A 137,987-nucleotide genomic window follows, 5' to 3' on the forward strand; every position below is an offset into this window, starting at 1 on the left:
ATGGCTGTGTGGTGGATATTATACTGGTAGCTGTGGAGACATGATATTATATGGGTGTGTGGTGGATATTATACTGGGAGCTGTGGAGACATGATATTATATGGCTGTGTGGTGGATATTATACTGGGAGCTGTGGAGACATGATATTATATGGCTGTGTGGTGGATATTATACTGGGGGCTGTGGAGACATCATATTATATGGCTGTGTGGTGAATATTATACTGGGAGCTGTGGAGACATGATATTATATGACTGTGTGGTGGATATTATACTGGGAGCTGTGGAGACATCATATTATATGGCTGTGTGGTGGATATTATACTGGGAGCTGTGGAGACATGATATTATATGGCTGTGTGGTGAATATTATACTGGGAGCTGTGGAGACATGATATTATATGGCTGTGTGGTGAATATTATACTGGGAGCTGTGGAGACATGATATTATATGACTGTGTGGTGGATATTATACTGGGAGCTGTGGAGACATCATATTATGTGGCTGTGTGGTGGATATTATACTGGGAGCTGTGGAGACATGATATTATATGGCTGTGTGGTGAATATTATACTGGGAGCTGTGGAGACATGATATTATATGGCTGTGTGGTGGATATTATACTGGGAGCTGTGGAGACATGATATTATATGGCTGTGTGGTGAATATTATACTGGGGGCTGTGGAGACATGATATTATATGGCTGTGTGGTGAATATTATACTGGGAGCTGTGGAGACATCATATTATATGGCTGTGTGGTGGATATTATACTGGGGGCTGTGGAGACATCATATTATATGGCTGTGTGGTGAATATTATACTGGGAGCTGTGGAGACATGATATTATATGGCTGTGTGGTGGATATTATACTGGGAGCTGTGGAGACATCATATTATATGGCTGTGTGGTGGATATTATACTGGGGGCTGTGGAGACATCATATTATATGGCTGTGTGGTGAATATTATACTGGGGGCTGTGGAGACATCATATTATATGGCTGTGTGGTGGATATACTGGGAGCTGTGGAGACATCATATTATATGGCTGTGTGGTGGATATTATACTGGGAGCTGTGGAGACATCATATTATATGGCTGTGTGGTGAATATTATACTGGGGGCTGTGGAGACATCATATTATATGGCTTTGTGGTGAATATTATACTGGGGGCTGTGGAGACATCATATTATATGGCTGTGTGGTGAATATTATACTGGGAGCTGTGGAGACATGATATTATATGGCTGTGTGGTGAATATTATACTGGGGGCTGTGGAGACATGATATTATATGGCTGTGTGGTGAATATTATACTGGGGGCTGTGGAGACATCATATTATATGGCTGTGTGGTGAATATTATACTGGGGGCTGTGGAGACATCATATTATATGGCTGTGTGGTGAATATTATACTGGGGGCTGTGGAGACATCATATTATATGGCTGTGTGGTGAATATTATACTGGGGGCTGTGGAGACATCATATTATATGGCTGTGTGGTGAATATTATACTGGGAGCTGTGGAGACATCATATTATATATCTGTGTGGTGAATATTATACTGGGAGCTGTGGAGACATCATATTATATATCTGTGTGGTGGATATTATACTGGGAGCTGTGGAAACATCATATTATATGGCTGTGTGGTGAATATTATACTGGGAGCTGTGGAAACATCATATTATATGGCTGTGTGGTGAATATTATACTGGGAGCTGTGGAGACATCATATTATATATCTGTATGGTGAATATTATACTGGGAGCTGTGGAGACATCATATTATATATCTGTGTGGTGGATATTATACTGGGAGCTGTGGAGACATCATATTATATGGCTGTGTGGTGGATATTATACTGGGAGCTGTGGAAACATCATATTATATGGCTGTGTGGTGAATATTATACTGGGAGCTGTGGAAACATCATTTTATATGGCTGTGTGGTGAATATTATACTGGGAGCTGTGGAGACATGATATTATATGGCTGTGTGGTGAATATACTGGGAGCTGTGGAGACATGATATTATATGGCTGTGTGGTGGATATTATACTGGGACTGTGGAGACATGATATTATATGGCTGTGTGGTGGATATTATACTGGGACTGTGGAGACATGATATTATATGGCTGTGTGGTGAATAGTATACTGGGGGCTGTGGAGACATCATATTATATGGCTGTGTGGGGGATATTATACTGGGGGCTGTGGAGACATCATATTATATGGCTGTGTGGTGAATAGTATACTGGGGGCTGTGGAGACATCATATTATATGGCTGTGTGGGGGATATTATACTGGGGGCTGTGGAGACATCATATTATATGGCTGTGTGGGGGATATTATACTGGGGGCTGTGGAGACATCATATTATATGGCTGTGTGGGGGACATTATACTGGGGGCTGAGGAGACATCATATTATATGGCTGTGTGGTGAATATTATACTGGGAGCTGTGGAAACATCATTTTATATGGCTGTGTGGTGAATATTATACTGGGAGCTGTGGAGACATGATATTGTATGGCTGTGTGGTGAATATTATACTGGGGGCTGTAGAGACATGATATTATATGGCTGTGTGGTGAATATTATACTGGGGGCTGTAGAGACATGATATATGGCTGTGTGGGGGATATTATACTGGGGGCTGTGGAGACATCATATTATATGGCTGTGTGGTGACTATACTGGGAGCTGAGGAGACATCATATTATATGGCTTTGTGGTAGATATTATACTGGGAGCTGTGGAGACATGATATTATATGGCTGTGTGGTGGATATTATACTGGGGGCTGAGGAGACATGATATTATATGGCTGTGTGGTGGATATTATACTGGGACTGTGGAGACATGATATTATATGGCTGTGTGGTGAATAGTATACTGGGGGCTGTGGAGACATCATATTATATGGCTGTGTGGGGGATATTATACTGGGGGCTGTGGAGACATCATATTATATGGCTGTGTGGGGGATATTATACTGGGGGCTGTGGAGACATCATATTATATGGCTGTGTGGGGGACATTATACTGGGGGCTGAGGAGACATCATATTATATGGCTGTGTGGTGAATATACTGGGAGCTGTGGAGACATTATATTATATGGCTGTGTGGTGGATATTATACTGGGAGCTGTGGAGACATGATATTATATGGCTGTGTGGTGAATATACTGGGACTGTGGAGACATGATATTATATGGCTGTGTGGTGAATATTATACTGGGAGTTGTGGAGACATCATATTATATGGCTGTGTGGTGAATATTATACTGGGGGCTGTGGAGACATCATATTATATGGCTGTGTGGTGAATATACTGGGAGTTGTGGAGACATCATATTATATGGCTGTGTGGTGAATATTATACTGGGAGTTGTGGAGACATCATATTATATGGCTGTGTGGGGGATATTATACTGGGGGCTGTGGAGACATCATATTATATGGCTGTGTGGTGAATATACTGGGAGCTGTGGAGACATGATATTATATGGCTGTGTGGTGAATATACTGGGAGCTGTGGAGACATTATATTATATGGCTGTGTGGTGAATATTATACTGGGAGCTGTGGAGACATGATATTATATGGGTGTGTGGTGAATATTATACTGGGGGCTGTGGAGACATGATATATGGCTGTGTGGTGGATATTATACTGGGGGCTGAGGAGACATCATATTATATGGCTGTGTGGTGGATATTATACTGGGAGCTGTGGAGACATGATATTATATGGCTGTGTGGTGGATATTATACTGGGAGCTGTGGAGACATGATATTATATGGCTGTGTGGTGGATATTATACTGGGACTGTGGAGACATGATATTATATGGCTGTGTGGTGGATATTATACTGGGACTGTGGAGACATGATATTATATGGCTGTTGTGAATATTATACTGGGGGCTGTGGAGACATGATATTATATGGCTGTGTGGTGAATATTATACTGGGGGCTGTGGAGACATGATATTATATGGTTGTGTGGTGAATATTATACTGGGGGCTGTGGAGACATCATATTATATGGCTGTGTGGTGAATATTATACTGGGGGCTGTGGAGACATCATATTATATGGCTGTGTGGTGAATATTATACTGGGAGCTGTGGAGACATGATATTATATGGCTGTGTGGTGAATATTATACTGGGGGCTGTGGAGACATCATATTATATGGCTGTGTGGTGAATATTATACTGGGGGCTGAGGAGACATCATATTATATGGCTGTGTGGTGAATATTATACTGGGAGCTGTGGAGACATGATATTATATGGCTGTGTGGTGAATATTATACTGGGACTGTGGAGACATGATATTATATGGCTGTGTGGTGGATATTATACTGGGAGCTGTGGAGACATGATATTATATGGGTGTGTGGTGGATATTATACTGGGGGCTGTGGAGACATGATATATGGCTGTGTGGTGAATATTATACTGGGGGCTGTGGAGACATCATATTATATGGCTGTGTGGTGAATATTATACTGGGAGCTGTGGAGACATGATATTATATGGCTGTGTGGTGAATATTATACTGGGGGCTGAGGAGACATGATATTATATGGCTGTGTCGTGAATATTATACTGGGGGCTGTGGAGACATGATATATGGCTGTGTGGGGGATATTGTACTGGGGGCTGTGGAGACATCATATTATATATCTGTGTGGTGAATATTATACTGGGAGCTGTGGAAACATCATATTATATGGCTGTGTGGTGAATATTATACTGGGAGCTGTGGAGACATGATATTATATGGCTGTGTGGTGAATATTATACTGGGGGCTGTGGAGACATGATATATGGCTGTGTGGGGGATATTGTACTGGGGGCTGTGGAGACATCATATTATATGGCTGTGTGGTGAATATACTGGGAGCTGAGGAGACATGATATTATATGGCTGTGTGGTGGATATTATACTGGGAGCTGTGGAGACATGATATTATATGGCTTTGTGGTGGATATTATACTGGGGGCTGAGGAGACATGATAATATATGGCTGTGTGGTGGATATTATACTGGGACTGTGGAGACATGATATTATATGGCTGTGTGGTGAATATTATACTGGGGGCTGTGGAGACATCATATTATATGGCTGTGTGGGGGACATTATAATGGGGGCTGAGGAGACATCATATTATATGGCTGTGTGGTGAATATACTGGGAGCTGTGGAGACATGATATTATATGGCTGTGTGGTGGATATTATACTGGGACTGTGGAGACATGATATTATATGGCTGTGTGGTGAATATTATACTGGGGGCTGTGGAGACATGATATTATATGGCTGTGTGGTGAATATTATACTGGGACTGTGGAGACATGATATTATATGGCTGTGTGTTGAATATTATACTGGGGGCTGTGGAGACATCATATTATATGGCTGTGTGGTGAATATTATACTGGGGGCTGTGGAGACATCATATTATATGGCTGTGTGGTGAATATACTGGGAGCTGTGGAGACATGATATTATATGGCTGTGTGGTGAATATTATACTGGGAGCTGTGGAGACATGATATTATATGGCTGTGTGGTGGATTATACTGGGGGCTGTGGAGACATCATATTATATGGCTGTGTGGTGAATATTATACTGGGAGCTGTGGAGACATCATATTATATGGCTGTGTGGTGGATATTATACTGGGGGCTGTGGAGACATCATATTATATGGCTGTGTGGTGAATATTATACTGGGACTGTGGAGACATGATATTATATGGCTGTGTGTTGAATATTATACTGGCGGCTGTGGAGACATCATATTATATGGCTGTGTGGTGAATATACTGGGAGCTGTGGAGACATGATATTATATGGCTGTGTGGTGAATATTATACTGGGAGCTGTGGAGACATCATATTATATGGCTGTGTGATGAATATTATACTGGGGGCTGAGGAGACATCATATTATATGGCTGTGTGGTGAATATACTGGGAGCTGTGGAGACATTATATTATATGGCTGTGTGGTGGATATTATACTGGGAGCTGTGGAGACATCATATTATATGGCTGTGTGGTGAATATTATACTGGGGGCTGTGGAGACATCATATTATATGGCTGTGTGGTGAATATTATACTTGGGGCTGTGGAGAAATCATATTATATGGCTGTGTGGTGGATTATACTGGGGGCTGTGGAGACATGATATTATATGGCTGTGTGGTGAATATTATACTGGGAGCTGTGGAGACATGATATTATATGGCTGTGTGGTGAATATTATACTGGGAGCTGTGGAGACATGATATTATATGGCTGTGTGGTGGATATTATACTGGGGGCTGTGGAGACATTATATTATATGGCTGTGTGGTGGATATTATACTGGGAGCTGTGGAGACATGATATTATATGGCTGTGTGGTGAATATTATACTGGTAGCTGTGGAGACATGATATTATATGGCTGTGTGGTGAATATTATACTGGGAGCTGTGGAGACATGATATTATATGGCTGTGTGGTGGATTATACTGGGGGCTGTGGAGACATCATATTATATGGCTGTGTGGTGAATATTATACTGGGAGCTGTGGAGACATCATATTATATGGCTGTGTGGTGGATATTATACTGGGGGCTGTGGAGACATCATATTATATGGCTGTGTGGTGGATATTATACTGGGGGCTGTGGAGACATCATATTATATGGCTGTGTGGTGGATTATACTGGGGGCTGTGGAGACATCATATTATATGGCTGTGTGGTGGATTATACTGGGGGCTATGGTTCCCATACTGTATAGGGGGATTTGGGATACATTACACTATATGGTAGGCTGTGGTGACCATATTGTGTGGTGACCATTATTGTCAAGCACGGCCTTAACTCTCTTGGCCATGGAGTTTTCTAGAGCTTCACAGGATCCACTGGAATTCTCTTCCACTCATCCATGATGACATCATAGAGGTGGTGCATGTTAGAGACCCTGTGCACTGCCACCTTCCGTTTGCATATGCCCCATAGATGCTCCATAGGGCTTAGGACTGGAGACGTGTTTGGCAAGTCCAGCACCATTAACCTTAATTTCTTTAGCAATGCAGTTGGACGTCTTGGAAGTGTGTTTTGGTAGTTATTCTGGAATACGAAGGGAGGAGATCATGCTCTGCTTCAATATGTCAAAGTACATGTTGGCATATTTGGTTCCCTCAGTGAACTGTAGCCCCCCCCACAGCCGGCAGCACTCATGCAGCCCCAAACCATGACACTCCCACCACCATGCTTGACTGAAGGCAAAACACACCTGTCTGTGTACTCCTCACCTGGTTGACACCACACACACACTTGACACCATCTGAACCAAATATGTTTATCGTTTCAGACCACCAGACATGGTTCTAGTAATCCATGCCCTTAGTTTGCTTGTCCTCTGCAAACTGCAGGCTTACTTGTGCATCATCTTTAGAATAGGTTTTCTTCTGGGACGACAGCCATGCAGACCAATTTGCTATAGTGTGTGGCATATGGTCTGAGCACTGACAGGCTGGCCCCTTACCCCTTTAACCTCTGCAGCAATCTGGTAGCACTCATACGTCAATTTTGAAAAGACCTCTGGATATGACGCTAAGCACATTCAGTCAACTTCTTTTGTCGACCATAGCGAGGCCTGTGCTCAGTGGAACCTGTCTTGTTAAACCGCTGTATGGTCTTGGCCACGTGCTGCAGCTCAGTTATAGGGATCCTTAGACAATACTTTGCCATGAGGTGCCATGTTGAACTTCCAATCTACACCTCCTGACAAAAAAAATGTCACTACCGGATGCAATATGATGCGGTAGTGTTGCGTTTTATTGCCAGGAGGTGTAGATTGGGAGCAAGAATATAGTGTAAAAATTTCAGCACCAAACTTGCATCCCTTAGCCAAAAATTAAAAAAACAACATTTTTTTTCTTGCCAGTATGCAAATTTGGGGCTGAAATCTGGTGCAGACGACTTCAACACCAAATGTGCACCTCCCGGTAGAATAGATTGGGTGCAGGATTATGGTGTAAAATTTTGAGCCTCCAATCTACATCTCTTGACAAAAAGAAAACAGCGGTTTTCTACCAGGAGATGCACCAGGTCTCACCTGAGGTGAGGTCACTGAGTTTACGGAGGTCAGGTTACCTGCTGCTACAGTGGAGGAACATGAGAATCTTCAGATGTGACCGCAAATAGCCTGAGCGATGTCATTGCAGCTCAGTCATTGTCTTTCTGCACTCACAGCGGGCATGTTCTATGACGCTCGCTGTGAGAGTCAGATGTAGCAGATCTCAATTGCCATGGGATCTTGTGTGGATTACTTTGGACCTGCAGGTGTGTTTGGGGGTTAATAAAGGGGTGAAAGAGGGTTTTTTTGTCTTTTATTCCAAATAAAAGATTGTTTCAGTGTCTGTGTTTGTTTACTTTCACTTACAGATTAATGATGCGAGTGTCAGACACTGCCATCACTAATCAAGGGTTTTATAGTAGCTGTGGGCTGTTATTAACCCTTGCTATTACCCCGATTGCCACCACACCAGGGCAATGGGAAGAGCTGGTAAAGCGCCAGGCTTGTCGCATCTGATGGATGCGCCAATTCCGGGCAGCTGGAGGCTGATATTTTTAGGCTGGGTTTCGCCAGCCTGAGAATACCAGCCCCCAGCTGGCTTTATCATGGAATTGGGGGGGACCGCACGTCGATATTTGTAATTATTTATTAAAATGATTGAAAAGGAAAAAAACAAAAGAAGCTGCATGCGGTTCCTCTTCTTTTAATACACATCCAAGATAAGCGTAGGACTGGGTCGGCAGCCTGTAGCCATGGGCTTTATCTGTGCTAGGTATCAGAATACCGGGGGACCCTGCGCCAATTGTTTTATATATTTATTTAATTTTATAGCTCGGTACTGACCCGCATATAACATCTGTCAGTGATTGCAGGCAGACATTGCCACAGGCTGGGGGCTCGTCTGACTGCAACCGGCTGGTTTCTGCCAGGAGCGGCTCCGCTTTATGTATTTCTACGATGCTGACCCGGTCCTGTCAGGAGAGCCGAGGCCGTTCCGGGCAGTGCGATCCGATTGTCGCACGAGTCACACACAATTGTCAACCCGGCCTAACTGTAAAAACAGCCAATATGTTACCTCAAACATCCACATCCAAACAGTTTGTGTGTGTGTGTGTCTCTTTCTGTGTGTATCTTTTTGTGTGTGTGTGTGTGTCTCTGGGTCTCTTTCTGTCTGTATCTCTGTGTGTGTCTTTCTGTCTGTGTTCATTTATGTGTGTGTCTGTGTCTCTCTGTATGTGTGTCTTTGTGTGTCTCTTTCTGTATGTGTGCATCTTTTGGTATGTGCATCTCTGTCTGTGTGTCTGTTTTGGTTTGTGTGTATGTCTCTGAGTGTGTCTCTCTGTGTGTGTGTGTGTCTTTCTGTGTGTGTGTTTTGTTATGTGTCTCTGTGTCAGTGTGTTCTTCTGTCTCTTTGTGTGTGTGTCTCTTTCTGTGTGTGTGGGTCTCTGTGTGTCTCTTTTTCTGTCCATAATAGAAGTCTATAATAACAGATCCATTCCCAGCTTCATTGACTTTAATGTAAGAAGGTTTTTTAGTGAATAACTGTAATACGCAGGGTTAAATTTTCCCCTTAAGACATAGTCTATGACATTCCCTTAGTCACATGAGGTGTCTGTGCAAAAATTTCATGACTGTAAATGAGACGGTGCGGATTCCTTTATCGAACATACATATATACATACTGTACATACGATACACTCAGCTTGTTATATATTAAACTCTGGGGGAGGGGGGAGGGGAGGAAAAAAAACACTTTTTTTGGGTCACCATATTTTGAGAGCCAAAAGTTTTATAGTTTTTTGCCAGTGGAGTTTTTTTGCAGGAGAAACTACAATTTAATCCATGAAATTTTTTATTCCTTTTTTTGATAGTAGTAGAGATGAGTATTTATTAGAGTGGAGTTGAAATCTACTCAAAATTTTCTAAACATCTGCATTTGCCAAAATGCTGATTTTTTTGTAATTCGCCATTTTGCTGAACCGTGCCATCAAAAGGATAAAAAAAAAAAAAAATATATCCTTACAGTTACCTCACCTCTCCAGCCCTTCTACTCCTTACCATCCCGTGTTGTCCACATCGTTTCCTGCAGCCCGGGATGGACATGGAAGATCACGATGACGAAGGTCCGTTGTGGAGAGGCTCCGAGCTTCAGCATTTACAACACATAAAGGACGTTTCATTTACGGAGAAAACAGTCAGTGAAAATTTAATGTCCAAGAAAATCTGTGCAATGTGACAAACTTGAACTGGGACACATACCAGTTTTTGATCATTTTTATTTATTTTTTTTACCGAGATTAATAAAAACAGCACTTATGGCATAGTTACTCCTTTTTTCTAACAGCGTTCACTCTACTTGATGAAAAATAATATAGTTTTACAGTACAGGTCGTTATGAATGTGCCAATACCTAATATGTTTGGTTTTTGGGTAGTAGTTGGTTTTTTTCCCACAATTTTTTTTACTTAAAGCGCACCAATCACCAGAATTTTCCTATATAACCTAAAGCCAGTGCTATACTGGCGCTATCATGCTGATTCTATACATACCATTAGGCTGGAAACACATCTATGCGAGTAAAATCGGTCCGACTGGGCTGAAAAAAACTCGGCTGATTTTAGTTCACATTAGGTCCGAGTGTAACGCAAGTGCAATGCTATTTTTGAATAATTTAATGATTTCGCTAGCGTGTGTAATGCGTGTGTGTTCCCTTTTTTCTCAGCATCTGTCATCTACCATTGAGCTCTGCTACATGGCCGCTGACAGCAGACACAGACAGAGCCATGTATGAGAGCTGAATGGCCACTGACAGCAGACACAGACAGAGCCGCACGATCAGAATGAAGTAGGATAAACGTCACCCGACTTCATTGTCATCCCGCGGCTCTGTCTATGTGGCATGGCCTAATTTTTAGTCACCGGTGAAGATCTCACCGGTGACCGCAAATCCCCTGAGTGACCGCAGTGAGCCGCGCGATCAGCGGTGCCGTCACTGAGGTTAACCGCGGCCACAGCAGAAGTCCTCCCGCTGAGATCTGTGGCCGTGGGTAACCTGAGTGACGTCATCGCTGATAGCACGACTCACTTCAGTCGCTGCGGGGAGCTCACAGAGCGGTCGTGGTCTGTGACCGCTCTCTGTAAGCTTCTGATGTAGCAGAGCTGACAGTCGCGGGACCTCCATGGATTACGTTGGACAAGGATGGGTTATTTGGGGACTTAATAAAGTGGTGAACGAGGGTCTTTGTTTTATTTTATTATTTCAAATAAAGGATTTTTTAACTCTGTGTGTTTATTAACTTTAATTTACAGGTTAATCATTGCGGGTGTCTCATAGACGCCTGCAATGATTAATCTAGGACTTATTGGCAACTATGGGCTGCCATTAACTCCTTATTACCCCGTTTGCCAACGCACCAGGGCAAATCGGGATGAGCCGGGTACTGTCCCAGAACTGTCGCATCTAATGGATGCGGCAATTCTGGGCAGCTGCTAGCTGATAGTTAGGCTGGGGGGCTCCCCATAACGTGGAGCTCCCCATCCTGAGAATACCAGCCTTCAGCTGTATGGCTTTATCTGGCTGGTATTAAAATTGGGGGGGACCGCACGCCGTTTTTTTTATTATTTCTTTTTTTTTTAAATGCACAGCATAAACACGCCCACCGGCTGCTGTGATTGGGTGCAGTGAGACAGCTGTCACTCTTCGTGGGGGCGTGTCTGACTGCAACCAATCATAGGCGCCGGTGGGCGTGGAAAGCAGGGAATACGAGATTGATTAATGAGCGGCCGGCTTTTTCAAAATAGTAAAAGCCGCCAGAGCAGTGTGAACGCCGTGCAGCGCCGCGCCGGTGATCGTGGATCGGTGAGTATGAGAGAGGGGGGCAGAGGAATAGACCGACTTGGACAGAGAGAGAGGGACAGAGATAGTGACCGACCGACAGACCGACCAACAGACCGATCGACAAAGAGAGAATAGAGACCGAGAGGGAGAGACCGACTGACAGAGAATAGAGATTGACAGACATTGTGACACATCACTCGTTTCCAGTGTTTTAAGAAATATGCGAGAAATGTATTTAGAAAATCGGATGTCACTAGGATGGTGTGAGTGCCGTCCCGTGACATCCGATTTTTTTACACGTTCCCATAGACTTGCATTGGAGAGACTCGCTGAGAAGCTCACAAAAAAGCAGCATGCTGCAATTTTTTTTCTCGGTCCGATTTGGACTGAGAAAAAAATTACAAATGCGAGCTGGATCATTCACTAACATGTGTCCGATTCCAATGCGAGAATTTCTCGGATTGCTCTACTGCGAGAAACTTGCAAGTGAGAAGCAGCCCTTAGTTGTCAGCTAGGATGTATAGGTTTTGAAAGAAAAGCAAGCAGAGTTTGTAAAATCAGCAGCTTTTTGAATGACAGCAGCTGATAGCTGTGGTGGGAATCCATGGTTATCCCCTCCCCCTGTTATTTATGCTAATTTTATTATAGAATCGATTTTCTTTGTGCCTAAAAGGACCTGTGCTGATGTCATACCCATGTGACCAAAAGGGGCGGGGCCTCATCCAGAAAAATGTTGCTTCCTGGTATCAGCTATGTTGGCTGAGGCCCCGCCCCTTCTAGTCACATGGGTATGACATCAGCACAGGTCCTTTTAGTCACAAAGTAAATCGATTCTATAATAGAATTAGCATAAATAACAGGGGGAGGGGATAACTATGGATTCCCACCACAGCTATCAGCTGCTGTCATTCAAAAAGCTGCTGAATTTACAAACTTTACTTGCTTGTGTTTCAAAATCTATACATCCGAGCTGATAACTAAAGGTATGTAAAGAATCAGCCTGATAGTGCTAGTATAGCACTAGCTTTAGGTTATATAAGAAAATCCTGGTGATTGGTGTGCTTTTAAAAACTCATTGCGTCTTACATCCTTTGATATTAATGATAATAGACCACATTACTTATACACTAAAAGAGCAGTAACTAACCTGTCAGTGTTTCCCTGACACGTGGTCTATTAGATCCTACATGTGTCAGAAAGAGAAAAAATAATATTGCTGTTTTATATCCAAGCCACATTTTCTGCTACAGATTTCAAAGCAAATGCAAATCTAAAGCAAAACCCATACTCTGCCATCAGAGTCGCAAGGACATACAGTAAAGGCTAAAAGTGTTGTCACCCTTGAAATTGTTCCTGAAAGTGAAGTATTTCTCCCAGAAAATTATTGCAATTACAAATGTTTTGTTATACACGTGTATTTCCTTTGTGTGTTTGGAACAACAACAACAAAAAAAATTGAGAAAAAAGGGCAAATTGGACTTAATTTCACACAAAACTCTAAAAATTGCTTAGACAGAATTGCTGGCACCCTAAATTTAATATTTCGTTGCACACAATTTGGAATAAATACCTGCAATCAATTGCTTCCTATGACAATCAGCAAGGTTCTTACACCTCTCACCTGGAATTCTGGACTCTTCTTTATAAACTTCTCCAGATCTCTCATATTTAGAGGCGCCTTCTCCCAACAGCAATATTACTATCTCTCCACAGGTGTCACTGGGATTTGGATCCGAAGTCATTGCTGTCACTTCCGAACTCTTCAGCGCTGTGTTTCCATCCATTTCTGGGGGCTTCTTGAAGTATGTTTGGGGGTCATTGTCCTGCTGGAAGACCCGTGACCTAGGATGCAGAGCCAGCTTTCTGACACTGGACACGACATTGCGATCCAAGATCTTTTGGGAATCTTCAGATTTCATGGTGCCTTGCATTCTGTCAAGACACCCAGTGCCAGTTGCAGCAAAACAACAACAAAACAGCTTTGAGCCTCCACCATAATTGACTGTAGGTACTTTGTTCTTTTCTTTGTAGGCCGCATTCTGTTTTCTGTAAACAGTAGAATGATGTGCTGTACCAAAAGGCTCTATCTTGGTCTGATCTGTCCACAATAAGTTTTCCCAGAAGGATCTTGGCTTACATGCATTTTGGCAAACACTGCTGTCTAGCTTTTTTGTCTCTGTGTCAGCAGTAGGGTCCCTCGTGGGTCTCCTGCCATAGTGTTTCTTTTTAGTCAAATGTTGACGGATAGTTGTCGCTGACACTGATGCACCATGAGCTTTCAGGGCAGCTAGAATTTCATTGGGGCTTATCCACCACCCAGTCTATCCAGCGTTGTAACCCTTCATCATTTTTCTCTGCTGTCCATATCCAGACACATTTGCTACAGTGCCATGGGTTGTAAACTTCTTAATTATGTTGCACACAATTGACCACGGAACATTAAGATCTCTGGAGATGGACTTGTAACCTTGAGATTGTTGATATTTTTCGACAATTTTGTATCTCAAGCCCTCTAACATTTCTCTTCTCTTCTTTCTGTTCTTTGTGCTTAGTGTGGCACACAGACACACAATGCAAAGATGGAGTCAACTTCTCCCCTTTTTATCTGGTTTCAGGTGTGATTTTCATATTGCCCACACCTGTTACTTGCCACAGCTGAGTTTGAATGAGCATCACACGCTTAAATCAAAGTTGTTTACCCACAATTTTGTAAAAGCGCCAACAATTTTGTCTGGCCCATTTTGGGGGTTTTGTGTGAAATGATATCCAATTTGCTATTTTTTCCCTGTTTTTTCTTGTGTTGTTTCAATACACACACTGAAAATAAACATGTATATAACAAAATGTGCAATTGCAATAATTTTCTGGGAGAACTATAATCTCAAGGGGGGTGCTAACACTTTCGGCCATGACTGTATCCATAACTAGTAAGCAGTCGCTCTCTATGGAATGAAATACCGTATTTTTCGGACCATAAGACGCACTTTTTTCCCCCCAAATGTTGGGGGAAAGTTGGGGGTGCGTCTTATGGTCTGACTATAGGGCTGCGGCCGGGAATGATTGTGCAGCGGTGGAGCGGGTCATCGGGGGCACGAGCAGGCAGCAGCAGCACCTGCCGTGATCACGTGGGCCCGCTCATTACATATGCACGCCCATCCTCCCGCCTATTTCTCAGCGCAGAAGCCGGCGCTGACAGGTGGGCGGAGGACAAGCGGGGACGCGCACATAGTAAAGAGCCGGTCCGCATGATCACCCCTGGCAATTACAGCCTGGAGTGATCATGTGCGGCTGTATTCACTGCCCCCCGCGCGTCATCATCAGCGCGGGGTGCAGTGAATCAGTACACTCACCCGTCCCCGTGTGTGGAGCTGTCCCCCTGCAGCACGCGATGTCTTCCTGTCTGTGCCGGTCAGCTGATCTGTGCTGATCAGCTGATCGGCACAGACAGTAAGACATCGTGTGCTGCAGGGGAACGGCTCCACACACACAGGTCAGCGGCGCAGAGAGGAAGATATGATTGGTGCTGCATGGAGTGAGGAAAAGGTGAGTATAAACGTTTATTTTTTTTCTCTGTGCTATAGGATACAGGCCATATACCAGGATGGTATATGAGCATGATGGGGACATATATCAGGATGGGAGTATATGAGCAGGATGGATGGGGGTATATGAACAGGATGGGGGTATATGAGCAGGATGGGAGTATATGAGCAGGACGGATGGGGGAATATGAACAGGATGGGGGTATATGAGCAGGATGGATGGGGGAATATGAGCAGGATGGGGGTATACGAACAGGATGGGGGTATATGAGCAGGATGGATGGGGGAATATGAGCAGGATGGATGGGGGGTATATCAATAGGATGGGGGTATATGAACAGGATGGGGTATATGAGCAGGATGGGAGTATATGAGCAGGATGGGGGAATATGAGCAGGATGGGGAAATATGAGCAGGATGGGGGAATATGAGCAGGATGGGGGAATATGAGCAGGATGGGGGAATATGAGCAGGATGGGGGAATATGAGCAGGATGGGGGTATATGAGCAGGATGGGGGTATATGAGCAGGATGGGGGTTTATGAGCAGGATGGGGGTTTATAGCAGGATCATATACAAGGCAGGAGGATCATTACCAGCATGAGGTACCTTAGTAGAGAATTTGTGGACATTACCCCCATAACAGTGTCAGCAGCAGATCCTTGCCCCATAACAGTGTGTCATGACCACATTTTTTTGCTTAAAGTTTTATTTTCCTATTTTCCTCCTCTAAAACCAGGGTGCGTCTTATAGTCCGGTGCGTCTTATAGTCCGAAAAATACGGTAATACAAGTGCAAAGCAAAATTTACATGCTCGTTCATTTTCTGTAACACATGGGTCCGTGAAAATCAATTACCAAGTACAGAAAAATTCCTTCACTTTTAGTTGTTTTAATATTTAAAAACTAATAATCTAAAAATATTTTTCTATTTTTTATTTAAATAAATATTTTTTTATGGTAATTTTGAGGTAGCCTATTTGTGATATTGATTAGGTTATACATGTAGAAAATGGAGCGATGTGTGGAGTGCCATGAGCTCGATAATATAGGCAGTCTTGGTATTATTTAGTGTGAGGCTATCTATAATAAATGGTATTGATCTCCAATCTGTTGACCTCTAGCTGCTCACAGCGAGCACAATTCCCAACCCAAGCAGTAATCCTGTCACATGTAGCCAACATCTCCCGACTCCCCCATATATGACTGCTCAGCTCAGACATGTACTCATGTGTCCTCTATGGGGAGAGAAGAGTAAAGCCTGCTTTACACCCTACGATCCAGCATACGATATCGTATGCGATCGTACCCGCCCCCATCGTATGTGAGTCACGCGGCAGCCGGCCAATAGGGGAGGAGATGAGCGGGACGTAAACATCCCACCCACCTTTTTCCTCCCGCATTGCCGGCGGGAGCTGCAGGACGTAGGTAAGATCTGTTCATCGTTCCCGGGGTGTCACACACAGCGATGTGTGCTACCCTGTGTACGATAAACAACCGGAGGTTCAATTTTTAGGAAATGAACGACGTGTATGCGATGAACGTTTTACCGTTCAATCGCAATCGCACGTAGCTGTTACATGCTACAATGTACCTTACGATGGCGGATGTGCGTCACTTACGACATGACCCCGCCGACACATCGTAAGATATATTGTAGCGTGTAAAGCGGGCTTAAGCCCCATGCAATAATGGTCTAACTGCCTGATGGTCGGTCATTCCTGCCAAAATTAAATGGTTCGGCCAACTTGCTTCTAATGTATACAGGGGTCATTAGATGCTTGTTCCCACCACCTGATGCATCTTGCGGGCACGGCACAGGTAAGGGATTACTTGCACAAATGCTTAGAAGACTTGTGGTCAACATTCCTGTTCTGTAGGTCGATTTCTTAAAACGTTTCTTGAGCCAATAATGCCCAACTCATGTAGGTCCTTAACAAATTAAAGATGATGATGTCTGATACATAAGATGCGCTGACGTAAGGTCCCAGGAGAGCACCAATCTAGGACCATTTCTAGTGAGGTGGTACAGCTTCTGTTCTGAATCCTGAGGATTACTCCGCATGCTGTATTCCAGATTCTGACACCATCTTGGAGAAGAGGCCTTTCTTCTGTATCAGTCTCTGCGGCTCATCAAATTCCACAACTCTACCAGCCTCGAGGACGAGCACTCTGCAGAGAAGAAGAAACAGTCAACCATCGTTACACAGTTACTTGTTTTCATTAATACCCTGAAGTTAATTTCTTAGAATTCTCAGTTTCTCTCTTTTGATGTATTTTCATTATCATATTCATTATTTTCTTTATCTATACATTATCTATACTTTATTGTGACGGGTGACAGACAGGCATGTGGTTTCTGGCAATAGAAGGTCACAGCGTTTGGCTCCATGACTTTCTATTGTTCCTGCTGTTAGTAGTCATTATATTAAGTAATATAAGTATAATAACTTATCTATCCTATGTCGAAGTGACAACATGCTTAATATACACCCTTTAAGGGTACGGCCTCAATGAGAATGAAAACCAAGCTCCAATGCAGTTTGACGCCCAGTTTTCAAATTTATTGTTAACAAGTTAGCATTCCTGCAAAAAGGAGGAGGAAAGTGATGTTAATGTGCAAAGTGACATGGCCATTAATCAATTTAGCAAACTGCGGGGTTTTTTGCAGTAAATCTGTATGTCGGTGCTACTCTCTGTGCCCAAACCCCAATAACGAGCCCTTATGTGTAATATTTAGGACAGTTGTGGCTAAGAGATATCTCAGATCTGTACCTTTCAGAATCCAGGACCGTGTGCAGCCGGTGAGCGATCGTCAGCACGGTGCAGTCACTGAACGCCTTGCGGATGGTGCTCTGAACGAGGCTGTCCGTCTCCATGTCAATCGAGGCTGTTGCTTCATCCAGAACAAGGATTTTTGTTTTTCGAAGTAAAGCACGAGCAAGACAGATGAGTTGTCTCTGCCCAACACTACAAGAAAAAAGATATAATGAGTAACAGCGGTGTCAGTGCGCTAATCCAGCAGTGATGAGACCGAAGTGTGCAGGACGAAAAAGGCTAGAAGTGGCGTCCCCAGTGACGCCACTACATCCACAGGATAAGGGAGATATGTATGATTGCTGCAGGTCCGACCGCTTGAACCCCACTAATCACGAGAATGGACGTCTTGCAGATGTGCGCCAATGACTCCCCATTGCATACAATCATTTTCATGGCTTCATATACTCTGTAGCAGATCTGTATATGTCTAGTACAGTAGGAGGATATGTTACCTTAGGTTCTCTCCTCCTTCTGATACTTCATGGTACAGTTTTTTGGGAAGGGACTGCACAAAGTTCTTTAGATGGCACATGTCCAGCGCCTCCCAGAGATCGGCGTCAGAATGTTTCTCCAAAGGATCCAGGTTCATCCGTACCGTCCCCGAAAATAAAACAGGATCCTAGAAAAGCAGAAAGGCTTAGAGGGTTTGTCCCAACATCACTAGTGGTTAAAAGTGCTTGTAAAAAACAAGGAACTATATAATTTACTTGTTCTTAAAAAAATCCTCTCCGTACTTTTAATGTTTTGGTTTACTGTTCTAGGTTTTTTTTTTTTTGTTTTGTTTTTTAAAGGGAACCGACCAGCAGGATTTTCACACAAAGTACAGGCAGTGCTATACTGGCTTTAGGATGGTGAATCCAATCATATCTTCAGTTTCCATATTGGAAGTCTGATTACAGAAAAAAACATTATCAAGATCCAGAACTGAGTGCATTGGTTGAGTGACGTGTGCTTCGGGGCGGGACTATGTGGGTCGGGGATTCAGTAATGAGTCCTCCCCTGGCGGCTTGTCTCCCCTCTATGTAAATTTCTCCCCTCTGCTGCCTCTGGTTATCACTATGGCCAGCACGTGCGCAGTATTATTTTCAAGTTTTTCTCTAACTCTTCAACAAAATGGCACCGGAATCAGCGCATGTGCTCGCAATCTCCGGCACCATTTTACTGAAGACACTGAAGATGAATATTAACGGCAGTGGCGCATGGCCAGATTGATTTTTTTTTTTTATCAGTGCATGCACCTCCGCCATTCATATAAAGAGGACATACAGCATTCCTGGAACCTGAAGGTGCCTGGATAGGATCCAACTACTTTTTCTTTGTTCAGACCTGCTCTTTATCCTTGTCACAAAGCGCTCCTTACAGTGTAGGTTTGAAAAAGGTATTTTTTAGAACCAAATCGTCACATATTGTACACTATACAGTTGGACCACATGAAACTACTCACCTTGCATTATTCTGAGGGTCGGATTCTCTTTTTATACTATCTATGGAGTTGGATCCTATCCAGGCACCTTCATATTCCAGGAATGCTGTATTTCCTTTTTCTATGAATATTGGTGGCACAAGTGCTGCTAAAAAAAAAAAATTAAATCTGCGCATGCGCCATAATATTCGTCTTTACAGTGTCTTCACTAAAATAGCACAGGAGATTGTGGTGCGCACATGCGTTGATTCCAGCCTCATTTTATTGAGCAGCTGGAGAAAAATTTGACAATAATACAGTGGAACCTTGGTTTACGAGATTAATTCATTCTGGGAGTGTGCTCGTAAACCAAGTTACTCGTAGAGCAATGCACATTTTCCCATAAGAAATCATTGGAACTCAGACAATTCATTCCACAACTTGTAGTAATGTCCCATCCTGGTCCCCTATTGTGCCAACACACACACATTATTCTCACCTATCCTCCGTTCCCTCGCCGGCGTCTTCCCTGGTTCTTGCAGTCTGCAGGCATGTGAACCCGGTAACGATCGCGCCGATGCAGGGGCTGCCGCTGTCATTGCTTCAGCGCAGCTAATGTCATACACATGAGCAGCTTGCCTTTGGTTGGCCAGCGTGCTGATGTCATAGGCATGAGCGGCCTGCCTCTGATTGTCCAGCGCGCTGCCTGTGGGAGGTGTGAAGAGATAGCTCAGTGCCAGCCATCATGAAGCAAAGACGGCAGCAGCCCCTGCACTGTCTGCGATTGTTACCAGATCCACGTGTCTGCGGTCCACAAAAGGCAGCCAGAGCGTGTCGGAGCGCGGTAAAAGTATGGAACCGGAAGTGTGTGCGGTGAGTATTTGCTCGTATGGCAAAGCATTGCTCGCAAACCGAGTTACAAATTTGCAGCAAGCTTTGCTCTTATAGCGAAATGCTCGCACACTGGGTTCATCGTAATCAGAGGTTTTACTGCACTGTGCATGTGCCGCCATGGACCACATTAAAATACTCACTTTTCATTATTCTGAGTGCCAGATTTTCTTTTTATATTAGCCACCATTCATAGTCATCTCCACAATATTCTCAGTAAATGGCCTTTGTGATCGCAGTATGCACATGTGCTGACTCCAGCGCCATTTAATTGAAGAGTTGGAGAAAAACTTAAAAGTAATACAGCGCATGCGCTGGCCATAGTATAAACCATGGCGGCAGAGAGGAGAACTTTAAACAGAGGGGAGACAGGCAGCCAAGGGAGGACTCTACTGAAAATCTGCACTGCTGCAAACACCACTCAACCAATGCACTAATTTCTGGACTTTGATAATGTTTTTTTTCTGCAATCAAATATCCAAGCTGGAAACTGAAGGTATGATTTTATTCACAATCCTAGCTCCAGTGTGGCACTGCCTGAACTTTATATGGGAAAATCCTTCTGGTTTGTTCCCTTTAAAGGGGAATCTGTCTGCAGGATTTCGCCCCCCAACTCTTTATACGAGCAAGTAGCTCTTTCACAGACAAGTCCAGCAATATCTTTATGTGGTTGGTAGGTTCCTCCATTCCTGAGAAATCAATAACCGGACGATCCTCCTCTGCTCCTCTGCCCCTCTTAGGGGTATACCGTGACCTCACCTGTGGGATAATATTCAGTTTGCTTCTTAAATCATGAAGTCCAATGGTTGCAATATCAATTCCATCGATCACTATCCTTCCTCCTGTTCTCTCAACAATGCGAAACAAACAATTCGTGAGGGTGGATTTACCGGCTCCGGTTCTTCCAACAATTCCGAGCTGAAAGCACATTTATAGAATTGTTAGCTTTAAAAGAGAAACTAAACTTAATTTTATTTTTTTAAATATTTTTTTCCAGCACTTTATTAGGGAGTTTATCTTCATTCTTGTAAAAAACAAATACTTGTAAATTGCTTCCATGACTGATACATTGATACCAGAACATACTCATTTGGAGTACGGCTGATGGCAGTGATAGTCAGCACCTGTCTCCTCTGAGTGTTGTACTTGGCAGAACAATCTCCAGAGATCAGTGAGATACAGGTGCTGACTCTTTCAGTGAATACTTCAGGTCAGTATGATCACAGTGATATTAAGATTTATATTTTACAGGTCTAGCAAAATTCTGAACTTTATAAATTGGTTTGTGCTTCATTTTTTGGAATCACATAACTATTTTATTTTCTTAGAATGCATTGTGTGAAAGCTTATTTTTTGCATGGTGAGTTGTAGTTATTTGTACCACTTTGGGATACAGATATTTTAATTTGTCTTTTTTTCCTATTTGTTGAGAAGTGACTAAAAAGCGGAAAGGGTTAAATACAAAGTTATACAAATTATCATTTATAAATTTTAGATCTTTTGCAGATGTGGCAATACCAAATATGTTTCCTTTTTTGTAATAAGGAAAGGGGGAGAATTAAAGGCTTATTCCCATCTTTACAGATTAATATTGTCGGATTGTGCTTTTAAAAACAAGCAGTTTTGCAATTTACTGTTTTTTAAAATTTGCAGGCATTCTACAGAGATGAACACTTTTGGTTCAGCTGGTAGCCTATAGGGTACTTTACACACACCGATATCGCTAACTATATATCGTCGGGGTCACGGTGTTCGTGACACACATCCGGCGCCGTTAGCGATATTGATGTGTGTGATTAAAAGGAGCGACGCAAAAATGTCAAAAATCGTTGATCGTTGACAAGTCGCTCCTTTTCATAATATCGTTGATGGTGCATGCCGCTGGTTGTTCGTCATTCCTGCGGCGTCACACATCGCTATGTGTGACACCGCAGGAACGACGAACATCTACCTGCGTCCACCGGCAATGAGGAAGGAAGGAGGTGGGTGGCATGTTCCGGCTGCTCATCTCCGCTCCTCCTCTGCTATTGGGCGGCCGCTTAGTGACGCCGCTGTGACACCGAACGAACCGCCCCCTTAAAGGAGAGATTGTTCGGTGTCTCCAGCGACGTCGCTAAGCAGGTATGTGCGTGTGACGCTGCCGTAGCGATATTGTTCGCTACGGCAGCGATCATCCCCATGACGAAACAGCGACGTGGGCGGGTGCTATCGCTAGCGATGTTGCAGCGTGTAAAGCACCCTTAAGAGACCGACCACCACTGCTGAGCAGCTTGTAAGCCCTGCGCTAAAGCCGGCCAATATTAGGAGGTAATAGCGCGCTCCAGCATTCCTCCCCAGCTTCAAAACAACGCTTACAAGTACAATAAAAAATAGCTTGTAAGCTCTGAGCATTTTCTACTATCTAGAAGCGGTGGTTGGTCTCCAAGGCAACGAGCCTTGGAGACCGACAAAATAAATGTATTTCTATCTCAAGAACAGCTGAAGATATAAACAAGCAGTAAATTGCAAAATTGCTTCTATTTAAAATAACTATCCAACAATTCCCTATTATGAACATGGGAATAACCCTTTAATCTTCATGATTTTTTTTTAATCTCTAATCACTTTTTCTTACTGCCCCTGAAAGACTTGATCCTATCATGGCTTGCACTTTCTACTGTAATAACTAAATGAGTGCTTGCACCATTGAAACCCATGTTTCTAACAGCAGCATCTAAATGGTTAACCACAGGGCATTGGACTTAAAAGATAAAATAAATAAAAAGTTTACTATGTTGTATTTTACCTTTTCTGTTTCATGTAACTGAAAGGTGACATCCCGGAGAGCCAGGTCATGGTCATCCCGATAGCGGGCCTGGTAGTTTGTGAACTCAATAACTCCCCTATCCGGCCACTCGGCTGCTGGTCTTCTGGGCAGGGTCCAGGGCGCCTGGTAATTATATTTACATTCAGTTCCATCAATGTATAAAGACAAGGATCCAATAATCTGGGGAAGGGGCACCATACCTCTTTATCCATTTCTTCATATTCACAAACCCGTTCTATGGCCACCCCATTGGTCTCTATTTCACAAGCTTTGCGCACCCAGAAATTTAACGTCTGAGTGATCTGTGGAGGGAATGAATAAGAATTTACTACAAAAGAGTATAACACTATGGGAAAAAGTGTCTACTTGTCAGAAAAATGGAAAACCATCAAGAGTTCTAATGGAAATTCCATTTATTTTCTGCAGCTTTGTACTTACGTTCAACGCATACGTAATTGATAATCCCACTGTTCCCGATGTCAAATTTTGTACGTTGTGTTTTCTGAGTGGTTAATTGGTGACCAGCATGTGACAGCTGGCACCAGCAGCTTCCTGCACATTTCCTGCACATTTAGCCAGTTGACAACTGGCCGACCACAGTTTCCTGGAGATATTGCAAGGAGCCGTGAATTTTACATGCCAGCTTCCTTACACCTGTTATCCACAAACCACAAGTTTCCTGACTGTGGAACTGTAAACATTACTTCCTCATTATCGTGGTTTGCTTAAGATCTGTCTGACACGTATACTTTGGTCATAGTGAAATAGGGTCAGCCAGAGGACATCTCTCTCTGATACTGAATTATTGATGGATCAAATAATATCTGTGATCACTAAATCTTCTGATTATGATCCCTATCTAATCACACTCATTCAGTCATATCACATTGGTATCACAGGGGTCTGCATGGTCCCACACGTGTTGTGATGTCACAAACATTAGGGTTCCTGAGCCCTGGTATTTTTTATCGGAAGGATCAGCAAATTTATGATGGCCAACAGCGGGTTTATACCACTATTTTATGGCTAACTATGCTCCGCTGCTTCTGACAGTCTGTGCCTTCTCCAAATAGTCATCTTCCTCTGCCAGGATAAGATCCATTGTACAGTGATTAAGCATTTACCAGAACAAGGCACATCTATGTACAAACTATTAAAGAAGTTATCCACTACCCTAACTAATTTCATTTTTTATTAATTGATTGTGATATGCCACTAAATTCATCCATACTCTTATTAAAGCCCAAAGTTTCATCATGCATTGCAGTAGCCTGTGAGCAAGCACTTTACAAGCCCCCTTCATTTTCCACCCTGCACTGCTGATGATATTGGAGGATACCAAGTGTCAGAGCAGCCCAGGGTACGTAGCAGCCCATCTGTTTTGTTTGTTATGCAAATTTTGGCACTTTTTACCTGTCCATGGTCAATGATTGGATTACCTAAACCCTCTTGTTTCGAAATACAAATGAGAGCACTTCACTTGCAAAAGGTGTCAGCCCCTGCTGTTACTGCTGAATGAAACTGTCAACACAGCTTGTGTGAGGCAGACTAATTATGGCTTCAGGATGCATGCTCAGGAAGCTGTAATTCACTCCAAAACGTCCACACCTACCATCAGAAGCCCAGCGACAAAATCCTTTCATTTGGTCTGATTTCTGTGCCGGAAAAGGAAGTATCAGACATAACAGAAAACAAAGACGAATCCAGGTACTATGTGACACCTGCTGACGTGCTCATAGAAGCTATACAAGTTTTGAAGAACAAATGGCAAAGGGTTGAAAAAGTAGTGGAAAACCCCTATGATAATGCGAGAACATGTCTATTATGCAAGTAGGACAGGTGATAAGATGGAGAAATTAATTTCTCCATCTTCTCCATTGTTGTTTCTGTATATATCAGACTGCACTCAGATGTCATCAGTGCAGTTCGATGTTTCACACACACAATAGACTTGAATGGACGCGCGTGATCCGTGACACACATGGTCCGAGATTTTCTCATATTGCACTCGTCCGATTTAACCGCTAACGTGAGCGGGCCCTAATGGCTACTAATTGATGCGGAGCCCGCATCACACTTCATTACCTGTTAGAGATGACATTATTGTAGTAGCACACTAGATTTTCGTTCATAACATCCTTGTTCTGACCAATGAACCTCTCTTGATGGCCGAAGGCTCTGATGGTGGACGCTCCCTGCAAAGTCTCACTGAAGTGAGACAGAATTGGAGACCGCGAGGCCCCATCCAGTCTCCGGATCTGACGCGAGCTGGCAATATAGTATCTCTAAAGAAAAGAGATAAGTCAGGTTGCACCTATCTAAACCTGCATTTCATGAAATATGTAACACTGCCTTGCCAAACTGATAAAATATATATTTACTAATCGAAAAATAAAGTTATAATAGACATATATTGCCATATAGTTTTTAAGAGTAGATGCAAAGCACTTTATTAACATTAATCTTTGAATCAAAGTTTTAAGTGTTTGAAAAAGGTCTAAAAATTAATGTTTGTGGCTAAAAGTCTAAATTAAGCAGAGTTGGAGAACATTTCTTATGAATAAAAGTTGGCAATGTGCAGAGCTCATATGTGTCCCTGATACCTTAATGTGCATGTACATACAGCAGGTGAAATAAGTATTGAACACATTATCAATTTTCTGAGTGAAAACATTTCAAAAGTTGCTATTGACTTCAGATGTCGGTAACAACCCATCCAATCCACAAAGGCAAAGAAAAACCCTAGCTGTTCAGAAATGTAGTGATGTGTATTACTCAGAAATGTCAAAGGGAAAAAATATTGACCACATGATGAAAGATACATGCAAACAGCAATGGAAAGTCATAACACCAGATGAAATTTTTCAGTAAGTCAAAAGCAATCCTGCCACTTAGTGAAAAATAATATCAGCTGGTTTAACTGATGGCCTATAACAAGGTGTTTCGTTACCAAGGTGTCACACAAGAAACATTTCATGATGGGTAAAGCCAGTGAGCTGTCTCAAGAACTATGCAATTATATGGTTGCAAAACATACTGATGGGATTGGTTACAGAAGAATTTCTAAACTACTGAAAGATTCAGTGAGTACTGTTCGGAATATTCTGGAAGTTGAAAGAACATAATTTCACCATAAACCGGCCACGACTTAGTGCTGGAATAGCATGGTGTGGGGCTGTTTTTCAGCATACGGCACTGACAAACTTCATATGATTGAAGGAAGGCAGAAAGGACCCTAGACATACTTGATAAAAATCTGCTGCCATCTACCAGGATGATGAAGATGAAACGGAGGTGGACATTTCAGGAAGACAATGATCCTAAAGCCAAGGAAACTCTCTATTGGTTTCAGTGAAAGAAAATAAAGCTGCTCAATTAGCCGAGCCGATCACCAGACCTGAATCCAATAGAAAATGTATGGAAGGAACTAAAGCTCAGATTTCATAGAAAGAGGCCCATCAATTTAAAGAAAAGCGCTGTGCATTCTATTTGTTTTCTCAGAAGGAGCCCATCAGACTTTCAGGATTTGAAGAGTGTTTGTGTGGAAGAATGGACCAAAATCACATCTGAGCAATGCATGTGACTAGTTTCTCCATATAGGAGGCATCTTGAAGCTGTCATCACCAACAAAGGCTTTTGTACAAAGTATTAAATAAATTTCAGTAAGCGTGTTTAATAGTTTTTCCCGGTGTCATTTCTCATTATTACACTTCACTAAATTTATGGACATCTATGGTTTGATTTATTTACCAGTGTGGATTGGATACGGCGTTGTTACCAACTTCTGGAGAGAAATTCATGTCAATAGCACCTTTAGAAATATATTTACTTAGAAAATAGATGACGTGTTTAATACTTATTTCACCCGCTGTTCATACACTCATAATTCTCAAAACTTAAAAAACTTGGCGTAAACAAATGGTCTGATTAGGCACAAGAGGTGATTAGGTGCACAATGTTACATGACAGAGTGCACAAGATCCCTCTAAATTGTAAGAGGGAAAGTGATAACAATAAAACAAGTTCCTAGGCCACAGTACTGGGGACCTGGAAATCTGTACAGGGGGAGGTGATCTTTTGGCTGTCACTCACACCTAAGGATATTACTTGGACTGTTGGAGTGGTATTAAGAACTCTGGATAAAGTCAGGGGACAAAAAAAAAAAAAATACACACATCGAGGACTAACCCCGCCCCTGAGGAACAATGGGGAGGAGATAATTATTCCACAGAAGAAGTAAACTGTAATACACTACCTGGATTAATAGGTATAAAAAGCCAATGGGAACAATAGCCACCGAGAACAGAGGCGTAGCAAACACGATCACCAGGATGGTCCCCAGCACGTCCAGCATACAATTCAGCCAGGTGCGCAAATAGTAATGGAAACGCTCGTCTATTACATAGATGTCCTACAATAAAACAGGAATACAGACAAACACAGTTATACAAAAATAATAACCCATTAAGAAAGTGGCCAATAATTGCTTTAAAAAATTTAGTTTTCTTTTTCGCTCCTAATTGGGAGACCCAGACAGTGGGTGTATAGCTACTGCCTCTGGAGGCCGCACAAAGAACTACACTTAAAAGTGTAAGGCCCCTCCCCTTCTGGCTATACACCCTCCCGTAGGAGTACGGATTCCTCAGTTTTAGCTTTGTGCGCAGGAGGTCAGACACGCACGCATAGCTCCATTGTTTTTAGTCAGCAGCAGCTGCTGACTAGGTCGGATGGAAGAAAAGAGGGCCCATACAGGGCTCCCAGCATGCTCCCTTCTCACCCCACTGTATGTCGGAGGTGTTTGTAAGGTTGAGGTACCCATTGCGGGTACGGCGGCAGGAGCCCACATGCTGATTCCTTCCCCATCCCTTTTTACAGGGCTCTGGGTGAAGTGGGATTTACTGGTCTCCAGGCACTGAGACCGTGCTCCATCTACAGCCCCTGGAGAAGATGCTGGATGGAGCGGAGTACATCAGGGACATGGCCCTGCTTCCTCAAGGTACTCTGTGTCCCCGTGCATTTGGCGCTCACACCGCAGCATGCTGGGTGTTGTAGTGCGCCGGGGACATCAGCGCTGCGGCGCTTGTGCCATGGCCTCATTCAGCTTCGCTGAAGCAGGCACACTTCTGGGAATCGGTCGCGCCGGCCGCTGGGACTGCGGCGCGGCTGGCACTTGTGGTGCGCCGGGGACTTCAGCGCGGGCCGCGCTTTTACGGCGGCCGCGCTGATAACTCGAGTCCCCGGCTTTTGCGGCCTGCTTCCGTTCGTTCCCGCCCCCAGACCTGCCAGTCAGGAGAGGGGCGGGACGCTGGTCAGTGCATCAGCGCCGAGGGCTGGAGTCGTTTTTACATACTCCAGCCCTCACAATCGGCACAGAGGGGACACTGTTTCCCGCACTTTTGTTTAGGAACTCCCACGGACCGCCCCTCTCCACAGACGCCGGCAGCCATTCCTGCTGACACGCTGAGCTGCAGAGGGGAGCCGGGGAGACCCAGACAAGGAATTCTGCGCCTCTTACCCGCTATTCAGCGGGCGGTAAGCAGCCCTCAGGGCTCACCCCCTCTTGTGCCAGTAGTATTCTTAGTATTTTATTTCTACAAATACTTTGTATTGCATAGCGCTGGTCGCCCTTTGGCTATAGACTCTCTCACATTGCAGAGAGCCAGCAGCATGTCGTCCGTAAAACGCAAGGGTGCCAAGGCACAGACATTATATGCTTCCTGCACCGCATGTGTGACTTTTCTACCGGCAGGCTCCACGGACCCCCATTGTGTGCAGTGCTCGGCCCCTGCGGCGCTTGCACAGTCGGGACCTCTGCTGGACGTGACCCAGGGTGTACCACCTGTGAATGCTGTCCAGGTGACAGGAACTGAGTTTACAGCTTTTGCTGACAGAATGTCTCTCACTATGTCACAAATTCTTGACACATTGCGAGCTAGGCCTGTACTTCAGGCCACGGACACTGTGCAATCATTGCCCCCTGGTCCCCCTCAGCTGAGTTACCTCCAAGCTCCGGGACGGGCACATACACCTCAGGGTGAAGACTCTGACTCGGACGATGGCCCCGGGCAGCCTAAGCGGGCTCGCTATGACGGGCCTTCACATTCATCTCAATGGTCAGGATCCCAGCGAGATGAATCTATGGGTGATGAGGCGGACGTAACTGATCAGGATTCTGATCCTGGGACCGCTCTCAATCTAGATACACCAGATGGTGACGCCATAGTTAATGATCTTATATTTAACATCAATAAGATGTTAAATATTTCCCCACCAGCTCCTCTTGTAGAGGAGTCAGCTTCGCAGCACGAGAGAATCCATTTCAGATACCCTAAGCGTACATTAAGCACTTTTCTGGACCACGCTGACTTTAGAGACGCAATCCAGAAACCCCACGCTTATCCTGAAAGGCGTTTTTCTAAACGGCTTAAAGATACACGCTATCCTTTTCCCCCTGAGGTGGTCAAGGGTTGGACCCAGTGTCCAAAAGTGGATCCTCCAATTTCCAGGCTTGCAGCTAGATCCTTGGTTGCAGTTGAAGATGGAGCGGCACTTAAAGATGCCACTGACAGGCAGATGGAGCTCTGGCTGAAATCCATCTATGAAGCGATTGGAGCGTCATTAGCGCCATCTTTTGCGGCCGTATGGGCACTCCAAGCTATCTCAGCCGGGCTTGCGCTAGTCGACTCAGTCACACGTGCATTTGCCCCGCAGGTAGCACCATTGACCTCGCAAATGGCGGCATTCGCGTCGTACGCGATTAATGCTGTTCTTGACGCTACAAGCCGCACGGCAGTGGCGTCAGCCAACTCCGTTGTTTTGCGTAGGGCCCTGTGGTTGAGACATTGGAAAGCAGATTCTCATTCCAAGAAGTGCTTAACCAATTTGCCTTTTTCTCGTGACCGATTGTTTGGAGAGCGTTTGGATGAAATCATCAAACACTCCAAGGGTAAGGACTCATCCTTACCGCAACACAGACAAAACAAACCCCAACAGAGGAAGGGTCAGTCTGGTTATCGGTCCTTTCGAGGACCGGGCAGGTCCCAATTCGCCTCGTCAAAAAAGACTCAAAGAGACCAGAGACGCTCAGATTCTTGGAGGTCTCAGTCACGCCCAAAAAGGACAGCCGGAGGAACCGTTGCCAAGACGGCGTCCTCCTGACTTGCAGTCTCCGATTCCCACACCCGCGGTCGGTGGGAGGCTTTCCCACTTTGGCGACATTTGGCTGTCACGCGTCAAAGACCGTTGGGTGAGGGATATTCTGTCTCACGGGTACAGGATAGAGTTCAGTTCTCGTCCGCCAACTCGTTTCTTCAGAACTTCTCCACCACCAGACCGAGCCGATGCTCTGTTGCAGGCGGTGGCCGCTCTAAAGGCGGAAGGAGTGGTGACCTCCGTCCCTCTTCAGGAACAAGGTCACGGTTTTTACTCCAATCTGTTTGTGGTCCCAAAAAAGGACGGATCGTATCGACCCGTCCTGGATCTAAAGTTGCTCAACAGACACGTAAAAGTCAGGAGGTTCCGGATGGAATCCCTACGCTCCGTCATAGCCTCAATGTCTCAAGGAGATTTTCTAGCATCAATAGATATCAAAGATGCGTATCTCCACGTGCCGATTGCACCAGAGCATCAGCGTTTCCTACGCTTCGTCATACACGACGAACACCTGCAGTTCGTAGCGTTACCTTTCGGTCTGGCAACAGCCCCCCGGGTCTTCACCAAAGTCATGGCAGCAGTAGTAGCTGTTCTGCACTCGCAGGGTCACTCGGTCATCCCGTATCTAGACGACCTGCTTATAAAGGCACCCTCTCAAGAAGCATGCCAGCACAGTCTGAAGGTGGCACTAGACACTCTCCAGAGTTTCGGGTGGATTATCAACTTTCCAAAGTCTCATCTAACCCCGACCCAATCTCTGACTTATCTTGGCATGGAGTTTCATACTCTCTCAGCGATAGTGAAGCTTCCACTGGACAAGCAGTGCTCGCTACGGACTGGAGTGCAATCTCTCCTTCAGAGCCAGTCGCACTCACTGAGGCGCCTCATGCATTTCCTAGGAAAGATGGTAGCAGCAATGGAGGCAGTCCCGTTCGCGCAGTTTCATCTGCGCCCTCTACAATGGGACATTCTACGCCAATGGGATGGGAAATCGACGTCCCTCGACAGGACTGTCTCCCTCTCTCAGACTGCCAAGGACTCTCTGCGTTGGTGGCTTCTCCCCACCTCATTGTCACAGGGAAAGTCGTTCCTTCCCCCGTCCTGGGCAGTGGTCACGACGGATGCGAGCCTATCAGGGTGGGGAGCGGTGTTTCTCCACCACAGGGCTCAGGGGACGTGGACTCAGGAAGAGTCCACCCTGCAGATCAATGTTCTGGAAATCAGAGCAATCTATCTTGCCCTGCGAGCCTTCCAACAATGGCTGGAAGGCAAGCAGATTCGGATTCAGTCGGACAATTCCACGGCGGTGGCGTACATCAACCACCAAGGGGGAACACGCAGTCGCCAAGCTTTTCAAGAAGTCCAGCGGATTTTGACGTGGGTGGAAAGCAGAGCGTCCACCATATCCGCAGTTCACATCCCAGGCGTGGAAAACTGGGAAGCAGACTTTCTCAGTCGCCAGGGCATGGACGCAGGAGAATGGTCCCTTCACCCGGACGTGTTTCAGCAGATCTGTTGCCGCTGGGGGACGCCGGACGTCGATCTGATGGCGTCACGGCACAACAACAAGGTCCCAGTTTTCATGGCACGGTCTCACGATCACCGAGCACTGGCGGCAGACGCCTTGGTTCAGGATTGGTCGCAATTCCGACTCCCCTATGTGTTCCCACCTCTAGCATTGTTACCCAGAGTTCTCCGGAAAATCAGGTCCGACTGCCATCGAGCCATACTCGTCGCTCCAGATTGGCCAAGAAGGTCGTGGTACCCGGATCTGTGGCTCTCACGGTAGGCCAACCGTGGACACTACCAGACCGTCCAGATTTGCTGTCTCAAGGGCCGTTTTTCCATCTGAATTCTGCGGCCCTGAACCTGACTGTGTGGCCATTGAGTCCTGGATCCTAGCGGCCTCAGGTTTATCTCATGAAGTTGTTGCCACAATGAGACATGCTAGAAAACCATCCTCAGCTAAGATCTATCACAGGACGTGGAAGATATTCTTAGCGTGGTGCTTGGCTCAAGGGTTTTCTCCCTGGCCATTTGCATTGCCAATTTTTCTTTCCTTCCTGCAGTCTGGGTTGGAAAAAGGTTTGTCGCTTAGCTCTCTTAAGGGTCAAGTCTCCGCGCTATCCGTATTCTTTCAGAAGCGCTTGGCACGGCTTTCTAAAGTACGCACGTTTCTCCAAGGAGTTTGTCATATCGTTCCTCCTTACAGACGGCCATTGGAACCCTGGGATCTGAACAAGGTTCTCATTGCTCTCCAGAAGCCGCCTTTCGAGCCTTTGAAAGAGGTTTCCCTTTCTCGGCTTTCACAAAAGGTAGTTTTTCTTGTGGCGGTCACGTCTCTTCGAAGAGTGTCCGAGCTAGCGGCGTTATCTTGCAAATCTCCCTTCCTGGTGTTTCACCAAGACAAGGTAGTACTGCGTCCAATTCCAGAGTTTTCTCCCAAGGTGGTTTCTTCCTTTCATCTCAATCAGGATATCACTTTGCCATCTTTGTGTCCGCATCCAGTTCACCAATTTGAAAAGGGTTTACATCTGTTGGACCTGGTAAGAGCACTCAGGATTTACATTTCTCGCACGGCGTCTCTACGCCGTTCTGATGCGCTCTTTGTCCTAGTCGCTGGTCAGCATAAGGGATCGCAAGCTTCCAAATCCACCCTGGCGCGGTGGATCAAGGAACCAATTCTTCACACATACCGTTCTGCTGGGCTTCCGATTCCATCTGGACTGAAGGCCCATTCTACCAGAGCCGTGGGTGCGTCCTGGGCATTGCGGCATCAGGCTACGGCTCAGCAAGTGTGCCAGGCGGCTACCTGGTCGAGTCTGCACACGTTTACCAAACACTATCAAGTGCATACCTACGCTTCGGCAGATGCCAGCCTAGGTAGACAGGTCCTTCAGGCGGCGGTGGCCCACCTGTAGGAAGAGGCTGTCTGACAGCCCGTTCATGTGGTATCTTTTTACCCACCCAGGGACTGCTTTTGGACGTCCCACTGTCTGGGTCTCCCAATTAGGAGCGAAAAAGAAGAAGGGAATTTTGTTTACTTACCGTAAATTCCTTTTCTTCTAGCTCCAATTGGGAGACCCAGCACCCGCCCTATTTGTTCTTAGGGTTTCGTTTTTCGGGTGCACATGTTGTTCATGTTGTTTCTTAAGTTCTCCGATCTTGTTATCGGATTGAATTTGTTTTTGAAACTGTTATTGGCTTTCCTCCTTCTTGCTTTGGTACTAAAACTGAGGAATCCGTACTCCTACGGGAGGGTGTATAGCCAGAAGGGGAGGGGCCTTACACTTTTAAGTGTAGTTCTTTGTGCGGCCTCCAGAGGCAGTAGCTATACACCCACTGTCTGGGTCTCCCAATTGGAGCTAGAAGAAAAGGAATTTACGGTAAGTAAACAAAATTCCCTTCTTTCTTCCCACTTCTTCCAAAAACAATAACTTTTGATTTTTCAGTCGAAATAGACAAGTTTGAGGGGGTTTTTTTTGCGGGAAAAGAAGTAGTTCTGAATGGCATCATACAATTTACCAAAAAAAGGTACTGAAAAAATGAGAAATAGTTAAAAAAAAACAAAAAGAAAAAAAACAACAAACTACAACACAACCCCTCCCCCCCTCAAATTTAGCCATTGTTTATTGGGTTTCATATTTATGGTTTTAATTGTGCTTTAAAAATCACCAGGCAGCTTAATTTTATAGGTTGATACAAGGATGGTGATTCCAAACTTGTATAGTTTTCTTTTATATATATTTTGGGAGAGAAAAATAATTAAGAGCTTTGCAAAAAAAGAAAAATGTGGTTTGTGTTCCCATTCTTTGATACCTGTAAAAATTTGATTTTTCCATTGATGGAGCTGTGTGGGGGCTTGTATTTTATGAGTCAAACTGTCATTTTTTTTAATATAACATTTTAGGGTATACATAACACTTTACTAACCTTTAACTGGAATTTTTTGAATTTTTAGGGGTGGTATGGCAACCGAAAAAAGACAATTCCAGTGTTTGATGTTTTTGGTTTGTTTTTTTCTTTCACTGCATCTTTCACTGTGTGCATTCACTTTATATTTTTTTTAGATTAGACTTTCATCAAAGTAGCAATACCAAACATGATTTTTTTTATTTTCTTATTTTTAAATTGGGAAAAGGGGGTTGGGTAAATCAAACTTTTATATTTTTGTGATCTTTAAGGGAACCTGTCAGGTCCAATATGCACCCAGAACCACAAGCACTGGGTGCATATTGCTAATCCCTGCCTAACTGTCCCAATATACACTAGCATAGAAAAAGAGATCTTTAGAAAAAGTATTTCTAAAATGTTTTATCTTATGCTAATGAGCGCGGGGACTAGTCTCAAGGGCGTTGCTTCCCTTGCTAGTCGGCCACATTAGCATGTTAGTACGGCCCTGTGGGTGTGCTATCATGCTAATGAACGCGCAAGGTCAGAGGATGCTCTCACTCACCTCTCCGCTGCCACCGCCTCCGACGCTCGATTTCGGCTCAGTGCGCATGACCCCGGAGTTTTGGTCATGTGCACTTTTTCAGTTTGAAGCCGGGACGCGTACACCCAGCTTCATAGTGCACATGACCCACATTCTAGGGTCATACGTACTTACCCGAAATCCAGGGTCTGGCAGCGGAAAAGTGAGTGAGATCATCCTCTGACGCTGCACATTCATTTGCATGATAAGACACCCACAGGGGCGTACTAACATGCTAATGGATCCGACTAGCAAGGGAAGCAACGCCCTCGGGACTAGTCCCCTCGCTCATTAGAATGCGATAAAAGATCTTTAGAAATACTTTTTCTAAAGATCTCTTTATGTACAGTATGCTAGTGTATACAGTGACAGTTAGGCAGGGAATAGAAATATACACCCAGAACTGCTCATGGTTCTGGATGCATATTGGACCTGACAGGTTCCATTTAAAATATTTTTCAAACCTTTTTTTTTTAGAACTTTTACTCCCCTTAGGTAACAAGCGATAGCTTGAGCTACAGTATATACTGCTATACATCAGAACTGCACTATGTAGAAGCGTTATATAGTAGTGTAATCTGGTGATTTGGAATAGAAGGTTTAGCCAATAAACAGTTTTGTGATTGTGACTCCCGAGCCTGGGGTCTAGGGATCCAAGAAAGTTCACGTTTACCTACCTTCGTAAATCGATTTAGCACTTGGCCCATTGGAGTAGTTTCGAAAAACTGGAGAGGGAGGTGTAATATATTGTCAAGCATCTGATTGTGTAGGGATCGGGAGGAGCAGATGGTACCTCTAGTGATCACATAGGCCCCATAACAGACAAAAAGACCTTACAAAAAAAAAAAAAAAACAGCAAAAAATTTTGAATTGTTTAATATTGTATAATCTACCTATGCCTTTCATTTCACATTATTACAATGAAGTAATGATACAGAGTGACAAAAATACAGTATATTAGGAAACTGCAGAAATTCCTTTCAATAGACTTTTTTTTTTTTTTTGCAAACAAGAGTGGTGTGAATACAAGAGATGAGCAGATAATTTCGCGGGACTCCGGTCCAGGTCAGTGGCGGCTAGACTGGAGACTGTGAATCTCTCACCTTCCGGTGTCCCTGGTATGGGCTTTTGATTAGCCAGGACTGGCACAATGACATCTGGAACATCGTGGACGCTGGACCATAGTCCCGCAAAGCCATCCGCTTTAGTGGATAACTCTCAATTGGTGATTATTTGATTTGCGACAAATTCATGAATTTGTGCCTTTTTTCACGCTGTCTTTTGTGGTTTAGGTCGTTTTCTGATGGTTACTTCAATCATCAATGTGTCCTTGCCAGATTTTGCACAAAACCATAAAATGTGACTTTAAAGAAAAAAAAAAGTTGCAAAGTTTGTCACAATCCTATTACAGCCGCCCTCCGTGGAGTTACTTTATGTACACCAGTTACGGCAAAACTTTTTTTACATTTGGCAAAAAGTGTGACTGTATGAAAAGGAGTAATCTAAGGCTAGGGCCCCACTTTGCATTTTTAACCTGTGTTTCTGCAGCGTTTTGAGCTGCAGCGTTTTATGGCCAAATGGCTTGCGTTTTGTTTTTCCATGTTATCCTATGGAAAATGTGAAATTTCTGACCACACTTTGCTTTTCAAAACGCTGCGTTTAATTTGCATAATTTGTGGCACAAACCATGCGTTCAAAGAAGCAACATGTCAATTATTTTTGCCATTTTGGGTGCGTTTTGCTAACATTGAAGTCTATGAGAAATGGCAAAAACCAAGATTCCAGCAAATTCCTGCGTTTTACTTGCTTTTCCAGTGCAGAAACCATGCGTTTTGGACTTCAAAATAATGATTTCATATGTCCCTTTACACACACACATATTCTGAAAATTAAAAATAAGAATTTTAATAAATTATTGCAATTTTGCCATTAAATATCATATTACCGCTGTAATTTCATTAAATTAATCTATTTTCATTATTTTTCACAAAAATATAGATTTGTTTCCTTTTTTCCAATTTTTTCATTGAGTTTGACCATTTAAACTTTATTTAGCAGTGTCTAGATGTTCAAAACACATCTATCAAAACGCAGGTGGAAAAGCGATGAAAACGCATCTAAAACGTGGTAAATACGCATGCGTTTTCAGCGCTAAATTTCTGAAAAAGGCAACTTTGGTCAAATCAATTAAGCCCAAAACGTGCATTTAGAACTGCAAGTAGATAAACGCAAAGTGGGGCCCTAGCCTTAGAGCAAAAAACAAATGAAAACTTGCTGATGTATCATTACCCTTAATAGGAGGTTGGGGAAACATGCAGTTTTCCAATTTTCTGCCCCCTACCTCTCTTCCCCTCCTCTGACCAACATTTTGTTGATGGGGGTCTGTCTACAGAGACTTCTAAAAATTTAGATCACCTTCTCCTCCACACAGCCCTCTAATCAGACAAGAATGACGTTCAGGAAAAGCCAATGTGTACATGTTTGTCTTAGGCCGGTTTCACACATCCGGCATTTCACCGCTTTGCCGGATCTGTCACACTCCAGTGCAGTGCAATACAGTACAATGGCATCGCGGCACCTCCGGTCAAATGCTGTCATGTGACCGGAGCATGTGACCGGAGCTTGCCGCGATGCCATTGTACTGTATTGCACTGTACTGGAGTGTGACAGATCCGGCAAAGCGGTGAAATGCCGGATGTATGAAACTGGCCTTAGGCCATGCGCGCATGCTGCAGATTTGGTACAGGAATTTTCTGCATGAGAAACTGCCCCTTCTGGCAGAAAATCTCACCAAAAAACACATGCATTTTGGTGCGTTTTTATGCCATACGTTCATTTTAAAGAAGTGTGGAAGGGCTAAAAACCGCAGGAAAAATAGCTCCAACAATTAACGCTTCAGATTATTTTCTGCACCATATCTGCAAATAACAAATAAGCAACGTGCGCAGAGCACTACAGAATTCTCATTGCCTTTGCTGGCATGAAGAGAGACATGCAGATTTGGGCCACAAAACTGCACCAACAATGCACCATGAGCACACAGACTTATACATCCCAGGCTGCGTCTAGACCACATTTGAGCCAAGCTTCTGACTTTGTTGAGAACGTCTGTATGAATCCTCCAAAAACTGGATTTAGATGTCCCCCATGAATTTCAATTAGACAAACAGACTCCAAATTATGCAAACATGGACTCCATTTCACCTATTTTACTCTCCGACAGGGTTGAGCTTATGTACGGGACAGAAAGGCAGAGTAGATTATGGCTCTGTTGGGAGCCATAAAAAAAACGGATTTTTGTGTACTCACCGTAAAATCGTTTTCTCTTAGCCATCATTGGGGGACACAGGACCATGGGTGTCATCGCTGCCTATCCATAGGAGGACACTAAGTAGATGCAAAAGCATAGCTCTTCCTCTGCAGTATACCCCCTGGCCGGGCCAGGCAACCTCAGTTTTAGTACACAAGCAGTAGGAGAAAAAAAAACAGTAAAAACTTCTCAACAGAGGAACATGAGAAAAGAAGAGTCATAACCAAATAAGGTACTGAGAGAACCAAAGCCCAACAGGGCAATAGGGTGGGTGCTGTGTCCCCCAATGATGGCTAAGAGAAAACGATTTTACAGTGAGTACACAAAAATCCGTTTTTCTCCAACGCCTCATTGGGGGACACAGGACTATGGGATGTCCTAAAGCAGTCCATGGGTGGGAAACAAAAGAAGAGAACACAACCCAAGGACTAGGAACCAGTCCCAGACAGCCTGGAGCGCCTACTGAGAGAGGTGCTCTACTGCTGTTTGTAGAATTTTCCTACCCAGATTTGCCTCAATTGAAACCTGGGTATGGACTCTGTAATGCTTTGAAAACGTATGTAGGCTAGACCAGGTCACAGCCTTACACACCTGTTCCACTGAAGCCTGATGCCGAATGGCCCACGAAGCGCCAACTGCTCGCGTGGAATGAGCCCGCAGCCCACTAGGAATGGGCTTGAGTTGCAAGCGTTAGACTTCCTGGATCGCAGAGCGAATCCAGCGAGCCAGAGTCGCCTTTGAAGCTGCCTGTCCCTTCTTAGGCCCCTCAGGAATGACGAACAAAGAGTCTGTTTTCCTAAAGGGGGCTGTCCTGGATATGTAATATCTGAGAGCTCTGACGAGGTCTAATGAATGCAGAGACCTTTCCACCCTATGAACCGGGTGTGGACAAAAGGAAGGCAGAACAATGTCCTCATTCAAATGAAACGGGGTAAGAATCTTTGGAAGAAAAACCGGAAGGGGGCGCAGAACCACCTTGTCCTGGTGAAAGATCAGAAAAGGCTGGCGGCAAGAGAGTGCTGCTAGCTCCGAAACCAGTCTGATGGACATAATTGCCACCAGGAAAGTTACCTTCCAGGACAGAAGAGCAAGGGAGGATTCCTTGAGGGGTTAAAAGGGAGACCTCTGGAAACCGTCCATAACGAGGTTGAGGTCCCATGGTTCCAGCGGCCGTTTGTACGGGGGAACTAGATGGGAAACCTCCTGGAGGAAGGTCTTGACTTGCGGTTTTTGAGCCAGGCGGCATTGGTAGAAGATTGAGAGCGCTGAGACCTGCCCTTTAAGGGAACTGAGAGCCAACCCCGCTTGCAAGCCAGAATGTAGAAAGTCGAGAATTCTGGGGATGGCCAGAGGCATAGGCTGGACGTTAGTTTCCCTGTACCATGAAAGGAAGATTTTCCACGTACGGTGGTAAATGCGGGACGAAGCAGGCGTTCGGGCGCTGATCATGGTGGAAATAACCGCGGGGGAGAATCCCGCTCTTGTTAATACCCAGGTCTCAATGGCCATGCTGTCAGCTTCAGGGCTCTGGAGTTCTGATGTACTAATTCGGCGTACCAGGCACGCCTGGCCAGTCCGGTGCGATCAGTATCACCGGGACTCCCTCTGCCTTGATCTTCCTGATTACCCGCGGCAGCAGGGGTAGAGGTGGAAATATGTAAGGCAGGCGGAAGTGGTCCCAGGAGCAGACTAGAGCATCCGCGCCGATAGACTGCGGGTCGCGTGACCTGGCTATGAATGCGGGTACCTTTGCATTCAACCTTGAGGCCATTAGGTCCACATCTGGTGTGCTCCAGCGAGTGCAGATGTGTAGAAACACATCTGGATGGAGAGACCATTCTCCAGCGGCCAGGCCTTGGCGACTTAGAAAGTCTGCTGCCCAGTTCTCTACCCCCAGTATGTGTACCGCTGATATCACTGATCCCGTCGATTCGGCCCAGCTGAGGATCTTGTGGGCCTCGAGATAAGCCGCTTTGCTGCGGGTGTCCCCCTGCCGATTTATATAGGCTACAGCTGTCACATTGTCCGATTGGACTCGAATCTGACGACCCGCTAGCAGAGGGCAGAATGCTCTGAGCGCGAGGAAGATCGCGCGGAGTTCCAGGATGTTTATGGGTAGGAAAGACTCCTGGGGCGTCCAACGTCCTTGAGCAGTGTGGTGCCGGTACACAGCTCCCCAGCCTAGGAGGCTAGCGTCCGTGGTCAGGACCAGCCAGTTCACTGGGAGAAAAGATCTCCCCTCCGATATGGGATGAGGACCGAAGCCACCAGCGGAGTGCGTACCTGACTGAAGGCATCAGGTGAAGGTGTCTGTCCAGGGAGAAGGGGCTCTTGTCCCAGGCCACTAGAAGGGCTAGCTGCAGTGGGCGGAGGTGCAGTTGAGCAAAGGGTACTGCTTCCATAGCCGCCACCATCCTGCCCAACACTTTCATGCTGAATCGAATGGAGCGAGATGGAGGACGTAGAAGGCAGCGTACCGCTCATTGAAGAACGATCGCCTTGTACTGAGGGAGAAGGATCAAGCCCCGACGGGTGTCCAGGGACATGCCCAGGAAGGTGATGGATCGTGATGGGCTCGGGGATGATTTGTCCAGATTCACTAGCCACCCTAAGCGGGATAGGGTGTCCACAGTGATCTGTACGCTGGTTGAGCAGTCGCGGAAGGAGGGGGCCTTGATGAGGAGGTCATCCAAGTAAAGGAGAACGACTACTCCCCTGGCGTGAAGGATGCTCATGGCGGCCGCCATGACTTTGGTGAGGACCCTTGGTGCGGTGGCAAGGCCGAAGGGTAGAGCTACAAATTGAAAGTGGGAGTCCTGAATTGCGAAGCGGAGGAACTTTTGGTGATCTGGGGCGATGGGTATGTGCAGGTACGCATCCTTGATGTCTATGGAGGCGAGGAATTCCCCTTCGACCATGGATTCAATAATGGACCTTAGGGACTCCATTCTGAATCTCCGTACGTGCACATGTTTGTTTAGGTGTTTGAGGTCCAGGATGGGTCGAACTGACCCATCCTTTTTGGGGACCACAAAGAGGTTGGAATAAAAACCCCCGAACGTCTCGTCGTCTGGGACAGGTATTATCACTCCTGCTGTTTGGAGCGAGTGGATTGCTGAGAAAAAAACTTTGCATCGTTTTTGAGTCTTTGGGGGGTTTGAGAGAAAGAACCGACTCGGGGGTCGGGTCTGAAATTCTATGTGGTAACCGGAAGACACAAGGTCTCGCACCCATTTGTCGTCTGAGGCGGCAGCCCAGATGTGATAAAAGAGCCGCAGTCGACCTCCTACAATGAGTGTCTTCCGGGGCGCCGAAGGAGTCATGAGGGGGGAAAACCTCGTGGCCGAGTCTCCCTAGTCCTGGACTGTTTCGGTCTAGGCCGCCATGACGAAGTGGGTTTCTGGGAGAGCTGAGAAGGTCGGTCCCTGCGTAGTCCCCGGCTGGTGGCGGGGACAGCACGGGATGTCGACCAACCAAATGAGTTCTGAAAGGAGAGGAACGAGGACTGTGGACGACTGGTGAAGGACGTCCTGGACTTCAGCTGGGGGAGGGAGGTACTCTTTCCTCCCGTGGCGTCAGAAATGAGCTTGTCCAGACGTTCGCCAAACAATCGGTCTGGAAAAAAGGGAAGGCCCGTGAGAGACTTCTTGGAGGCAGAGTCCGCTCGCCATTGTCGGAGCCAGAGAGCTCTACGGATGGCTATGGTATTTGAGGCGGCAAACGTTGCGCAGGTAGCAGCGTCCATGGAGGCCTGCATGAGGTACTCCACCGCAGCGGCAATTTGAGCTGTTACCTCTGTGAAGGTATGAGTGAACTGGGATTCCTCAAGCGAAGTGTTAAGGGATTCTGCCCAGACCGAGATCGCCTTTGCGACCCACACAGCGGCAAAGGAGGGCGAGAGGGAGGAACCCGCAGCCTCAAAAGCAGAGCGGGCGAGGTGCTCCACCTGTCTGTCTGTCGGGTCCTTGATGGAGGAACCATCGGGTAAAGACAGGAGCGTCTTTGTGGTAAGGCGGAAGACCGGGGGGTCGACCGAGGGCTGATCGGACCAGCCCTTAGGGGCAGGTGAGGCAAAAGGGTACCGGGACTCCATGAGTTTTCGGTTACCGAAGCGCCTGTCAGGCTTCTCCCTTTGCTTTGTGAGGATATCCTGAAACTCAGGGTGATCAGCGAAAACCTTTTGGGGTTTCCGTGCCCTCTTAAAGGAGACCGCATGGTCAGTGGTAGTGGATGGGGGATCCTCCACATGCAGAGTTTGGTTGATTGCTGCTATAAGGGAGTCTATTGCAGTTTGATCATCTGGGGAGGCTGAAACCAAGGAATCCTCTTGGTATAAACAGCATTCTCCCTCCTCCAGCTCTTCAGAAGCCGTGGAGCGTGTGGGAGAGCCTGCCCTGTGTGCTCCCGAGGGAGAGCCCGCTGGAGACACCCGGCCGTGTGCTCTTTTCCTGATCCCTGCAACCGGTGAAGCATGTGCCCGGATTACCTCAGAAAGATCCTCCATAGGGGTATCCTCAGGCTGCGTTCCGTCCAGGGACCCAGAAGGGTGTGGAGGACGACATTGCATAGCCAGCACCAGGTTCTGTGATTGTGGTTTTTCCATGGATTGGGACAGAAACTGTGCCCATTCCGGTGGGCTGGGAGCCCTAGGCTCTGGGCTGACGGTTGCTGCGGTGGTGGCAGGGGGGTCTTGGGAGGCTATAGGGGCACAGGACTCACAAAGAGAAGAGGTGTGTTTACGTGGTAGCTCAGCGTGGCAGGCAGTGCAGGCTGAATACACAACGGTTACTTACCGGTAGCCGTTTTTTCCAGAACCCATGACAGCACCACGTGAGAGAGGTATCCGCCCAGCAAGGACAGGAAACCATTCTGAATAAAAAAGGGCGGTACTTCTCCCCTTCGTCAGTTGATTACCGAGAATGAGAGGACCTCCAACAATCGTTAGAACTTACTCCACCACCACTAAACACCCACAAGCACACCGAAAAAGTGCACACCAAGGAAGAGAAAGGGAGGGAATATAAGGGTGCTGTCATGGGTTCTGGAAAAACCGGCTACCGGTAAGTAACCGTTGTGTTTTCCCCTCACCCATGACAGCACCACGTGAGAGATTTCCAGAGAAACCCATTTAGGGAGGGACCACCGCCTCAAGCACCCTCCTACCAAATGAAAGAGCAGCCGAGGAGGATAGGTCCAACCGATAGTGCCGGAAAAAAGTAGATTGTGAGGATCAGGTAGCGGCCCTACAAATTTGTTCAATAGATACCTGCGCACGTTCAGCCCAGGAGTTAGACACCGCTCTGGTGGAATGGGCCCGGATGTTCTCCGGAACAGGCGCTCCACTGGAGGAGTAGGCTAAAGCAATGGCCTCCCTAATCCACCTAGCGATAGTACTCTTGGACACCCCCTGACCCTTGGTACTACCCTGAAAGGAGATAAATAACGACTGTGTCTTCCTCACTGCCTGTGTGACCGAAAGATAGTGTAGGAGGGCCCTGCGTACATCTAGGGTGTGAAATCTACGTCCCCCCTCATTAGTGGGACGGCTGCAGAACGAGGGCAGGACTATTTCTTGCGTTCTATGAAAATGAGAATCGACCTTCGGGAGATACGCTGGGTCCGGTCGCAAGATGACTCTATCCTCAAGGACCTGAGTGTAAGGCTGCACTACTGACAGGGCCTGCCAAATCACTGATCTGCCGTGCCGAGGTTAATGCGACTAGCAATACGGTTTTCAGGGTAAGCAATTTCAGGGAAAGCTTAGTCAGGGGTTCAAAGGGGGGTCCCGTGAGGGCATCCAAGACCAAGTTCAGGTCCCAGGGAGGAACCTTTGGTATGACCACTGGCCTAGTCCTACCACTAGCCATAATAAATCGTTTAATCCACTTGTTGGCCGCCAGGTTACAATTGTACAGGGCCCCCAAGGCAGAGACCTGAACCTTGAGAGTGTTCACCGCTAACCCCAGATCAAACCCCTTCTGAAGGAATTCTAAAATGCACTCAACAGGAGCCTCCGGACCCAAGGGACCATCAGAGAACTGCAGGAATTTTTGCCACACTCTCCCATATATTTTGGTGGTAACAGGTTTTCGGCTTTTCAACAAAGTAGAAATAAGGTCAGGGGAAAAACCTTTGCTCCTCAACAGCGACCTTTCAAATTCCAAGCCGTTAAATGGAATCCTTTCGCTTGCGCGTGGAAACCTGGTCCCTGTACTAACAGGTCCGGAACTTCCAGCAGAACCCAGGGATCCGTGACAGACATTGCCCTTAGGAGAGAAAACCATGGTCGTTTGGGCCAGAAGGGGGCGATAAGAAGTACCCTCGCCCGGTCCTCCCTGATTTTTTGCAGAACGGCCGGTAGCATGATAATCGGAGGAAACGCATAAGCTAGCCTGAAGGTCCATGGAACCTGTAGCGCGTCTACTGCGAAGGGCTGGTCCGAGGGGCTTAGCGAACAGAACTGTACTACCTGCCTGTTCAGTCTGGTGGCAAAGAGGTCTATCTGTGGCAAGCCCCAGAGAGTCACTATCTGTCGAAAGACCCGAGGATTCAAGGACCATTCCCCTTGCCGCAGGTGATGGCGGCTGAGGTAATCCGCCGTGACATTGAGACTTCCTTTGATGTGGAGAGCCGAGAGGGAGAGAAGATGCTGTTCTGCCCAGAGAAACAGTCTGTAGGACACCTGCATGAGGAATGGGGATCTCGTGCCCCCTTGGTGGTTGACATATGAGACTGTGGACTGGTTGTCGGACATGACCAGAACATGCCGCCCGCGAAGGTGAGGGAGAAAGTCATGTAGGGCATGCTCCACCGCCCACAGCTCCCGGAGATTCGAGGGTTGCGCCGCCTCCAGCGGCGACCACCATCCCTGAGAAATGTGCTCGAGAAGGTGAGCCCCCCAGCCGGACTGACTGGCATCGGTAGTGACCACCCTTCGGTCCCGAGGTAGCCAGGGAACACCTACAGACAGATTGTCCACGGACGTCCACCAGAGGAGAGAGCTTCTGACCGCCCAGGACAGGGTGACGACCCCTTCTAAACAATCGTTTAATGCTTTCTGGGCATACAGAACCTGCCACTGGAGAGCCCTGGAGTGGACCAGACTCCATGGGACCGCCAGGAAGCAAGAGGTCAGAGTACCCAGCAAGGACATAGCCTGCCTCAGAGACATCCTGGGATGGTGGATCGCCCGCCGGGCCAAGGTTGAAACCCTCCGAATCTTTTCTGCTGGCAAAAGGCACCGCTGACACACTGAGTTGAGAGTAAGACCTAGAAATGATTGAATCGTGACCGGGTCCATCCGGGACTTCTCGTAATTTACCATCCAACCCAGGTCTTGTAGAGACTGTTGAAAGTATTGGAGATGAGCCGCACATTGTTGCTTGGAGTTCCCAATCACCAGGAAGTCATCCAGGTAAGGAACCACCAGAATATTCCGTATCCGTAGATGAGCCGTCATCTCCGCCACTATTTTCGTAAAAATCCTGGGAGCGACAGAGAGCCCAAAGGGGAGAGCTCGGAACTGAAAATGACTGACCAAGTTGTTGATGGAAACCGCCACTCGCAGGAACTGCTGAGAATGAGGATGGATAGGGACATGGTAATAGGCGTCCTTCAAGTCTATCACTGCCATATAACAGTTGAGGAACAGCAGCTTTATGGCCGACTGAACAGACTCCATCTTGAACGGGAAATACTGGAAAAACTGGTTGAGACGTCTGAGGTTTATTATTGTACGGAAGGAGCCGTCTGGCTTTCCTACAAGAAAGAGGGGGGAATAGAACCCCTTTCCCCTTTCCGCCAGGGGCACCTCGCACAGGACTGCCTTCCCAATCAACATCCGAATTTCCGATTCCAGAGCATGTTGCTCCGACTGTGACCCCCGAAGAGGTGTGATGACGAAACGCTGTGGTGGCTGAAGTAGAAATTGGAACCGGAGACCGTCTGATAATGGATCGAACGTAGGCGTTGGAGGAAATGCTTTCCCACTGCTCCAGAAAGTGAGAAAGGCGTCCTCCGACCGGCAGCCTGGCGTCACTGGGCAGACTGGGGCGCCCCCGAACATGAAGCCGGAGTCCCGCTTCGGTCTGCGCTCCCACCGCCGATTATCCGGGGGTCTGCCTTTGGAGAATCTCTGCCTCTGAAAGGGACGGGAGGAACCAGAGTGGAATCTCGGGAAGGACTTTTTGTCCTCTGACGCTTTGTCCAGCACATCCTCCAGCTGTTTCCCAAAAAGCAGGTGACCGTCACAGGGTACCGCACACAATTTGTGTTTGGATTGCAGATCTCCTGGACAGCCCTTAAGCCACAATGCCCGTCTGGCCTGATTAGACAATCCGCAGAACGAGCTCCCAGCCTAATAACATCCGCTGAGGAATCCGCCAAAAAGGCTGCAGCCCCGTGGAGAAGCGGAAATCTTGACAGGATCTTGTCCCGGGAGGTGTTATCCCGCAAATGATCCTCAACCTGTTGGAGCCAGATCATGAGAGAACGGGCTGTACAGGTATTTGCGATGGCCGGCCTCAAGCTCCCCGCAGATGTCTCCCATAGGTGCTTAAGAATGACATCCGCTTTTTTGTCCAGGGGATCTTTCAACGTACCCGAGTCCTCTAGGGGAATGCCTTCTCGCCGAGAGGACTTCGCAACGGCAGTATCGATCCGGGGTGCCTTGTCCCATACAGCTGCTTTGTCCTCATCAAAGGGATATTTCCGTTTGGAGGAGGAGGGGAGAGAGCCTGCTTTGTCCGGACGCTTCCACTCCTTCTGAATAAGTGCCTCAATTTTGTTGTTGACCGGAAAGGTACGCTTCTTTCTATCTTCCAGACCTCCAAACATCACATCCTCCAGGGATCTAGAGGATTTCTCCTCCGTCAACCTCATAGTAGCCCTGACTGATTTGACCAGGGACCCTATATCGTCAATGGAGAAGCACGGTCTGCCTCCCATATCACCATCTGAGGACGAGGAGTCTGAGTCTGAGGCAGTACCGGAGGAGGAGTAGGAAGAAGGGGCAGAGTCTACAGGTTTCGATTTTTTTCTTTTTTAAGAAAGCCTTCATGGAATCCTGTACTTCTGAGCGGATAGCCGAATGGACGTCCTCTGAGAGTCCGGGGATTCCTCCGCAATTGTGCGACGGATACACCACTGGCACAACTTCTTGTGCCACTCCTCTGAGAGGGGTTCCCTGCATAGGGGGCATTCCTTATGCTTCTTTATGGACATGGATTTCTTAGGGGCCGGTTTTGAAGGCTGTTTCGGAACATCCACAGGTCTCACAGGAGCTGTAGAGTCATGGGAGGATCTGCTGTCATGGCTGCCACGGCCCGTCCGACCAGTGTCGCTCCGGTCATCTGTTTTCCTGCCCTGCTGACGACGCACGGGAGAACGCTGCTGCTCATCCGTGTCCATTGCAGAGCCCAGGTACCAGCCTCTGACAGCGCCAGGAGAGTCGTTTTTCCCCTAATCCTCCGCCTTCCGGTGCCAGGTGAGGCTCCTCCCCGCTCCCCACGGTGCACGGCCAGGAGTGCCTGTATACCGGAATGGCAGGCCGAATGTACAGCAGCGTTGCATGGGCGCCGCCATCTTCATCCGGTGACGACATCGGAAGGCCCGCCTCCATCTCCCAGCGTGCCCGTCTCGTGTGCGCGTACCCGGAGGTTCCAGGCAGCATGGAGCGCAGAGCGGGGGGGGAAGGAGCGGCGGACCGGGAGCCCCCCGAGCGGTTCCTGCCGCCCGCTACCGCACGGACACCAGGACCCCCCAGGGCAGGTGGACGGTGCTTCCAGCCCCGAAGAACGGTGCTACAGGACTCACCCTGCTCTTCCAGACACCGGACGGGGCTGGGTAAGTAGGCGACTTTTCTTCTCTTTTCTTCTTCTTTACCGCCGGTTTACAGAACAGGGGTCTCCCATCAAGGACAGGAAACCAACTGATGAAGGGGAGAAGTACCGCCCTTTTATTCAGAATGGTTTCCTGTCCTTGCTGGGCGGATCCCTCTCTAACGTGCTGCTGTCATGGGTGAGGGGAAAAATAGACTATGTGGGCCTTAGCACTCTTAGTGCCCTTAGATTTCTGCATGTTCCTAATAGGAGTATGCCAGGAGGGGGAGCAATGCTCAGCAGAGCTACAATTGAAGCAAGCACCTCACCAGAATCAGCCGATGGCCCTGTCCTCAGGAAGGATTAAGCTCTATGGAGATCTCGCACGCTTTCCTGGAGGGGGGGGGGCGGGGCTTATCCTACAGACACTAAGCTAAAATTGAGGTTGCCTGGCCCGGCCAGGGGGTGTATACTGCAGAGGAGGAGCTATGCTTTGCATCTACTTAGTGTCCTCCTATGGATAGGCAGCAATAACACCCATGGTCCTGTGTCCCCCAATGAGGCGTCAGAGAAAAAGGGGATTCAGATGGAAACCCCAGGCAGAGACAGGAATTGGGGGCTTAGATGTGGGCTATACCTGTCCTTATACATATTACAGGACTACAACTGGAGTTGTATAATAATGAATATAGTGTAATCACATTACCTTGCACAAAGCCTAAGACTCCATAGACTCCCAGTCTATTGTCCCTCAGCTCTGACCACTTCGTCTGATCTTTAAGCGCTTTGGCCTCAGTTGTCCACTTGCTCAGCCACACATTTTGTCCTATGGCCATTGCATTTTGTCCAATATATGCAATGATAGTAAAGCAGACCCAAAACCATCCAAAAGCCTGCAGGTACTTCTTCACCACCGACATCTTCATCTACAAGCAGAAGACATATACAGCATTTCAGCTCATTATTAAAACTGAGGAAACAGACAACAAGTATAGTTTCTCCAGATTGCTCAGCGGCAGCACGGGAGCTGTTGGGCACCTGGTTGTTCCTCCTGCTCGTACAGTGTTGTTGGGCACCTGGTCACTCCTCCTGCTCGTACGATGTTATGCTGGTCGTGATTGCCATCCAGTACTTCACTGCATCGAGCAGGGCCCCACAGAAGAGCTTGCCGTGGCATGTCAGTGGGCTTTTACACTTTGATCAAGATGTTAAGAATCTTGTGTTCAGTTTTGAACATTTTGATTAGCCATTGTAATGTATATTATTTGGATGTGCGGTCCAGGTTAACCTCTTTCATGATATACATGATCTTCTAGTGTTTGTACAGACACTCAGATCAATGCCGCATATTGGTGCCAAAAGTGGTTTAAAGGGGTTATCCGGCCTTATGCTGATAGCTCGGGGCAGTGCCAGGGGTAGGAGAGGAGCTGCAGCTGGTTTTGACAATGATCACTGTACACCGAAAGGAGCCAATGGCAGAGCTCAAAACTGCTGTTTGGTGGGGGTGTCGGACCCCCACTAATCTGATACTGATTGCTTATCCCAGTGATGGCGAACCCATGGCACGTGTGCCAGAAAGTGAACGCACAGCCATTTCTGTAGCACGCGCGCCATCGCCTCAGCCAGGGTCGTACTGCCGCTTTGAACTGCTGGCGATAGCAGTTCAAAGTTGAGTCGGAGTGGAGGAGATATTTCTCCGAAACTCACTTTCCTAGTCCGCAGGCTCTGCAATGTGCCCACCCATTAGGGATATGAATAATCACTGGTTCCAAGGCCCATAATCCTGCCCAGATCTTTGCACTGAAGCCGGTGATGAGAGGTGGGCAGGATTATGGGTGTGTGGAGCATGTTCTTTAATAGAAGCACACATGATCACCCAGCAGCCGGCTTCCTACAGCGTCTGGGCTGTCCCATGCGCCAATATAAAACAAAGATTATTCACTGCTCCCCAAGTCCATCATCTTGGGTGTGTGGAGCAGCAAATATGCCGGCAGCTGACGGTGGTGTAAGTGGGCGTGCATGAGAGTAACATCATGTGCTGCACCACTTACATGCTGAAGTCAATTGCCAGTATAACAGCATCGGTGGAGGACACCAGGGGAGTGGAGATAAGACGAGTATATTTGTTTTTGTGTTTTTTACTGTGGGCGGCGTGATGGGGGAATCGTATGTGCCATGATGGGGATATCTATACCAGAATGGGGCCATGATGGGGACATCTATACCAGAATGGGGCCATGATGGGGACATCTATACCAGAATGGGGCCATGATGGGGACATCTATACCAGAATGGGGCCATGATGGGGACATCTATACCAGAATGGGGCCATGATGGGGACATCTATACCAGAATGGGGCCATGATGGGGACATCTATACCAGAATGGGGCCATGATGGGGACATCTATACCAGAATGGGGCCATGATGGGGACATCTATACCAGAATGGGGCCATGATGGGGACATCTATACCAGAATGGGGCCATGATGGGGACATCTATACCAGAACAGGGCCATGACGGGGACATCTATACCAGAACAGGGCCATGACGGAGACATCTATACCAGAATGGGGCCATGATGGGGACATCTATACCAGAATGGGGCCATGATGGGGACATCTATACCAGAATGGGGCCATGATGGGGACATCTATAGCAGGAGACGGACATCTGTATCAGGATGGGGCTATGATGGAGACATCTAAACCAGGATGGGGCTATGATGGAGACATCTGTGCCCGGATGGGGCTATGATGGGGACATATATATATATATTATATATACACACACACACACACACACCAAGATGGAGCTATGATTAGAGACCATATTTATACCAGGATGGGGCTATGATGGGAACATCTATACCAGGATGGGACTATGATGGGAACATCTGTGCCAGAATGGGGCTGTTTTCAGCTTTGAATTATACAAAATTTGACATCAGAAACAGACTAACAGATGACCTGACTGGTGCATGTGTTGATCTCAAACTTAAAAAGTATGAGCCAAGATTAGACCAGTTATCAGCATGCATGCAACAGCAAAAGTTACATGAATTGTTCAAAAGCATGCCAAATGCTTGTAAAGTTCGGTAATTCAGTTTAAATTGCCCTGTTGGCATTTTGCAATAAATAATAGGGTTTTCGGTTGCAGTATGGGCACTCTGTCTCTGAAAGGTTCGCCATCACTGACCTATCCTAAAGATACATTATGAATATCATAAGGTTAAAGGGGTTTCAGGTTTTGGAAAATCCTTTTCACATGGCACAGTATGTTTTAATAAAATTAACTACACATTGCTCTCTGCTACTGCTCCCAATGTCTGTTATTGTATGCAGTGCTGACGTGGCTGCAGACAATCAGTGAGCTCAGCGGCTCTGCCTTGAATTGGCAGCTCGAGCCCCTCAGCTAAGGACAGTGATTGGCTGCAGCGTGCTGACATCATATCAGTGCTGCAGACAAAAAAATACAACGGGAGAAATAGCAGAGACTTAATCCTGGACCCAGAGACTGTGAGTAATGTACCGTATTTTTCGGACTATAAGACGCACCAGACTATAAGACGCACCCTGGTTTTAGAGGAGGAAAATAGGAAAGTAAATTTTTAAGCAAAAAATATGATCATGACACACTATTATGGGGCGAGGATCTGCTGCTGACACTGTTATGGGGGTAATGTCCCCAAATTCTCTACTAAGGTACCCCATCCTGATAATGATCCTCCTGCCTTGTATATGATCTGCTCATATACCCCCATCCTGCTCATATACCCCCATCCTGCTCATATACCAGCATCCTGCTCATAATATACTCCCATCCTGGTATATGGCCTGTATCCTATGGCACTATGGCACAGAGAAAAAATAAACATTTATACTCACCTTTCCTCACTCACTGCAACACCAATCATCTTTCTCTCTGTCACAGCAGCAGCGCCGCTGACGCTGACCTGTGTGGAGCTGTCCCCTGCAGCATCGCGATGTCTTCCTGTCTGTGTCGGTCAGCTGATCTGTGTGGAGACTAGCGGCGCGCACAGCGATGACGTCATCGCTGTGCTCACCGCTCTCTACACAGATCAGCTGACCGACACAGACAGGAAGACATCGCGATGCTGCAGGGGAATGGTGACGGGTGAGTATACTGATTCACTGCCCCCCGCGCTGATGATGATGCGCGGGGAGCAGTGAATACAGCCGCACATGATCACTCCAGGCTGTAGTTGCCAGGGGTGATCATGCGGACCGGCTTTTTACTATGCGCGCACCCCCTGCCCATCACCCCACCCACCTGTCAGCGCCGGCTTCAGAGCTGAGAGATGGGCGGGAGGATGGGCGTGCATATGACATGAGCGGGGCCCCACGTGGTCACGGCAGGCTGCTACAGCCTGCTCGTGCCCCCGATGACCCGCTCCACCGCAGCACCCTCATTCCCCGCAGCCCTACATTCAGACTATAAGACGCACCCCCTACTTTCCCCCAACATTTGGGGGGAAAAAAGTGTGTCTTATAGTCCGAAAAATACGGTACTGTTCTGAAGCAGACTGCAGCTGGGGAACAAGGGTTTTCCAAATCCAGAAATCCCTTTAAACTCAATAAAACCCTTTAGGCTTATTAAAGTCCTTTAATGCTGGAAATCGGTGGTGGTCTGAGAACACAAGCGTCCCATAAGATCTTCTCACATATATGTATGCCTTTGAATGGACTTCAATACAAGATTCCTAATTTTGTTTGCAATGCATTACATTATAGCACACTTACATTGCCCGTGGCCACTCTCTCTTTATTAATCCTGGTAGTGCTTAACATGGCAAACAGTTTCCTAAAAAATACATAAACCAGAAAATATGACATGTAACGACAGACATTGAATAAAAAAAATTGACATGTCTTAAATGTTTGTTTTTTTGTGAGGAAGGAGTGAAATTAGATGTAAAATATATAATGTCTAATATAGTTTTATTAGGTCACTGCTTCGCCACTTCTGGTCACTTACAGAAACAAGACAGTGAGTGAAGTGGGTGACTGCTTATTTCAATAACTAAGCCACCCCCTGCTCTATGCACCAGAGTAGCCAGTCCCCTGCTCTTTCTATGTAGTACAGTAGCCAGCTCACTTTTATTTCTATGCACCAGAGTAGCAAGCCCCTTGCTCTTTCTATGCACCAGAGTAGCCAGCCCTCTGCTCTATGAACCAGAGTAGTAAGCCCTTTGCTCTTTTTGTGCACTAGAGTAGCCAGCCCCCTACTCTTTCTATACACTAGGGTAGCCAGGCCCCTGCTCTTTCTATGCATTAGAGTAGCCAGCCCCCTGATTTTTCTATGCACCAGAGTAGCCAGCCCCCTTCTTTTTCTATGCACTAGAGTACCCAGTCCTCTTCAGTTTCTATGCACTGGAGTAGCCATCCCCCTTATCTTTCTGTGTAGTAGACAGCCCCCTTCTATTTCTATGTACTACAGTAGCAGGCCCCCTTCTCTTTCTATGCACTGCAGTAGCAAGTCCCCTTCGCTTTCCATGCACTGGAGTAGCCAGCCCCCTTTTCTTTCTATGTACTACGGTATACGCAAAAATTATGGCTTGATTTCTTTGCCTGTATGGATTGGATGGGTTGTTACCGACATCCGGTGAGAAACTCATAAATAGTGCCTTTAGAAATATTTTTACTTAGAAAATTGGTGACTTGTTCAATACTTATTTCACTCGCTGTATGTACAAATGAAAAAATAAAAAAAAAATACAGTATACATTGCATTCTGAATTAATTGACTACTATACCTTTCCTTATTAACCTTAGCATCGTCAGGAGGTTTTCTTCTTACATTTCCTGCATCCTTCATTTTCCTGGCTAAAAATAACATGCAGATTAATAATAATAATAATAATAATAATAATAATGTACATAATACATTCTGCAATGTAGCTTTAAAGGGGTTGTACAAAGGCTTTAATATTGATGATCTATCCTTAAGAGAGACCATCAAAGAAGAAAAAAAAAAACAAGCGCACATAGGGTTATACAGTATGAATATGTTATATTGAATGAAGTGTGGTATACATAAAAGGCTATAATAACATTGAATATAAAGGGAAAAAAAGAGAAATAAAAATAGATAAACACAAGATATCATTATTGCGGGCGCTGTAATTAAAAAAAGAAAAAGCACAACACATCTATAATTGCTAAAAGGAGAGAAACCTCACAAGGAGGTCTTTACAAACACTGTCATGGCAGCGTCAGGATCAGTGGAGACTATAGATTCTGGCCCTCTGCCTGACGACTTCTCTATTGTCTGTGATTACCGCAAACAGTCTTGGGCATCAGCCCACAGACTTCTAGTTCATAGGCAGGCTAGAAAAAGTTAAATCTGCTGGGCTGCTTGTTAGTCTCTTTTGATCACATGTTGTGGGGGAACCAGTCACATTTGCTCACTTCCTATCTATGTTGGCTGGACACTTCCTTTAATGCCAGCTATAGCTTCTCTATACTGGTCTGATGAGGTGTTATGATCCAGACTTACTGGTGGTTGTTGTACTCTATTGCTGTGAGCAGTTGTTGTGTTAACACTTATTGCTGCCTTACTTCTCTTGCTTTTCTCCTTAGTTTTTTACGGTTTGTTGCTGTGAGTTTGCAGTGTGTCTGAGTTTTGTTTTTTCTGTGTCTGTCTTAGTCTGAGTTACCATCACACTCCTGCCCCTTTCGCCTCTGGGGAAGGGAGTGGGGGAGTCGGGGGGGGGGCAGATTAGCTCTGGTCAGGAGAGTAGTAGGCACGGAACTCCAGCATCTCAATCATTAGGGGTAATCCGTAGGTTAGGGTTAGCCTAGGGTCCCCTAGCATGAGGGACAGTATAGGGGCCCCCTGTCCCTCGCTATCCTGCAGTCACATCATGACAATAAGGGATACTTAAATTCATAAACACCAATGTGAAAAAGAAGAAAAAACGGATTTTTGTGCACTCACCGTAAAATCGTTTTCTCTTAGCCATCATTGGGGGACACAGGACCATGGGTGTTATGCTGCCTATCCATAGGAGGACACTAAGTAGATGCAAAAGCATAGCTCCTCCTCTGCAGTATACACCCCCTGGCCGGGCCAGGCAGTCTCAGTTTTAGTACACAAGCAGTAGGAGAAAAAAAAGCATTAAAAACTTCTCAACAGAGGAACATGAGAAAAGAAGAGTCAAAACCAAATAAGGTACTGAGAGAACCAAGGCCCCGCAGGGCAACAGGGTGGGTGCTGTGTCCCCCAATGATGGCTAACAGAAAACGATTTTACGGTGAGTACACAAAAATCCATTTTTCTCTGACGCCTCATTGGGGGGGACAGGACCATGGGACGTCCTAAAGCAGTCCATGGGTGGGAAACATAAAAGAAGACAACACAACCCAAGGACTAGGAACCAGTCCCATACAGCCTGGAGCGCCTACTGAGAGAGGTGCTCTACTGCCGTTTGCAGAATTTTCCTACCCAGATTTGCCTCAATTGAAACCTGGGTATGGACTCTGTAATTCTTTGAAAAAGTATGTAGGCTAGACCAGGTCGCAGCCTTACACACCTGTTCCACTGAAGCCTGATGCCGAATGGCCCACGAAGCGCCAACTACTCGCGTGGAATGAGCCCGCAGCCCACTAGGAATGACGAACAAATAGTCCGTTTTCCTAAAGGGGGCTGTCCTGGATATTTAATATCTGAAAGCTCTGACGAGGTCTAACGAATGCAGAGACCTTCCCACCCTATGAACCGGGTGTGGACAAAATGAAGGCAGAACAATGTCCTCGTTCAAATGAAACGGGGTAAGAACCTTTGGAAGGAAATCCGGAAGGGGGCGCAGAACCACCTTGTCCTGGTGAAAGATCAGGAAAGGCTTGCGGCAATAGAGTGCTGCTAGCTCCGAAACCCGTCTGATGGACGTAATTGCCACCAGGAATGTTACCTTCCAGGACAGAAGAGCAAGGGAGGATTCCTTGAGGGGTTCAAAGGGAGACCACTGGAGACCGTCCAGAACGAGGTTGAGGTCCCATGGGTCCAGCGGCCGTTTGTACGGGGGAACTAGATGGGAAACGCCCTGGAGGAAGGTCTTGACTTGCGGTTTTTGAGCCAGGCGGCATTGGTAGAAGATTGAGAGCGCTGAGACCTGCCCTTTAAGGGAACTGAGAGCCAACCCCGCTTGCAAGCCAGACTGTAGAAAGTCGAGAATTCTGGGGATGGCCAGAGGCATAGGCTGGACGTTAGTTTCTCTGCACCATGAAAGGAAGATTTTCCACGTACGGTGGTAAATGCGGGATGAAGCAGGCTTTCAGGCGCTGATCATGGTGGAAATAACCGCGGGGGAGAATCCCGCTCTTGTTAATACCCAGGTCTCAATGGCCATGCCGTCAGCTTCAGGGCTCTGGAGTTCTGATGGGAAATGGGCCCTTGGGTCAGCAAGTCTGGGATGTCTGGAAGGCGCCACGGTGCGTCTGTGAGAATTTGTACTAATTTGGCGTACCAGGCGCGCCTGGGCCAGTCCGGTGCTATCAGTATCACCGGGACTCCCTCTGCCTTGATCTTCCTGATCACCCGCGGCAGCAGGGGTAGAGGTGGAAATATGTAAGGCAGGCGGAAGTGGTCCCAGGAGCAGACTAGAGCATCCGCGCCGATAGACTGCGGGTCGCGTGACCTGGCTATGAACGCGGGTACCTTTGCATTCAACCTTGAGGCCATTAGGTCCACGTCTGGTGTGCCCCAGCGAGTGCAGATGTGTAGAAACACATCTGGGTGGAGAGACCATTCTCCGGCGGCCAGGCCTTGGCGACTTAGAAAGTCTGCTGCCCAGTTCTCTACCCCCGATATGTGTACCGCTGATATCACTGATCCCGTCGATTCGGCCCAGCTGAGGATCTTGTGGGCCTCGAGATAAGCCGCTTTGCTGCGGGTGCCCCCCTGCCGATTGATATAGGCTACAGCTGTCGCATTGTCCGATTGGACTCGAATCTGACGACCCGCTAGCAGAGGGCAGAACGCTCTGAGCGCGAGGAAGATCGCGCGGAGTTCCAGGGTGTTTATGGGTAGGGAAGACTCCTGGGGCGTCCAACGTCCTTGAGCAGTGTGGTGCCGGTACACTGGTCCCCAGCCTAGGAGGCTGGCGTCCGTGGTCAGGACCAGCCAGTTCACTGGGAGAAAGGATCTCCCCTTCGATAGGGATGAGGACCGAAGCCACCAGCAGAGTGCGTACCTGACTGAAGGCGTCAGGTGTCTGTCCAGGGAGAAGGGGCTCTTGTCCCAGGCCGCTAGAAGGGCTAGCTGCAGTGGGCGGAGGTGCAGTTGAGTAAAGGGTACTGCTTCCATAGCCGCCACCATCCTGCCGAGCACCTTCATGCTGAATTGATTGGAGCGAGACGGAGGACGTAGAAGGCAGCGTACCGCTCATTGAAGAGCCCCCCTTGTCCAGGGGGAGATAGATCAAGCCCCGACGGGTGTCCAGGGACATGCCCAGGAAGGTGATGGATCGTGATGGGACCGGGGATGATTTGTCCAGATTCACTAGCCACCCTAAGCGGGATAGGGTGTCCACAGTGATCTCTACGCTGGTTGAGCAGTCGCGGAAGGAGGGGGCCTTGATGAGGAGGTCGTCCAAGTAAGGGAGAACGATTACTCCCCTGGCGTGAAGGACGCTCATGGCAGGCGCCATGACTTTGGTGAAGACCTTTGGTGCGGTGGCAAAGCCGAAGGGTAGAGCTACGAATTGAAAGTGGGAGTCCTGAATTGCAAAGCGGAGGAACTTTTGGTGATCTGGGGCGATGGGTATGTGCAGGTACGCGTCCTTGATGTCTATGGAGGCGAGGAATTCCCCTTCGACCATGGATGCAATAATGGACCTTAGGGACTCCATTCTTAATCTCCGTACGTGCACATGTTTGTTCAGATGTTTGAGGTCCAGGATGGGTCGAACTGACCCATCCTTTTTGTGGACCACAAAGAGGTTGGAATAAAACCCCCGAACTTCTCGTCATCTAGGACAGGTATTATCACTCCTGCTGTTAGAACCGACTCGGGGGTCGGGTCCAAAATTCTATGTGGTAACGGGAAGACACAAGGTCTCGCACCCATTTGTCGTCTGAGGCGGCAGCCCAGATGTGATGAAAGAGCCGCAGTCGACCTCCTACAATGAGTATGTCTTCCGGGGCGCCGAAGGAGTCATGAGGGGGGAAAACGTCGTGGCCGAGTCTCCCTAGTCCTGGACTGTTTTGGTCTAGGCTGCCATGACGAAGTAGGTTTCGGGGAGAGCTGAGAAGGTCGGTCCCTGTGTAGCCCGCGGCTGGTGGAGTGGACAGCACGGGGTGTCGACCAACCAAATGAGTTCTGAAAGGAGCGGAACGAGGACTGTGGACGTCTGGTGAAGGACGTCCTGGACTTCAGCTGGGGGAGGGAGGTACTCTTTCCTCCCGTGGCGTCAAAAATGAGCTTGTCCAGACGTTCGCTAAACAATTGGTCTGGTAAAAAGGGGAGGCCCGTGAGAGACTTCTTGGAGGCAGAGTCCGCTCGCCATTGTCGGAGCCAAAGAGCTCTACGGATGGCTATGGTATTTGAGGCGGCAAACGCTGTGCAGGTAGCAGCGTCCATGGAGGCCTGCATGAGGTACTCCGCCGCAGCGGCAATTTGAGCTGTTACCTCTGTGAAGGTATGAGTGAACTGGGATTCCTCAAGCGAAGTGTTAAGGGATTCTGCCCAGACCGAGATCGCCTTTGCGACCCACACAGAGGCAAAGGAGGGCGAGAGGGAGGATCCCGCAGCCTCAAAAGCAGAGCGGGCGAGGTGCTCCACCTGTCTGTCTGTCGGGTCCTTGATGGAGGAACCATCGGGTAAAGACAGGAGCGTCTTTGTGGTAAGGCGGAAGACCGGGGGGGGGTCGACCGAGGGCGGATCGGACCAGCCCTTAGGGGCAGGTGAGGCAAAAGGGTACCGGGACTCCATGAGTTTTCGGTTACCGAAGCGCCTGTCAGGCTTCTCCCTTTGCTTTGTGAGTATACCCTGAAACTCAGGGTGATCAGCGAAAACCTTTTGGGGTTTCCTTGCCCTCTTAAAGGAGACCGCATGTTCAGTTGTAGTGGATGGGGGATCCTCCACATGCAGAGTTTGGTTGATTGCTGCCATAAGGGAGTCTATTGCAGTTTGATCATCTGGGTGGCTGAAACCAAGGAATCCTCCTGGTACAAACAGCATTCTCCCTCCTCCAGCTCTTCAGAAGCCGTGGAGCGTGTGGGAGAGCCTGCCCTGTGTGCTACCGAGGGAGAGCCCGCTGGAGACACCCGGCCGTGTGCTCTTTTCCTGATCCCTGCAACCGGTGAAGCATGTGCCCGGATTACCTCAGAAGGATCCTCCATAGGGGTATCCTCAGGCTGTGTTCCGTCCAGGGACCCAGAAGGGTGTGGAGGACAACATTGCATAGCCAGCACCAGGTTCTGTGACAGTTTTTCCATGGATTGCGACAGAAACTGTGCCCATTCCGGTGGGCTGGGAGCCCTAGGCTCTGGGCTGACAGTTGCGGCGGTGGTGGTAGGGGGGTCTTGGAGGGCTATAGGGGTACAGGACTCACAGAGAGAAGACGTGTGTTTACGTGGTAGCTCAACGTGGCAGGCAGTGTAGGCTGAATAATAGACTATGTGAGCCTTAGCCCTCTTAGTGCCTTTTGAATTTTGCATGTTCCTGATAGGAGTATGCTAGGAGGGGGAGCAATGCTCAGTAGAGCTACAGTTAGCAGCACCTTACCAGAATCAGTCAATGGCTGGAGATCTTCCCACGCTTTCCTGGGGGGTGGGGCTTATCGCGGCCGTGGGGGGGAGCGGGGCTTAGCGCTAAAAGAGCGCGAAGAAGTAGTCAGTGTGCCCCCCGCTGTGGGTAGTAAAAAACGTCGGGAAAGGAGCTTCTGATAGTTTTCCTCCCTCTCCCTCTAGTCAGCACACAGCGTGTCACTGGTGGTTATCAGCCGCCTTTTCTCCTAGATCAAATAAACAGAGCAGATAATAAACAGCGTGAGTCCCTGAGCTCTGTGATTCTCTAGCCACCCCCTCCCCCCTGCCACCGGGAAATTATCTGTGCAGGAGTTTGCAGACAGGAGGGACTTCCCCCTCCTCCAGCCAGCAAGCTAGGGAAAAGTTAACACTGTGTGTTCTGGATTCCTTTGGTTCTCTTCCTGGCATTAGCAAGGGACTTTCTCATAATAAAAACTGTATATTCAGCCCTGGAAGCCTTTCCTGCACAGCGTTTTCTCCCTTTGTCTGGGAAACCAGTCAGGGGGGATCTCACCTTAAACACTGCTTCAATCCAGGCAGTGACAATAGCAGAGTCAGTTTGCTGTATCCGGTCACAACGGTGCCATATTCAACTCAGAGCCTGCAAAGAGGTGCTGAGGAATTGTGCCTCTGCCCTGGGCTTTGGAAAATCGGTGTCTATGGAACCCGTCGTCCAGCCCAGGATCCAGCGTCACGGGAGGGGGTACGTGTAGGCAACACTTCACGTTCCCGCCCGTTGATGGTAGTGGGAGATCGGTCCCAAAAGGAAACAGTCGCCCTCAAAAAATAACAAACCTTGAAAGGAAGTGCCTCCTATAGACCCTAAGCTAAAACGGAGACTGCCTGGCCCGGCCAGGGGGTGTATACTGCAGAGGAGGAGCTATGCTTTTGCATCTACTTAGTGTCCTCCTATGGATAAGCAGCATAACACCCATGGTCCTGTGTCTCCCAATGAGGTGTCAGAGAAAACTAAGATAGTGCTTGGATTTCTATGAGCAGCGGAATAGATTATCAACAGATGGCATCAGAACAAATAATCATCGCTGGTGCTTTAGTGATAATAAAAAAAAAATTGAAAAAAAAAAAAAAATGTATGTAATGTTAGTGAATTATCTGTTCATGAAGTGGGGAAATAGTATTTGAGCAAAGTGTCTAGCGGTGAGAAGTATCAGAATGCTGCAACTGATCTCAGAGCCAACAAAGGGGAAAGTTGTTTCACAGCCTTGTAGGGTTGTGCACGTGTGAATAGTGTCCGTGTGATCAAAGTGTTGTGGAAGAACTCTGTGTTCAGATATAATAAATCCAAAAGGTCCAAAAGGTTTTCTTTTTCTAAATTCTATCCACTCTTGAAGTTATACAGGATTTTTTTTTTTACTATCTGCCTAAAAAAAATTACAGGCAGGTATTTACTGAAAGAGACACCTAACTGCCTGTACTACCTGGCAACAGCACCAAGCGATCATCATCAACCGCTCCTGCCGGTGAGTTAGCTGCTCTACATCAACAGTGCGGCTCATCTGTCGAAGGAGAGTGACTGCTAACACCATGCTGATGGACATCCGGCATCCCACAGTTGGGAGCCGGATGTCAACCAGCATGATATGATGTCAGTAGTCATGCCTCATCAAGATCAAAAAAGATGCTGCTGCTTTGCTGACGTGATGTCAGCTAAAGCTTCTAAATCGCAGGCAAGGGACTGCAGTCTTTGACCACTTTGTGCGGGTAGAGATTGGCGACGGGCACAACGGCCAAATGCTTAGGCATATCGTAAAAAAATAAATAAATAAAAATCCGAGATTTTAAGTACATTCATAATATTCTCTTGAGCAGCTCAGAGCTCTGTAGGATCCTTACTTCCTGGTCTCTAACAGGGCGGCTCTCCTCCTTGAGTGTCAGTTCTGGTGAGTAGCAGAGCTGTAGTATTAGTAGAACTATAAATCTCAGCACAAATTCTGCTGTAACTCATTCAGCTATCAGGGTTTTGTTCTGGAATGCATAGTTATCACTGTATTGACACAGAGATAACAGGACATTTGAAAAAGCATACAGCTCCAGACAACAAGAGCTCTGTAGGGGGGCCGCTCTGAAAGCAGCCAATGGTGGGGGTTGATGGTTTTGCAAGATTCCAAAATACAGTTTGTTTACTGAAGAGGAGAAGAGAGAAGAGCAGCTAACTGCTGTATAGAAATGAATGGAAAGGAGAGATGACTTGAATGTTAAGAGTTAACTTCTCTTCTGGAATATATCTATTGCACACACGCCCACTAGGATCTGGGCGGGCACTGGTGACCAAGCTCCATGGAAACTAGTTGTACACTGTGAAAGATAAAAGCGCTTATTCCATGAGAATTCTGACTTGCTTTTTCTGTCTGATAATAACTTGCTTATTTTCATGCTGCCTAACTAAACAATTTAATACCTTGAGAATACTCCTTTTAAAGAAAATATTGACCAAAAATGCTACTGTCTATATAGCCTCTTCTGATGCACAAGATAAAGGAAACTACACTCTGCACAATACATTATGCTGCAAAACTTGCATCCGTGCTGTATCCTCTTTTATGTAGGAAGAGGTAAAAAATAAATCTAGGGGAAAAAAAAGGAATAAAAATATACAGAATATGGATACAATTCCTTTATAGAAACAAGAATACAGCCTTTAATATTCCACAAAGGGTTAATATAAAAAAAAAAAAAAAAAAAAAAAAAAAGAATCAGACTGTATTAAGGGGGCCTCATTATTAAACGCCAATCTCAATCTTGGTTTGTGATACAAGAGAACATTTATTGAGACATTTTATTGTAGAAAAATAGCAAATACTTACAGGTTATCTCATCAAAACTTTCTTTACTTGTTCCAGATGCAGTTATCATATCGGCAAAGTTTTGTCGGGTAGAGACTAGCTCGGCGTATGTCCCCACCTGACCTATTCTCCCATCTTCCATCACAACAATGAGGTCCACTAGAGGGAGGACAGTCAGGCTGTGCGTCACCAGGATCCTGGTCTGCGGGCAAAAACACTAAAAATCAATCATCCAATAAATAGAACCCATTACCAGGTCAAAGTGAACAGATTTTGCTTTTATTTTTTCCTACTGAACTCTTGACTATGCAGTTTTTTTTCTATTTAATTCACCATATAGTTCCCGAGATATGGGAATCTTTATTTATTGTCTTTACTAAGGGGGCGAGGCTCATAGGTTCCTCAGGGGCGTGTTTTTAGGCTGCTCTGCTTAATTACAGTGAGCAACTACCACTTAGTAAAGACCATAAAAGCTCTAAATAAAAAGACCAATATCACTGGAACCCTATGGTAGATTTAAAGAGGTTGTCCACTACTTTTACACTGATGGCCTACCCTTAGAATAGGTTCAAGGGGACCTAGGTCACGCTATTGGGTCCCCCTGAACCTCTGAATCACCAAGATTGAAGGGTTAAGTGCTATTTAGAGGTGTCTTTACCTTTTTGTATGTCTCTCACACTGGTCACTTTATTAGTTAGACTACATATATGCACAGTGGCACTTTATCTTTACCCCAGCATCTGATTTTGTGCTAGCACATGTTGTGTTGTCTATATATTTACATGGTGAATCTTGGGATCAGGGTATTAGTCATACATCCCATGCAATTGTCTGTCCCTCTACAATGTTTCCCTCTGGTGAAAGTTGTGTTTAGTGGTGCTTATTGCTTGGTGCAGTTGTGGAGTGGACCCCTATTATGTTGTTCTTCCTTCATGCTCTTGTTTTTCTCCAGAATTTATTATTGTCTTTTCCTTTGTGTGTGCTGTGTGACAGAGATTTGGTTTTCCCTTGTCTATCTTTTTTTGTGGTTTCAAAAATACTCCTGTCTCCCACTGCCCCCAGGGAGGGATGAATCAGATCAGGACTGGTCAGGAGCAGGGCCAGTAAGGAGACTCAGGCCTCTCCACCATTAGGAGTATCCCTGAAAAAAGGGGTAGCACAGGGCCCCCTAACTTGAGGGACAACTTAGGAGCACAGGTTCCCCCCCTATCCCAAAGTCATCATTACAACATAATGTCCTGAGAAAATAGCAGACTATTGAGTCACAAGGCTAAAAGTCTTGTCACGTGCGATCCAGATGTGAAGTTCTGATTGATTCTACATAAAAATATATGTCATATGATGTGTTATCTTTTGATCTGTAATTGTTTTAAAGTTAATGACAAATTTGATAAATCGTCAAGAACTACAGCGCCACCTACAGGTTAAATAAGAGTAAACTTGGGAACAAAAGTACGGAAATACAAAATATACAAAGATAGAAACTCTTATTTTGTTAATAATATTACACAAATGACCTGTCAAATGAACTATGTGATGATGTGTAATATTTACTACTGTGTTCAGTCTTCCATAATATGTGCATTCATGAATCACTTGAAGCATACATTTATACCTTATTTTTCAAAAGTCCATTATGTCCAATGGCTTTATCAAATAAATGCTTTCCCACATGCACATCGACGGCAGATAAAGGGTCGTCCAGCAGGTAGATGTCTGCGTTATTATATACAGCTCGTGCCAGGCTGACCCGCTGCTTCTGGCCACCACTTAGGTTGACACCCTGCAGGCAAAAAGATACACACAGATAGACAGACGGCACCCACAGACATGGCACTTTAATATTGACAATCTATACTAAAAAAAAAACAAAAGAAAAAACCCAAAAGTGGTAGAAGTCTCTTACTGAATAAAAACAAGGTTTATTGATATTGTGAGAGGCGGGAATTTTTTGGGTTGATGTTTACTATTTACCAAAATATTGCCTTGAGATATATACTTGTACAAAAATACAACTTCCGCTATCATCTTTTACATTGATATTGTTTTTGTTATTGTCCTAACATACATTTATTGTGGTGAGAGATTGTTAACACTGGCCTCAACAGCACACATTATTGTCCTAACATACATTTATTGTGGTGAGAGATTGTTAACACTGGCCTCAACAGCACACACCTGACCTTTTGTGTATTCTGTACCTTATTGTTAACTTTGCTGCACAGATCGAGACAAGATGAGCAGTCATCTCAATATCTTAAAAAGGTGCGTCAAGGCAATGACAGCTTTACTTTACTGTTGGAAGAATGGAAAATATAGAATGTAGTATTCTGCCTAATAAAGCTGTATACGCAACTCATTTTGTCACTTTCTCATCTTTCGAAGAAGGGTCTGGAATCTAAAAACGGTCCAAAAAATACATATAGATTTCTTTCTTGGCTTGTTCCTAGGGTTATTTGCAGAGCTGATTCAGAAAATTGTATGAACAGAACCACTAAGCTCTAGTTTCTTACATCTGGTTGAACTTATAAAGTTTAAGGGGTACTTTACACGTTGTGACATCGCTAGCATCGGCTAGCGATGTCCACTGCGATAGTACCCGCCCCCGTTGCACATGCGATATCTGGTGAATGCTGCCGTAGCAAACATTATCGCTACGGCAGCTTCACACGCACTTACCTGGTCGGCGACGTCGCGGTGACTGCCGAACAATCCCTCCTTCAAGGGGGAGTGCGTCACAATAACCGTGACCCCAGCAATATATCAGTAGCGATGTCGCAACGTGTAAAGTACCCCTTAGTCTTCGCACTAAAAATCTGTTCTGCAAAAAGTTGCGACTTTTTTTTACTTTTTTTTTTTTAAAAAAAAAGCAAAAGAGATAATACAAGATCCAAAATTTGAAGTAAGTAGATTTTAATGTACTACATATTTCTTTGATTAATAATATTTATATGGTGCCAAAATAAATGTTTCCTTCTTGCTTAAAAGAATGTTCAGTATCACCAAAAGTAGAAAAGATTGGGTAAAACTGGTGCCATTTTTTGGAATCAGCTGGGTCAAATATACCCATAAACAGGTCTAACATGTAAGGCACCCAAATGTGTACAATCTGTGACATATCTCTGGCAATTAACTTTTCTTAGCTGCCATGATATTTAAAAACCCCATTATATACAAATAATGAAAGCACATTAGTCGATTTTTTGTTACTAGATATATCCATCACAAAGCATTGCGATAAAGAAGTCTCGCTCACCCTCTCGCCAATCTCAGTTTGGTCTCCGTGTGGTAAGAGCTCCAAGTCCGGCAGAAGAGCGCACGCTTCTAGAACACTCTCATAAAATGCCTTATTCAGGGGCTGACCAAAGAGGATGTTCTCCTGAAATAATGCGTTCTGGATCCACGCTTGTTGTGACACATAGGCTACTGAACCCTAATTGTTAAACAAAAAAAATTAAAAAAAAAATCAGCATATTACAATTACTAGGGGGCTTTAAGACATCACTGATCTATTTGCGCTAGAGGTCTTAGGAGAAATTCTCCTGCTTTGGGCTGATGAGGAGCAAAAACCTCAAAATACAAGTCTGAAATAAGCGGTTTATATCTTAACTTAAGGCTCTTTAAAAGGGATCTGTCTCTAGTTTTTGCTACCACGTACGAGTGCAGCATGATGCAAGGGCAAGGAAGGGACCCTGAGCTGCTTGCTGCAGTTTTGATAAAATCACAGTTTTATCTCTTGCAGATCTAGCAGTTTTTTGAATGTTGAGCTCTCTATAACCCTGATCATACCACCAATTAACAATTTTTTGTATATACACTGTGCACACAGAAAGCTGTCAATAGGTGCTATGGCCAGGGTTATACAGAGCTCATGAATATGGGCCTACTTTTTCTAACATGTGACAGTGGTAAAGAGCTCACTGATACCAGCGCAGCCCTGTAATAGGAAACACCAGTGTAATAATTCAGTTCATGACATTTCATCCTCCTAAATATTCCACCATCACCTGTGAGTAACATTACTGACGAGCAGAAGAAACCAAAGAAAGTCAGTAGAAGAAGTGGAGACCTCGTAAGTTACAGAGTGGGGGACCGAGTGCTGAGGAGCAGAGGGTAGAAATTCACCAACTGCAGAGTCCAAACCTCCTATAGTATTAACATCAGCACAAACACTGCGCCCGCCGGAAGCTTCATGGCCGAACAGCTGCCGCCGCCGTACATCACCAAGCACAATGTCGAGTGTCGGATGAAGTGGTGTAAAGCAGCCACCACTGAAATATAAAGCAATGGATCAATATATACATGCTCTGCGGAGTCACGGATCATTCGTCTATTTGGCATCTGATGGATGCATCTGGGTTTGGTGAATGCCGGGAAAACGTCAGCTGAATTGTGTCAGATGTAAAGTATGGTGGAAGTGGGATAGAGCTATGGAGGTCTTTATCAGGGACTCACCTCGGCCCCTTAAGGGGGCTTTACACGCAATGACATTGCTAATGAGATGTCTTTGGGGTCACGGAATTCGTGACGCACATCCGACCTAGTTAGCGACGTCGTTGCGTGTGACAGCTAGAAATGACCGTTAACGATCAAAATTACTCACCTAATCGTTGTTTGTCAACACGTCGCTCTAATCCCAAATATCGTTGCTGTTGCAGGACGCAGGTTGTTCATCGTTCCTGCGGCAGCACACATCGCTATGTGTGACACCACAGGAACGAGGAACACCACCGTACCTGCGGCCGCCGGCAATGAGGAAGGAAGGAGGTGGGCGGGATGTTATAGCCGTTCATCTCCGCCCCTCCACTTCTATTGGGCGGCCAATTAGTGACGCCGCACGAACCGCCCCCTTATAAAGGAAGCGGTTCACCGGCCACAGCGTCGTCGCTAGGAAGGTAAGTCCGTGTGACGGGGCCTAGCGATGTTGTGCACCACGGGCAGCGATTTGCCCGTGACGCACAACCGACGGGGGCGGGTGCTTTCACCAGCGACATCGCTAGGGATATCGCTGCGTGTAAAGAAGCCTTTAGTGCATATGAAGGGAAATGCTAATGCTTCGGTGTACACAAGATTTTGGACAATTGCAGCTTCCAGCTTTGTGGGAACAGTTTGGGGATGGCACTTTTAACTTCCCCATGACTGTGCACAAAGTCCAAAGTTTGGAATAACAGACGGTAACTAAAAGGATTTTTACAATAAATTACATTTCATTTTTTATCCCAGTCATAAACTTCAAGCAAAGTGTGTGATATCCTCGTTACACAGGAAAGGAACGTAAAAGGTAGACTTACTTGTCTCTGAACAGATCCTTCTAGTGTATACATCTCCCCGAAGATTGCAGATAGTAAGGACGATTTTCCAGACCCAACCTGGCCAACAACAGCGACCAAGGCTCCTTCAGGAATCTTAATATGAAGACTGAAATGGGGGGAAAAAAAAAACTACATTATGTCTCAGTTCTCAGGAATTAATGGGGTTCTCTGATGCCTCTCACCTCCACATTGGGAGGTATTGGGCATTGATGATGTTGTGCAGACGGGAGCCAGGACGTGTGCACACCGCCTAATCATATGAATAGGACAGGCTCCAGATATCTCTAACATTTTCAACAGGTTATTACAATTTTGCCAAAGAAAATCTGATCACTGAGTAATGAAGAGTTACAGAATTTTCCTGTATACTTTCTGTGTGAATTGAAGACTGTTTTGAAGATCTCTGTTTGCTGTCATCTAAAAGGAACCTGTCACACAGAGATTTTCACTAAACATTGTGAACCGTCGTGGCGGCATCGGGTCCTGTTCACATTGCAGATTCTCTCTGCCTGAGAGATTCTCTGGTGTCTGGGATCAACACAGATAGACTTGGGCATCGACTTGCTGTCTGCTGATTCACAGTCAGGCTAGCAAGAGTTAGGCGAGCTTTGCACGTTGCGACATCGCAAGCCGATGCTGCAATGTCGCACGCGATAGTCCCCGCCCCCGTCGCAGGTACGATATTGTGTGATAGCTGGCGTAGCGAAAATTATCGCTAAGCCAGCTTCACATGCACTCACCTGCCCTGCGACCGTCGCTCTGGCCGGCGACCCGCCTCCTTCCTAAGGGGGCGGGTCGTGCGGCATCATAGCGACGTCACACGGCAGGCGGCCAATAGCGGCGGAGGGGCGGAGATGAGCAGGATGTAAACATCCCGCCCACCTCCTTCCTTTTGCATATCCTACGGGAGCCGCGGTGACGCCGGTAGGAGATGTTCCTCGCTCCTGCAGCTTCACACACAGCGATGCGTGCTGCCGCAGGAGCGAGGAACAACATCGGACCGTAGCGTCAGCGTAATTATGGATTACGCCGACGCTGTACCGATGATACAATTACGACGAGTTTGCGCTCGTTAATCGTATCATCTAGGCTTTACACACTACGATGTCGCATGCGATGCCGGATGTGTGTCACTTTCAATTTGACCCCACCGACATCGCACCTGCGATGTCATAGTGTGCAAAGCCCGCCTTAATCTCTGCTGTTCTGCTTGCTCCTTTGCTCACATGTTGTAGAGAGGCCTATGAAATACACCCCCTCTTATTTATGCTAGATGAAACCTTCCACCCATGCCAGTTATACTTTATTCTATGTTGGTCTGTGAGATGTAGTGTCCCAGACTTACTGGTGAAATTTGTGTTCATTGCTTGGTGTCTTTGTGGAGTTTACCCTTGTAGTTTTGTAGCTTCCTTCCTGCTCTTGTTTTTCCTCCTGAAGTTACGGTAATATCTGCTAGTCTGCTTGTTTGCTCTTTTTGATCAACTGTTGTGAGGGAGCCTATCATATCCGCTCCCCGCCTATATATACTGGCTGGGTCCTTCCTCCTATGCCAGCTATAGCTTCTCAGTTATCAGTTGCTTGTAGCTCTAGTTGCATTGTGCGGTTGTGGAGTTTACCTCATGTGACATTTGTTGCTTCTTTCCTATTCTTGTTTTCCTCCTGAATCTCTAATAGTCCTATCCTGTGTGTCAGAGTTTTGGTTTTCCGTTGTTTATCTTCAGATGTGTTTAACATCACACTCCTGCCCCATCTGTCCCTGGTGTGAGGGGGAGATCAGCGTAGTACTGGTCAGGAGCAGGGCCAAGAATGGGACTCAGGTATCTACAACATCAAAAGTATGAAATGCAGGAGAAAATTGAGTAAAAAAATGCACATCCATAAACGATGTTCAATAGAAAATTACAAAAGTTTATTAAAAACAATATTAAAACAAGAATCCACAACCAAAATTTTAATATTTTTTAATCTTGTTATTAATAAACTTTTGCAATTTCCTATTGAATATTGTTTACTGACGTGCATTTTTTTACTCCATCTTCTCCTGCATTTCATTAATTGTTCTGGTGTTATGCTCTGTATATATCATCTTAATTATTTTGCATGGCATTTATCTTAGCCATGCTTGTTTGGAATTTTGTTTTGAACATCAGGAGTATCCCTGAGGTTTGGGATAGCATAGGGCCCCCTAGCATGAGGGACAGCATAGAGGCCTTTATCCCTCATTATCCAACAAGTCACATCGTGACAGAATATTTAAAGTTCACTTCTAGTGGATAAAAATCTCTCCCGCTTACGTGATGATCGGCAACACCTATACAAAATCTAAGAGATCCCCTGAAAATAAGCCCTAGCACATCTTTTTGAGACAAGAATTAAAAGAGGTTGCATACATGTGTGTGTTGTGTGTGTGTGTGTGTATAACATACAGTGTATATAGCATTCACATTTATAAATCCTAGATGTACAGATGAGTTATCATAGGTGTTAAAAATATCAGCAATCGCCAATGAACGAGCTAAATGCTGTTCATTCATTGGTTGATGGGATTGTTTATGGTGGAACAAAATTGCTGGTTCTCAGCAGCTCATCACCCAATGCAAACTACAGAAGTCTTGCTAATAACATCATACTTTAGGACACAGATTAATCTATAATGATCGCTCTGTGCCCATAATTGGTACTGATCCTGTGTAAAGAGGCAGAGAAACAAGAAGTGAATGACTTCAATATTGTCGAAATTGCACTTATTTAATGGTCTGGCCTTAGCGCATGTAGATGTATCCTAAATGATTGAGTGTGGTGGTGTAATATGTGAGCATTTAGGGCCTTACTTTAAACTTGTGCCCTGACCCTAAGGCTATGTGCACACGAAGGTTTTTGGGGCAGTCATGTAATGTGTGTGCTGAACTCACTGCACGCTGCTCATTCACTTCTGTATACACTGAGCTCTTGTGCTCCCCCTAATGGTGACCACAGGCAAACAAAAGAATAACTTTTTTAGGATTTGTAGCTCTGTATTAGAAAACTGAAACTCAGACCACACTAAGGATAAGCAGCATTAACTGATGGGCATAGAATAAGACAGTATTAAGTGTTAGACAGTTATTACAGAGCACACCACCCTTTCTCTTAGGCTGGGGCCACAAGGGGACAACTGCGATCCTTGCATGACACTCGGGTCACGCTGGCAGCACAGCGGTAGCCGAGAGTCAAGCGAGCATCACTGCGATTGAGGTCCGATCATGCGATCGGACCTCAGCTGCGGGGGGCGGGCCGGCATTGAGGAGAGGCGGGCAGGCGCTGCGGAGGGGAGGGAGGGATTTATCTCCCTCTCTCCTCCGTTGCCAGCTATTGCCATTCTTGCTCTGAACTCGCGGTACACCGGTGTAATGCGAGTGCAGTGCGATTTTTCTCTCGCCCCCTAGACTTGAATGGGTACGAGAGAAACAAGACTCGTATTACACTCGCAGCATGCTGTGACTGTTTTCTCGGTCCGATTAGGGCTGAGAAAATAATCGCTCATGTGTGCGGGCCCATAGAGTAATATTGGTCTGAGTGGAATGCGATAAAACATTCCACTCGCTTCGATTTTCATGCCGTGTGTCTTAGGCCTTACTCTTTTAGAATGGAGGCTCCACTTGTTTCCCACTGGAAGGATGCACCGAGGAATCCAACAGCGTGATCTGTACTCGTGATAAAACGCAGAACAAAATGTGTTAGTAAAATCACCATTAAATTACATTTTTATTTGTTATTTTTTTGTTTCCACTTACTTCCTTTGTAGTTTGTTTCAATATTTTCAGGAGTGAGTTCTTCACCGCAAAGAAAATGTTGTAGGCGATTTAGAGAAACTCGAGTCTAGAAAAGGAACCAGAAAAGTGGAAGGGTTTACATGTAGCGGCTGGTACGTTCCTTATCCTTTCAGCAGTGATTACATTTTACATAGGGTCTGTTCACACTGTGCCTATTTCCGGTGGTTAAAATGTCCATTTCTTAAGCAGAAAACACTTCCGGAATCACTCCTTTTCTCTGGTATTTTGGAATTCTGCAGCATCTAAATTTTTTTTTTTGCTCTTTGTGGTAACTTCATGATTGCATTTTTTATTTTATTTTCAACATTTTTTGAGCAGCTTTTTATTGGGGTTTTTTTGGACATTTTTGAAATCCAATAATAGAGAAAAAAACACTAATATTCTTGGAAGCAAAAATGCTGACAAAATGTTGAAAAACAACGGGGCAACTTTTAGCCTTCCCATTGACTTCTATGGTAAAGTGTGGAGCATCTTCCTAGCGGAAAACACCAGAAAAATGGACGTGTCACTTCTTTGCTTAGCTCCATTAAAAGCATGAACATACAAATGAATAGGAAGAGAATTTTGATTGATTCGCTTTTTCATCTTTTTTTTACTAAGTGGTCATGGCCACAAAAAAAGCAGAAAAGAAGGGAATTTTGTTTACTTACCGTAAATTCCTTTTCTTCTAGCTCCTATTGGGAGACCCAGACAATTGGGTGTATAGCTTCTGCCTCCGGAGGCCACACAAAGTATTACACTTTAAAAAGTGTAACCCCTCCCCTCTGCCTATACACCCCCCCCGTGCATCACGGGCTCCTCAGTTTTGGTGCAAAAGCAGGAAGGAGGAAACTTATAAATTGGTCTAAGGTAAATTCAATCCGAAGGATGTTCGGAGAACTGAAAACCATGAACCAAAAGAACAATTCAACATGAACAACATGTGTACACAAAAGAACAACGCCCGAAGGGAACAGGGGCGGGTGCTGGGTCTCCCAATAGGAGCTAGAAGAAAAGGAATTTACGGTAAGTAAACAAAATTCCCTTCTTCTTTGTCGCTCCATTGGGAGACCCAGACAATTGGGACGTCCAAAAGCAGTCCCTGGGTGGGTAAAAGAATACCCTGATAAAAAGAGCCAACAACGGCCCTCCTCTTACAGGTGGGCAACCGCCGCCTGAAGGACTAGCCTACCTAGACTGGCATCCGCCGAAGCATAGGTATGCACCTGATAGTGTTTCGTGAAAGTGTGCAGACTAGACCAGGTAGCTGCCTGACACACCTGCTGAGCCGTCGCCCGGTGCCGCAATGCCCAGGACGCACCCACGGCTCTGGTAGAATGGGCTTTCAGCCCTGAAGGAATCGGAAGCCCAGAAGAACGGTAGGCTTCAAAAATCGGTTCCTTGATCCACCGAGCCAAGGTTGACTTGGAAGCCTGCGACCCCTTACGCTGGCCAGCGACAAGGACAAAGAGCGCATCAGAACGGCGCAGTGGCGCCGTGCGAGACACGTAGATCCGGAGTGCTCTCACTAGATCTAACAAATGCAAATCCTTTTCACATTGCTGAATTGGATGAGGGCAAAATGAAGGTAAGGAGATATCCTGATTGAGATGAAAAGGGGACACCACTTTGGGGAGAAAGTCCGGGACCGGACGCAGAACCACCTTATCCTGGTGAAATACCAGGAAGGGGGCTTTGCATGACAGCGCTGCAAGCTCTGACACTCTTCGGAGTGATGTAACTGCCACTAGAAATGCCACCTTCTGCGAAAGACGTGATAGAGAGACATCCCGCAGCGGCTCAAAAGGTGGTTTCTGAAGAGCCCGTAGAACCCTGTTGAGATCCCAGGGTTCCAGCGGACGCTTGTAAGGTGGAACTATGTGGCAAGCTCCCTGCAGGAACGTGCGGACCTGCGGAAGCCTGGCTAGACGCTTTTGTAAAAACACGGAAAGCGCCGAGACTTGTCCCTTGAGAGACCCGAGAGACAAACCCTTGTCCATTCCGGATTGAAGGAAGGAAAGAAACGTGGGTAAGGCAAACGGCCAGGGGGTAAACCCCTTATCAGAGCACCAGGCTAAGAAGATCCTCCAAGCCCTGTGACAGATCTTGGCTGACGTTGGTTTCCTGGCCTGTCTCATAGTGGCAATGACCTCTTGAGATAACCCTGAGGACGCTAGGAGCCAGGACTCAATGGCCACACAGTCAGGTTGAGGGCCGCAGAATTCAGATGGAAAAATGGCCCTTGAGACAGCAAGTCTGGTCGGTCTGGGAGCGCCCACGGTTGACCCACCGTGAGGTGCCACAGGTCCGGGTACCACGACCTCCTCGGCCAGTCTGGAGCGACGAGGATGGCGCGGCGGCAGTCGGACCTGATCTTGCGCAACACTCTGGGCAGCATTGTCAGAGGAGGGAATACATAAGGCAGTCGAAACTGCAACCAATCCTGAACTAAGGCGTCCGCCGCCAGAGCTCTGTGATCCTGAGACCGTGCCATGAATGCCGGGACTTTGTTGTTGTGCCGAGACGCCATGAGATCGACGTCCGGCGTTCCCCAGCGGCAACAGATCTCTTGAAACACGTCCGGGTGAAGAGACCATTCCCCTGCGTCCATGCCCTGGCGACTGAGAAAGTCTGCTTCCCAGTTTTCTACGCCTGGGATGTGAACCGCGGAGATGGGTGGAGGCTGTGGCCTTTGCCCACAGCAGAATCCGCCGAACTTCTTGGAAGGCTTGACGACTGCGAGTGCCGCCCTGGTGGTTGATGTACGCGACCGCCGTGGCGTTGTCCGACTGTATGCGGATCTGCCTGCCCTCCAGCCACCGATGGAACGCTTTTAGGGCTAGATACACTGCCCTTATCTCCAGAACATTGATCTGAAGGGAGGACTCTGTCGGAGACCAGGTTCCCTGAGCCTTGTGGTGGAGAAAAACCGCTCCCCACCCTGACAGACTCGCGTCCGTCGTGACCACAGCCCAGGATGGGGGCAGGAAAGATTTTCCCTTCGACAGGGAAGTGGGAAGAAGCCACCACTGAAGAGAGGTCTTGGCTGCCAGAGAAAGAGAGACGTTCCTGTCTAAGGACGTCGACCTCTTGTCCCATTTGCGGAGAATGTCCCATTGGAGTGGACGCAGATGAAACTGCGCAAAGGGAACTGCCTCCATTGCTGCCACCATCTTCCCCAGGAAGTGCATGAGGCGCCTCAAGGGGTGTGACTGGGCCCGAAGGAGAGATTGCACCCCTGTTTGCAGCGAACGCTGTTTGTCCAGCGGTAGCTTGACTATCGCTGAGAGAGTATGAAACTCCATCCCGAGGTAAGTCAGTTGGTGTTCTCCTCCTCGGCTGGCCGTCCAGCTCCGTCCACTCCTCCAGTGCCGTTGCCTGCGCTACGCACCCTGCCAGAAGTCCTCCACCGGCAGAATGTGCTTAAAACATGGCTGTCGGCGTTCACAGGGGAGGAGGGAGCTGTGGGCTTAACTACAAAAGTGCGGGAATCTGGTGCCCCAGAGTGATTAGTGAGGGGGGCGGAGGACTGCTCCAGCCCTCACTGTCGGCGTCAGACCGACCGTCCCGCCCTTCCCCCTGACTGGCAGGCCCGGGGGCGGGAGTTTAAGGCACTAGGCCGCAAAAGCCGGGGACTAAAGTTAAAACCGCGGCCGGCAAGCAGGCGCGGTCGGCGCGGTAGTCCCGGTCTCATACCAACACCGCAGTCGCTGCAGCGTCTGAGGTCAAGGTGCTCCATGCACCGTCCCCAAGGGGACACAGAGTACCTGTAGATGCAGGGTCCTGTCCCTGATGATACTCCGTCTCCTGTCCGTCAGAATCCCACAGGGGCTGCGGATGGAGCCCGGTCCCAGTGCCTGGATGACCGGATAGGATCCCACTTCTCCCAGAGCCCCTAAGGGATGGGGAAGGAAAACGGCATGTGGCTCCGGCCTGTGTACCCGCAATGGGTACCTCAACCTTAACAACACCGCCGACTTAGTGGGGTGAGAAGGGAGCATGCCGGGAGCCCTGTTAGGGCCCTCTTTTCTTCCATCCGATATAATCAGCAGCTGCTGCTGACTAAAATGGGAGCATGAGTGCATGTGTGCCTCCTTCAACACAAAGCATAAAACTGAGGAGCCCGTGATGCACGGGGGGGTGTATAGGCAGAGGGGAGGGGTTACACTTTTTAAAGTGTAATACTTTGTGTGGCCTCCGGAGGCAGAAGCTATACACCCAATTGTCTGGGTCTCCCAATGGAGCGACAAAGAAAGACAGTGTGAACATACCCTTAGGGGTACTTTGCACGTTGCGGCAATCGCTACTGCGATATCGCCGGGGTCAAATCGAAAGTGATGCACATTCGGCGCCGGTAACGATGTCGCAACGTGTAAAGCCTAGATGCGCCGATAAACGATCGCAAAAGCGTCGTAAATCGGTGATCTGTGTAGTGTCGGTCATTTTCATAATATCGCTGCAGTGACAGGTACGATGTTGTTCCTCGTTCCTGCGGCGCACACATCACTGTGTTTGAAGCCGCAGAAGCGAGGAACATCTCCTTACCTGCCTCCACCGGCTATGCGGAAGGAAGGAGGTGGGCGGGATGTTTATGTCCCGTTCATCTCCGCCCCTCCGCTTCTATTGGCCGCCTGCCGTGTGACGTCGCTGTGACACCGCACGACCCGCCCCCTTAGGAAGGAGGCGGGTCGCCGGCCAGAGCGACGTCGCAGGGCAGGTAAGTGCATGTGAAGCTGCCGTAGCGATAACGTTCGCTACGGCAGCTATCACAAGATATCGCATGTGCGACGGGGGCGGGTACTATCACGCTCGGCATCGCTATCATCGGCTAACGATGTCGCAGTGTCCAAAGTACCCTTTAGTGTAAAACCTATTGCATACAGATAAGAAAGGCGTACAGCAGTGTAATTACCTGAACCACCGAGGAGATCACTGTGGGCAAATCAAACAATGGAAGCCGCAGGATATTAAATAACGATATTGTGGTAAAAACCTTGGAAGCCGTCAGGATATTTGCTTCATCAATTAAGAAATATACTCCAAATGTAGCAATGGAAACCTAAACAAAAAAAAGGATTGGAAATTACACATCTTGTCCAAAATGATTAATGGGCATTCAGAATTCAATGGGAAGCGAGCACAGTCAGCAGAAGCGGAGGAAGGGCCCAATATGCAAAGGAGGAGGCGAAACGTTGCACCGAACTCTTGGCCAAACCAAGGGTGCAACGAAGGCTTCTCATTTGTACAACCCCTGGCAAAAATTATGGAATCACCTGGCTCTGAGGATGTTTATTCAGTTGTTTACTTTGTTTAAAAAAGCAGATCACAGACATGGCACCAAACTAAAGTCATTTCAAATAGCAACTTTGTGTCTTTAACAAACACTAAAAAAAAAAATCATGAAAACATAAAGTGCAAGCTAGTAACGGTTACTTTTCAAGACCAAACAGGGGGAAAAAAATTATGGAATCACTCAATTATGAGGAAAAATTTATGGAATCGCCCTGTAAATTTTCATTCTCAAAACTAACACCTGCATCAAATAAGATCTGCTCATTAGTCTGCATCTAAAAAGGAGTGAACACACTTTGGAGAGCTGTTGCACCAAGTGGACTGACATGAATCAAGGCTCCAACACGAGAGATGTCAATAAAAACAAAGGAGAGGATTATCAAACTCTGAAAAGAGGGTAAATCATCATGCAATGCTGCAAAAGATGTTGGTTGTTCACAGTCAGCTGTGTCTAAAATCTGGACCAAATACAAACAACATGGGAAGGTTGTTAAAGGCAAACATACTAGTAGACCAAGGAAGACATCAAAGCGTCAAGACAGGAAACTTAAAGCAAGATGTCTCCAGTCTCCAAAACAAGAAATGCACAACAAAACCAATGAGGAATGAATGAGAGGAAACTGGAGTTAATGTCTGTGACCGAACTCTAAGAAACCGCCTAAAGGAAATGGGATTTACATACAGAAAAGCTAAACAATAAAAAGATGACTGTCTGAAGAGAACATGTAAATTTCCACAGTCATTGATGATATGGGGCTGCATGTCAGGTAAAGGCACTGGGGAGATGGCTGTCATTACATCTTCAATAAATGCCCAAGTTTACATTGAAATTTTGGACACTTTAATTATCCCATCAATTGAAAGGATGTTTGGGGATGATGAAATCATTTATCAAGATGATAATGCATCCTGCCATAGAGAAAAAACTGTGAAAACATTCATTAGGTCAATAACATGGCCTGCAAATAGTCCGGATCTCAATCCAATTGAAAATATTTGGTGGAAGTTGAAGAAAATAGTCCATGACAAGGCTCCAACTTGCAAAGCTGATTTGGCAACAGCAATCAGAGAAAGTTGGAGCCAGATTGATGAAGAGCACTGTTTGTCACTCATTAAGTCCATGCCTAAGAGACTGCAAGCTGTTATAAAAGCCAGAGGTGTTGCAACAAAATACTAGTGATGTTTTGGAGTGTTCTTTTGTTTGTTTTTCATGATTCCATATTTTTTTCTTCATAATTGGAGTGATTACATATTTTTTTCCCCCCTGTTTGGTCTTGAAAAATATCCGTTACTGGATAGCACATTATGTTTTCATGATGTTTTTTAGTGTTTCTTAAAGCCAGAAAGTTGCCATTTGAAATTACTTTAGTTTTGGGCCATGTCTGTGATTTGCTTTTTTTAAACAAAAGTAAACAACTGAATGAACAGTCTCAGAGCCAGGTGAGTCCATAATTTTTGACAGGGGTTGTATATGAGTTAAAAATAATTTTCTCAGGCACTATACCAGTAACATGTACAGTACTAGTATGATTGTTGCAGGGGCTAAGTCCCCTGTAACACTGTATAGCCCATTTATAGGGAATCTATCACCAGGTTTTTGCTCCCCCATCTGAGAGCAGAAATGCAGCAGGGACTAAAACTTAACTTTTACTAGTAAATAGATAAAATCAGTAATAATAATAATAGTAAGGTGCTTGTGCATAAATTGTGCAAACAACAACAAAATGCCACATGGCAGCGCATAGGCTTGATCTCACCCAAGCTTCAGCCATGGGCTGGACTGCACCTCGGTCCCAAGGTGAGAGGTCACAGGCCAGAAGGATCAGGTGGACAGGTATACTACAAACCCTGTCGTGCCCCGTGAATGAACTTCCGCCCTGACAAGGGCAGCACCCAAATAGAATGTCTGCCCCGCAACCAAAAAACAAACAATTCCTCCCAACGCGTTTCCCTCTCAGTAATGAGAGTTCCTCAGGGGAGACGGAGGAAAAAATTGGGAGAGATCGACCTGCAGTGGCAGGGATCAGCACAGGCCAACAAGGTGATGGACCTATGTGTGCTAGGCAAATGGTGGCGCTCAGTCTCTGATAGAACTCATGCCTTTATACACCCTTAAACAACGTAATGCCCCACATCTGTGCAAAAAGCCATACTTACTGCGAGCATGATGTAATCCGTTAGTCACCACCATGCCGGCGTCTGAGATCACTGCCAAAGCGACAGGTACCGCCCCCCTGCGTTCCAGGTTGGAGCGCATCGCGCCCAGATTGCACGCAGTCACAGACTGCATACAACAGTGCATAACGCGTATTTCCGCGCTCCACACTGGGACGCAGAAGAACCAATAGGAACCCTGCAAGGGAGCCCTCCCACAATCAGATATCATTCTGGGAAATCCAGACCGGAAGTCAGCGCAGATCCATCAACTGACGGCTAAGTTCACCAATCAGAGATGAAGCATCGGAAAAGGTCATTTCCGGTTATACTGACAGGAGCGTCCCTAGTGATATGTAAATAGGTCACAGTGGACCATACCCAAATCCCGGACATAGCGACCAAAACGGGAAAGCCGCTCGGTGTGCATACATCCTAGCAGCAGGCATGATTAACCCCATAGAGGGCGGTCATGCACAAAAGTGTAAAGCACAGATTGCAGTGGTCGCCAATGGTAACCAGCGACCAGAAGGCACAGTGGTGCCCATAGAAATCATGGAAAAAGGACGCACAATAAGCATGCCTGCCATATAATAGACAAACAGACAGGAGGGAGGGGAAGGGGAAAGGAGAAGACTGCCACAACATTTGTGAATAGAAACATGCAGGTGAAACACAAATATGAACAACATAGTAAGACACCATAATAAAAGGGAGAACAAGTAAGGAGAAATATCTATCCTTATTATATCCATAACTGGACCTAATCATAATAAAGAGAAGCCCAGCTAAAATGCAGGCTCCCTAAAGACCCCTGTCATCTTATAATAAAGAAGGGCCAAAATAGTGGGCTAGAAAGATTTTTGGTTAAAAGGCAAGGCTAAACCTTCCACACGAGCAGATCAGCCAGCGGCCAAACGGAGACCTAGCAAATAAAGCAGCCATAGTTGATTTGATAATTGAGGCCATCAGGATGGCAGGTTTTAAGACGAAAGATCATCCTGGCCTCTTTTTGTATTAAGACACGATCCAAATTACCACCTCTGGAGGACATTTTGACTTTGAGAATACCCATAAATTCGATGGCTTCCTTGTTAGAACTGTGACGTGTATTCATGTGCCTAGCAATAGGGGTGTCACGATCATTTCTGATGTCCCCCATGTGTTCGTCAATACGTCTACGGAATTCACGCACAGTTTTGCCCACATATTATAACCCACAATGACACGTGGCAAGGTACACCACCCCCTTCGTTTTGCAGTTGATGAATTCCCTAATAGTCAGGGACTCACCCGTAGAGGTACTGGCGTATTCCTTACCTATCTTGACGTTTTTACAGGCAACACATGACCCACACTTAAAACAACCAGATGGTTTACCTGGAAGCCAAGTGGTTTCCACACTAGGGGGTACCAAGTGGCTGTGAGTCAACCGATCACCCAGCGAGCGATTCTTACGGAATGTGATCGCCAGTTGAGGTTTGATGCAGTCAGCAATGTCTATGTCCATTCCAAGGATACCCCAATGTCGCTCAAGTATTCTTCTGATGGTTGGGACACCTTTAGTGTATGTGGTGATAAGTCTCACAACACCCCCCTCATCATTTTGTCTAGATTGAGGGAATAAGAGTCTTGTTCGGTCCTGATCAAGGGAAAACTTATAGGCTTGTTTAAGGACCCGATCAGGATACCCCTTCTCCACGAAGCGGGACCTCAAGTCAGCAGCTTTAGCCACAAATTCACTCCGATCAGAGCAGTTCCTTCTCAGACGAAGGTATTGTCCCTTAGGGATACCCCGCCTGAGAGGCAATGGGTGATGACTGTCCCATCTGAGGAGTGAATTTGTGGCAGTAGGCTTCCTGTAAATCGTAGTCCCGAGCCTGCCATCAGGATCCACTGACACCAATAGATCCAAAAAAGGTAAGCTCACAGGATGGATGACAGAAGTGAAGGTTAGTCCCAAGGGGTTCATATTCAAGTTGTTAACAAATTCAATGAATGTCTCAAGGGGACCCCTCCACAAAACAAAAACGTCATCAATAAAATGGACCCACAGGTCAATCATATTGGTAAATGATGACATAGACTCTTCAAACACAATGGTGTCCTCCCACCAGCCCAGGAACAAGTTGGCGTAACAGGGAACACAGGGGCTCCCCATGGCCGTGGCCCTGAGCTGGTGGTAGGTGGAGCCATCGAACAGAAAAAAGTTGTTGTGTAAAACAAATTCCAGCAAGGAAATAACCAACCTATTATGGGCCTCAAATTGTTTGCCCCTAGTGGCCAGAAAAAATTTGACGGCCTCAACACCCCGATCATGTGGGATGGACGAATAAAGTGTTTCCACATCAATGCTCGCCAAAAACGCGTTGGGACCAACCGTAATGTCCTCAATCCTACTGATGAAATCTAGACTGTCACAAATGTAAGAAGGTAAAGATGTTACAAACGGGTTAAGGATCTTATCTAAGTATACTCCCACGTTTTGTGCGATATTACCAACACCAGAAACAATCGGTCTCCCCCTAAGGGGGTTAACCCCCTTATGGATCTTAGGGAGGGTATAGAAGGTAGACATCAAGGGGTGGTCCGGCAACATAAACGTAGATTCCTCCTTACTGATTAACCCCTCGATCTCAGCCCTATTCAGTAAGTCCCTAAGACAGTTTTTCGCAGTTATGATAGGATTACCAGAGATTTTACGGTAAGTGTTAGCATCCTTCAGGATGTTCAAACAAACATCACGATAATCGATCGCATTCATGACCACTATATTTCCCCCCTTATCGGAGGGCTTTATAGTGATAGTGGCATCCTTTTCTAAGTCACAGAGTGCTCGCATTTCAGTCCTAGATAAATTGTTCCTTTCCTCCTGTAGAGATGTTGTACCCATCATGCTCAATTGGGTTTTGGTCAGAGCAAGAACCTCTTTGGTCACCTGGCTGAGGAAGATATCTATAGCAGAAACATCATTAAGATTAGGTGGCATTTTGGTGCTGGGATTTTTTAGAGTGGTGAAGGGACCTTTACCAGTAATAGATGTAGTAGGTTCATCCAATCCCGCCAACAGCCTGACATCATCCAGCATATCCATCGGTATATCCAGACCCATGCAGATTTTATTGTCTTTTTGCCTAAAACACTTCTTCCAACGCAGTTTGCGAACAAACAAATTGAGGTCCTTAATAAAGTCGAATGTCGAAAAATCACTAGTAGGGACAAACGACAACCCCTTACTAAGGACCACCATTTCAATATGATTTAGGGATCTATCAGATAGGTTGATAACCTGGGTACCTAATCTTTGTTTCCCTTGCGACTTCTGAGAAAGTAATTGCGGTCTAAAAAAGAGGAAGAAGAGTTGTTGGAATTGTTCGTCTGAGCTGATGGATATGCTGGATGTTCAGTCCTCTGGGGTCCCCTACGATAGCATCTACCCCTATACTGTGGACGAAAAGGAGGGCCCCTCCCCTCTGTGTCCGAGCCCTCAGCCTCAGTGGAGGACAAGTCTGATTCCCGCTCCCTAGATGCCGGACCCTCACTTGGAAAAATCTGATAAACCTTATTATCCTTGAAGTCTTGGAGATCACGTTTAAACTGCTTATGTTTTCTCTCTTTTAAATGAAACTGAAATTTCTCAATAGAATTTTTTAAGGTGTTTTCCTTCACAGAAAAATCAGTCTCGTTTTGATAAGTTTTTGTGACCTCAATTTGTTCTTTAAGCTTATTATTAATTGCTTCAAGGTTATTTTTTTCCTCTGTAAGCAAGATTTTCATAAGTCTGAGAGAGCTGGCTGTAGCCTCCTTCTCCCAGGCACTCATCAACTGAGGAGACCGGCACCTCGCAGCTGGTATGAGGTTAATGCGTAGACCCCTAGGGACAATGCCACTCTTTATGTAATTATCAAGACTCTGCACCTCCCACCAGCTAGTGATCTGCTCCTTATATGTCTTAGTAACCTCCTTAAAGGCTGCTGTATAGGAAGGGATATACTTTTTTTGGATAAAGTCTCTTTCAGAAAAAATATCCTTGGCCTCCGTAAGCCAACTCGCCGTATCCGGTCCAGTGGAAAGGAAGCCGGCCATACCAAAAAATAGTACAGGAAGTATAACAGCTGGTCTGCTAAGCAGAAAATGTAATGCCCAATAGTCCAAAAAGTAACAGAAATGCAGCAGGGACTAAAACTTAACTTTTACTAGTAAATAGATAAAATCAGTAATAATAATAATAGTAAGGTGCTTGTGCATAAATTGTGCAAACAACAACAAAATGCCACATGGCAGCGCATAGGCTTGATCTCACCCAAGCTTCAGCCATAGGCTGGACTGCACATCGGTCCCAAGGTGAGAGGTCACAGGCCGGAAGGATCAGGTGGACAGGTATACTACAAACTCTGTCGTGCCCCGTGAATGAACTTCTGCCCTGACAAGGGCAGCACCCAAATAGAATGTCTGCCCCGCAACCAAAAAACAAACAATTCCTCCCGACGTGTTTCCCTCTCAGTAATGAGAGTTCCTCAGGGGAGACGGAGGAAAAAATTGGGAGAGATCGACCTGCAGTGGCAGGGATCAGCATAGGCCAACAAGGTGATGGACCTATGTGTGCTAGGCAAATGGTGGCGCTCAGTCTCTGATAGAACTCATGCCTTTATACACCCTTAAACAACGTAATGCCCCACATCTGTGCAAAAAGCCATACTTACTGCGAGCATGATGGAATCTGTTAGTCACCACCATGCCGGCGTCTCTTTATTATGATTAGGTCCAGTTATGGATATAATAAGGATAGATATTTCTCCTTACTTGTTCTCCCTTTTATTATGGTGTCTTACTATGTTGTTCATATGTGTTTCACCTGCATGTTTCTATTCACAAATGTTGTGGCAGTCTTCTCCTTTCCCCTTCCCCTCCCTCCTGTCTGTTTGTCTATTATATGGCAGGCATGCTTATTGTGCGTCCTTTTTGCATGATTTCTATGGGCACCACTGTGCCTTCTGGTCGCTGGTCACCATTGGCAACCACTGCAATCTGTGCTTTACACTTTTGTGCATGACCGCCCTCTATGGGGTTAATCATGCCTGCTGCTAGGATGTATGCACACCGAGCGGCTTTCCCGTTTCGGTCGCTATGTCCGGGATTTGGGTATGGTCCACTGTGACCTATTTACATATCACTAGGGACGCTCCTGTCAGTATAACCGGAAATGACCTTTTCCGATGCTTCATCTCTGATTGGTGAACTTAGCCGTCAGTTGATGGATCTGCGCTGACTTCCGGTCTGGATTTCCCAGAATGATATCTGATTGTGGGAGGGCTCCCTTGCAGGGTTCCTATTGGTTCTTCTGCGTCCCAGTGTGGAGCGCGGAAATACGCGTTATGCACTGTTGTATGCAGTCTGTGACTGCGTGCAATCTGGGCGCGATGCGCTCCAACCTGGAACGCAGGGGGGCGGTACCTGTCGCTTTGGCAGTGATCTCAGACGCCGGCATGGTGGTGACTAACGGATTCCATCATGCTCGCAGTAAGTATGGCTTTTTGCACAGATGTGGGGCATTACGTTGTTTAAGGGTGTATAAAGGCATGAGTTCTATCAGAGACTGAGCGCCACCATTTGCCTAGCACACATAGGTCCATCACCTTGTTGGCCTGTGCTGATCCCTGCCACTGCAGGTCGATCTCTCCCAATTTTTTCCTCCGTCTCCCCTGAGGAACTCTCATTACTGAGAGGGAAACGCGTTGGGAGGAATTGTTTGTTTTTTGGTTGCGGGGCAGACATTCTATTTGGGTGCTGCCCTTGTCAGGGCGGAAGTTCATTCACGGGGCACGACAGGGTTTGTAGTATACCTGTCCACCTGATCCTTCTGGCCTGTGACCTCTCACCTTGGGACCGAGGTGCAGTCCAGCCCATGGCTGAAGCTTGGGTGAGATCAAGCCTATGCGCTGCCATGTGGCATTTTGTTGTTGTTTGCACAATTTATGCACAAGCACCTTACTATTATTATTATTACTGATTTTATCTATTTACTAGTAAAAGTTAAGTTTTAGTCCCTGCTGCATTTCTGTTACTTTTTGGACTATTGGGCATTACATTTTCTGCTTAGCAGACCTGCTGTTATACTCCCATCTGAGAGCAGCATAATGTAGAGCCAGAGACCCTGATTCCAGCGATGTGTCACTTACTGAGCTGTTTGCTGTCATTTTGATTAAATCAATGTTTTCTCTGCTGCAGATCTACCAGTTATACAGAGCTCATGAATATGCTGGACTACCTGGCAGCAGGCCACATAGTCCTTTAATGATAATCTCCTGGTGATTAATCAGTGATTTTATGAAAACCACACTAAGCAGCTCAGTAAGTGACACATCGCTGGAATCAGGGTCTCTGTTTCTACATTATGCTGCTCTCAGATTAGGTGTTAAAAACCTGCTGATAGATTCCCTTTAAAATGCATTTTGGGTGCGATTTTTTAAAAGGAGTTAGAGGAAGAATCAGGCTGTATTGAACAATGGGTATCTAGTGCGGGGTCAGCTCCTGATCCAGCTCCATACAAACGCAACCAACATGTACGGTGTAGGTCAGGATGGTGTTTAAGGGGTTATCCAATGAACATTTATCACCTATCCACAGAAGTAAAAATATATGGTCCGTTCCACCAAACGGGAGGGGGGGTGGAGGGGGGGTGGGGGGGGTCCCAAATTCCCATGAGAACGTAGTAGTGCCATATGTGATCACTGCTACTAGAGAGAGTAGATGAAGCAGTAGTCACTCATGTGCAATACTGCAAAATTCACAAGGGTACCATGAGATCCTGTCTTTGTAATTAGGGGGTTCTTATCTGTCAAGGAGATAAATATTATTGGTGGGATAACCCCTTTGAAGGATGGAATTCTAGCGGTCTGTGGCTGCTAGAGTTGCTGCAAGCAGGTTTCTTTTTTAGATTCTGAAAAATAAAGATATAGTACTTTTTTCTACCTGAAAATTTCCCTACATGTGAATCGAATACACTCTTCTACAATCATACGATAATTGAGAAAATGTGATAATCTGGTGACTCACAGTCCCCATTAATGCTGGATTAAGGGAACTCTACTGTATAAATCAGTGACCCTTATATAATAGATGTAGCGTCTTATGGTTTTTATTACACGGCACAGAAGACAACGGCATCTTACCAGGAGTGAGCACTAGTATATATATTATTAGTGCTCACTTCAGTTATCCTATTCAGTAATATGAAGTTTTTTTCTGAATGTGAACACAGCTCCGCCCCTTTCGACCATGTTTTTTCCATCTCCTATATAAGCAAGTCCTTGGTTACCCCTCTCCACACACAGCAGTTTTTAATTGCAATGAGATGACACACAGTTAAGGGAGTGTTACATGCAGCGATATCGCTAGCAATATCGCTGGTGAAAGCACCCGCCCCTGTCGTTTGTGCATCACGGGCAAATCGCTGCCCGTGGCGCACAATATCGTTAGGAGCCGTCACATGGACTTACCTGCCTAGCGACGTCGCTGTGGCCGGCAAACCGCCTCCTTTCTAAGGGGGCGGTTCGTGCGGCATCACAGCGGCGTCACTAAGCGGCCGCCCAATAGAAGCGGAGGGGCGGAGATGAGTGGAAAGTAACATCCCACCCACCTCCTTTCTTCCTCATTTCCAGCGGCCGCAGGTAAGCTGTAGTTCGTCGTTCCCGAGGTGTCACACGCAGTGATGTGTGCTGCCTTGGGAACGATGAACAACCTGCGACCTCAAAAATCAATAATTTTTTAAAAAGGAACGACGTGTCAACGATGGACGATTTGGTGAGTATTTTCCATCGTTAACGGTCGTTCGTGCGTTTCACACGCAACGACGTCGCTAGCGATGCCGGATGTGCGTCATGGAATCAGTGACCCCGGCGATATACCGTTAGATACGTCGCTGCGTGTGATGGGGCCTTTAGGGTCATAGAGCTAGGGACCCCAATAAAGAGATATACCTTGGCGAGGTTTTGGGGCTCAGTTACATTGATCAATGCAATTGCTAAATATCTCCTTTTTTCTTATATTCATGGCAGGTATGCATTTCATTATTCACACTTTCAAGTTAGCAAGTGGCATTTTTCCATGTATGTTTCAATAATTTTCAATATGCTTAAGGAATTATACTGTTATCAAAGTTTGATGTGCAGCCTTTATCCTTAGGTATCTTACCAGGAACGGGATACAGGTTAAGGTCAGCATGGAGAACGTGGTCAAGTAACCCGAAGATTTCAGCACTTCCATTTCACGTTCCCGAATATCAACCACTTTCCTTTGGTAAGAAGGTTCCCAGGCGTAAAGCTTCAATATCTGCAAGAATTCAACGGCGGAATAGATTTATTATAGAATATAACTGCTATTGGATTTTATTCATTCGTTACTCCTTCCTAGTTGTATCAGGAACGTACATCAGTAGATTTGTGCAGCAAAGTAGTAGATATTGTCTTAGCTACTGTATTACAGGTAAAGAACCCTGGTAAAAAGTATGTATTAAATGGACTGGTCACCACCTGGACAACCCTTTTTCAAATGAAAAATGCCTTATACTCACCTCCCATACTGGCACCAATCCAGCAATGTCGGTGCCACGTCTCCCAAGGCTCATCTGACATTTTTATGCTACGTGAGCCCTGGGTCCAATTTGCAGCTGCTAGTGATTCACTGGAATGTCACTTATTGTTTGTCCGGGAAAGTGAGAGTGCAGCAGACCAATAGCAGCCTATGATTGTTAAAGAGGCTATCCCCTACTTTTACATTGATAGCCTATCCTTAGGATAAGTCATCAATGTCTGATCGGCTGAGGTCCGACAACCCACACCCCTGCCGATCAGCTGTTCTTGGTACCATTGGCAGGAGCAGGCAGCCGGAATGCTCAGTTTCGGAGCTGCCCCATCTTCTGATAGAGGCCATGGCAGAGTTCTGCACAATCGCCTCCTATTGATTAGAATGAGAGGCGATGTGCAGTACCCAGCCACTATCAGAAGACGGAGCAGCTCTAGAACTGAGCATTTCCGGCCCCCTGCTGCTGCCTCCGGGCCGAGAGCAGCTGATTTCCAGGGGCGTGGGGTGTCGGACCCCAGTCAATCAGACATTGATGGCCAACAATGTTAAAGTAGTGTACAATCCCTTTAAAGTTTCATCAAGAATAAAGAAAATTTACTGTCTTGTGCCACATATAGGTAGATAGGCAGCAACTGTGTAAGCTGGAGTTTGAACCATGAAATAGACTAAGGCTGTGTCCACACTTTGCGTCGACCTAGAAGCATGTCAAAACGCACCCTCTGGCAGTAATTGATTTTGCTAAAGTTGCTTTTGACCACAAAATAGCGCTAAAAACACATGCGTATTTACCGCGTTTTTGCCGTGTTTTTAGCGCTTTTTACATCCTTTTCTATTGCGTTTTGAAAGATGCGTTTTGAACATAAAGATAAAATTTTAACAGTCAAAAACAATGAAAAAAATGGAAAAAAAAGAAAAATATAATTAATGAAATAATTACGAAAATAGATATATTTTTTTATAATTTTAGCGGTTTAATACTATTTAGCGGTAATATAGCAATAAATTAATATTTTTCCTTAATATAATTTTCAGACTATGTGTGTGTGTAAAGGGACATATTATTCCATTAGTTTAATGTCAGAAAAGCACGCGTTGTGGAAATCCAAAAAGCAGTGTTTCTGCACCTAAAAAGCAGGAAAAACGCTGGAATTTGGATATTTCTTGCTTTTTGCTACTTCTCATTGACTTCAATGTTACCAAAACGCAGCCCAAATGGCAAAAACAATTGACATGCTGCTTCTTTGAACGCATGGTTTTTGCCACAAAATATGCAAATTAAACGCAGCGTTTAGAAACGCAAAGTGCGGACAGGAAATCCCAATTCTCCATAGACTTTGCTGGAAAATCAAAATGCATGCCTTTTGGCATGAAAACGCTGCAGTTCAAAACGGACCTAAAAAGCAGCTGAAACGCAGGTGACAACGCAAAGTGCGGACATAACCTTAAGAAGGTTGTTCACTACTCGGACAACCGCTTCTCAATCACCATATTTCCCCCGTGCAAAATCATGGCTATACTCACTTCCGGTACGGGCATCTTCCAGGTATCGGTTTCTTTCGATGGAAGTGAAAGTGGAGCGGAGGATGCGAGCTTGAGTGACATAATGGGAGAGCAGGCACTGACATCGCTGAAATGGCGCCAACACTGGAGGTGAGTATAGATCTTATTTTACAAGAGGCAATATAGTGATTGAGGAGGAGTTTTCCGAGGAGTGGAGAACCCCTTTAAACGGTTTACACCAAGCACAGAAAATAACTCCTTGGCCCCTATTGAGACAAAAATAGGGTTCTTCGGAACAGAATGGGGCTGAGGTCCAGCCTGAGCTTCTCTACTCTATTCACTACACTTGCATGGGTTTGGCACTGATACCCCTTGAGGTCCCTTCCACCTCTACCGTTCAATGATTCTACGATATTAGGATTCAATGTGGGACTGCTGGAAATAGCCGAGCGCTGTGCTCTACCATCTCTAGATATCTCAGAGAATGGATGGTGTGGAGAAGCACATGTCGGACCTTTACTCCATTCTGCTCTGCAGAGTGCTGTTCTTGTGATTTTTGGGTCCTAGTTATTGGACCCACAGCGATCATTAAGGCATCTTCTATACGATAGATAGTGGATATCTTAGAATCATGGTATAAAACCTTTAAAACATGAAGAGCATTGCCTGTAAGACTCCCCACACCAGCAGGAGCTCTACACAGAGAACAAGAAACCCCTAGGGCTGTGTGTGCACGTACATGCTGAATATTCTGCAGCGATTTGACAGCACATGTGCGCTTCAAATCACTGCAGAAACACTGCATAATGGATGCAGTGTGTCTGCAGAATAAATGCCGATTTCATGCGCTCTGGATGCAGCCTCTCCCATAGACAGAGTGGGAGCTGCACCCAAAGAGCACAAAAGAAGTGACATGCTGCATTTTTGAATGGATATTGGATCAAAATTTCAGCATCCAAATCGCTGCATTCAAAAAAGCATTGTGCGCACGGATTATGCACAATCTTCATAGATTGTCCAGGGGACACAGGACGCATGCATTTACGCTGCAGTGCTAGATGCAGCGTAAATGCATGCAATACGCACATGTGCGCACATGCCCTAAATAGTTACTTAAAGGCAACGTCCCCAGCTGACCAGTACAGATGGAGCACAAACCATCAAACAGCCGTCTACTGATGGCGTCTACACCAAGTCATGCTCCAAATGCCAGACACAGACTCACAGGGGAGCAATACAGAGTCAGCTTCTTTCCTTCCGGAGGAGAGCTAATTCTATCAGGTTTTGTCCTAGGAGAGTCTCATACCTTTATTCCATGTAAGATTTCATTCAGTAGTTTGATGCGCTGATCTTTACTCTTCAAATGACTTTTCTGTGCAAAGAAGAATACATTATTACAGAAGAACTGCACTTTCAGGAAGATTTTCACAAGAAATGACTACATTTCTGGCCAATACGGAACTTGTATATTGCATTTTTTAGCAGTTTTTTTCCCCTATAGAATTAGTATTTGCCCTTTTTTCTCTCTACATGTGTCTCTCCTGCTCTTTCTTCCCCTCACTCTCAACAAACTCTTTAAAAGTATTGCAGGGTGCCTTGTATTTCAAGTATTCCTTGTATACTGACATATATATTGCAAAAAGTTCTGTAAAAACCAGTGCTTTTTTGCTTTTTTCAGTCTGAGACTTTTTTTTATACAGGCGAGGCATCATGTGACCGCATCAGCCAAACGGTGGCTGTAGTGTTGAACGAAGCATTACCGCTTCAGACAGTGAATGACTGCAGCGTTCATATTTCCATATGATCGGAATCAAAAGTATCTTTACATTCAAAGTCCTGTCTAATAAATATATTTAATACATAATTATTATTTATACTGTACCTTTAGTTGCTTAACTTTGGCAGCAATATATGCATTTAGTGGTATAACCAGGAGCAGCACGGCCACTCCGGCCAGAACCGACACTCCCAGCTCCTGCCACAGGAAGACGATCGCCAAGAAGATCTGGAATGGGGCCGACCAGAGGAGGTTGACGTTTACAGTCAGGTCCATGAGCTGTTGTGCATCCGATGACATTAAGTTTACCAGTTCACCAGTGGTGAACTTCCTTCTGGTAGAACTGGCCAAATTTAAGGACTGGGGGGAAAAAAAAACCAAGTCACTACATGCATTTTCTACAGCAGAAGAATCGCCTCTGGCGCCGGTGTGGAGGTTGCCTTGGCTGTAGTTTGTTTGTTTAAACGTAATAAGAATATCTGTGTATGTAAATAATCAAAATATAGATGTAGTTGCATAATAATTTGTCTGTCTATGTAGCCATCGCATAGACCCATAATATAATTTTAAGCTGTATAGTCATGAAGGAGTTAACCAAAGATAATGAAGCCAGAATGTGAAGCTGCAAAGTCTTATCAGTAGAGTTCCCACAGAAAGAATGTACAAGAAACAAACAATGTGCTGGGAGAAAATAGGGAGTGAAATACTCCTAACTCCCTTGTTCTAGCTTCAAGGTTAGAGATGCAAACTGTATAATTGGGTTTCTTCCAATACACGAGCTCAGTGGATGACGCTGGCTGAAAGAGAGAACAGGTCTGTGTTCATTGTCTTATACATTGATATATCGGCACTGATATACAGCTAATACGGCACCGTCTCTGTATCCCGAACGAAGACTCCATTAGCAGTCTTCACCCAAATTCCTCCCTTGACACCGGCACCATTCCATCTGTCTCAGCACTCACTCTTTGGGGGCTCACGTGAAGTTGTTACATCCGGCGAGACCTGCACCCAATCACCGCCAGCTTCACTCTCCCCACCTTCGGATTAATTAAACCTCAAGAGGCAGTCAGAGTCTGATTTGTCCAAAGGTAGGAAGAAGGTTGCCGGTGGTGAGTGGGTGTAGGACTTGCCGGATGTAAAAACCTCACGTGAGCCCCCAAAGAGCGAGTGCCGAGACAAATGGAACCGTGCTGGCACCAGAGGTGAGTATAAGTGGATTTATTTTTACCGGGAGCAAATATGGTGTTTGAGAAGGAGTTGCTAAGTAGTGGACAACCCCTTCAAGCCATGAGACCATGTGTTTAAACATTACCTTTAATCATCCAGGTGTCTGTATCAAAATATGCAAAACCAAATCGGTTCTGATTGAGATTTTAGCTGCATTATTGTTCTTTTTAATGCAAATTTGACGCACTATAGAAAAAAAAAATGCAGAAAAAACTGCACTGTTCAACAGCGTGGACATGAGGTTCCATTAAATCACATGAAAGAGATTGTCCACTACTTTTACACTGATAACCTTTCCTTAGAATAGGTCATTAATGTCTGATCGGCCGGGGTCCAACACCCCTCTCCCCCGCTGATCAGCTGCTCTCAGTCTCGGCCGCAGCAGCAGGCAGCCGGAAATGCTCAGTTCAGGCACTGCTCCGTCCTTTGATAGCGGCCACGGCTGGGTACTGCACATCTGTTTCCTATTCTAATCAATAGGAAGCGGATGTGCAGTATCCAGCGGCCACTATCAGAAGACAGAGCAGCTCTGGAGGGGAACATTTTTGGCTATCTGCTGCCGCTGGAACCAAGAACAGCTGATCGGGGAGTGTGATCAGACATTGATGACCTATACTAATATACTAAGGATAGCCCATCAATGTTAAAGTAGTGGACAACCCCTTTAATTTTTATTGAACTGCTAAAAACACAGCAGCTAAAGTGCAGCATAAAAACAGCGTTTATGCTCAATGAGAACATAGCCTTAAGCGTGCTTTACACGCTACGATTTCGCTACAGCGATCTCGATGGGGTCACGGAATTTGTGACGCACATCCGGCCGCTGTAGCGATCTCGTTGTGTGTGACTCTTAAGAGCGATTTTGGATCGTTGCAAAAACGTCCAAAATTGCTCCTCGTTGACATGGGGGTCCTCTCCCAATTATCGCTGCTGTCGCTTGGGCGAAGTTGATCCTCGTCCCTGCGGCAGCACACATAGCTACGTGTGACGTCGCAGGAACGAGGAACCTCTCCTTACCTGCCACACGCCAGCAATGAGGAAGGAAGAAGATGGGCGGGATGTTCGTCCCGCTGATCTCCGCCCCTCCGCTTTGATTGGGCGGCCGCTTAGTGACGTCGCTGTGATGCCGAGCAAACCGCCCCCTTAGAAAGGAGGCGGTTCGCCAGTCACAGCGACATCGCCGAGCAGGTAAGTGCATGTGACGCTGCCATAGCGATAATGTTCGCTACGGCAGCGATCTTCACATATCGCCATAACCATAGGGGCAGGTGCTATCACGCTCGCCATCGCTAGCATCGGCTAGCGATGTTGCAGCGTGAAAAGCCACCCTTAGGCCATGTGCCCATGGGACAATGTACCTGCGGATTTTGCAGCGGAAAACTTCAGGTTTATCTGGATTTTCCAGATAAATCCGCAGGTTTGCGCAACTACAGATACTCCCCATGTTATCCTTTGGGATTTGGGGAGTGCTGAATCAATGCTGCGGTATGTGCGGCTGTCGAAAATGCTGCGGATTTCCCGCAGTCGCACGTAACTGCATGTCAATTATTCATGCGGAAAAATCTGCGGATGTCCCGTCTTTCCACTATGGAGATAGAGGCCGGGACTTCCGCAGGTATTTCCGCACTTCTTCCGCAGGTTTACTGCAATAAAAATGCTCGAATCCCACAGCAATGGATAGCTGCGGATTCCGGGCAGCAGCTGCGGTAAACCTACGGAAATACTTGTGGCAAAATCTGCGGGTATGTTGTCCCGTGGGCACATAGCCTTAAGGCATAATGAATCTGCTGTGAAGCCTCTAAACACATTAGATGGTTGGCAAGTCCTGCAGAAATCAACATGTTGATGTCATGTGTATGGTTAACTTTAGGAATAAGTAGGGATCCAATTCTTCACTTACTCATGTTACCAGAACCACAAAAATATCTCCAGAATCTGCCTTGTTCTAATCAAGGAACCATCTAAAACTGCTGTCATTGCTCTAATTTGTCCTGATCAAGACTACTGCAACAAACTACTAATTGGTATTCCGCTTGCTAAACTCACCTTCTCCAATCTACCTAAAGTACAACAGCTCTACTTATTTTTGCCCAGCTGCTACACCGATACCTCCTCCCTGTTCCATCTACTGCACTGGTAGCCTATCTGCTACAGAATACAACATAACCGTACTACACGCCCCCACAGTGTTGCACTGCCATATGTTTTCTCCCTCATCCGTCAACCACCTTAGCCGTGCTCGCTGTTCTGCCATTGATCTAAGACTAACATCCTATATAATCAGATCCTCGCACTACTTTCTAAAAGACTGTTGCACCAGCTCTTTGGCATTCAGCCACCTGTCTACTCACAGCCGCTGTGGCACTAATGTGGGCAGGAAAAAGGATCCTGGCAATGGGACCTGCATCTATCAGACATTATGGCAAATCTGGAAGACATGGCGTATATATCCAAGATGAGAGTGTTCCTTTAACCCTAGAACCCTTTAAAGGGGTTTTGTACCTGGGAAATAGTGTTACACTGCACCCTTTGAAGTCTATGGATAAAAATATTGTAGTCACAAGTCAGCCGGAGTGAGACTTTTTTTTTTCTTCTGCCTCTCATAAATGGGTACGGGCAGTTTTGCACTGTACAATATTTTACAAGCAATTGCAGTGGCGTAACTTGAAGCTCATATCCACCAATGCAAAAACTCCAATGGCCCCCAATTATTGCAAGACTTTCATAGCATTGGGAAAAGGGATTTTTGGGGCCCCTTAGGCTCCAGGGCTTTGGTGGAATTGCAACCCCTGCACCTATTGTAGTTACGCTCCTGAGCACTTGTATAGCCAAATACCTTAGCAGTTCGTACAAAAATTAAATAAGGAGCGGTCTACAACATAAAGGGAGGGGTTAGTAAATGTAACCTTTGATTTAGATTAGGCAATAGATGCCATAGCTGAATATTGTGACTAATAGTTGGTATCTTTGGATTTTGCAGTACAATAGCATCACACAGGCTTTCCAAAACAAACTCATACTCATGTGACAAGTATGAGTCAGCGGTGTGAGGCCACGGCTTGTGACTACGTCCCATCATTCATGATGAAATCTGTCATGTGGCTTCACGACGGATCCAGAGACACATAGAAATCAACCAGGCTCATAACTAACGAGAAGCGCTGGGGTCCTGGGCTCAAATCCCACCAAGCACAACATCTGTAAGGAGTGTGTATGTTCTCCCGGTGTATGCGAGGATGTCCTCAGGATCTCCAGTTTCCTCCAACACTCCAAAGACATACTGATAGGGGACTTGGATTGTGAGCCCCATTAATAATGAATCCGAGCAGTAAGTATCAGCGGTGCAGGTTACATCACTTGTGTGTCTTGCCGCCTACACCTGGGTGTGACACACTGAAGGGCACCTGACGCACACAGTGACCGGATATCACAACACCTGAGCACCGCACTCTCTTTAACCCCTTCATGCCACAGTCAATTATTGCTTAAAGAATCACTACATTTTTATTTTTTTTGGCTTTGCATTTTTCATCCACTTTTTTTTAATTAACATAGTTAAAGATTTAGATATAGATATACATATACCTTGCAAAAAGGTGCATGATTTTTTTCAAATTTTATATATATCTATATAATTAGTAAAAAATCAAGCACCTTTTTGCAATAAAAAAAAGCATATTTCTTATTTATCGAAATATAAAATAAAACCGTAAACAGTGCATGTCATTCTATAAATGCTGCAGAGAAATGAAAAGAAAATAGTGCAAATGCACTAAAAAGATATCAAAACGACATATGTACCCCAACATACTGTCAATAAAAACTAAAGCTCCTCTTGCAAAAACGAAAGCCCATACACAGCTCGATTAATGGAAAAATAGCATATATAGCTATCTGAAAATGGAGACACAAACCAACATTTAAAAAAAAAAAAAAAAATATATATAATATATTTATGAAAAATATGAATTAACACATGTGGAATGAAATACTTAACAAAAAAGTGTGAAACAACTGAAAATATGTCTTATATTCTAGGTTCTTCAAAGTAGCCACCTTTTGCTTTGATTACTGCTTTGCACACTCTTGGCATTCTCTTGATGAGCTTCAAGAGGTGGTCACCGGAAATGGTCTTCCAACAGTCTTGAAGGAGTTCCCAGAGATGCTTAGCACTTGTTGGCTCTTTTGCCTTCACGCTGCGGTCCAGATCAGCCCAAACCATCTCGATTGGGTTCAGGTCTGGTGACTGTGGAGGCTAGGTCATCTTGCGTAGCACCCCATCACTCTCCTTCTTAGTCAAATAGCCCTTAGGGCATGTGCGCACGTTGCGTTCTGTACCTTGCAGAAATGAACACATCCTCTAGCAGAATTTGTCATTGTCAAATTTGGTTTTGACCACATAAACGCAGGAAATACACATGCGTTTTTATAGCGTTTTGACCGCGTTTTACATGCTTTTTCAGTGCTTAAAATGAGATGCGCTTTCAATACAAAGACTACTAAATAAAGTTTGAACATTTAGACATTAGGAAAAAAGTGGAAAAAAATAAATAAATCATGCTTTAAATTTAGTTACATAGTTACATAGTTACTAAGGTTGAAAAAAGACCTAGGTCCATCTAGTTCAACCTTCCTCCACCAGTTCTACATTTGGTCACTAAGTAATTTATAACCAACAATGTTGTGTGTACTGAGGAAATCATCCAGCCCTTTTTTGAAATCTGTTATAGTATCTGCCATTACTACCTCTTGTGGTCGGCATTCCACAGTCTGACTGCTCTAACTGTAAAGAGCCCTTTCCTATTTAGCTGCCGGAATCGCTTTTCTTCCAATCGCAGCGAGTGCCCCCTGGTCTTTAGTATTGTTTTCGGAAGAAATAAATTATGTGCCAGTCCTTTATATTGACCACACATATATTTATACATATAAATGAGATCTCCTCTGAGACGTCTTTTTTCTAAGCTAAACATATCTAACTTTTTCAACCTGTCATCATACGGGCGGCCTCCATTCCTTGTAGTAGTCTAGTTGCCTGCCTTTGAACTGACTCTAACTTCTGAATGTCCTTTTTAAAATGTGGAGTCCAAAACTGGACCCCATATTCCAGATGTGGCCTTACAAGTGATTTATAGAGGGGTAATAATATGTTGGGATCGCAGGATCTAATCTCTCTTTTTATACACCCTAGAATCTTGTTTGCTTTAGCAGCTGCTGCCTGACATTGAGTGCTGCTGCTCAGCTTATTTGTAATGAGAATACCCAAGTCCTTCTCCTGTTCTGTAGTCCCGAGTTTACTTCCATTTAATGTATACGCAGTTATAGGATTACTCCGTCCTAGGTGCATTACTTTACATTTATCAACATTAAATTTCATTTGCCAAGTATCTGCCCATTCTGACATCTTATCTAGATCTTTTTGTAATATTATACTATCAAGGTCAGTTTTTAATATCCTACATAGTTTGGTGTCATCAGCAAAGACTGACACTTTACTATCAATCCCATCCACAAGGTCATTAATAAAGAGATTAAAAAGAATTGGTCCGAGCACAGATCCCTGCGGCACCCCACTGCTGACTATGGCCCATTTAGAGAATGTTCCATTTATGACTACTCTTTGTTTCCTATCTTTTAGCCAATTCCTTACCCAGTTGCATATAGTTTCCCCCAGTCCTTGCTTCTGGAGCTTTAGTATAAGGCTATTATATGGTACAGTATCAAATGCCTTTGCAAAGTCCAAATAAATCACATCAGCTGCATTACCAATATCCAGGTTTGCACTTACCCCCTCATAGAACCCCAACAGGTTGGTTAGACACGACTTATCTTTCATGAATCCATGCTGTCTGTCAGTTATTATATTATTTTCTGCAACATGTTTTTGCATGTCATCCCTTAAAATGCCCTCAAAAACTTTGCATACTACTGATGTCAGGCTTACTGGACGGTAGTTGCCTGGATCTACCCTCTTACCTTTCTTAGATATCGGTACCACATCAGCAATCCTCCAATCCTGAGGCACCAACCCTGTTACAAGCGAGTCTAAAAAGATGAGATACAGCGGTCTGTCAATTACGGAGCTCAATTCCCTCAATATTCGTGGATGAATGCCATCTGGCCCTGGGGATTTGTCAATGTTTAATTTACTCAGACGTAGGCGTACTTCTTCTTGTGTTAAATTAATTATATCGGGTGGTGAACTTTGATTTTTCACTTGTTGAAGGATGCCTGGTACAGTCAGTTCCTTGGTGAACACAGATGAGAAATGCCTATTTAATATCTCAGTCTTTTGTTTGTCCTCTATAACTAACTTGTTATTATATTTTAAGGGGCCAATACTATCCTTTGTTTTCCTTTTGGCATTAATGTATTTATAAAAGATTTTGGGATTTATTTTAATGTCATTGGCGATTTTTGTTTCAGTAGCTAGTTTTGCTTGTTTGATTTCTTTTTTGCATTGCCTATTGATATCTTTATACTCCTGCAATGCTATTTCTGTATTCTCAGCCTTCAAGATTTTAAACGCCCTTTGTTTTTGTTTTATTATACTTTGTACAGTCTTATTTATCCATAGTGGTTTCTTTTTATTCCGGGACGTTTTATTACCAGAGGGTATAAGTTTTTTACAGGACTCTAGCAATACATCCTTAAAGGGAACCTGTCAGCAGAAATTTCGACTAAAACCTAACAGATTCCCCCTCTGCAGCTCCTGGGCTGCATTCTAGAAAGGTCCCTGTTATTATAGTGCCCCCTTTCTGACCCAAAAAAAGAGTTTATATCGAGGTACCTTTTTGGCTTCTGATTCTCTAAATGTGTCACGGGGGCGGGCTGCCTGATGGCCGTTATTCTGCCCCCTGTTCCTGTATGCCGCCCCCATCGCCGATTTCTATACTTCTGGACGCCGCCCACTGCTCCAGTTATCCCCGCGCATGCCCAGTGCTCATCTCTCGTGGATGAGCACTGTGCCCAGTGTCACCGGTGGTGACGTGCGCGCAGGGTTTAGATTATGGGCGGTGCTGTGATGTTAATTACCAAGCAACCGCCCATAATCGCAGGACCGCGCATTCCCCCTCGGCCTGCTTCTTTCTGCGCAAGCGCGCTGCAGCTGAACTCACGTCACCTATTTCCCATCTTGCCCTGAGGCAGGAAATAGATGGGAGGAGCGCGGAGCAGTGACTACACCGATCAGGAGGAGTCCCAATGTCATCATTCAACACAGGTTTTAGGTTAGATTTGATAAATACACACCCCACCACCTTTTTTGTCTTTCCTGTCCCTCCTAAATGTACTATAACCCTGTATGTTTGTCACCCAGTCATGGCTTTCATCCAGCCAGGTTTCCGTAATGCCCACCACATCATAATCCATGGTTGACATAAGAGTCTCCAATTCATTCATTTTGTTTGCAAGACTTCTTGCATTTGCCAGTAGACATTTAATCCTATTAACACCTTTATTACTCCTAGCCTCCCTACGTTCCTTGCATGTCCCATCCCCCCCAATCCTTCATTGACCCCTACCATCTCACTGTCTCTATCTGCTCTATCCCCTTTTTTGCTCCACTACCCTCCCTCCCCCCAGATCCTAGTTTAAAAGCTCCTCCATCCGTCTGACCATTTTCTCCCTCAGCACAGCTGCACCTTCCCCATTGAGGTGCAGCCCGTCCCTACCGTAGAGCCTGTAGCCGACTGAGAAGTCAGCCCAGTTCTCCATGAACCCGAACCCTTCCTTCCTGCACCAATTTCTAAGCCACGTGTTTATCTCCCTAAGCTCCCGCTGTCTTTCTAGTGACGCTCATGGCACCGGTAGTATTTCTGAAAACACCACCTTGGAGGTCCTGGACTTCAGCTTCTCTCCTAGTTCCCTGTAATCATTTTTAAGGACCTTCCACCTGCCTCTAACTTTGTCATTAGTACCAATGTGCACCATGACCGCTGGGTTTTCCCCAGCCCCACCCAGCAATGTCTATCCGATCCACAATATGCCGAACCCGAGCACCCGGCAGACAACACACTGTTCGGCATTCACGGTCTCGGCGACAGATGACCCTGTCTGTCCGCCTAATTATAGAGTCCCCTACCACTAACATCTGTCTGGGCTTTACACTACACTACACTATAATGATAATTTTCCTAAAAAGATTATTGAGATTTGATATTTATGAAAAAATGAAATGAAAAAATGAAAAAAATACATTTAAATTATTGTTTGACTCTTTTTTTTTTTTTAGTCGGGCTGGATGTCAGGGCAAAAGGAAACCTCTTGACCTCACTATAATGCCAAAAACACATGCTTTAATTTTGGCAAAAAAGCATGCGTTTTGTATCAAAAATGCATGTAAAACGCTAGGATTTTGATGTTGATTGCGTTTTCACAACTGTCATTGACTTCAATGTTAGCTAAACGCTGCCTAAAGGCAAAAAAGAATTGACATGCTGCTTTTATATACGCAGAGATTATGACAAAATTGTGTCACTCAAAACCGCTGCATTTAAAAAAGAATCGTGCGGACGAATTTTGCTAAATTCCCATAGACTTTGCTTGGAAAACAAAAGGCAAGCTTTTTGGCATTAAAACGCTGCTACTCAAAACGCTGCGGAAACGCATTAAAAAAAGCAACGTGCGCAAACAGCCTTACACAGCCTGGAGGTGTGTTTGGGGGTCATTGTCCTGTTAAAAAATAAATAATGTCCAACTAAATCGCAAACTGGATGGAATAGCACGCTGCTGCAAGATGCTGTGGTAGCCATGCTGGTTCTGTGTGCCTTCAATTTTGAATAAATCCCCAACAGTGTTACCAGCAAAGCCCCCCCACACCATCACACCTCCTCCTCCATGCTTCACGATGGGAACCAGCCATGTAGAGTCCATCCGTTCACCTTTTCTACAAAGACACAGTGATTGGATCCAAAGAGCTCAAATTTAGACTCATCAGACCAAAGCACAGATTTCCACTGGTCTAATGACCATTCCTTGTGTTCTTTAGCCCAAACAAGTCTCTTCTGCTTGTTGTCTGTCCTTAGCAGTGGTTTCCTAGCAGCTATTTTACCATGAAGGCCTGCTGCACAAAGTCTCCTCTTAACAGTTGTTCTAGAGATGTGTCTGCTGCTAGAACTCTGTGTGGCATTGACCTGGTCTCTAATCTGAGCTGCTGTTAACCTGCGATTTCTGAGTCTGGTGACTCGGATAAACTTATCCTCCGCAGCAGAGATTACTCTTGGTCTTCCTTTACTGGGGCAGACCTCATGTGAGCCAGTTTCTTTATAATGTTTGATGGTTTTTGCCACTGCACTTGGGGACACTTTCAAAGTTTTCCCAATTTTTCGGACTGCCTGACCTTCATTTCTTAAAGTAATGATGGCCACTCGTTTTTCTTTAATTAGCTGCATTTTTCTTGCCATAATACAAATTCTAACAGTCTATGTAGTAGGAATATCAGCTGTGTATCCACCAGACTTCTGCACAACACAACTGATGGTCCCAACCACATTTATAAGGCAAGAAATCCCACTTATTAAACCTGACAAGGCGCACCTGTGAAGTGAAGACCATTTCCGGTGACTACCTCTTGAAGCTCATCAAGAGAATGCCAAGAGTGTGCAAAGCAGTAATCAAAGCAAAAGGTGGCTACTTTGAAGAACCTACAGTCATGGCCAAAAGTTTTGAGAATGCTACAAATATTAATTTTTACAAAGTCTACTGCTTACGTTTTTCTAATGGCAATTTGCATATACTCCAGAATGTCATAAAGAGTGATCAGCTTAACAGCAATTACTTGCAAAGTCAATATTGGCTAAGAAAATGAACTTCAACCCCCAAAACACATTTCAACATCATTGCATTCCTGCCTTAAAAGGAGCAGCTAACATTGTTTTAGGGATTGTTCCATTAACACAGGTGTGGGTGTTGATGAGGACAGGGCTGGCGATCAATCAGTCATGATTAAGTAAGAATGACACCACTGGACACTTTGAAAGGAGGCTGGTGCTTGGTATCATTGTTTCTCTTCAGTTAACCATGGTTATCTCTAAAGAAACACGTGCAGCCATCATTGCTCTGCACAAAAATGGCCTAACAGGGAAGAGTATCGCAGCTACAAAGATTGCACCTCCATCAACAATCTATCGCATCATCAAGAACTTCAAGGAGAGAGCTTCCATTGTTGCCAAAAAGGATCCAGGGCGCCCAAGAAGGACCAGGAAACGCCAGGACCAAATCTTAAAATTGTTTCAGCTGCGGGATTGGACTACCAGCAGTGCCGAGCTAGCTCAGCAATGGCAGCAGGCTGGTGTGAGTGCTTCTGCACGCACTGTGAGGCGGAGACTGCTTGAGCAAGGCCTGGTTTCAAGGAGGGCAGCAAAGAAGCCAATTCTCTCCAGAAAAAACATCAGGGACCGACTGATATTCTGCAAAAGGTACAGGGAGTGGACTGCTGAGGATTGGGGTACAGTCATTTTCTCAGATGAATCCTCTTTTCGATTGTTTGGGACATCTGGAAAACAGCTTATTAGTAGAAGAAGAGGTGAGCGCTACCACCGGTCTTGTCTCATGCCAACTGTTAAGCATCCTGAAACGATTCATGTGTGGGGTTGCTTCTCAGCCAAGGGAATCGGCTCACTCACAGTCTTGCCTAAAAACACAGCCATGAATAAAGAATGGTACCAGAATGTCCTCCAAGAGCAACTTCTCCCAACTGTCCAAGAGCAGTTTGGCGCCCAACAATGCCTTTTCCAGCAAGATGGAGCACCTTGCCATAAAGCAAAGGTGATCACTAAATGGCTCATGGAACAAAACATAGAGATTTTGGGTCCATGGCCTGGAAACTCCCCAGATCTTAATCCCATTGAGAACTTGTGGGCAATCATCAAGAGACGGGTGGACAAACAAAAACCAACAAATTCTGGCAAAATGCAAGCATTGCATATGCAAGAATGGACAGCTATCAGTCAGGATTTGGTTCAGAAGTTGATTGAGAGCATGCCAGGGAGAATTGCAGAGGTCCTGAAGAAGAAGGGTCAACACTGCAAATATTGACTTGCTGCATTAACTCATTCTAACTGTCAATATAACCTTTTGGTACTCATAATATGATTGCAATTATATTTCTGTATGTGATGTAAACATCAGACAAACACAATTAAAAACCAGAGGGCAACAGATCATGTGAAAATATAATTTTGGTGTCATTCTCAAAACTTTTAGCTATGACTGTAGAATATAAGACATATTATAGTTGTTTCACACTTTTTTTTTGTTAAGTATTTCACTCCACATGTGTTAATTCATAGTGTTGATGTCTTCAATGTGAATCTACAATTTTCAGAGTCATGAAAATAAAGAAAACTCTTTGAATGAGAAGGTGTGTCCGAACTCTTGGTCTGTACTGTGTAATATATATATATATATATAATATATACACACACACAATACACACCATGCAGTCATTGCACACTTGGTCTTGGGCTCTTTTAGATGTACAATTTTTTCCCGTATAAGAGAAACGGACAGGTAGTTTGGAGCACAGCTAGACCCAAGTGTGGTCCGAGTGTCATAAGCTTTTCTCATATGTGCAGAGAAAAAAAGAAAAAGAAAACCTTTCCCCACCTCCTTTCTGACAGTCCGTGATCATCAGACCGCACTTACATGTCATCTGAGTGAAGTCCAATTTTTCCCACAGACCTTTTGCCACTTTATGTGTCCCATTACGATTAAAATCCAACACTATCGAAGCTCGTCAATGTGCGCTACAGAGTCTGTGTTCCTCTGCTATACCATATAACATGGTTTATAAAATTTTCAAATAAAGTAAGAATTTTTTAAATCCATTTGTTTGTGCTACCCGATTTATATGCTAAATGAACTTCATTTAATAAAGTATATACTACGTAGCAGTAATGCAGATTACATGTCACATAGTCGGTGTCTGCACATCTTCACACTTACAGAGGCTGCTGGACTCTTTGCTTTGTATATTATGCGGTCACAGCAGCTTGCACCTGTTCACACTTGCCTCATTCTGTTAGGAGGTGATGGTGAGATTGTTTTTTTTGTTTGTATCAATTTCAGATTTTTCTTACCTATCACTGTAATCGACTGTTCTATCTACAGATGTAGCACAGAGCACTATTAAGGGCGCTTTACACGCTGCGACATCGCTAACGATGTCGCTGGTGAAAGCACCCGCCTCCGTTGGTTGTGCATCACGGGCAAATCGCTGCCCGTGGCACACAACATCGCTCGGACCCATCACACTTCTTACCTGTCTAGCGACATCGCTGTGGCTGGCAAACCGCCTCCTTTCTAAGGGAGGCGGTTCGTGCGGCATCACAGCGGCGTCACTAAGCGGCCGCCCAATAGAAGCGGAGCGGAGGAGATGAGCGGGCCGAACATCCTGCCCACCTCCTTCCTTACTCATTGCGGGCGGCCGCAGGGACGGTGATGTTCCTCATTCCTGCGGTGTCACATATAGTGATGTGTGCCAGCGAACAACCTGCCAGCAACGATAATCGGGATTAGAACGACGCGTCAACGATCAGGTGAATAATTTTGATCGTTTAACGGTCGTTCGTGCGTTTCACATGCAACGACGCCGGATGTGCGTCATGAATTCCGTGACCCCAACGACATCTCGTTAGCGATGACGTTGCGTGTAAAGTGGCCTTTAGTGAATTAGAATGACCGTGCTATGCACTCAGCAGATGTTGGATGTCTCCATACTCAGCTGACCTCTTCTCCCATCAGTCTAAGGGCCTGTACACACGCATGCGTTTTTTTTTTGTACATAACAGCAAATGTTCAGTAACCTCTGAACCAATCTATCCATCCTTTTCTATAGCAGAGCTTCTGAGCTGATAAATTACACAATTCTGCAGCTACCACTAGGGGGGGCTGATTGTATACGACTCATACAGGTAGTATGCCAACTGTACAAATCCAGACTGAGTGCCCCCTAGTGGCAGGTGGCAACTATACCTGTGCCCTTGGAAGCAATTTGTGTCAGTGTCTCCTTTCTGGATGATTTTACTGCATTGATCCTAATTTGATACCAACATATCATACAGAGCACTGTATGGGGAACATGTATGACGGTAATATTCTCTGATATAATTCACCTTCTTATATATGATCCCATTGATGGACGTTTTTATCTTTGCTGCAGTCAGCATATTAAAACGCTGGTAAAACTGAAGGATGAGCGTCTGCAGGATGGTGACGATGAAAAGCGCAAGTGCAAACAGGTAGCCGGTCCGGACCCCCTCCGAGCGGTCCTCGCAGAATGCAATCATACTCCTGCAGACAAGTAAAACATGTAAGTCAGTTAAAGAGTGATCAACATTGCTATTTTACTATTGTTTTATGGTGAAACTAAAACAACGGTTACTATTGAAGCATCCAAGACACAGATGATAACCAAATATGCTAATACATAGCAGATATTGTACGCAGGAAGAGCTGCAGTGTAAAGTACAGTGGAAACTAAAACAGCCTGAGGCCCTGATATTTACTGATAGTAGCTTTACTACAATGCAAGAGACGTAAATTAGCTGACGCCATATAACCGGCATAAATATATACAGTGTTCTGTCCTGGGAGCAGTGTCATGGCCTCATTTACTTGCCTATGTCACGCTTTTTTGGATCTGACCGGCCGGAGGCATAAACCGCGTCAGAGGCACAAACTACAGCAGAAAAATGCACTCAAAAAGCATTTCACTCACTTCAATATCTGAGGGCTTGTAAACGCCAGGAGATCAGCCACTACTTTCATAATGGCCACTTGGATGAGCGAGGACTTGAATGTGTGCCACAATGCCCGCACCAAAGACGCCTTCCTGGGCCCAGAATCCTGCGAAAATAGACAGAGAAAATTGACTTTTACTAACGACGCTGAAGAATGGGCCTGAACATGTGATTGCACAATAAAATCTACATGTATTATCTCTAAGACCTGATGAGGCTGATGTAGTTGCTTTGAAAATTCAGTATAATTGTTTATGAAAGTGTAAAACTTAACCTCTGCCCACCAAGCCTGATTGACCGCTCCTCAGTGAGCCTCCTCCTTGCTGAGATCTCACACTGCTCAGTATAAGCCGCAGCTAGGTGGGTGGGACTGAACACACTAAAGGGGGCTTTACACGGTAGCGATATCGCTAGCAATTTGTAGAGATAGCGAGCGTGTAAGTACCCGCCCCCGTCGCGCATGCGATTGTTTGTGATCGCTGCCGTAGCGAACATTATCGCTACGGCAGCATCACACATACTTACCTGGTCGGCGGCGTCGCTGTGACTGCCGAACAATCCCTCCTTCAAGGGGGAGGGACGTCACCGCAACGCCACTAAGTGGCCGGCCAAACAAAGCGGAGGGGCGGAGATGAGCAGGACGTAACATCCCGCCCACCTCCTTCCTTCCGCATTAGGGCCGGCGGCAGGTAAGGAGACGTTCCTCGCTCCTGCGGTGTCACATATAGCGATGTGTGCTGCCGCATGAGCGATGAACCACCTGGATAAACAACCCTTACCGATTTTTGAGTTTGGGACGACCTCTCCATGGTGAACGATTTTCACCATTTTTGAGGTCGCTTAAGGTCGCTGGTCAGTGTCGCACGCTGCGATATCGTTAATGACGCCGGATGTGCGTCACTAACAACTTGACCCCGACGACAAAACATTAACGATATCGTAGCGTGTAAAGCCCCCTTTAGACTCATGAGATATTTCACTTTATGGCTCGACACGTAAAATAATCATCTTAATTACTTCAGGACTACCTATAGAATATAAACGTCCAGATGAGCTGCGTAGTAATCTGCAGTGACATTCTATTATGTCACTGTATATTAGAGCCGCTTCAGGAGACCATGTGTCAGGGCACCAGCAGGGGAAGCTGGAGTCCTGATGGATAGAAACTATACTGTGCAGAACCAGCCGGGGAGCTGACGCAGAGTGTGCTGGTGCAATACCTTACAGCACCAGCAGGGGGAGCAGATGCCACGAGGTGTGCGGAGGATGGTAAGACAGGACGGGTCGGACGCCGTGAGGAGCAGATGAAGACCGGAGGGACGAGCAGGAGAAAGGTCGGGGTCAGGCTGAAGTCAGTACCAGGGGGAGCAACCAAGGAGGGGAGGTAGGAAAGGTAGAGGACAAGAAGAGGGCAGGAAAGGAACGAAGGAATAACCGGGGAAACAGACAGAGAACCAGGGGATGGAACACAGATAGAGGGCGAAAGCACAGGGGAGACGGATCAAGATCAAACACTTACAGAGACCAGCAATCACAGCAGAGCAGAGCTTATAGCCGGCGTCGGTTCACCGGAGATGACCCCAATTTAAAGTATCCAGGCTCCAGAAACGAGGCCTAGGAGAAGGCTCCACCCCTCAGCCTGGGGGCAGGGGAGGCAAAACCATAACACCATGTAGTTGCAGCAGCGGGAGCTCACTGTCTGACACAGCCAGACTCCTCATATAGAAGCCAGGGATGGTTTATCACTGTCTCTGCCCTCTCTATCCACATAGCTGAACAAACGCTGTGTATACAGCAACGGCTCTTCATCCTCCAGATCCAGTGGTGATGAGTCCGGGGAGGAAATTGGAGAGGCTGGTTTTAGGAGACCTAGATCAGCCCTGATATGCAAGTAGGAGGCTGAATTTCCCCTGTAACTGAGGCTAATATACAAGCCCACGTTAAAGAGGAAAATCAAATTATATGTTGAAATACCTACGTCTTTATCATCACATGAAAGAGGGCACATTATATGAAATAAATAAATAGAAGATAAAAATAAAATTTAAAAAAAAGGCAGATTCCAATCAAAATCGTTGTTACTACAGTATAAGTTTTGTATGAAGATAGTATAAAAATTAGGCTACGTGTAGCACAAAAAGAAAAAGAGGCAAAAACTATTTCAATACCAAAATGGGCAGCACGGTGGCTCAGTGGTTAGCACTGCAGTCCTGCAACGCTGGGGTCCTGGGTTCTAGTCCCACTAAGGACACCATCTGCAAGGAGTTTGTATGTTCTCCCCGTGTTTGCGTGGGTTTCCTCCGGGTACTCTGGTTTCCTCCCACACTCCAAAAACATACTGATAGGAAATTTAGATTGTGAGCCCCAATGGGGACAGTGTTGCCAATGTATGTAAAACGCTATGGAATTAATAGCGCTATATAAATGAATAACTATTATATTATTATTATCTGAATTGTAAAAAAAAAAAAAAAAAAAAAAAAAGTGCCTGGTCAAGAACAAGGATAAATGGGCAGATCCTGAACTAGTTAGAGGGTTATTCCCATTTTCATAAATGGCTTGTTACGTAGTTCTTGCAAATGCCCGAAGGTTTGCATTTTAATGCTTCTCAAAATTTAAGCCATTATTTACAACTCGTTGCCTTGGAAACCGACCATTGTTGTAAAAAAAGCTTTAGCAAGCTTGTAAGCACTGTTTTGAGGCTGGCCCAGATCGCTGATGTGCACTGTTACTATACTAACTAATCTCAGCTAAAGTGAGTACAGTGCTTACAAGCTGGACAACAGCGGTGGTCGGTCTCCTAGGAAACGAGCTGCTAACCAAAGAAAAATGACAATATCTCAAAAACAACTGGAAATTTTAATAAGCAGTAAATTGCAAAAGTGCTTCTTTTTACTAGCACTATACAATAATACCCATATATGACGATGGGAATAACATCAGGAACGTACAGCTATTCTGACACAGATTTTCAGGGTAAGTACTCCAGTCTCATACAGTAATGTTATAGAAATTCAATTAGTAATGTACACAGATTGTGAACATCTATGTTACTCTTATTTTTGATGTCACATACAGCAGTCGTAGAGCCTCATCATACTGACAGCACTGCCCCAAAATATGTCAGGCCCCCAATGATCTATAGATAGGTCATCAATAGAGTACGCCTGGACATATCCTACAATCCCCATAAGATAAGCCTGCCCCAGTCTCAAGGATATGTACAACAGGATGAGTCTTCAAAGCCTGTAAACAAGCGTGGATAACATTTTGTCTAGTACTATGAACCTCCTCAGAAGTTTAATTAAAATGTTAGGAAATGGCACAAATAGCAATTCCTTAAAGCGCACCAATCACCAAGATTTTCTTATATAATCTAAAGCCAGTGCTATACTGGCACTATCAGGCTGATTCTATACATACCTGTAGTTGTCAGCTCAGATGTATAGGTTTAGAAACACAAGCAAGTAAAGTTTGTAAAATGAGCAGCTTTCTGATTCGCAGCAGCTGCCGAGCAGGTAATAGCTGGGTGGGTTTCATAGTCATTCCCACCCCCTGCATGTCCGTCCTCCTCCTATCTGTTATTTATACTAATTCTATTATAGAACCATTTTTCTAAGTGGCAAGAAGGACCTTTGGTGATGTCATACCCATGTGACCAGAAGGGGCGGCGCCTCAGCCAACAGAAAAATAATGTTGCTACCTGGTATCGGCTATGTTCGCTGAGGCCCTTGCCCCTTCTGGTCACATGGGTATGACATCACCAAAGGTTCTTCTAACCACTTAGTAAAACGCTTGTATAATAGAATTAGCATAAATAACAAATAGGGGGAGGATGGACAAGCAGGGGGGGTGGGAATCACTATGAAAACCCACCACAGCTATCAGCTGCTGTCACTCAACAAGGTGCTGATTTTACAAACTTTACTTGCTTGTATTTCAAACCTATATATCTAATCTGACCACTACAGGTATGTATAGAATCAGTCTGATGGTACCAGTATAGCACTGGCTTTAGGTTATATAGGAAAATCCTGGTGATTAGTCTGTTTTAATATTTTGCAAACAAAAAAAACCAAAACATTATGGGGAATACAATTTTTTTCCAACAAAGACATTAATGCGCTTTAACTAGAGTTGAGCGAGTAGCTAACTATTCGTACTCGTTATACTCATAACGAGTACTGTCTAATACTCGCGTATTCGTTCCGAATAGCATGTGCAATGCAAGTCAATGGGGAAAAACTCGCAAACTAACGAGTAACGCTAATTTCGCACTATTCGCTACTCGCAGGAATAGTACGACATTTGGGTTACTCGTTACTTTGCAAGTTTTTCCCTAGTGACTTGCATTGCACACGCTATTCGGAATGAATACGCGAGTATTAGACAGGACTCATTATGAGTATAGCGAGCACGAATAGTTAGTTACTCGCTCAACTCTAGCTTTAATGCCTTCCCAACACAGGCAATTTTTTTGCCCTTCACTGTCATTTTAATTTCCATTAACCTGCCCTTATGAGGGGTGGCTTTAGGCAGTATAATGACAGGATTCAATTTATTATACAATGTGCTAATAAACAGAATTTCTTTTATTCGGACTTTAAAAAAACAGAACAAAAAAAAAATAAAAATTTACCATTATTGTTCGGGTTTTATTTTCACATATTTCCAAGTGACCGGATAACTCTTCTTTGTAGGTCAGTATGACTGACATGATACAAAATCTACATAGGCATTTCTATTTTTTTGTGGCTCATGTGAGTTGTTTTTTTGCCGACTGAGTGGTAAAGAAAAAAAACAGAATTTATGGCATTTTTTTGTTTCTTCGATCTCTCACCATGCAAGATAAAAATTATTACCAACTCAGCAATACTCACAAGAAAGAAGAAAAAAATAGAAATGGATGAGATTCTAATTTTTGTGTTTTTTATTTTATTTTTTAATTTTATTTGCCCTATGTAATACGGCAGTCCGGGAATGTACGTTACATGTTGGAAAGGGCCCAATGACAACATTATCATCCACTTTGAGACCGTTCGTCCCTTTTTCCCTTTCCGCCATCATGTAAGGCACATTTTTCTTTTCCCTTCCCGCCATCATGTAAGGCACAGTTTTTCCTTCATGCCATCATGTAACGCACAGTTTTCCCTTCCCACCATCATGTAAGGCACAGTTTTCCCTTCCCGTCATCATGTAAGGCACAGGTTTACCTTCCCGCCATCATGTAAGGCACAGGTTTACCTTCCCGCCATCATGTAAGGCACAGGTTTACCTTCCCGCCATCATGTAAAGCACAGTTTTCCCTTCCCGCCATCATGTAAGGCACAGGTTTACCTTCCCGCCATCATGTAAGGCACAGGTTTACCTTCCCGCCATCATGTAAGGCACAGGTTTACCTTCCCGCCATCATGTAAGGCACAGTTTTCCCTTCCCGCCATCATGTAAGGCACAGGTTTACCTTCCCGCCATCATGTAAGGCACAGGTTTACCTTCCCACCATCATGTAAGGCACAGGTTTATCTTCCCGCCATCATGTAAGGCACAGTTTTCCCTTCCCGCCATCATGTAAGGCACAGGTTTCCCTTCCCGACATCAATGTAAGGCACAGGTTTACCTTCCCGCCATCATGTAAGGCACAGGTTCACCATCCCGCCATCATGTAAGGCACAGTTTTCCCTTCCCGCCATCAATGTAAGGCACAGGTTTACCTTCCCGCCATTATGTAAGGCACACTTTTACCTCCCCGCCATGATGTTCGGCACAGGTTTACCTTTCTATCTTGTTTGATAACTTCCGTTCTCCAGTTTTCTTCAAACGCTGGGATAACGCTGTAGGAAGAGTCATCGCCATTGAGCTCTACAAGATCTTCTCTTTCCAATGGTTTCCGGTAGCCGAGCTTTATAATTCTGGAGAGGATGAAATCACAGAGGTGAGGCAGGTGCCGGCTGTGGGACTCCTGCTCCGAGGTTTAGATGTTGAGCAAACAGATGAAAGCTGCCGGTAGCCGCAAAACCAGTCTGTCAGGTACTGCGCCCCCACACAGGGGGATACAGAAAGTCTTAGGAAACAGAAATTAATTAATATTTTCCAAGTAAAAAAGAAAATATATATTAAAGGAGTACAATTGACAAAGCAATTCTATGCCACATACTGATGTACACTACATGGAGAAAAGTAGGGACAATCCCTCAGTGAATTCGAGAGTGGTAAGAACCACTGGGATAACAAGGACATTTGTTCCGCCTAAATATTCCCTACATCACCTGTGAAGGATATTACTGAGAAGTGGAAGGAGCCGCAGCAACTCAGCCACTATCACGAAGTATGTAATGACAGGTCAGGGGCCCCTAAGCTGGCCCTTAGGCTTTAAACCCTGTGCTGTCCCTTATCTTAGAGGTAGGCTTGATGATAGCCAGGTCCAATCCCCCAGCGTGACCCTAACTCCTGACCAGGTCGTGAACTTTCTCCACACCCTCCCCCAGGCCGGCCGGAAAACCCAATAACAAAACCTCAAAAAACAACATGGACAAGTGAGAAGGATAACTCGTACACACTGCCTTCAAAAACAGACAAGAGAGACATTAAATGTACAGGACAGCAAAGAAAAAGGGAATGAAGTAACGCACAACAGGAGAAGGTTCACACCACTCAATATAGCAACAAAGACCACCATCAACAGGTTCACCAACAAGACCAGTATCGCTTGGAGCAAAAGCTGAAGCTATAATCGGCGCCGAGTAGTCAGATCCAGGAGCTTATATAGAAAGATTACCAGATTGTCAATTGGCAACCTGAGCTCGTAGCAGAGTTCTCCAGGTTAGCAGGAATTAATTTCTGCAGGACTGAAAAACAGAGAACATGAAACAGCACACACCCAGCTCTGGCTGAACAACTAGGAGACATCAGGTTGCCTGTCGGGCTCAGCAGTGTGAATAGAGCCTGAAACCGCCATGAAACCTAATAAGTCTGAACCTGAACACCACATGACAGCCACGGAGTGGAGACCACATAACCTTACTGAGTGCTGAGGTCATAAAAGTCACCAACGCTCTGCCAACTCCATAACTACAGATTATAACTGGTATTAACATCAGGACAAAATCTGTATCCCCGCTGGAAGCTTCATGGCCGAGTAGCGCTCCACAGCCTTACATCACCAAGCACAATGCCAAACATCGGAAGGAATGGTGTAAAGCCACCACCACTGGATAGCATCAAGCACAATGCCAAACATCGGAAGGAATGGTGTAAAGCCACCACCACTGGACAGCACCAAGCACAATGCCAAGCGTCGGACAGAGGGGTGTAAAGCCACCACAACTGGACATCACCAAGCACAAGCCAAGAGTCGGATAGAGCAGTGTAAAGCCATCACCACTGGACATCACCAAGCACAATGCCAAGCGTTGGATGGAGGAGTGTAAAGCAGCCACGACTGGACATCATCAAGCACAATGCCAAGCGTTGGATGGAGGGGTGTAAAGCACCCACGACTGGACATCATCAAGCACAATGCCAAGCGTTGGATGAAGGGGTGTAAAGCAGCCACCACTGGACATCATCAAGCACAATGCCAAGCGTTGGATGGAGGGGTGTAAAGCAGCCACCACTGGACATCATCAAGCACAATGTCAAGTGTTAGATAAAGCGGTGTAAAGCCGCCACCACTGGACATCACCAAGCACAATGTCAAGTGTTAGATAAAGCGGTGTAAAGCCACTACCACTGGACATTGGAAAAGTGTTGTGTGACAGATCATACGTCTCCATCTGGTGTCTGGCGAAGAGTCTGGGTTTGGCGAATGCCAAGAGGACGGTACTCACCTGACTGCATTATGCTTGCTGTGAGGTCTGGCAGAGGAGAAATAATGCTATGGGGTGATTTTCAGTGGAGGTAAATTTTAATTCTTCAGAGTACAAGACAGACATTTAGACCACTGTGGCTTTCTTCTTTGTGGGACCACTTTGGGGCAAGGCCTGACTATGCCCAGAGCACAAACCAAGGTCCATAAAGACACGGTTGGAGAGTTTGGTGCTGGAGACCCTAACCGGCCGCCCTAGCCTCCACCTCAACCCCATCCAACAATTTTGTGATGGACTCGAACAGAGATTATGACCCTGTCCCCTTCCTATATCAGGGTCTGACCTCACGAATGCTCTTGCAGAGGAATGGACAAAACTTCCCACAGATTCCTCCAAAATATCGTAGGAAACCTTCCCAGGAGAGTGGGAGATGTTATATTGTAGCTGCAAGGGAGGAAATAACTACATATCAGTGCGTATAGATTTAGGGCAGGAGGTCAGAGACGCTGCTGTAGGCAGACATGTAGGAGTTTTGATTCTTTTCTCCAGTCCATATAATGTATATCGATCCAACTGAGGTAGATCGCCTTTACGTCTTGACTCCGTAATAGGACATTTATCTTCATGAGATAATTATGTTAATAATTAGATTAAAAATAATAATTAAAAAAAAACATCAAATATATAAACTAATATACAGTACCTGTGATACCAGGAATATGTGACTCTACTGAAGAAGGACACCCTGTATTCGGGATTCTCACTCTGTGAATATAATGTGACATATAATGTATTGAATCCCTCTATAAACAAAACCAAGAACACAGGTAACACACATGTATTCTTTGAAAAATGTATAACATAATGCTTTCCAGAAATCGCCCATCAAAATGTAGAATTTGACTCCTCAAAAAAAAAACAAAAAAAACAAACAAAGCAAAAAACAACTGACTATATGCGTGATCGTCATCATGGATACCTATGGTCCTGCAATGCCCTGCACATGCGGTAAGAGACATAGTCAGACGAACTATACATTTCTAATTGGAAGTATTTGCTAATATTATTACAGTTACTACAAATTGGGGTTATTAACGTCGAAAAAAGAGAATGTCCAGCTCTTCAGGCAAAGAATCACGTCTTTATTTCATCATGCAGACACAGAGAATGACATGACCGGCACTACGCGTTTGGGCTGTGGCAGTGCCTGTCCGTGCTCCAGGACGGAATCGGGATTGAGCTTTTATACGGTGAGCTGATTCATACAAATTGGTTATTAACGTCCCCAAGATCCTCTCCTAATATATAGTAGGTGTAATAATAATATTAGCAAATACCTCCAATTAGAAATGTAGTACAGCTCTTCTGATTAGCAATGTCTCTTACCTCAGGTGCAGGGCATTGCAGGACCTTAGGTAGGCATGGTTACGACCATGAGCAACTAACTAAGTGTGACTATATGTGTGATCATCACCATGGATAGCTAAGGTCCTGCAATGCCCTGCACATGCGGTAAGAGACAGGAATAGATCAGGAGAACTATACTACATTTCTAATTGGAGGTATTTGCTAATATTATTATTAATTATTATTATTATTATTTCTTCACCTACTACATATTAGGATAAGATCTTGGAGACAGGAATAATCCTTTAATTCTAGCCTGAGAAATAATAATAATTAAAAAAAAATTAAAGCCCAAAATTAAGGTTTTTTCAAAACTTTAGAGAATTTATAAAAATTAATTAATGAAGATAAAAATTCAAAACTTATTTATAATTCACTAAAATAGCACTAAAAATAAAGAAAATAAATATTATGAGATGTCAGGTAAAGAAAGAAAATCAGGTTTGGCTGACTTGAGATGGAATGACTCTATAACAATGAAATATAAAGAGTAAGAGAGAAAGAAGTGTCTCGTGATATAATTGCCGCCCTCGGGCTGTGGTGCGTGGGCTCCGATGGTGGGAACGTTCCCCGCAGCCGATCTGTCATTCTACAACCTGACTGTCCACTGCATTTCTAACAAACCAGCTTCGGGTAGTTACAGCCTGCAAAGTCCGACATCAGACATCACACCTGAGAGACGCCGGCGTCTTAGGACTTGTCAGTCAATACTTGATTTTGTAATTCTTGTCTTGATGACCGTATATCACTCTAGGTCAGGATCCACTCCGGGGTTTGGGAAATCTGTCTGTTCAGCTTTAGGCCACGTGCACATATTGAGTATTTGGGGAGTTTTTTACCTCAGGATTTGTAGCCAAAACCAAAGTGGGTGATAAATACAGAAGTGGTGCCCGTGTTTCTATTATTCTTTTCCTCTAATTGTTCCACTCCGGGTTTTGGCTTCAAATAATGAGGTAAAACACTCACCAAATAGTCAACCTGTGCACATGGCCTAAAGGCCCCGTCACACACAGAGATAAATCTTTGGCAGATCTGTGGTTGCAGTGAACTCATGGACATATTGTTCCATTTGTACACAGCCACAAACCTGGCACTGATTGTCCACAACTTCACTGCAACCACAGATCTGCCAACAGATCTGCCACAGATCTGCCACAGATCTATCTCTGTGTGTGACAGGGCCTTTAGGAACAAAGGTACATCAAAACTTCTTGTCCCAAAAAGCAGTAAGGCCCCGTTCAGACTTCAGTTGTTCACATACGAGTTTCTCATTAGTTGAACTAGTACCCATTACGGACTACATGACACGTCAAATTTATTTTGGCGACCGCGTCGCCACACAACAACATGGAGACACGTCCGATTCATCAATCAAACGCACCAATGCAAGTCTATGGGTACAGAAAAAATAAATACCGTAAATAGAAATCTGAGAAATGAACAGAGACTGAGGTCACTGGAGTCACTGGAGGGTCCACATCCCATAGCCCCATTCTATCATTGGATTTAATGGAGGCTGGAATTCTGTTACTCAGTGGCAGCAGAACCCACAGCGGCCTAGTTCTCCACCCCTTGTCCAACCTCTCCCAAACACATATGTATGGCAGATGTGGTGAGGAATCCTGTGGAGTGGCTCACGTGTGGATATCCACTATGCTGGTAACTGCTGTGATTAGAGCCAGCTCTGATTTCAGAAGTTTACACCCTTGGATACTATGGGGAAGAGCAGCCCCAGCATCTAAGGGGTTAGACAGAAGGTGAGACTGTCACTCCCATTAGCCCCCATCATGACACCGGTGATATGAAGGTCTGTCGTCAATACTGCCAGGGGATTATGGGAGTTGACTTAACTGGAATCTTGCTTTGGGGCCCCTATATTTCTATCTACGCCCATGACATTACTTTTGAGATCTGCAAGAGGCCCAGAATATTGGAGTCAGCAGCTTGACTCCTGCCGCCCTACCACATAAACACCAGCGGTATTAGACGTGATGTATGGTATTCGAGGAGGAAGGGGTTATAGATTTTGTATTGAAGGCACTCGGGGAAAAAGCTGCAACTTCTGTCTCTATTAGTGATGAGTGAACATTACCATTCTCAGGTGTTCAGTACTCATAACAGGCACTTGGATGCTCAGATGGGCATGACTCGAGTACCCGAGTATAATGGAAGTTAATGGGACGATCTTCCTGAAACATGCTCGAGTTCCCCATTGACTTCCATTATACTCAGTACACAAGGGGTACCCATCTGAACGTCTGTAGCGCTGGCGTTCCTGCACCCATTGCTCTTCTCCCAGCAGGAACGCACGCATACTCAACGCTGTGGCCAGCTGTCACCATGCTGCCTGGTGTGGTGTCCCCACGCTCCTCCACATGGATGCTTCCTGCTTCTGTCGCGGGCGGGGAGGGGACGCTGCGCTCTCCCACTGCTCGGGTCCGGCTGCTGCTGCTGCTCAGTGGTGGCTCGAGCGGTAGGCCGGATCCCGGGGACTCGAGCGGAATTCTTCGCCTGTGAGTGAAAGGGGGTGGTTTGGGTTTAGGGATATTGTCCGTGACGCCACCCACGGTTGTGGTGAGGTTGTGACACCACCGCTGCTCTGGATGGGGATCCCGGGAGCGATGACAGGGAGCAGCTTGAATGTTGGTTCTCCCCTCCGAGGGTAGGGGGTTTGGTTGTCCCGGGGCCCGGTGAGGGGTAGGGATGGATGGCAGGCGGGCTATGGGGCCTGGTGAGGTGCAGGGTCGCGGGGGCAGCGCTGTGCCGCACGGCACGGTGGTACTCACTCAGCCAATGATGAATGCAAAGTCTCCGGTAAAACAAATGGCTGGATGGACGGGTCCCACAAACGGCTGCGGTTTTTCTCCTCCCGGCAGGTTGATGATGAATGCCTTTCCCTGCCCCTGTGTTTTGTGTACGGTTCCAATGGGTTCCCACCGGTAACCCGCTCCCCAGCTTGGATGGGTGCTGATGGAACCCCTTTTGCCCGCAGGCTCTGGCCCTGGGAACTATAGCCTTGGCGGTGACTGTGCTTCCCTCTATAGTTTGAGCTGTTGCTTTCAATCGGGACTTGACTGCTGGGAAACCCCGGAGGTTCCCTTCGCTAACGGATTTGACAATTTCAACGGCGACTCCTAGCCTTGTCGGGGTCCGTAAGCCCTGCTGGATGGTGCTGGCTTCTCTTTGCTTACCGGTCCTTACGGTTGGCTCCAATAGGCCTCTCCTGCAGACGTTCACCACCGTCTGCCAACCTTGCTGTACCGTCCGGGCCACACACCCGGACGCTGTCAGACTGCTCCTCTACCACTTCACTTCAAAACTAATCTGCCCTCCTTTTCCCGCCTCCAGGACTGTGAACTCCTCGGTGGGCGGGACCAACCACCTGGCCCACCCCCCTGGTGTGGACATCAGCCCCTGGAGGAAGGCAACAAGGATTTTGTGTTTGGCTTCGGTGTGCCTAACCGGGGTGTGGGGTGTGTTTGTGTGGTACCTGTGACATCCTGGCTTGTCCAGGGCGCCACATTTCCCTCTCCCGATGCCTGTGCACATGGCACAGGTCCTCCGGAAGAGCTACTAGGGTGTGCACCCACACTGCTGCCCTTCTCTTAAAGGGTCAGCATGTCACTCCCAAGAAGTGCCTACCAGCCTATTGCTGAGAGGCACTGGGTACTTAAGGCACTCTCCCACTAAGGGAGGTGCCTGACCAACACCTATGTTTAGTTAGTAAGTGGTCCATACCCTTAGTCGCTAGTTGTCAGGTCTTGCTTGTCTGCCCTGTTATAGATATAAAATATGAAAACGGGTTTTAGCCGCGCTAAAAAAAACACTGTTGCCAGGATATTAACAAAAATCTCTTTTTATTTCAGCATTCCAACGCGTTTTAGAGACAAAAAAAAACGTCTCCTTCAGGGAAAAGAGAAATCATACACAATATTGTGTATGATTTCTCTTTTCCCTGAAGAAGGAGACAGTTTTAGTCTCTGAAACGCGTTGGAATTCTGAAATAAAAAGAGATTTTTGTTAATATCCTGGCAACAGTGGTTTTTTTAGCACGGCTAAAACCCGTTTTCATATTTTATATCTATATCACGTTGTACACGGGGCCGCTGCTTGAACCACGCGGACACTCACATGCTCATCAAGGGGTTGTGACTGGCACAACCTTACCAGGTGAGTGTACCTTTCTATACGGTAAATACCGGGTAAGACCCTATTGCGCCTTTTGTCTCCCCGTCTCTCGTTGTCTGCCCTGTTGGCACCTGGTTCAAATCCGTCCTGTCCTGCCTGTACTTGCTACCTGTCCGTGCTGCCCTGTTGGCTCTAGTGACTCTGCCTGTCCATGCCATCTGCCTCAGCCACACTGGTGGTCCAAGCCTTGCTAGTGACTCTGTGTGTCCATCCTGCCTGTGCTGTCTGCCTCAGCTACTATGATGGTCCCTGTCTATACTAGAGACTCAGCTTTCTGCAGCTGTGTCTTCCCTCACTGAGGGAGACTAGTCAAGCCCCTCCCACTGAAGGGTAGGCCAGGAGTCCCCCTGTGGTTTAGTGGGTCCACTTCAGCTCGCTACTTTACCATCTCCGGCAGTGAGTGTTCCAGTGTCTAACTGCTGAAGTACCGAGCACCGGGGCATGGTAATGCTCACCCATCACTGTTCATTATGAGTACAGAGCACCCAAGCATGGTAGTGCCCGCTCATCACTAGTTACAAGTACCGAACACCCGAGCATGGTAGTGCCCGCTCATCACTAGTTACAAGTACCGAGCCCCCGAGCATGGTAGTGCCCGCTCATCACTAGATACAATTACCGAGCCCCCGAGAATGGTAGTGCCCGCTCCTCACTAGATACAATTACCGAGCCCCCGAGAATGGTAGTGCCCGCTCATCACTTGTTATGAGTACCGATCACACGAATATGGTAGTGCCCGCTCCTCACAAGTTACCAGTACAGAGCACCCGAACATGGTAGTGCTTCCTCATCACTAGATACAAGTACTGAGCATGGTAGTGCCCGCTCATCACTAGTTACAAGTACCGAGCACCCAAGCATGGAAGTGCTCACTCATCACTAGTTACGAGAACTGAGCACCCGAGCATGGTAGTGCCCGCTCATCACTAGTAACGAGTAACGAGCACCCGAGCATGGTAGTGCCCGCTCATCACTAGTTACAAGTACCGAGCACTCGAGCATGGTAGTGCCCGCTCATCACTAGTTACAAGTACCGAGCACCCGAGCATGGTAGTGCCCACTGATCACTAGATACGAGTACTGAACACCCGAGCATGATAGTGCCTGATCATCATTAGTTACAAGTACCGAGCACTCGACTATGGTAGTGCCCGCTCATCACTAGTTACAAGTAACGAGCTCCCGAGCATGGTAGTGCCCGCTCATCACTAGTTACGAGTACTGAGCACCCGAGCATGGTAGTGCCCGCTCATCACTAGTTACCAGTACTGAGCACCTGAGCATGGTAGTGCCCGCTCATCACTAGTTACGAGTACTGAGCACCCGAGCATGGTAGTGCCCGCTCATCACTAGTTACGAGTACTGAGCACCCGAGCATGGTAGTGCTCACTCATCACTAGTTACCAGTACTGAGCACCCGAGCATGGTAGTGCCCACTCATCACTAGTTACTATCAGAGGCAGCAATATAAGTGACAGTCCATCTCCATGTGGACTTGATACCAGTGTTATTAGCTGTCACCCAGCTTTCCAAAGCCCCTGAATGGCAAATACGACAGAGGATAGAAGAGGGGAGCAAAATACATAATGGAATTCGCTGTCACCCAGCTTGTCAGAAATAGAAACTAATGACTAATGTTAGCAGAGCAGACGGGCTCTTCTTGCTTATTACTGTCATACTATGCAGTGAAGGACACTAGGACGCGGTGTGACGTTACCTGCCCGGTGTCAGACAGCCTCTCATACACCGCGCTGCTCCCGGCCGGCATTGTGTGGCTATGGTGGATCCCAGGAGCACGGGATCTGCCTCGATCACTTCCTTACACTACAGATCCATCCCATCACTCCGCAGCGCACACCGTCTGCGCCCCCTGCTGGTCACTGTCCGCCTCTTCCTGCTTCTTTCATTCACGTTCTCTCTGTGTATTCACATAGCGGCAGCCAATCAGAGCTTAAACTCATGACTACCAGCCAATAGTGTGCGCCGAAAACAATCACACGCAGAACTCCATGACCCTGACATCCAGCCAATCGTAATGCATGTCAGGGACAAAGAGCCAATCAGAGATTGCACTGTTATAAGCGGACCAATCACAAGCTGTGGAAGGCTGGAGGCGTTTCTTTACCTGTCATTCATACATGGAAGGGAGCCGGCAGGTGGAGACTTCAGGTGACAATTGTCAGGTGACAGTCTCTGCCCTGAATTGTAAAGCGCTGCGGAATATGCTGGCGCTATAGCAATAGGAATTATTATATATTATTATTATTATTATTTTAAAGGGTTTACAAGGGTAAAATTGAAAAGTAAGAGGAGATTTTTACATACTTTTGATCTCAGTAAAAATATTTAAAAAATGGCATCATGTACGGTTCTATTACATACACTGACTCCATAGGCTTTTCTTGCATCATACTTTGCCCTTTGTGCAGGGACATATCCGAAGGCAGAGGGGGTGGGGCATAAGCCTTGGGTGAAGCCTTCAGGGGGACGGCGTCAGGAAGCCTGAAGTAGCGGTCCGAGGTGTCTCACCAGCGGCTGCTTTTTGGTCACCCATGAAGTGGGAGCCAGCTATTCTCTGAGCGGGCTGTCAAGCTAACAGTGGACTCAGAGAAGTTGCAGCGCGCCGGCAACCATTGATCAATTGTACTAACGTCTTTCAGGCACGAGTACAATTGAGACCCTGGCCACCATCACCCCCCGGTCAAGAAGGCGTCAGCAGCATGATCAGGTGAGCCAATCACACTGCTGACTTCATTTATTAGCGCCACAAAGCCTGACATCGTTGGCAGTAAGTGCTCCAGTGGAGCTGAAGACAATGAAGATTTATTGTAATATTGGATAATATGGAATAAAAGAAATTTGAGGAATAAGTATGAGGAGGGTGGGAGTCGTGTATACAGACACAGTATGGGGAGCAAGGGAATGGAATTACTGCAGACACAGTCTGAAGAGTGAGGGGGGAGATATGCGGACACAGTATGAGGAGCGAGGGGGGAATGTATGCGGACACAGTGTAGGAAGACAAGATGGGAGTACGCTGTAAACACAGTATAGGGAGGGAGGGTGTAGAGAAGCAAGGGGGGAATGTATGTGGACACAGTATGGGGGGGTGAAGTGAGAATATATGAGGACACAATATAGGGAGTGAGGGGGAATGTGCGCGGACACAATATGGGGAGTGAGGAGGAGAATGTATACGGACAGTACACGGAGGACGGAAGGGAGGACTATATGCGGACATAGTATGAGAAGTAAGGGGGAATATCTGAGTACACAGTTTGAGGAGTAAGGGGGGAATGTATGCGTACACACTATGCAGAGAGAGGGGAGAATGTTTGCAGACACACGGTATGGGGAGTATATATAGGGGAGAATGTATGCGGATACAGATTGAGGAGCAAGGGGGGAATGTATGAGAACACAGTATGGGGCGCAAGGGGGGGGAATGTATGTGGACACAGTATGGAGAGCAAGGGGAGAATGTATGCGGACACAGTATGGGGAGTGAAGGGGAGAATGTATGCAGATACAGTATGAGGAGCGAGGGGGGAATGTATGCAGACACAGTATGGGGCGCAAGTGGGGGAATGTATGCAGACAGTTTGGGAAGTTAGGTGGGATGAGTGTGGAGGAAGTGAGGAGACAGTATGGGATAAGAAAAATGTGAGGGAGCACAGAATAGAGACTGGGCAGTGGGGGGACATTATGGAGAGGGGGTAGCATGGTGGGGATAATGTGAGGTCACAGTAAGGAGGGGGCAGTTTACTAAGGATGGGAGAGTGTGATGATGGGGCACAGTACAGAGAATTGGCAGTATGGAGGACACAGCTTGAGAGTGTGAAGAGGGGGCTTAGTATGGAAAGGAGAGGGCAGTGTGTGTGTCATATTATGTGCAGGGAACACAGTGAGGGGCATTTATTTGTTTAAAGGCACAGCATAGGGCAGATATTTTTTATTAAGGAGCATTATAATAATTCTATTTTTAATGGTATAGTGCTGGGATTTTTTGCAGAAGACTGGAGAAGATGTCAGTCTGTAGAGATGAGCTGTGGACATGTAAAGTCATCATAGCGTATGGCCAAGATGAGGAAAAGAAAGAGAACAACTCCGATCAGAAATGTTATCTACAAGGTACATGGATGGAAATGTTTATTTGTGATACTGCCTGTGTCTCAACAGTACTGTGGTTGCTGTATAGCCAAAGTCTGATCATGACTGATAGCAACAACTCCCAGTATCTCCTTACAATTGTTAAGGACGTACTGAATGTTGTAGGTTCATGAGATACAAATGGATATAGTCTGACCCGACATCACAATTGATGTATCATGTATGGATGGTGGTTCTGGTGATATACAGTTAGGTCCAGAAATATTTGGACAGTGACACAAGTTTTGTTATTTTAGCTGTTTACAAAAACATGTTCAGAAATACAATTATATATATAATATGGGCTGAAAGTGCACACTCCCAGCTGCAATATGAGAGTTTTCACATCCAAATCGGAGAAAGGGTTTAGGAATCATAGCTCTGTAATGCATAGCCTCCTCTTTTTCAAGGGACCAAAAGTAATTGGACAAGGGACTCTAAGGGCTGCAATTAACTCTGAAGGCGTCTCCCTCGTTATCCTATAATCAATGAAGTAGTTAAAAGGTCTGGGGTTGATTACAGGTGTGTGGTTTTGCATTTGGAAGCTGTTGCTGTGACCAGACAACATGCGGTCTAAGGAACTCTCAATTGAGGTGAAGCAGAACATCCTGAGGCTGAAAAAAAAGAAAAAATCCATCAGAGAGATAGCAGACATGCTTGGAGTAGCAAAATCAACAGTCGGGTACATTCTGAGAAAAAAGGAATTGACTGGTGAGCTTGGGAACTCAAAAAGGCCTGGGCGTCCACGGATGACAACAGTGGTGGATGATCGCCGCATACTTTCTTTGGTGAAGAAGAACCCGTTCACAACATCAACTGAAGTCCAGAACACTCTCAGTGAAGTTGGTGTATCTGTCTCTAAGTCAACAGTAAAGAGAAGACTCCATGAAAGTAAATACAAAGGGTTCACATCTAGATGCAAACCATTCATCAATTCCAAAAATAGACAGGCCAGAGTTAAATTTGCTGAAAAACACCTCATGAAGCCAGCTCAGTTCTGGAAAAGTATTCTATGGACAGATGAGACAAAGATCAACCTGTACCAGAATGATGGGAAGAAAAAAGTTTGGAGAAGAAAGGGAACGGGACATGATCCAAGGCACACCACATCCTCTGTAAAACATGGTGGAGGCAACGTGATGGCATGGGCATGCATGGCTTTCAATGGCACTGGGTCACTTGTGTTTATTGATGACATAAAGACCATGTCACATACAGAGATAAATCTGTGGCAGATCTGTGGTTGCAGTGAAATTGTGGACAATCAGTGCCAGGTTTGTGGGTGTGTACAAATGGAGCAATATGTCCATGATTTCACTGCAACCACAGATCTGCCAAAGATTTATCTCTGTGTGTGACGGGGCCTTTACAGCAGACAAGAGTAGCCGGATGAATTCTGAAGTGTACCGGGATATACTTTCAGCCCAGATTCAGCCAAATGCTGCAAAGTTGATCGGTCGGCGCTTCATAGTACAGATGGACAATGACCCCAAGCATACAGCCAAAGCTACCCAGGAGTTCATGAGTGCAAAAAAGTGGAACATTCTGCAATGGCCAAGTCAATCACCAGATCTTAACCCAATTGAGCATGCATTTCACTTTCTCAAATCCAGACTTAAGACGGAAAGACCCACAAACAAGCAAGACCTGAAGGCTGCGGCTGTAAAGGCCTGGCAAAGCATTAAGAAGGAGGAAACCCAGCGTTTGGTGATGTCCATGGTTTCCAGACTTAAGGCAGTGATTGCCTCCAAAGGATTCACAACAAAATATTGAAAATAAAAATATTTTGTTTGGGTTTGGTTTATTTGTCCAATTACTTATGACCTCCTAAAATGTGGAGTGTTTGTAAAGAAATGTGTACAATTCCTACAATTTCTATCAGATATTTTTGATCAAACTTTCAAATTAAACGTTACAATCTGCACTTGAATTCTGTTGTAGAGATTTCATTTCAAATCCAATGTGGTGGCATGCAGAGCCCAACTTGCGAAAATTGTGTCACTGTCCAATTATTTCTGGACCTTACTGTATTCCTGTACTGATTAGTGTTTTGATGCTGTGTTTCTGTACAGATGGGGGTTAGATGGATGCATTACTGTACTGTACTGCTGAGGATTATATGGATGTATTTCTGTATTGCTGATGGTGTGAGATCCTCTCTATTTTTGATAATCATCCAAAGTAAAGCCGACAGCTGAGGGTTGCAGTCCACAGCTGTCTGCTTTACCTGCACTGGCTATCAAAAATAGGAGGTAGCCAACATAATTTTCTTTATCTCTTTGTTCACAGCAGTGTAGATCATTCCCACATGCAATAAAGCTTGTTGATTGGCTGTGCCCCAGCCTTTCAACAAACTTTATTAGTATACGAACAGCACCCAAACTCATATACAGACTATCTTTTAAAAAGTGTGTGTACGAGTTTGAGTCCCAAACAACCAGTGTTAGATACGAAACCACAAACTTTACCAACTGGGTTCACTCATCTCTACCTGCTATCTACGGGTGTTTGGTTTTCAGGGTACAAAAGCAGAAAAAAGGAATTAATTCTATACTTTTCACATGATGGTGCTCTAGTGTATTGGAGTGATGTTCCTAACTGAAGGAAAACTTTTACATTAAGCACAATGTGAGCGAGTGAAAACTCTATTGCTTCATAAAAAAAAATAGTCTGAAAGCTGCTACTGCAGAATGGCAACAAGTAAGCTTCAGTGTCCGTAGGACATTCTGTGTGCTTGAAGGAAAGCAATGAGAATTTAGACTTTATTTTCAAGAAACGTAACTACAAGGATGAAGGATTGGCTATATATGGTGATCTGAAAGTTCTCTCTTTGCTCCTTTGGCAGCAAATAGGATACATGAAGCTTTTTGTGTGAATTGGACAGCCGAGATAGGACGCATTGCTGGAGCTAACAAGGTTGGCCAATGAGAACATCTTTGCAACCTGGACTCAAGAACATAATTACGGAAAGTTTAATTGATCCCACTAAAGTTCTCCTGCCACCACTCCACATTAAGCTTGGACTGATGAAGCAGTTTGTGAAAGCTCCACCGAAAGAAGGAGAGATGTAAGTACCTGTCTACCAAGTTTCAGGAACTGTCTGAAGCAATACTTAAAGAAGGCCTTTTTTTTGGGTCCAGATATTCAGAAACTCATGATGGAACGACGTGTTCAAAACAAAAATGAAAGCTTTTGAGTAAAGGGCTTGGGACTCGTTTAAAGAAGTCGTGAAGACATTTTTAGGTAACAACAAACATGAAACATTTCAAAGCCTTGGGTTGTCTGTTGAATTTGACGTTACATTTTTTACATTTTCATTTGGACTACTTTCAGAAAATCTTGGTGCTGTTAGCGAAGAGCAAGGAGAAAGATCAGGCTACCAAGGATATGGAACAACGATACCAAAGTAGATGGAACGTGAACGTGAATATGGTGGGGGACGACTGTTGGATGCTTCATAGAGAAGATCTGAAGACCTTCTATAAGAGAAAAGGGACCAATAGAAGCTTTGAAGAGAAAAGGAAAAGGCGCAAGATTAATTTGCAATAAAGTGGCAGAATGAATGTTCAAGACATTTTTATATATAATATTGTGTACATCAGACAACACTGCACTCACATAGGCCAGGGCTACACGGCGACCTGTCACACAACAGTGAGATCGGTGTCATATTGCCACATTACATCTAATGATTTGTTTATGTTGTCACAAAGATTTCCAAATATGTTGCCGGTCATGGCTCACTTGCCACAGACTTTGATGTATATTGCACGCGACTGCAACCTGTCTTCAATTTACCTGATTAATTTAGAACAATATCAGAGCTGTAGAACAGTCCCAGACAACTGTTTTCAGTCGGGCGACTTGACTGAAGATAGTTGTCACAGTGCAGCTCCAGTCATGTAATCACATCTTCCAACTTTTAGGGAAGCCCCTCACAGGAGGACATTGATTGCGGGCCACAGGGTGCTGCATCATAACTATTCCTCTACAGTCATTCCCCTGTAAACATATCTCTTCCATGGTGGTGCGGCCATATCATCAGACTAATCTGCCCTACAAGATGGCTCCCCTCTTCCTTTCCTAGAGCCTCGTCTCCAAACTTTCAAGCCTTTGTAAATCATTTCCAGTGAGATTTTGTAAGGCGGCCACTGTGCAGAAATGTTTTGGGCATAAGCCAAGGTCCATTAATATGCCAGTTTGTTACAGACTACATACCTCACCCTTTACAAGTTCCTTTCCCGCCCTAATGTTCTTAAACGATAAGCTGTAGGCATGAACTTAATGACTTGATGTCTCATTAGAATACTTTCATATGGCCGATTTCCATGGTTCATCTCCGGACTGTGGTGCCTGGACCGCTGGCGGGTCTCCTGACCTAAACTTCCCAGGCTTACATGGTCCTTTTATGACCTCCCTTTCTACATCCATAGACATTAGGATGGAGATGGCTCCTTAGCAACTATAACAAAGATGTCTGTTTGTGTCCCTTCATTCAGAAGAGCATTTGTGAGATCAGACCGTAATGTAGGTGAGAGGCCGGGCCTACAATCTCCATTCTAGTTCAGTCCAAAGTTGTTGGATGTGGTTGAGGTCCGGGCTCTATGCGGCTGGTCATGTTCTTCGACCAAATTCGCACAACCATATCATTATGGCCCTTGATGTCAAACCTTGCAAACAATCCCATAGTATTATCTCTCCTCCACCAACCTGTACAGCTGACACAATGCAGTCAGGCAGGTAACGTTCTCCTGACATTCACCAAACAAACGTGTCCAGCAGATGCAGAGAAAGAAGTGTGACCCGTCACTGCAAAGGATACATCTCTTCCAGAGTCCAGTGGTAGTGACTAATGATGAGCGAGCAGTTTTGCCACTGCTGGATACTCGATTGAGCATCAGGATGCTTGGGTACGCTCGGTACTTGGATGTGTCGTTTGTGAACGATCTGACACAAAGAGCCGGCCCCCTACAATGAATGATGGGAGCCGACAGCCTAGTGAAAGCCACTTGCAGACTCTCGATGGCTCTTTCTGGGGGTAAAAATACGTTTGGATGATTTGTATAGATATAAGAAAAGAAACAGTTCACCGTCCCGCTCTGTTTATAGCATGCTGTATGTGGGCGGAGAGCTGAACTGCCTAATAATTGACTTCCATTATACTCGTTACTCAAGTTGATCCCCCTTAAGAGCATCCAACCAGCTCGAGTAAATAGCACTCCAGCACTTTAGTGGTGACTTTACACTACTCCATCTGGCGCTCGGCACTGTGCTTAGTGATGTACAGCTGCTCAGACATGATGTTCCCGGCGGGGGCGCAATGTTTGTCCTGATGTTAATACAAGAGGTGGTCTGTATTCTCCAGTTATGGAGTCAGTAGAGTATTAGTGACTTTTCTACCCTCTGCTCCTCAGCCCCCATCGTCTCCACTCCGTGGTTGAGTTGCTGCATTTCTTTTCACTTCTCAATAATATCAATCATTAGTGATGAGGAAGATTTTACCGGTGGCTCTTATTATAGGACCGAAATGGTATCAGGGAGCTCTGCACCACCAGCCATTCTGCCATGTTAGTAAAGGCAGACGGCATGGGGGAGGTGGTGGGTGATTATAGACCAGGGACGATGAGACTGAAGGAAGAACCTGGATTCAATACTTATGATGTGCCCCGATACTTTTCTCTGTATAATGTATTTCTCATACTTTGTATTTTCCTTCTAATTTCAATAAATAGATGCTATCATGCTCCTCTAACTCTGCTCTTTATCCCCAGTCACATCTTCTCAATGTCTCTTTCGTCTGCCCCTATCTATGGCTATCCTAGCAGACATATGATTCCAATTCATCAAGGCCACAGCCACTGCCGAGAAGACCGGAGGAGCGGTGACTGCCTCTCTGAGCTGGAAGGCCAGGTAATAGGGCATCTGTTGCCCAGATTTCAGAATGTGATCTCTGTTCCACTCTGGTGCCATAAACTACTAGAGGCTTTATCCTTTGGGGTGCATGCTATGGCTTATTTAGTATGGGGTTGTGATCTAATTACTCCCCAGCCTCATCTCTCCTTCACTCCTTACCGCCGATGACTCGCTCGCTCAGGTCACATGCACCTGAAACATATCTCTACCACTGACTCTGCTATAACTTACTGTCACTCTTATTCATTCTTGTCTGGGCTATTGCACCTCTGTCTCCTTCTTACTAAACTCTCCCCTCTCCAATCCATCCTGAATTCAGCAACCATGATCATATTCCTCTCCAACCGCCATGCCAATGCATCTGTCCTGTGCCAGTCATTGCACTGGTTGCCCATCTGCTACAAAGTCCAATATAAACTTATTACTTTAACCCATACAGTTCTTCAGAGTTCTTTACCACCCTGCATCTCCTCCCTCATCTCTCTTTCATCCTACCTGTGCCCTCCATTGCACTAATGGCCTGAGATTGTCATTCTCTATAAGCTGAACCTCCCACTCCTGTCTTCCAAGACGTCGCACAAGCTGCACCAATTCTCTGGAATGTGCTACCCAAGAAATTTGATTAATTACCAATACCTACAGGTTTAAGTGTACCTTAAACCCATTTCTTTAGGTCTATCACCACATCTAATTTATCTAACGATTCCGGTTTTACCCTTTTAAAAATTTTCTTGAAAATAAATCCAGTCCCTTGTGGCATCTGTTTACACCCTCCATGCTCTTAATAGCCCTCTGTACTAGTACACACACTGGCTGGTGACCAGTTCATGTAACGTTATTTGGCTGGACCATACAATAAAAGCACTTTTTAGCACTTACTTTTTGTGTCTCCCCCATTTCCTTGTAGATTGTAAGCCTCCAAGCAGGAACCCCACTCCTCTTGGTATCTGTTCAATGGTGTATTTCTGTAATCTCTGTTTATGTCCTATCATAATTGTAAAGTGCTACGGAATATGTCGGCACTAATATTATATAAATATATATATATTCTTATTATTATCCTCACAGGACCGAGTGTTGAGCAGGAATATGTGGTTTTGCCATGACTTCTGCCATGTCTGGATGAACACTTGCCGGGTCCTGGGTGGGGGGCTGCAGCTGTATTGTATGGTGCAGTCTGGTACTGCCCTTCCCAATGTGCATTCAGGCGCAGAGCAAAGTCCAATAACGCAGCATCCCGATCCGTAAGCAATAGAGAACGGGGTTGGAGCTCTGTGCACCCTGCAGAGGCCTTTGTAGCTTTTGGGACAGCAAGCAGCTATTCATGAGGTCTACCCTTTCTTCCCAGAGGGTTGGAAACCATGATATAATGGGGAATGAACAAATCCCCCTGAGCTGTCCCACATTTTGACAGGATCAATAATGCTGCAGACTGTTGAATAGTCTGTAGATCTGTAATATTTGACAGAGAAAAACCGCACAGAGGTGAACATAGTCACCAGGCCTAGGTCTATCCTACAAATATTGAAAACCAGGGTTAGAAGAAAAAGAAATCCCTTTAAGGGCTTGTTCACATGCTGCGTTTCTAAAAAAAAAATGCTGCACTTTGCTGGTACTGTAATGTGAATGTGTGACTCTTGCCACTGGTGTTGCTGAAGCAGCGCACAAGAGTGAACCACAGGGGAGAACCCTGGCTCACCCTTTTGCGGAAGGGGCTGACAAAGCACCCGCCGTGAGGCAGACGCTACATACCACTCCCAGGCAGTGACCGTGGGAGTTAACCCCAGGACAAGAGACAGACTCAAGTGCAGTTAGGTACAGACGAGCTGGCTGAGGCATACAGGAAGGCAGGTATGGTGGACTCAACAGGGACAGACAAGTACAGGAAGGTGGACTCAGTAATAGGTAACAGGACACTAGCACAAGACCTGACAACTCACCAGCAGTGTGGACTAACTAAGGACGCTGCGCAGGCACCTTCCCTAGTGGGAGAGTGACTTGAATGCACAAGGAGTAAAGAAAAAACCAGCACCTACTCAGGAGATCCAAAAGAAAACCCCTTTATTGCAAAACCCATGCATATAAAAACATAGTGCAATATTAAAAGTAAACCAGTCTACGCGTTTCAAGCCCTTAATCATGGTCATGATTAAGGGCCAAGTTTTTGGGGCCTGAAACACGTAGACGTGGTCTACTTTTAATATTGCACATGTTTTTATATGCATGGTTTTTGCAATAAAGAAGGCTTTTTTGGAACTACTGAGTAGGTGCTGGTTTTTCCTCTACTCCTTGTGCATGCTTTTCAGCAGGATCCGGCCTGTCTTGGAACCGTGCATCTAATCTTTTCACCACATGAATTGCAAGGTCTAGGTGAGCTGTTGGATTTTTTTTGCCTCTAAGAGTGACCTTAATACCTAGTACCTCTCAGCCATAGGCTGAGAGGTATTTCCAAGAAATGGTACACAGGCCCTTGAAGAGGAGGGTAGGTGTGCGCGACCGCCCTAAACGCATTCCCGTGGAGACTGTTTGGTGTGCACAGGCCCCGGGAGGAGGAGCGCAGAGAAGCACGTGGACAGGTGCAGGGAAGTGGGAGAACACAACCCGGTCGTGAGTCTTACAAAAGGAGAGTTCTGAAAACATACACTACTTATTTTTTTTCCTAGTGGATTTGAACATCTGCAGCGTCAATTCTATCAGCAGTTTTCACTCACTTAAATGGGGAAAATAAGTGTGCATTTTACACTGTGTTTTTCTTGCTAACACTCAACAAACATGCACACATTCTCGGAGTCTGTTATGTAGCATGTTTTTCATTAAAATTTGCATGCAGAAAATTCTCCTTATATTAAACAATCAGCAAATGATTGAGATTTTACCATTTTTCAGAAATGTGTAGATTTTACATCTGTTGCATGTCAACTCTTCCTTCTGTTTGTAAAGCACAGGATAAAATCCGTGGAAAATTAGTAACTAAAATCCACACATAAAACATGGCAGATTTTGCAACTACAAAATTTGAAGTAAAAATCCATAACAGATTTTCCTCGGTCATGCAGAGGAAACTTACGATGGAGGCAACGGCAAACAAGTGCAGTCTTTATCTCAAGTCGTATGTCAAAATCATCCTGGGGTTCTCGATGGCAGCGTCCCACTGACCATAAAGTGACGGCATATTCTAGCAATAAATCATCAGCCTGATTCATCACGACCGACGTTGTTCATCAACAACGGGATGTGCTGGAGTCAGACGCTCCCAATTCATGAAGCGGTGAAGATGGATCTGGAGAGTCTTTCGAGTAGTGTGTGCCTCAGTACGACGCACCAGAAATCTCACTCCAGACACATTTCTAACATGTGGAAAGTCACAGTTCGTCATGAATTAAATGTGCTGTGGTATTCTGCCCCCCTGCGGCGTCCATGTACCTCATCAGCTCTGCCCATTTTTGTTGGACCTGGGCAAAACTAGCTGGAAACCAACAAAAGTCTCAAAATTGTGGTACAACTCAAGAGTTGTGCCTAAATTGTGGACATTTTGGAGGTTTTACTCCAGAATTCTGCCGTAAAAGCTTTGATGAACTGGGCCCCATGACTTTATAATGTGCAGTATGGAAGACAATGGGAACACTACTTTCAAATACTGGTGAGAAGTTCCCTTTAGTGTATGAGCTAATATCACCACCTTCCTTAGCAGCTATGCCTCATTCTAAAAAGCATACTATGTCCTCCCTCCCCTGTATATTCCCCCCCCCCAAATCTTTTGAATAGCTACCATGCTGTATGCAAGTGAAGCTGGTCTGGTCCGATAGGTGTCATTGGAGCGGCTCCTGTCCCTCCTTCCCATTGCTGAGCACCGCCTTCCGATGTGACTGATGTCGATGACACGATCTGCATCAACCACAGAGCTGAACTTAATCTCACGCCTGTGCAGGAAGATTGCGGTTTGCGCAGGCGCATTTTGCTCTGCACTGGTGCAGGCTGCTGCCGACGCATGCGCAGGTAAGTTTCAGGCTATGCTCGCAGCTGTGCAAAGCGCACCTGCGGGAACAGTGATCTCCCTGCACACGTGTGAAACTTTGTCCAGCTATGTGGATGACGCAGGGCGCATCATCCACATCAAGAGGACCGCGATTACCAGCAGAGGGGAGGGACAGAAGCTGCAGCAATGACACCCATCGGACCGGACTGGTCGCATTTGCATACAGCGAGGGAGCTATTCAAAAGGTTTTTTGGGGGATATACAGGGGGTCCGGACATAATATGCAACTTTTAGAATACAGCATAGGTGCTAAGGAAGGTGGTGGTATTGGCTCATAAGCTAAAAAAAACTGGTGACAGGTTCCCTTTAAGATTCTTTAAAGGACGGCTCCAGCACTAGAGTGGTGCTTTAAATCTGTCCCCTTCCCCTGGTCTCACACTCACCCTTCATGTCTACACCTTTTTTTCGTTGTGACTCCGGTCCCATCTTGTGCCTGTAATGTCTGACTGGTCAGATGTTGTCACACAAGCTCTCAATACTACTCTATGAGAGCCAGAACGACGTTCCAATAGACTTGTATTGAAGAGCGACCTCCGGCACGCTCCACGAAACACTGGAGCTGCTGGCAGGTCGTAAAGTGATGGAGAGCGACCAAAGCAGCACTGAAAACAGATGAAGACGCTGGAAGGTGAGTATTAGACGCAGCAGGGTACTTCAGTGGTGAAATAAAAACACGCTGGAGTGGTGTGTTAAAAACGTGAAGATTTTGAGACAAATTAATTTTTTGTTTGTTTCCTAATCTACGATTTAGTATATTCCTGTAAAGCAGATGTCACCAGACTTCAAAATACAAACAGCGTACATTACGTAATAGATGTTAGACATGATAACACTGATGCACTGTTAAAATCCATGTCAGAATCGTATTATTTTTCCCAAAAGTGCAATCTCAGTCTCCACCCAACTTACCTGATTGACCACTCCTCAGTGTCCCTCCTCCCTGCGGAGATCTCACACTGCTCAGTAAAAGCTGCAGCTTTGTCAGGCTGAGTGGGTATAGAATGATACTCTTAAGGCTGCTTTACACGCTGCGATCTCGCTAGCGTGCGTACCCACCCCCATCAGTTGTGCGACACGGGCAAATCGATGCCCGTGGCGCACATCGCTCAGACCAGTCACACTACTTACCTGCCTAGAGACGTCGATGTGACCGGCAAACCGCCTCCTTTCTAAGGGGGCGGTTCGTTCGGCATCACAGCGACGTCACTAAGCGGGCGCCCAATAGAAGCAGAGGGGCGGAGATCAGCGGGACGTAACATCCCGCCCACCTCCCTCCTTCCGCATTGCCGGTGCGCGCAAGTAAGGTGAGGTTCCTCGTTGCTGCGGTGTCACACATAGCGATGTGTGCTGTCGCAGGAACGACGAACTACATCGTACATGCAGCAGCAACGATAATTGTGAATAGGGGGGCATGTCACCGATTAGACACTTTGCACGTTTTTGTGACGATGCAAAATCGCTCCTAGGAGTCACACGCAACAACATCGCTAAAGCGGCCGGATGTGCGTCACAAATTCCGTGACCCCAACGAGATTGCTTGAGTGATGTCGTAGCGTGTAAAGCGGCCTTTATTCTCAATCCATTTCATTGCATACCTGGACTCACTTATTATATACAGCCATTCGGACATGGATTTGTAAATTAGGTACACCAGTCTCATCAGGTCTAATATTTACATTACAACAAACTAAGCCAATGGGGAGCATAGGGGGGAGGGGGGGAGGGGGAGAAGAGGCGGGGAGGGGAAGGAGAGGCGGGGAGGGGAAGGAGAGGCGGGGAGGGGAAGGAGAGGCGGGGAGGGGAGGGGGAGAGGAGGGGAGGGGGAGAGGAGGGGAGGGGGAGAGGAGGGGAGGGGGAGAGGAGGGGGAGGGGAGGGGGAGAGGAGGGGAGGGGGAGGGAAGGGGGAGGGAAGGGGGAGAGGAGGGGAGGGGGAGAGGAGAGCCGGGGAGGGGAGAGGAGAGGGAGAGAGGGAGAGAGGGAGAGAGGGAGAGAGGGAGAGAGGGAGAGAGGGAGAGAGGGAGAGAGGGAGAGAGGGAGAGAGGGAGAGAGGGAGAGAGGGAGAGAGGGAGAGAGGGAGAGAGGGAGAGAGGGAGAGAGGGAGAGAGGGAGAGAGGGAGAGAGGGAGAGAGGGAGAGAGGAGGGGATGGGGAGAGGAGGGGATGGGGAGAGGAGGAGAGGAGGGGATGGGGAGAGGAGGAGAGGAGGGGAGGGGGAGAGGAGGGGAGGGGGAGAGGAGGGGAGGGGGAGAGGAGGGGAGGGGGAGAGGCAAAAACATATTTCCGTGCCAGTCAAATTTGCTCTAAAACGGTCCCAACAATTGAGGCACACGGCCATTCCTTGTAGTCTTCTCAAGAGTAAAAAAATAAATAAAATCCTGTTAACTTTTTTTTTATTATAACAATATGTGAGTACAGCATCCCCTAAGGATCTGTGCACGGATGATGCCTTTCCAGTGACCGTCACACTCCTATACAGCAAATAGCCACAACCCTGCAGCCAATCTCTAGATAAAGTGCAAAACAAAATCTTATTGCTTGTAAGCTGGACGCGCTCATACATAACATTTCTTCTTATACATTTAGTAAGAAAGAAAAAGAAGAGGCGAACAACGTCCAATATCATCAAGAAAATAATTTATTCAGTAATATTTTATATATCAAAAATAGATTTAAATGGAACAGTGAATGGAAATATATGGTATGAAGGAAATAGCGGTGAGTAGTAGATATAAATATGTCCCACTGAGCGCTGCACGTAGGACCCAACATTAAATAAAGTACACAAATCCGTATACATAAAAGGGGCCAAAGCAGAATTACATCCACAATGTATGGAAATGTTGGCCCAATGGTATCACTGTCACAAGAGATGCTTATAGGCTCACATCTAGTATTTTAATAGTGGCAAAAAGGGGAAAAAAATGTATGTAAATACATGGGAGGTTCCTGCAGCCGCTAATATAACAATGCAATCTCCCAAGACCAATCTATAGAAGTCTGCTAGAAATTCAATAAGTCACAGCAGCTGAGTTGCATCGATAAATAATCCCCCACTGAATAGAATCACCACCGTATAAAGGGGTATCACAATCAATGCAACAATTAAAGCCACAACTACATAGCAGTCCCAGAAACCTCACATGTAATTCACCTATAATATACAAATACTTATTTTGAGTCATAGGAAAAATCCCATGGCCACCAATATGGGGTATATATATCACACAATTAATATAATTCAAATAAGTAATGGTCGGCTACCCTTCTAAGTATACTAATCAAAAAAAGGGGGGGAAACAAACCAACCAGTGTGAACCCTAACCACAATAGCTAAGTGGTATTGATAGATAATCCCCAACAATACCTAATTTTTGAGCCAAGAAGAGATATATATATATACTAAGGGATTCAGACAGAAAAAAATTAGCATGTCAAACAACAAGCTAAATACGTCAGCAGTCACACATACGGCGAATGATAATTAACATACCTAATGACTAGCTAAATAGCTCACAATAGAGCCACGGTTGACTGCTTAGCATATCCCAGTGATATGGAATCGTGGCCTATCCTTAGGGCAGACCCTACACTCCGTAAGATCCTTCCTGACAGACCACGTTTTGGTATTCGGAGATCCTGTAATTTACACGATCATCTAGTCCGCTCCCAATATAGACCACCTCCTGATTTGACTATGTTTGGCCAACCGATACCACCAGTTCGGGGTGGATGCGTCCCATGCGGAAGATGTGTAGCGTGCCCCAATATACTACGCTCTGACTCGTTCCATGATTCTTCTAACACAAAAAGCTTTTCAATCAAGCAACGTATAACATGCACTAGTTGTGCTGTTATATATTTTGCAACTTGCCCTTGTGGCAAGATTTATGTTGGAATGACTACTCGACAACTTAAAGTCCGAGTCAAGGAACATGTGCTGGGGATTTTGGATGCTTCTTCGGCTTTGGACGCATCCACCCTCAAAACATTGCCCAGACACTTCAAGTTGTGTCACAATTCTGATGCTAGGGGATTGAAAGTTAGGGGTATTGACATGCTCAGAGTTGATGCCAGAGGTGGTGCAGTTAGTGTGCGCTTGGCCCAACTTGAGGCCAGATGGATATGGACGTTGGACACGACATATCCATCTGGTCTCAATAAAAATAATAGCTTTTCCTCTTTCTTGTGATGTTTTTAGTTTGGGAGTTTTTGTATAGGTTTTAACTTTTTATTTTTTCTTCTTAGAGAAATAAATTCCTTCACTTGATCTTTTTCTACATGTGGTTTATTCCTGATATTTGGAAGTCATCGCTTGGATTTATGATTAGGATTCCCTTCAACTTTGGAGTTCTTCGTATAGTGGATCATTGCTGTAC

General features: G+C 45.8%; 1 protein-coding gene across 1 annotated transcript; it reads right to left on the minus strand.

Annotated features, from left to right (window-relative positions):
- Window positions 1–15,416: 15,416 nt before the first annotated feature.
- LOC142286848 (ATP-binding cassette sub-family C member 2-like) lies at window positions 15,417–121,418 on the minus strand. The gene is made up of 28 exons (XM_075333399.1): window positions 121,232–121,418; window positions 114,623–114,684; window positions 111,888–112,023; window positions 106,093–106,220; window positions 105,488–105,665; window positions 91,251–91,505; window positions 90,675–90,740; window positions 87,479–87,616; window positions 76,752–76,898; window positions 71,822–71,906; window positions 71,665–71,731; window positions 68,028–68,154; window positions 65,993–66,169; window positions 64,352–64,519; window positions 62,758–62,938; window positions 53,938–54,007; window positions 52,925–52,985; window positions 48,868–49,087; window positions 35,711–35,865; window positions 27,663–27,818; window positions 25,493–25,692; window positions 23,846–23,909; window positions 23,608–23,709; window positions 23,387–23,530; window positions 21,361–21,519; window positions 18,761–18,927; window positions 18,264–18,458; window positions 15,417–17,660 (listed from the first exon to the last, which is right to left on the minus strand). Exons 1-28 carry the CDS (start codon window positions 121,280–121,282, stop codon window positions 17,543–17,545), a joined length of 3,777 nt encoding a protein of 1,258 aa, XP_075189514.1. The 5' UTR covers window positions 121,283–121,418; the 3' UTR covers window positions 15,417–17,542.
- Window positions 121,419–137,987: the final 16,569 nt, after the last annotated feature.

Source organism: Anomaloglossus baeobatrachus, chromosome 2 (assembly GCF_048569485.1).
Source record: "Anomaloglossus baeobatrachus isolate aAnoBae1 chromosome 2, aAnoBae1.hap1, whole genome shotgun sequence".
Lineage (NCBI taxonomy): Eukaryota > Metazoa > Chordata > Amphibia > Anura > Aromobatidae > Anomaloglossus > Anomaloglossus baeobatrachus.

Bases quoted from the DNA above. Each gene is read 5' to 3' on its own strand.
- LOC142286848 (XM_075333399.1), bottom strand. From the start codon at position 121,282: ATGCCGGCCGGGAGCAGCGCGGTGTATGAGAGGCTGTCTGACACCGGG. The intron at 52,986-53,937 runs GTATAGTAGTCA...TGTATTTTTTAG, and splicing joins GCTAAGGTTAATAAGGAAAG to GAAACTGTTTGCCATGTTAA. The intron at 27,819-35,710 runs GTAGGTAAACGT...GTTTTATTGTAG, and splicing joins TGCTAAATCGATTTACGAAG to GACATCTATGTAATAGACGA.